The sequence below is a fragment of the Manis javanica genome, chromosome 15, assembly GCF_040802235.1.
Source record: "Manis javanica isolate MJ-LG chromosome 15, MJ_LKY, whole genome shotgun sequence".
Classification (NCBI taxonomy): Eukaryota; Metazoa; Chordata; class Mammalia; order Pholidota; family Manidae; genus Manis; species Manis javanica.
The window spans coordinates 39,081,116-39,204,496 of NC_133170.1; the positions used below are offsets into that span (position 1 = coordinate 39,081,116).

Sequence of the window (123,381 nt, forward strand, 5' to 3'; positions counted from 1 at the left end):
ATAGGTCTCCATTGCACTTCTTTGGAGGGCAGGGAGTCGGTCTTATTTTGGTTTGCATTCTGTACAAGAGTCTTTAATGTAAGAGGTTCAAATCATCTGTTTAAAATACAGCTCTTATGCTTTAGATTCTTTTTCTTTAAAGGACCACAGAGAATTAAAATTCACCTAGAATTAATATGCTTGATATTTACCAAAGTAAAATCTCATTAGTGTAACAATCTGCCACTATCCTGAATGCAGAAAATGATTTTTCTGTTGAAGCATGGTTTCATGCAAATTTAATAATTTCTTTAGGTTAAACTATGCAGTTTCCAAAGTATAAACACTTTATTTCAATTGAGATAGAAATACAAAATTAATATTTGATAATTATAAAGTAGAAATAATGAAAAATTCTACCTTATTTTCAGTTGAAAATTCTGAGCATCATTTTGCTCTGATGTAGTTTTATATAAACAACTGAGAATTTACACATGGCAGTAGTTTTTCTAAAAGCAACCTAATTACCATATATTGAATTCTCAACTGTGATTTTCTTTATGTTGTTACCATAAAAGCACTGAACTATACACAGCAATTTTTAAAAGACTATACAAACTAAGCTGTAATGTCTTCATCTCTGATTACTATTTTCACCAACCTGATAAAAAGTAAGAATTACGATAATGAATATTGTAATTCTCTTTACATGAGTCAGTGGGAGACAGGTATCTAACTTCAATGGCCTTCATTGTTAAGCATGAGCATCTTCATGCTAAGTTCATTATTTCTTAAAGATTTATAACATCTGGGCAACAATGAACATTTAAAGTCACAATAATGCAAAATTAAATGTTACAGTGACATGATTCACTTGGTGATTAGTTGCCCACAATGTAGAGTCACAACACAAGCAAATTTAATTTACAACATGCTCTGCCAAAAAGACAAACATTGTGTAACTACTTCAGAATGTATGTCAGCCTACCCATCCCCTCAGTCTGTGGCCCCCGTCTGGCCTGAAGTCTCTTTACCAAAGGCCTCTCACAGTGCTGAGTCTAATCCTTAATCATCTGCACTTTTTTACACAATATGGCCCTTTCGCCACAAGCCAACTCCATGTACACACAAAACATAAATCTAAATGATTTTGAGTAACTGACTATATACAATACCCACTAAACACCATGTCTTGAGCACCAGATGTAAAGTTTATAGATTTAATTCTGTTCTGATTGTTGTGTGTTCTAGAGGTTTGTATCCTCATTTAAAGAACTGAGTAATTGCTGAGAGATTCTTCATCACTGAAGTTGTGTTGTCTTAACAGGGACAATACTATTAAAGTCCAAGAAAAAAGGTCCTTCTTGTTTAGGCAAAAAAGTACTGGGAATGATATTATAGATCCCAGCAGGTGTATTTTCTAGTTCCAGGTAGCAAAATCCACATCTATATTAAGAGAAAATGAGAAGAAGGTTTACAGATGATGCCACAGAAAGTATAAATTAGATACAATCAAAAGCCAACATTACCTGTAGTCACCACTTGATTTTCTCTGAAAGCCATGGGGACCAGGATCTCCCACCATAGAAACTGTTACGATCTCAAATCCAACACTATATTGTCTAACAATAAAAAGGAACAGAATTACTGCTATTATTAAGTGGTCTCAAGCAAATCCATACCTAAAAATAACTATACCTAAAGCACAGATACACTATGAAATAAAATGTATTCTTTCTCAAGTTCTAGGAGAAGGAAACAGCACTGAAACACATGCATACTATTTTTACTCTTGATTATACAAAACACCATTTTTATTTTTAAACTGAAACCATGAAAATTAATATAATATTAAAACTATACTTTCACACAAGCTCCCAGGAATAATGTTAAATTTAAATAAAATATTGTAGAAAGCAGAAGAGAGAAAGGCCTGAATTAAAATTTACAGAAGTAATTAGTCTATGGTAAACAGGGCTTCCAAATTAGTAGGGAAAAGAATGATTATTTATTGAGAAAATAGAATGTAAAAAAAAAAAACCATAAAAACAAAGATGACACAAGAATGTATTTGATATTGGGGTGAGATTTCTTTGATTAATTTAAAATCAAAATTTCTGTTTAAAAAATTTGATGACCTGGAAAAAATACTTGCAAATGTGAAGGAGTTAATATCCTTATTTATGCTTACAATTAACAAAAACAGCTCCATTGGAAAACTGGGCAAAAGATGTGAATAAGCAATAAAAGAATAAGTAAGCATGATCAAACATTTTACACAATCTGCCTAGAAAATTAAAAATAAAAGCAATTAGATACCTTATTTCACCTATCAAACTGGTGAAAGTATTTTAAATGACTGGAAAATAGCTTAATTATATTTAAAGGATCATTAGTTTCTTCTGAATTTGTAAGGCAGACAAAATTTAGCCTAGTTTTATATTTAGTATTTTTATTTATATTGTCTGTATTTAAATTTTTTTTTTAACTCTGAAATATAATAGTGTGCATAAAATAGTGTAACAATTTGCAAAGTGAACAAACACCTGGGTTACCGCTACTTGGATCAGCAAGAGACCCTCCCAGCTCCAGAGAGGTGCCTGGTTTAGACCTTTGTCATGACAGCCCCAGGCCCCACCCACATAGCTAACTTTCATGGTAATCACTTTCCTGCTTTCTAAATAGTCTACCTCCATGTGCCTTTGAACAATAGTTCAGTTTTGCCTGTTCTTGATTCATGTAAGTGGAGTCACATAGTATATATTCTATTGCACGTGGTTTCTGCTCAGCAGTGTTTTCAAGACTTATCCATCAAATTGTATGAGAGCTGTTAATTTGTTTTCTCTGTTGCACAGGACTCTATGTTTTATAATCCTTAATGCCATTGGTGAACATGGGTTGTTTCAAATTTTTGACTCTTATTACAGTGGTTCACTGGCCATTTGTATAGTCTCTTATGACAAGCCTACTCAAATATATTTTTTAAAAACTGCAGACTTTCTTCATACTGATGTAGCATATTTACATATCTTTTTATGTGCTCTTTGTATATTAAGAAATCTTTCCTTATCCTGAGGTCATTAAGATGTCTCCTGTGTTAGTAATCCCTCTGGAATTGATTTTTAGATTTCATGTGAGATAGGGTCTAGTTACATTCTTGGTACATGGATATGCAATTATTCCAGTACATTTAATGAACATACTGTCCTTTCTTCACTTCTCTGCAATGCCATCTTTATTAAATCAAGTGTTCATATGTGCACAGGTCTGTTTCAAAACACTATTCTCTTCCACTAAGCTCATTTTTAATATAACATTATATCTGAAATAATGTAACATTCTCATCACAAACCTTGGTCCTCTCAGTTCAATCAGTAATGGCCCGGGCTTTTCCATATGGAATTGGTAGATGGGGTTATTTTTGTGAGTCTCTTGGAAATTTGCACATCCTCCAGCACTCTGACCACTCCATTTTCCATTAATCTAATAAAACAAGGTTTTTGTGTTAACAAAACTTCACATTGCCCAATTCTACTTTAAAGAGGGAGTGATAGCACCAAGATGATGATCCAGGGTGTGCCTAGCTTTGCTCCCTTCACAAGAACTACTACTAATACCTATTTGAGAACAAGACACTACTGAGAGAGTCCTGCAACAAGGGGGTGAGGTGGAAGCACCGTCTGCACCAGAGCCCCAGAGAGACCACATTAGGAGGGTAAGAGAAGTGGCTACAAGTTGACTGCACTGCCCCTCACCAGGCCAGTGCACACAGACCTCGGCAGATGGAGTTCATACCCACGGTGCCTGAGTCATCATCCCAACCAGCGGCTTTGCTTACTTGCAAAACCAAGTTGGAGGCCATTCTGACCAAGGAACTTGGGAGAGTGCAGATCTGCCTGATTCCAATCCTCAAGGAGTTTTGAGGGCCCTAGAGCCCAGTTTGGCCATGCACCGGCAAGAAGTCACAGCCCCATCTGCTATGGAGAGTGTCATCTGGCCCCAACTGAGCAGAAGGGCTGGAGATACCCCCTGGAAGATCTGTAATGCAGTGGCACTCAAGCTGAGAAGCAGGCAAAGCTGACGGTTAACTGGTGGTCCTGCTCATTCAGGGATCCTGGGGGAGCAGGCCAGCTTGTGTTAAGACAACAAAGATCTTTATCAGCTTCAGAGCTGCTTTTGCTGAGCCTGGGCAGGGAATCTAATTTGTAGCTCCACACATCACTGAGTATAAATTCTATGAAAGCTGTTAACAGTTAAAAATAGGGTGTTATATTTTAGATAAGCTCATGGTAAAACACAAGGGAAAATCCTGTACTACTTAAACAAAGGAACACAATAAAGAAGTCAAAGCATACTGATACCAAAGACTTCAAAACACAGAAGAGACAACAGGATAAGAAACAATGGATCTACAAAAAGCCAGAAAGCAACAAAATAGCAATAGTAAGTCCTTCCCTTTCAATGATTGCTTTATATGTTAATGGACTGAATTCTCCAATTAAAAGACACAAAATGGCTAATAGATAAAAAAAGATGCAACAATATGCTATCTACAAAAGACTGACTTTAGTCTTAAAATACACACAGATTGAGAGTGAAGGGCTGGAAAAAGACACTTGAAGCAAATGGTAACCAAAAAATAAGCTATATTTATATCAGACAAAATAGACTTTAAAAGTGGTAAAAAGAAATAACAAAGGTTTATATGATAAAAGGGTCAATCCATCAACAATTATAAATATTTGCACACCCAACTTCATTGAAGCGCCCAAATATATAAAGCAAAAACTAACAGAGTTAAAAGAAATAAGCAGTAATACAACATAACCACTATGTTGGGGACTCAGAACACCCTAACTCTCAAAAATGGGTCATCCAGACAGAGAATCAAGGAGACAGGATCTGAGCACTACTTACGCACTACAGGCACAAGAATGTTCCACCCAACAGCAGCACACACACATCTTCTCAAGTGCATGTGGAACATTTTCTAGGACAGACTATGTGTTAGGCCACAGAACAAATCTTAGCAAATTTAAGACTGAATCATACCAAGTATCTTATCTGACTACAATGACATGAAACTAGAAACAACAAGAGGAAACCTGGAAAACTCAAGAACACATGGGAATTAACACTCTCTTGAACAACCAGTGGATCAAAGAAATTAAAGGGAAAATTAAGTTTCTTGAGACTAACAAAAATAGAAACACAACATACCAAAACTTATGGGATCCAGCAAAAGCAGTTCTAAGAGGGAAGTTCTTACAATAGAGGCCTACATTAAGAAGTAAGAAAGATCCCAAGCAACCTAACTCTGTGCCTCAAAGAACTAGAAGAACAGCCCAAAGTTAGCAGAGAAAAGGAAGTAATAAAAATTACAGCAGAAATAAATGAAATGGAGAACAGAAAAATAATACAGAAGACTAACCAAAATAAAAGTTGGTTCTTCAAAGGTAAACAAAATTGACAAACCCTTAGATAGACTAACCAAGGAAAACAAAGGACCCAAGTCAACAAGTATAAATGAAAAAGGAGACATTACAACTACTAACACATAAATTTAAAAGATCATGGAGTACTATGAACAACTATACACCAACAAACTGGACAACCTAAAAAAAATGTAAAATTTCTTAGAAGCATAAAACTAACACTGAATTAGGAAGAAATAGAAAATCTGAACAGATCATCAGTAAGGAAATTGAATCAATAATCAAATATCTCCCAATGAAAATTTGAGGACCAGATGGCTTCAGTAGTGAATTCTACCAAACATTTAAAGAAGAATTAACACCAAACTCAAAAAATTTAAGAAGGAGCATGCACGAATTCATTTTATGAGGCCAGCATTATCCCGAAAACAAAACTAGAAAAGGATACTATTAGAAAAGAAATTTACAGGCCAATGTCCTTGATGAATATCAATGCAAAAATTCTCAATAAAATGCCAGCAAACTAAATTCTGCAGCACATTAAAAGGATCATTACCATGATCAAGTGAGGTTTATCCTGGGGATGGGAGGATGGTTCACCAATGCAAATAAATCAATATGATACATCACATTAATAGAATGAAAGAAAAGAATCATATTATCACCTCAAAAGATGCAGAAAAAGCATGTGACAACATCCAACATCCATGCATAATAAAAACTTGTAACAAATCAGGCGCTGAAGGAACATATCTCAACATAATAAAAGTCATATATGACAAGCCCATAAAAAACATCATACTCAATGATAAAACGAACATCATACTCAATGATAAAAGGTCTAATGAGTTTCCTCTAAAATCAGGAAGAACAGGTTGCCCACTCTAACCCTCCTCTTCAACACAATATTGGAAGTCCTTGCTATTGCAATCAGACAAGAAAAAGAGAAGATATCAGAATTGGAAAGGAAGAAGCAAAACTGTCTCTACTTGCAGATGACATGATTTTTATATATAGAAAATCTTTAAGACTCAACTAAAAAATCTGTTAGACCTAATGAATGAATTCAGAAAAGCTGCAGAATACAAATTAACATACAAAAATCAGCAGCATTTTTAGAAACTAACAATTTCCTGTAAAAAGAAATAAATTGATGCCATTTACAATAACATCAAGAATAAAATGAATACATTTAAGGTGAAATATTCCTCACTCTTAACAGTATAAGACATTAATGAAAGAAATCAAAGACATAAATAAGGTATCCTGTGTTCATGGATTGGAAGAATTAATATTGTTAAAGTGTCAATACTACCAAAAGCCATCTATAGATTCAATGCAATCCCTGTCAAGATTCCAATGGCATTTTCACAAAAGCAGAAAAGACACTCCTAAATTTTACATGGAACCACAGAAGACCTTGAATAGCTGAAGAAATCCTGAGAAAGAACAAATCAGGTGGCATCACACATTTTCACAAAAGTAGAAAAAACACTCCTAAATTTTATGTGGAACCACAGAAGACCCTGAATAGCTGAAGAAATCCCGAGAAAGAAGAACAAATCAGGTGGCATCACACTTCCTGATTTCAAGCTATACTTTAAAGCTGGAGTGATCAAAACAGAATGGTACTAGAATAAAAATAAACCAATAAACCAATGGAACAGAATTGAGAGCCCAGGAATAAAACCAAGCTTGCAAAGCCAATCTCAAACTCTACATTAAAGGTTTATTTACGTGCCTTCCCTAATGACCCAGGTTTGAATTAATCTTCCTCTGAATTTCTTATTTCTTCCCACAGAATCACAGTGTTGCTCATTGAATATCTTGTATTCTAACCCAGACTGGAAGCTATTTATATTTCCCTTGTATTCCTCTCAAAATGTTTTCATTTTGTAAGAAATTGTGAACTATGACCAAAGGGGAGGAGTGGGAGAGGGTGGGTGGGTAGGGAGGGAGCCAGAAGGGGATTGAGGGGTATTATGATTAGTACACATGGTGTGTGTGGGGTCACAGGGAAGACAGTGTAGCACAGAGGAGACAAGCAGTGACTCTGGCATCTTACTATGCTGATGAACAGTGACTTCAGTGGGGTATGGGGAGGACTTGATAATATGGGTGAATGTAGTAACCACAATATTTTTCATGTGAGACCTTTATAAGCGTGCATATCAATGATGCCTTAATAAAAAAAATGAACTATGAAGAATCAAATGAGAAAAGAAAACAAAGGCAAGGAATTCTCAGATTTCTCTGAGATTATGACCCAGAGAAAGAATTCTCTTACCTGTTTTGATAAGGTATATGGTGAAGGAATCTTTGAAAAAGTAAAGCTGCACGCTGAATATACCTAGATTCAAAAAAAAATTATTGTACTGATGAAGTTTATACTTACAAAAACAGCAAAGCAACAAAAGAATATATTGGAGGACTTAAATTAGCTGGCATATATAAAAGTCATTATTCTCTAGGCAGCTTCATATTCGGTCAGATTTAATGAAATGGGAATTGAGTAACCAGGGATTTTTGCCTTGGCTTTTTCTGCCACTAATTGTGTGTGACACAGGACAATTTCTCTAGGCCTTGGCTTCTGCCTCTGAAGAATGAAGGGCTAGCAAGAAACTCTCCAACATCCCTTTCATCACTAAAAATCTATTCAAATTGAGCTTTTTACTCATCTATGGCAAAAACAAAAAACAAAAAAAACACCTATCAGAACAAAATTATAATGACCTTACCAGCTACAGGAGAGTAGTACGTTTATAGGCAACTGATTTCCTGTCACTAAGTCCAGTCGTCTTTTTAAAGTCAATAAAAGTATTATGTAAGCTACAGGAGTTTTTATTGCTTGCTCTGAAATGGAATTTATTAGGCCAACATACCACATTATCTCAGGACTAAACTAGTACTCTGAAAGCTGTATTATTCAAAATAAAAACATTACTTTTCAAAAGTATTATTTTCTCTAGGAAGCATAACAATATTGAATTTATATGCACATAAACACAAAAATATGGAGAGAAAAATCAATTTTCAGAAATAAACTCTTTCTGTAGATAGTGCCAATTCCAAAAAAGAACACATTATGTACTTTATTCATGTTTTGTTATTGTGTGTTGGTTTACTTACCCGGACTGTGTAGTGGATTGTGTTCTGTTTTTCATACTGAGAAACCACTAATGTAAAGGTATGGGTCCCAGGCGTGGTCAGCTTCATCTTAGTCAAATAATGAGGGCTATTAATTCGAATACCATCAATGTATGGAGGTGGGTCACCTGCAAATAACGAGGTTTACAAAATAGGAGTTTTAGTTCTTTAAAATTTAAGTTTTATAGCTTGATGGTAGGAAAAATAATAAAATGGATAGACATCACCTTAATTCTATCTTTAAAATATACTAGTACTAAAGAATTTCAACTTCAATTTACCAACTTTACAATTAAACAATATAAAACTTTAAAGTTAAATCATTTCTAATAAGAAAAAGCAATTTTTGGGATACAAGTCTTGGATACATTCAATGAAGTATCTGCTTTTTGCCTTTAATAGGGAATTTTAAAGTCAGGATTAGCTTATTTTCCTTTTAGGAAATTTCTTAAATGATAAAAAAATATATAAACATTTATCTATATTCCCCACCAATCAGAATTAAATAAACAATTTTTGGTAAAGCTAGCTTCTTTGGTCAAAACAAAATCCCTTTCACCACCACCCCAGTCTGTTCTGTTCTACTCTGATAGTTTTGATGGACATCTTTTCAGACTTTAAGGCAGACATATCCCTAAAAATATATGAATGAATAAATGCTACTTTTGTAAGCATATACCTAAAACAAAGACAGTGTATGTCCTGTTTAACATGTTTCTAAGATCCATGGTGTTTTATTCCTTTTTAAATTGCCTGCGTATTCCATTATATGAATATGACACATTTTATCTATATACCCATCCAGTTATTCAATGTGGATACTCAGATTATTTCCAGTCTTTTGCTATTATAGGCAATGCTGCTTGGTATGTTCTTTGATACAATAAGTCACTTCATGCATGTCAATTATTACATGTCATTTAATGTCAATGCTATGACTTCACCTATTTAGGAACACTGAATATGTATATTTATAAAGTAATCTAGTAGAAAAATACTTTAGTATCTCAAACAGGTAATAAGTCTCTATTGCCTACAGGTTGTGTAATCTAGTATAAAGAGAAAAAGAATGGATGTACCTGATCCGAGACAAGGTTTTTAGCCTTTCTAAATGTTTTACTTTTCTGCTAAATGGGGAACAATAAGGCCTGTCTTACTGCAACATAATGAGTTATAAGAAATACTTATTTCCCAGGTATATTTGGTCTTCATCCACAGTTCCTGAAAACACTGCAGAGTCTTTAAAGTGAAATGGGTGTTTTATCATGTTAATGAGACTTCTGTACCCCGCCCAAGGGCAGGGGCTGGAGGTTGAATTGGCCAATAAACCCCTCTCTTGGACGTTGCTTCTCTTGGAAAGAGAGCTTCTACGCTTGGGGAACCAGAACGCCTCCACGTGCCACCAAGCCAGACCCCAAGCTCTATGAGTGCAGAAGCCCCCTTATTTTGGACCTTGCCCATACATATCTCTTCATCTGGCTGTTAGCTTATATCCTCCTTTATTAAACTGGTAAATGTGTTCTCCTGAGTTCAGTGGGCCACTCTAGCAAATTAATCGGACCTAAAGGGGGAGGTCTTGGGAACCTCCACTCTGTAGCTGGGAGGTCAGAAGCACAGGGAACCAGAATCTGGGGGTGGGGGCATGGAGGGCAGTCTGGCTGGACACAGCCCTTACCCTGGGGAATCTGGGGCTGTCTCCCAGCAGACAGTGTCAGAACTGAGTTGAGTTCTGACACCCTGCTGGTGTTCGGGAATTGCTTCATGTTATGTGTAGGGTGAGATCCCCCACCCACAACACACATTGGAATTGGGTCTAGGAACCCAAAAGGAGTCATACTACTATTACTGCTGTGTATAATACTATTATTATCGTTGTATATAGATATAAGAAAAATACACCAATCACACCTATTAACCTCAGAGTGTTGTGATGAAAATTATAAGCCAGAAAGTACTCTGAAAGGGCAAAATTACTGTGTGGAAGAGGGCGCAATTGTTAAAAAAAAATCCAAGTTAAAAAGAGTAACAAATATATTTGATATTCAAAAGCCATATAACATTTTAATGCAAGGAATATACCCACAGCATTCGTACTTTTTTGGTTGTATAATGACAAACATGTGAAGAATGGAAAATGTGGCTAGCTTAGGTTCACATTTATCCTTGGACCTACATGTGCTGTGGTCATTCCAGAATATCTAGGGATATCAACTGGTAAGAATCAGTGCCTGCCCTCCACACAGTGTAATGGGGAAGAATGCCATCTTTTCCTCTGATTAAATTAAATAGGACTTGACGAAATCATTTTGACCTCATCTCCCCTCTCACTGTCCATTTCTTTGCACAGCCTTCCTGAAAGAACTATCAGTAATTGCTTCCTGACCTCACAGTCTCTTCTTGAACTATTCCCATTAAGCTTCTAGGCCACCTCTCCACAAACTCGGTTCTTGTTAAGGGCAACAGCGAAAGCCAGGATGCTCAGCCCAACTGTCGCTTCCCTAACCTCCTTACCGACCACTAAAACAGCAATAGATGTAGTTGTCCACTTTTTTCTCATGAAATATTTTCTTCCTTTGGGTCATGGAAACTCCATTTCATCAGGTTCTCCGTTCAGATTCTTTTGTTAACTTTTCCTTTGCTCAAGAGTGCAGCAGTCAGGTTCCAGGGTTCATCTCTGCACCTACAACTCTCTCCAGAGGTGATGGACACAGTCCTTCCTTCACATGCTACTGAGTCCTCAATTTGGACCTAGAGTGCTACCTTTTCCCAAAACTACTTAAAATCCAACTGCCTGCCCACCATCTTCACTGAGGTATCACAGGTATCTCAAACTTAACAAAACCAAAAACTAACTTGATTTTACTCTGTAACCAATCTGTTCCCTCCCCTGCCTCCACCAACTCTTACCCAAATCAGTAGTCACAGCTATCTATTGCTTAAGCCAAAAAAAATAGGAAATCACCCTTGATTCCTCTTTGCCCCCTACATCAACTCAACAAGTCCTGACAATCCTACTGAAACCCCAATCTGTCTACTCCTCCTTCTTCCCACTACTGTCACCACAAGCTCAAACCACCATAATTTTCTCATAGATAATATTGCCCACTGGTTTCTCTTTCACTTTTTTGCCCTCTCCAATATATTCTACAAAGAAAGTTTTTTTTAATGTTATTTTCCTGATTAAGAACCTCCAAAGATTTCCTATCACACTTGTAACAAAATTTAAACCCTTTCCTGTAGCTAACAGGGTCTCATGTGATCTGAGCCTGTGTACCTTTCAGATCTGTGATACCACACCTCCCCAGTCCTGCTGGCCTTTCATCTGTTCCTAAAAAACACCCATCTTTTTCTCATTTTAGAGTCCTTGCACTTGCTCTTCCCTCTGCCTATAATGCTCTTCCCTCTATTTCTTTGCATGACTGATTCCTTTTTGTCATTCAGAGTTCTTCTTACCCTTTCTCAAAGAGGCCTTCCATAGTCACCCAACTAAAGTACCTAAGCAGTCACTAACACAGGACCCTATTTATTTCTTTACATACATATCACTATCTGATATTTGTGTTGCTTTATTCTGTCTTCCCAACTAGAACATAAACAATTCCTGTCATACAGTGATAAATTAAATATATATATATATGTTATATGCCTCAAGAACCCTGCAGAGGGAAAGGTTCACTTTGCCTGACAGAAAGCTTATCACAGAGGAAATAACATATAAGCTGGATCTTAAATCATGTTTCTTATTAAAAGGTCTAAGTAAGCAGAAAGCAGGACAGAGAGAGCTTGTTGGCAGAAGAATCTGTGTGGAAAGAGGTGCGATAAGGGCATGGTATATCCAGGAGTGGCCAGCATCTCACTGAGGGCAGCCACGAGATAAAGGGTGACAGGAAGCTTAAGGCCAGAATATAAACGCCTTACACACCATGCCAAAAAGCTTGGATTTTATCCTAGAGTCCACAGAAAACCACAGAATTTCAGATCAGAGAAAGATATAATGTTAGAAATAAAACTCTGACAGCAGTGTGCAAGAATACAGAAATGCCAAATTCCTGACATCTCTAAAAAAAAAACCACAAAGTAGCATAAATACAAGCCCATCTGTTTCAGTCATTTCATTAGTCTATCAGCATAATTATTTCTGCATATTATTTTCATAGAATTTATTTTCAACTTAATCATGTGAATAAAATTTTAATGTTTGTTTGAATTTTTGTACTAAACATACCTGGATAATAAACTTTCTTCCCATCAGTCTTATATACAACCATTGTGATAAATTCTCGATTATTTGCAAAATCATCCTAAAAGCACAAAGAATCCAACATAGTTAGGAAAATGGGCTCAAAATGCTTTTAAGTGAGAAACAGAAGAATCATTCTAACTTTAAGAGCATTTACTTCAGCTACTTAGTAAAATAAAAAGTATTTTTCTGAATTAAAATCATTTCAAGAGATGACTACACTATATGAAGTAATATCTTAAATAAAACTCTGAGGCTGTTAATATTAAGGTTACCCTTTACAGAATCAGGTCTAATGACTCACTTTTTCAAGCCCCATTCAGCAAATTTTAATGTTAATATTCTTTAGATATAAAGTATATATAATCAACTATGAAACCCTCATAACTAAGAAGCAAAATTCCCTCATGTTTTTCTTCAGAGATGATTTTTGAATAAGACTTTAAATGTATGGTTACAAATTCTAAATTTCCTTGGACTGAAAATATTCATTTAACTGAGAAAACACTATTTTTAAGCCACCTATATATATATATATATATATATATATATATATGAAACAAGCTGATGATCAAATTACTTATCTCATTCTCAATGGTCTAACTAAATTTAAAACAAATTCTGAAATATAAAAAGGGATCAACCAGCACCTTGTCTGTTATGTGTCTACTAAGCAAAACCCACACCGCAGCGCCCCCTTGTGGACAATGCACTTCCAGTTTGTACTGTGGGTTGTTAGCCAGGCTGTAGGCATCCTTCACAGGTCCTTGCTTAGCGTCCCAAGTACTAAAAGACAAAGTCAACAAAGAAGGGAGTAATTAAATCTCTCTTAGAGCTAAAATATAACATCATTTTAAAAAGTGTTGTGTTTCAAATACTATTATCAAGTTTTTTTGTTTGTTTTTAAAATTTTTGGTATAACCAAGATGTAAAGAAACTATTAAATGATAGTCATCTGAGGGCATGATAAAACAGAAGAAACCAGTCTTCCTAAGTCAATCACTACATTTTAAATGAAAAAAAGAGACTACTATAAAGTACATTCTGAAATGTACAAAAAAGTTACCTGTGTATACATGTTGATTCTTTAAAAAGACCTGGACTCCAACTCAAATAAATTACATCATAATATTGGCAGAGATCATCCCATGAAATCCAAAATATTCCTAAAAATTAAGAGCCCTTGTTAATCTAAAAAATATCTTAATGATAAATGACTTAAGTCAGTTAAGTATGTTTGAACACTATTAAAAGTATTTATTTATTTAAAGATCAAATGATATTAAAATTAAAAAGACGTATTTACCATTGTCTATTTTCTGAGCTGTTCGAGGATCAAAGTTTAAATATTTTTGCAGCTCTGGGGTCCAGTTTTTTACATCATTTTCATTATATCTTCCTTTCCAACGTAAATGACTCCAAGGATTTTTCAATTGGATAAATCGCAGCCCCTATTAAAAAAAGAGATAAAGCTGCAAAATAGTTTTATCATGTTCTTATTAGTTATATCATGCACTCTCTGAGAGGATGCATTTTGAATGCTTATCAATATTTATGCTTCCTAATCAATGTGAAATTAATATTCCTTAATCAACATTCTCACCAGGTCATATATCTAATCAAAACTGTAAATGGCTACCTATCCCTAGGACTATGCTGTCCATATGATAGTTTCACTCATTACACATGGAAATTAAAACCTTAAAAAATTTAAACCTCTGTTTTCCTGGTTATGTGTAGCTGGTGGCTAATGCATTGCACAGCACCAAAACAGAACATTTCCATCATCACAGGAAGTTCTACAGGACAGGGCTGCTGTCTTAAGAGTATCAAAAATTCCCTGTCTTTTCAAAGTTTATGCTATGCTGGCTCCAAATTCTTTTCCAGTATTCAAAACCCAGGTATCTTTGGTTCTAATCTAGTCCTTCCATACACAACGCCCATAAATAATCCTTACTCAAGGACACTCTGAAGGTTTCACTCACCCCTTCCTAGAAGGCCCTCTTTGACACCCCTTTTTTTGATCCTTCCTTCCAGATTCTCTCTTCTTCCTCTACTGACTGTCTTTCAGTGAAGAAAAAAGAACATGGACTTTGGGGTCAGAGTGAAATGGACCAAATTCCATCTCTACTAGCAATCAGCTTTACGGGCCTTGAATGGGTTATTTACCTTCTCTGGGCATTTATTTGCTCACATGTAAAATGAGGATTATAACATCTCCTCTTCCTGTTGTGAAGATTAAATGAAGTAACATATGTAAAGTACATAAAATTTGGCAGTCTCCTCCTTTTAATTACTACCTCTCCTCTAAACTTTATAGTGCTAACAGTTTGTATTACATTAATTTAAAACAAATAATATTCTTTCTTATGTTTACTATTTGTGTAATTGTAGGAGTCATGTCTTCCCAATGAAATTGTAAACTTCTTGTAATGGTAACACTATTATACTTTTTCTGAACAGAGGGTTATGGTATGGTCATAAATGCTCGATAAATACTGGGTAGATCTACAGAACTGATTACACTAATTCAAAAAAACCAAAGAGCCCCTAAATCCAAAAGATTGTCTTATTTCAAGCAGTCAACTTAGAAAACTGTATTCTTTTCCTAAGGATGTCATAAATGAAACTGGGGGACTTTTCAAAAAAACACATTCCTTTGCTATTTTGAATGTGGCAAATCATGACCTGGGGTTGATGTGATTTCTGGACATAAGACTCATTCCTCTCAGACAATATTCCCTAGACTCTTCACATTTCTTTACTCAATTTCTTCCTACCACTTGTGTCTTACCCCTGCCCTGCCACATGCTGGCCAATAGACATTTAACTCTAATTCTTTTCTTTAAAACTAGCTCTAAGTGAGCAGGAAATTATGCTTTATTTCAGGAGTCGGCACAACAAGATCTGTAAAGGATCTTGGGGCCTGCTAGGTTTTCAGAGGCAGGTCCCAGTTATCACTGACATTCAGGAACACTAAATATGGCTGTACATTTTGTCTGGATAGAGAACCAGCAATTCAGAAGCCCTGAACAGGGGAAGAAATGTTAGAGAACTAAAAAAAAGCTCTAGTTTATGATGAAAGACCCCATTTCCAAAGTTATTTCCAAGTGGCAGCAAAAGCCTGGATAGGTTCAGAAGTCCCTTGATTACACTTTTCTGGACTTAAGAAACCATAGTTTGAAACTGAGATGCACTTTTACAGGAGACTATGGAGCTCTCAAGGAAAAGACAAAAAAGTGACCCAAAGGGAGGATCCCTGAGACTGAAATGAACATCTCAGAATACAGAAGCAGGTCAGAGGCAGTCAAAAAGAAGGATAACACTTTCACGCAAGTATCAGTAAGCAAATCTTACTAAGTGAAGAAAGTCACAAATGATGTAAGATTAGGAGTGCTTTAGTCTGAGATTAAGTCTATCTGCACAAAAGAGGTTCTAGAGATAAGTGCCTGAATGAGCTAAATATATTTGGAAATACTTTTAAATAGAAGTCAGTACTAAAGAAGTACCTCAAAATAGAGACAGCAAAAATAACAGAAAATGGTAAATCCCAGAAACTCTTCAAATATATACCCAATCAACAGTACTAAAGAAAACCTCTCTTAATTTTAACACATGAAGAAGCCTTTAGGAAGGATCAACCCTGACTACAAAGAGTTCATGTAAACAAAAGGGAACTGGGACCAACTCCATCAGCCACTGCTCAAAGCAGGTAATGCTGGTTTTGATCAGTAACTTTCACAGACCTGCAGTGTGACCATGAACAGTGTCACAGTGAAGAGACCTGTCACCTGTTCAGCCACACAGGCCTTAATCTTGACAGAGTAACTGCCATGTGGAGTTGATGTTATGTGAATAGGCTACTGATTTTTAACTAAATAGGTTGTTATTTGAAATTCTTACTTTACTGACATTTAGCAATTTTTCAATGTTTTGTTTTCAGGTCCAACTGCAGGTGCCCATTTTTCGCATGAATATATTTGTCTAGTTTCCTTTGAACAACTGGAACAAATAGTCTTATTATTCAAAGTAAATAATAAAATCTTCAAAGAAATTCTCTAATTCAAGCTTACTTTCAGATTGACTATTTCATTATTTAAATCCTGCCATTACCTCATTATTGGTTACCTACTTATTAACATCTACCTCAAAGGACAGTTTAACAATAATAATACATAGTACTAAATAACAGCAACAATTATTCCCAATGTTTTGTCTGTTGTTTGTGGCAAAATATGTTTCCAAAACAAACACAAACCTCTCAGCTTCCTCAATTTCATATAATTTTTTATATTTTCTGTTTTAAGTAGTCAGTTTTTTTAGCTACTTTAAAGGAAGACACAATTCTACATATTATGGCTGGGGGCGCAACTGATTTAGAAAGCCTTGAGGCCACAGTTTTAAAAAGTGTTACAACAGGTCCCTAGTGCCTTCCTAATTCGTTTAATTCCATGTGAGAATCAGAAAATCAGCCTAATTAATACAAGTGGTACTCTGCTATTGCTGACTGACTGCCATTTCTTCCTGTAAGCTTAAGCAGAAGAAACTGGAACACATTGCTAGTTAAACCTTCCAGTGACTAGACTGCTTAGATATAACATATAATCAGGAGAAAAGAATCCTTCCTTATTAATCTTTGTATTTTCTAATCTATAGATCCATTTTTCAGTTAAAAAAACTAATCAATGATCTGAGAAACAATGACATCAAACATTCCTATGTTTGAAATGAGCACGAAGAAAGGGTCTGAAAGGGCTGAGTATGCCAGGGTGGAAGAGAAACACGTGCAAAACCACTAGCTGTTTCTTATTCACGGGTATTCTCTTGTTTTTTGTCCTTTCACAAACGTTTTCTGGATGTCTACTAGGCTCTAGGCCTGATGTTGTGATGGATCCCACCACCAACATACAGGCCAGAATCTGGAGGGTTGTGTCTTCCCCTCATCAATCCTGATACTTTTATGGAAAAGAAAGAGGTATACAGCATTTCTGTTCTGTCATCAATACAGTGCCATCACTGTCATTACATTTCCTGTCTTTTCATTTCATAATTTCTACTGGTAGAGGTCAAGTTGTTTAATGTAAAAGGTGGAATAACTTTAAAAATTCACCTTAAAACCTTTATTTGTCAGTATCCAGAAGTCTAATATATCATTTGGGATACTGGCAATGCCTTATTCTCAAAAAAGAAAAATGAGAAATTTGAGACAAAAACCTTGAACTCTCTAATATCCAGAACAGCATATGCATGTGTAGGCACGAGACCCCACTTCTCTCCTTCGGCTTCAGTCATCGTGCCAGTTGACGCAGTGATGAGGACATCCCCTTTGTGAAACCTGGAATGACCCCCACAGGAAAATAATTCAAGGAAAACACATCTGTAATCTCAGATCACACTGTAGTCTAATGGTCTACAGGAAAATTTCCAAATTTCATTGAAGTCTTTCTAAAATGGGCTACTCCAAACATCTCCCCCCAATTCCCAAGAAGTACATTTCTATTTCACAGCATATCAGATAAATTGTCACATTTCCTGCCCCTTAGTTTAGACAACTTAATTCTCAGGCAGAAACCACTGACATGAAGGAAAGCAAATGCTAAACTTTCAAATGATTTACAAATACCAATGAAGATGTGAAACACCAAATGCATGCCCCCAAAGCAACATCATTTTATTTATCAAATCATTAAGCTTTTAGTTTCATTACTGAATATATATTATTTGCATGAACAATTCACCAGGCCCCACATGTGGACAATCCCATGGATTAAGGCTTAAGCTACTGTCTTCCTCTTTATGTTCTTAGACTTCTGTTTTACCAACCTGTCTCAACTGGTTAAGTACTCAAGAAGTACAAAATAATTTTTCCATGTTACATATTCCAGATTGAATCAAATGTTTTGGATTATCTATAATTTGGATTAACTGTAACCATCAGTGAGGATAGTAATTGAGGGTTGGCTGTAGGAAGTGTATAAATATGTAAGTTTTTAAAAAACTATATTAAAAACAAATTTCCCCAATAACTAAAAATGACTGCCTCTGCAATATGTCTTCTAAATAAGGCATGACGTTTTTAAACAGCCTCCTTTTCTGCAAAGAGAGAGGGAGAGGGAGAGAGGGAGGGAAATGTTTACCTTTGATAAAGCATTCTGAAAGAATTATCCTTACTGAAAGTTTGGCTATCTGAATGCATAGCAATCCTTTCTGGTATCCAACCAGTCAGTGCATGAAGATCAATATTCTGCAACATAAACACGTTTCAGGACTGTCAACATTGTTTTCAAGCTCATAAATAAATCCCCTGTGTAGCTATTAAAATCTCACTGATTTGATATAATGATTTTGACAGGAGTAAATTAGAAGGTGGTTAAGTTTTTCTATCAATAATACATTTCTTATTTAACTCAAATTCCTACCTAGTTAGGTACAACTTTGTCTTTTCCTTACAATCTTTGCTCCTTTTTCCAAACACAAAACAACTGTTTTACTGCTAGATATGATGAAAATTCAAAAGATGTAACAGAAAAAACTGTTTTAATAATGGTGATGATAATCACTCAACATTTAGTGAGTTCTTAAAATATGATAGTCACTTTTCTAATGTTTTACATATATTGTCTTTATTTTCTCACTAAGCTACACATGGTAAATTAATAGGCATTAGATTAGAAAGCTAAACTGAAAACTTTTAAAGATGGAACAATTAAGCATATAGGCTGGGAAGAAATTTGACCATCCTATTACATTTTACCAAGACCCATACACTCTATGCCCAGCATTGTAAGAACCAGAAGGGTACTGGGCAGGGAACTAACCAGGTATAAATGATGGGTGATTTAAATACATTTACCTCATTTAATCTTTACAACTCTGAGAAGTGCTGTCCCCATATTACAAAGAGGCTGATTTCTAAGGCCACAGGCTGGCTAGTGTCACATTCAAAGCATGCTAATCTAATTTCGGATATAAACCCAGCAGTTTCTTATTCAACTAAAGGATAATCACACACCTTGATTCTACAGGTTGTGTTAAGGTTAGGAAAAACTAACAAACAAAAAACTCCTTGAACTTGAATTTACAGATCAAAAAATATACATAAAGATGACATTATGACATACTCATTTGATCTGAGGAGACCTCTTTGGAAAGGTACTGTATTAATTGGTCCTGTATCCCAATGTAACAGCAGACACACACATTTTAGACTTTCCTGTACTGAATGTTACACAATGCACTATCCTTAGAAAAGAAAACATGTACCCCAATAATACGATAAATGATCAACATTTCTCAGGGGTTCATAATCTGTATTTCTTTTTCTTTTAAACATCATCATCTGTAACCTTTCAAATTTAAAATAGTGGCATTAGATAGTGTAAGTCTGTGTCTGGATCATCCTATCTGTTACTTACTGAATTGGATCCTGGGAAATCATATCCTCCCATGACTTTCATGTATGCTTTTTCTATAAGAGAAACCCATAATTCACTTTTGTTGTTAGAATAAGAACAGAGCAATTCTCCTTTATGATCAACAGGTAATTGGTCATCAATTATCACCTGAAGAAAGAGAACATTAATTTCCTTAGGTGGTACAAAATATCTTGAAATCTTTCATATCAAGGGAAAAAACACCTTTCATACTAGTAAAATAAAAGGCATTATATGCCTATTATTAAGGTATATGAAATAACAGCTTCATATTTCCATAATATGATCAACTGTAAAATGTTAATTGTAAAATATTACATGTATCTTCATTTTTACAAGCTAACCTCCCTGTCAGACTATTGAGGCAACTGGTTAAATGTTATGGATCTACCATCAAAATCATTAGGAATTCTAGAAAAGTACATTATATCTAAGATAATGACAAAAGGAAATATAACAATATTGGTACCTGTCATTTTTAACCTAAACCTATAAAAAGACACACTACGTACAGTTGTAAAAGCAGAACACTATAGTTAAAAAATATATTTAAATAACAGAGGAAGTAATCACCCCAAAAATACAGCTTCATATTATAAAGTGATTTGGGAAATAAGGGTAAGATGAATTTTGATCTAACATTAATAGGAGAATTATGCAACTGCATTTTGAAAGATTCTTTAAACATGGGGTTATTTAAAAATTACCGTTTAGAAAAACCATTCTCAGTAATTTAATTTTTAAATAATCAGCTAGAGCAGTGGTTCTCAAGGTTCGCAGACCTCAGCATCAACTAGTGACTTGTCAGAAATGCAGGTTATGCCCCCACCCCAGACCTACTGAATCAGAGACTCTGGGGAGCCAACAATTTGTTTAACAGCCCTCCAGGGGATTCTGTGCCCACTAAACTTTGAGTATTATGAGCTTCAAGGCAACTTCTCAATTTCTCAGACTGGAAGCACCAAGGATCTTGTTGTGTAAATTCAGATTCTGATTCAGTAGGTCCAGGGAGAGACCTAAAACTGCAATTCTAAGAAGATACTAGTTGATAGTGATACTGATCCATGGACCTCCAGGTTAGAACAGATACTAGAGAATTCTAACAATGCCAGGCCATTACAACACAGTTCAGAGTCTGTAAAGAACTTAGTGAAATTTAAAACTATATATATATATCACAAAGGAAAACAGAATTTTAAAAGCTTCCTTCATCTCAAACTATGACTATACATACAAACTCTTCTGACCTAACAGAATAAGTTTGTCTGATTTCCTTTTAATCAAAGAAGTAATTAAGAACTATTAAATTAAAATTTATTTTAAGCATTAACAATCATTAGCTCAATGTTACTTTTTAGAATTTTCTATAAATTTTTTCAAAACCATTTTTAAAAAGACTTTATACTTTGTCATGATTTTTGTTTTTAATTATTAACATGTGATGTTACTGGTAGTAATATATGTAGTATCGCAGACTCAAAATCAACTAAACTGATTTTTTTAAAGTTTACACAAATAACATTTCTAGTGATTCTATTCAAGATTCAAAGGTGGGGAAGGGAGAGAGAAAAGGGGTTGAGGTGGGAAAGACATTCACCTTTCTTGGGACACCATTGAGGTGAAGTTTTACCATATACTTTCCACATGGATTGTACTCTGGCTCACCATCCTTATTCTGAGGGTAAATTATGCTTTTGTAAGGAAAATAAATATTGAAATACCAAATTAATATTCAATATAAAGTAGTATGCAGGATATATTTAGATATATGCTATTGTCTTGGCAATTTTATAAGAATAAACAGAATATTTTTCTATAATAGGCCTAGAAAAAGATTTCACCCTAATCAAAGTGCTTATTTAATTTAAATAAATAAAGTATCTGAGGATCATACAACAGGACATAAATTTCACACTATTCTGAAAAGTGCTCAGTTTTAATTTACATGCTCTAATAAATTTTTTATTAAGAGGGTATATTTTAAGTCAGTTAAAATAATCTACTATTGGCCCCAAGAGGTAAAAAGACCATTTTAATTAACCTTAACTAAGGCATCGAACCACGACTCTGAGTTAAAATCAGCACAACTCTGATAAAATTACACAAAATTATCCAGTAATATACTTGTAAAAAGTATCAGTATCAATTGTTTTTTCATACGTTGTGTATTATTTACTTATATGGTCTGTTTATCCAAGATGGCAAATAACTAGAAAGTAAGGCTTGTTTAATTCACCTTTGTACTCTCACGACCTAACACACAAAAACCCTGCTGGAGAATTTACATGAAAACATTTATAATGATTCATTTGTACAATTTTAAAATGAATGTAATTTTAATGATAAAAAATTTAAAAGTTGGTTTATTATACCCACCAATTTAAGCTAAAAAGACTTCTCAAAATGGAAAGAAAAAGCATTTCAGTAACATTTAAGCACATTCTAAAGCAGTTCTAGCCAACAGAACTGTTTTATACTTTCCAGAAGCCATATCAAAAGTTTAAAAAAAGGTGAAATTCTAATATACTTAATTTAACCCAACATATCCAAAATATGAGTTCAACATGTGATCAATATAAAAATTTGAGGTATTTTTCAACTTTATATATTTTGTGTGAAGTTTTCAAAATCTGATGCATTTTACACTTATAGTGCATTTTAATTGAGATTAGCCCATTTGAAGTGTTCAGTACCCAAAGGTAGCTAGTGGCTACCATACAGTATAATTATAAACATGACAGGATTTTACTTTGATTGACTTCACTTATTTCAAAACATATTTGTAACATATACATTATTTTAACTATATGTGCATGTGTTGTTAGACTGTTTAGGGAATCTTTCCACATTTACAAATCAGATGTGTAACACATAAAGGGGCCATTAATATTCTGAGTTATATGCCATCTTCACTTCCCATGCAGATAAGGCCTGAGTTTTTAATCTAGTTAAATAAAAGACAATTGTATGAAAAAGGATAAACAGATAAAAACAAAATTTTACCTGGTTATCAACTTCTTATTAAATCTTCTTTCATATGCTGCACTGATAGCCAGTGATGCCACAAAGGAACAATCTGATACTATTGTCTGTTAAAGAATTTATTCATCACTCATTCATGTAATTTCAACATTACCACAGTTGTGTAAGCATTGCACCTAAGAACCTGGCTTTTTATACTAAATACCCTGACTGTTGCTCGAACAGGAGAATAGTATGTAAAATATGTAATACAACAAACTCAGACATAATTCTGTTCAAACAAATACTAGAAAAACCGAATAAAGTATTTCAATGCAGTTAATTTAGAATTAAATATGGATGATGTATTTCTTACATGGATAAAAGCATACTGACCAAATCACTCTGTTTTTAATGATAAAAAAGTTAAAGTCACCCCTATGTTTAGTGCAGCACTATTTACAATAGCCAAGATATGGAAGCTACCTAAGTGTCCATCAGTAGATGAATGGATAAAGAAGAGGTGATACATATATGCAATGGAATACTATTCAGCCATTAAGAAAGAAACAAATCCTACCATTTGCAACAACATGGATGGAGCTGGAGGATATTATGCTCAGTGAAATAAGTCAGGCAGAGAAAGACAAATACCAAATGATGTCCCTCATTTGTGGAGTATAACAACGAAGCAAAACTGAAGGAACAAAATAGCAGCAGACTCACAGACTCCAAAAAAGGACTAGTGGTTATCAAAGGGGTGAGGTAGGGGAGGGCAGGTGGGGAGGGAGGGAGAAGGGGACTGAGGGGTATCATGATTGGTGCACATGGTGTCTATGGGGTCATGGGGGAGACAGTGTAGCTCAGAGAAGACAAATAGGGACTCTGTGGCATCTTACTACACTGATGGACAGTGACTGCAATGGGGTATGGGGGTGACTTGATAATAAGGGTGAATGTAGTAACCACATTGTTTTTCCTGTGAAACCTTCATAAGAGTGTGTATCAATGATACCTTAATAAAAAAAAAAAGTCAGCAAAATGAAAAAAAAGAAAAAAGTTAAAAGGCATTTTTTTTAAAGTTGGTTTATTGTAATATGACCAATTTAAGTGAATATGCACAGCAAAACATCCTTGCATCATAGTAGCTCAGGACCAACATTTTAATACTAATGTGCAAGACATTTGTGACTTCAATGCATAACTTAACTGAAGTTTGCAATAAAACTATATTGTTGTTCCATCACTAAAGTATTTTAAATAAGCCCCTTTTGTATCCATTCCCTTATCAAAGGTAAAATTCAGATTCTCAACTTTTCACCTACAAGCACATAACAGTAAACAGGATCTAAATAAAAATCTACCATTGGTAAAAACATCTATTCACACTTGTATTATCTCAATACATGTGAGTCAAAGTGTACAGAACGCATGTCTTCCATTATACTTATATACCTGAATATTTTTCTTAATCTATGAAAAAACTCAAATCTATATTCAAATTAGTCTAAAATGTTAGCTTCCATAAAGAATCATACAAAATGCTTACCTGCTTTATGCTAAAACTGGACACAGTATAAATCATTGCAGGATTGCTGGCGAGGTCTTCTGGTCGTACCCATTTGGAAAACGTAGCTTTTTGTTTAGGTGATAAAGGTAGTTTGCCCCATCTATCACTGAGGAAACAGTAAAAATTAAACACTCCTACTAGCAATACCAAAATCAATCTTTAAAAATGACACAAAACCATAATTTCCTAGAGGGCTTTTTTTTGGTATAGTGATAATAGCTATATTTATATGTCATCCTAATAGAACTCTCTGGTCAAATTTGGCTCTTTAAACTTAACCATGAACACGCTTAACCATGAATCCAGTCAATCTGATGATCTTGCCCAGTTAAAAAAAATACACAGAGATAACTGAAAGCAGGAAAGCAACCTAAATTCATTTATATTTACTTTAAGAATAAAGCTTAATTTAACATGGTTATATTTTAACATGGTTATATTCAAGAATTTCAGTTTCAATAAAATGGAGTCATTAACAATAAAAATGATTCATTTAAAAGGACCTAGGAAACTACAGATCCTTATGTTGGCTACTGACAAACTTCTCTGCAAGGCTAATAATGAGAGTGGCTATCAATGAGCAAGGCTCATGCTCAAGTACTTAACATATATTATTCATTTAATCCCCCTCAAATTCCACTGAAGCAATTATTTTTGGAAAAGGCTTAAAGTGATTAAATACCTTGCCAAGATCATATAGCTAAGTAGCAGCAGAACTGGCGTTTGAATCCAGGTGTCTGGTGCCAAATCCACCACACTTACCCATTACCCTCTACTCACTGTGTATTGGGAATATACTGTGTAATATTTCTCTAAAACTGATATACAGTACAGAATAAAAACCATCTACCTTTCCTCAAACCTTTTCTAGAGCAAGGGTAATAAATCTGTGGGTTTTAAAAGACTTCTAGAATAATATAAGGTATATGATATGCAACTGAAACAAATATAATTTTTTTTTTCCAAAAAATGTTGATAGGTATTAGGAGAAAGGGTTTTGTGGTCAGGTATGATCTGGTTATTGTTTTTTTTCATGGAGGACATCTCTAATAAATCTTTTTAATAAGCCAAGATTATATAAATCTGTTAGAGTAGACTATCATATATAACACTTTTCAAACTTTTTTGGTGATCATCTCACAGAACCACCACTGTTTTAGGTAACGTTTTAGGTACCTGTGTAACATCAGTAGCTGACTGTAAGTAGAAAGTGAGCTGTGCTAATTCAGAAGAATTTAAAGAAAGCCATCACAAAATTTTAGAGGAAAAAATAAGGCCAATTCAAATCTATAATCTAATTACTTAGTATTAATTTGCTATATAAACCATAATACAGAATAAACCCAAGATTCCTTAATATTACCTCAAAAGTCACCACTAAGTTAACCAAATTCAATGTTTTTTCTTAGAACTTTAAAGATACTAAAAATATCTTCTGATTTTTATAATAATGCTTATTTTATTATTTTAAAATTATTACATGACCCAAACAGAAAAAAAAAAGTTACAAAATCACTCAATCTTTCTAACCAAAGATTCATAAATTGTGCACACTTTTCTCATCAGTCTGTGGTCTTTAAATTTTAAAATGTTTACCATTACTCTTTCTTTTGATTATTCTCACCAAAAAATAAGATAGAAAATAAGGAAAGATCTTGCTAGTCTAGTATTTATTCTCGACTTTTCTCCAAATTTAATTAATTCTGTAAATATTTACTGAGTATCTACTATACTGAATGGGGTGAAACTTAATTAAAATAGACACATTTTCTGTCCTTATGAAGCTTATAATCCAGGAGGACAAGCACTGAGTAAGTAATCACACACAAAAAATGTAACATTCCAACCATGCTGACAAGCACTGTGCCTAAATTAAAGCAGTTTGTATGGTATTATATTTTACTGTTTCAATTGTACTATAAGCATTTTCCCATGTTAATTTCTTGATTACTTATAATGATATAACATCCTTCCTAAGGACATCTGATCTACAAGCACTAAAAAGTATGATTTATCTGAATTTATTACACAAAGATTAGAACTATAAGTTTATACTGCACTTGGATATAACAACAAAGAAATACTAGAATAACTGATTCATTTTCATAATTATAATAATATCAATGAATATCTTTTATGTAAGTTTTTCACTACATCTATAAACACTTTATAGAATTGGTTTCCTAAAGTGAAATTATAGGTCAAAGGGGTATGTTTTTAAAGTATCTGAAATATACAGCCAAATTGAGTAACATAATTTAGTATGTAACAATTATTTTTCTAAGAGTTAATCCTTATTCTGTGGAGCTTGCTATATAACAAGCACCACTGTAAGTGCTTTATATTTTATTAACTTAATCATCACAACAACACTATGAGGTAGACTCTATTATTTTTAAATCTAAGGTAGCTTTAAAAACTGGCCAACCGACATACAGGATTTGAAACTGGACAGTGTGGCTCTAGAATCTGTGTCCTTAACATCAATACTATAAAGCTTCCCAGATAGAGAAGCTTCTTAGATCCCAATTGGTAACTAGCATCACATGGCTGCCTGAGTGAAAAAATTAGGCTGACAACTTATTGACTTTGAGATATCTAATTTTTGCCCATTCAAGAACAGTAAAACAATAAAAAATGAGAAAGCAGGTTTTAAAAAAATTTTCTATTAAGGTGTGATTGATATTAAGGTGTGATCTTATGAAGGTTTCACATGAAAAACAATGTGGTTACTACATTTACCCATATTATCAATCCCCACCCATACCCCAATGCAGTCACTGTCCATCAGTGCAGCAAGATGCCACAGATTCACTACGTGCCTTCTCTGTGTTACACTGTTCTCCCCATGGTCCTCCCAACACCATGTGTACTAAACATAATACTCCTCAGTCCCCTTCTCCCTCCCTCACACCCGCCCTCCCCCACCCCTCCCATTTGGTAACCAGTAGTTTATTCTTGGAGTCTCTGAGTTTGCTGCCATTTTGTTCCTTCAGTTTTGCTTCATTGTTACACTCCACAAATGAGGGACATCATTTGGCATTTGTCTTTCTCTGCCTGGCTTACTTCACTGAGCATAATGTCCTCCAGCTCCATCCATGTTGTTGCAAATGGTAGGATTTGTTTCTTTCTTAATGGCTGAATAGTATTCCATTGCATATATTACCATCTCTTCTTTATCCACTCATCTACTGATGGATACTTAGGTTGCTTGCATATCTTGACTATTGTAAAAAGTGCTGCGATTAACATAGGGGTGCATATGTCGTTTTGAATCTGAGAAGTTGTATTCTTTGGGTAAATTCCAAGGAGTGGGATTCCCGGGTCAAATGGTATTTCTATTTTTAGTTTTGAGAAACCTCCATATTGCTTTCCACAATGGCTGAACTAGCTTACATTCCCACCAGCAGTGTAGGAGGGTTCCCCTTTCTCCACATCCTCACCAACATTTGTTGTTCTTAGTATTTTTGATGCTAGCCACCCTTACTGGTGTGAAGTGATATCTCATTGTGGTTTTAATTTGCATTTCCCTGATGATTAGTGATGTGGAGCATCTTTTCATGTGTCTGTTGGCCATCTGAATTTCTTCTTTGGAGGACTGTCTCTTCATATCCTCTGCCCATTTGTTAATCGGGTTATTTGCTTTTTGGGTGTTGAGGCGTATAAGTTCTTTATATATTTTGGATGTTAACCCCTTGTCGGATATGTCATTTACAAATATATCCTCCCATACTGTAGGATGCCTTTTTGTTCTGTTGATGGTGTCCTTTGCCGTACAGAAACTTTTTAGTTTGATGTAGTCCCATGAGTTCATTTTAGCTTTTGTTTCCCTTGCTCAAGGAGATGCATTCAGGAAGAAGTTGCTCATGCTTATATTCAGTAGATGCTTGCCTATGTTGTCTTCTAAGAGTTTTATGGTTTCATGACTTACATTCAAGTCTTTAATTCATTTTGAGTTTACTTTTGTGTATGGGGTTAAACAATCCAGTTTCATTCTCTTGCATGTAGCTGTCCAGTTTTGCCAACACCAGCTGTTGAAGAGGCTGTCATTTCTCCATTGTATGTCCATGGCTCCATTATCATATATTAATTGACCATATATGGTTGGGTTAATATCTGGGCTCTCTAGTCTGTTCCATTGGTCTATGGGTCTATTCTTGTACCAGTACCAAATTGTTTTGATTACTGTGGCTTTGTAGTAGAGCTTGAAGTCGGGGAGCGTAACCCCCCGAGCTTTATTCTTCCTTCTCAGGATTGCTTTGGCTATTCGGGGTCTTCTATGGTTCCATATGAATTTTAGAACTATTTGATCTAGTTCATTGAAGAATGCTATTGGTATTTTGATAGTGATTGCATTGAATCTGTAGATTGCTTTAGGCAGGATGGCCATTTTGATATTAATTCTTCCTATCTATGAGCATAGGATATGTTTCCATTTATTGGTATCTTCTTTAATTTCTCTCATGAGTGTCTTGTAGTTTTCAGAGTATAGGTCTTTCACTTCCTGGTTAGGTTTATTCCAAGGTATTTTATTCTTTTTGATGCAATTGTGAATGGAATTGTTTTCCTGATTTCTCTTTCTGCCAGTTTGTTGTTAGTGTATAGGAATGCCACATATTTCTGTGTATGAATTTTGTATCCTGCAACTTTGCTGAATTCAGATATTAGATCTAGTAGTTTTGGAGTGGATTCTTTAGAATTTTTTATGTACAGTATCATATCATCTGCAAACAGGGACAGTTTGACTTCTTCCTTGCCAATCTGGATGCCTTTTACTTTGTGTTGTCTGATTGCCATGGCTAGGACCTCCAGTACTATATTGAATAGAAGTGGGGAAAGTGAGCATCCTTGTCTTACTCCCAATCTTAAAGGAAAAGCTGAGAAAGCAGCTCTTTTGATCTTTATAGACCCTTTTATTTATTCTGCACATAATAAGCATTCAGTCCTGATATTTTTTCTGATATACTCACTTGAGAAATTTTGAACAATATTTTAAAAAATTAAATCACCTAATTTTGCTACCTAGAGATAATCACGCTGATGTATAGCTTTACATCATTTTTCCTATAAATATGTAAAAAGAAAAACTTTGTATGTTACATGCATAATTTTCACTTTTTAAATAAACTGTATTTTATATTGCAAACATTTCCCCTACATTTTTTAAAGTTTTGTTTTTTATTGGTAGCATAATATTTAATATAGTAATATGGATGTGCCATTATTTAATCATTCCCATATTGTTGTATATTTAGTTTATTTCAATAATTATTCACTGTAACAGATACTTTAATTAATGCACTTATTAACATATTCTTCAATTATTATACAATTCTTACTTCCTTAGCATGACTAGAAGCTGTGAGTCCTAAACTAAACAATATTTTTAAGGTTCTTGACATAAGTTGCCACTGTCCTAGAAGGCAGTGCTAACTCCCACTTCCATAATTCACCCTTTCTTGAACTGGTTCTCAGTAAACAGCAATGTTGTCATTCTATTCCACTTCTCCACTCAGTTCCTTATGTACTTGCATTTCTGTTGTGACTCTAACACCAACTGGACAAATATTTACTGAGTACTTACTCCACGCCAGGTTCTGTGCCAGGCACTGTAACACTAGGCACAAGGAGAGCCACATGTGCCCATTACCAGGCAAATGGTAACAGAGGTACTCTTGCTTTTTGTCCCACATCTTTGCCATAGTCCACATATCTTCTATTTTTTTTTTTATTACAAAGTTTAATTTCAAACCCGTTAGGTAAACTGGACCTCAGAGTATGAAAAAAGTACTGAAAAATGATCTTGTAAGTAAAAATTGCAATAATGCTTACTTACCAGAAAGGCATTGGATAAGCAAAACGTTCTCTCAGATCAATACTCATGAAAGGAACATATTCTATTCCATTTATTTTTGATGTTGTCCTATAAAAAACAAGAAAAAAAATCTATAGTAAATATTCAGTTCTACCTTAATTACCAATCTTATTTAAACTCTTTAAAATTTAAGTGACAAAGTATAGCACTGTAATTAAATTAAACCAACAATCTCATGTTGATGATAACTTTATTGGACATTTTCAATAAAACTGTTGAATACTAAAAAATAAAGGATACAATTCAATCCAGTAAATGCTATTCTTTTAAGACTAACATCCTTCACAACTGAACATTGGTCTCAAGATAGGCCTACACTAGAGGTATTCAAAGTGTCCTTGACATCAGGATGCAAAGCAAGTTCTATCCTAAGCCCAAAGGGAGGATTGCTTAGTTATTTTGGAATTTAAAAAACATGGTATTTACAATTCTGGAAATTCATTCTTTCTATTTTCTAGTTATGAGAATACAGAATGGGCAGTGGAAGAAAGAAGTGTCACAGGTAAGAGCTATGGCCTCTTGACAAATTAAAGAAATGTGGCTTGTAGTAGTATTGAATATTTCTTCTTGTTCTGTGTACATGTTTATTTGTATATATTAACTATTTCCTATTTTGGCTTTCTCTCATTTTATTTAGAAGTGTTGCAGGGTAACTTCACAATTTAGTTTCTAGGTAACAATATTCCATGATACTGTGACTGAATGAGGTCCAATCAATACAGCCAGTAATGGGTACAGTAACTGTGTATCTTCACCTGGAGAGGACGAGAATGCTTCACTTTCCACTGTAAGGACAGCTGCGTTTTGTTAGGTGGACATACAGCATTATTTTGTTGGAGAACGGATTCTAATGCATGTAGAAGGGAGCACATGGAAGCTGAGTAGGTAGTGTTGGACTGTTAGTATCTCTCAGCTCTAAAGACACCCTTCTTCATCCTGCTTTGTGTTGTGTTGGTTCTTATGCAGTTTTTCTAGGCACAATGAGCCTGATTAGCAGGAGCAGAATTAAATCTTCAGGAATAAAAGAAAAATGTCCTCTAGTGGCAGCTACGTAGGAAGGAACACTTTCAGTTCAATTTTAGGAAATTAAATGTGACCAACTACAGGAATTGCATAGCCCTGAACAGGGTGGATCTCCTCCAATGCCCAGTGAAGGCCAGCCACTCTGGCCGAGACTTACCCTATCTACACTGGCTTAGAATGTAGGCACAAGGATTTCCATATCACTGTCGTTTTGCATTTTTAATATCCCCTGGACCTGCTTCCAGGCACTGAGCTGGCTTCCAAGACTAGAGTTGGCAAGTATTTTCTGTAAAGGCCCAGAAGGTACATAGTTTGGCTTTGCAATGAGGGCTCTGTCACATATTCTTCTTTTTTTTTTTTTTCTGTTTTTGTTTTTTTCCAACCCTTTAAAGAAATGTAAAAACCATTCATAGCTTAAGCCTGTCCTTTGCTGACCCCTAGCCTAGACTGCCATTTCAAGTTAACAATGTTTGCCCATGAGGCATCTGGTCACAGGTCACATGGAGTATGAGTGGTCTACCATGGCTCTATTTAGCCCCCTAAGCTTTAGTGCTCAATTTTGAAGAATGTGAGGATTTTCAGACACGTATATGTGTAAGTAGAAATGCTATTACTAAAATATATTAGAACACATTTTAACTATTTCAAGCTGTGACTATGTGACAATGTAATTATAATTACATAACAACAGTGCAACACCCTACAATAAAGACATGAGAATGATGCAGCAAATTTAGTGTGAATTACCTGCACTCATGAGGTTAACAAACTGTTTATTACAATGAATCATAAACTGATTTACCTGAGCACTTCTATTTCTTCCGCTGTATATTTCTGTCCTTGTGCATCACATGATTGTGGACTTATAAATGGCTGAGACCTTTCCAGGAAGGGATTAGTTCCCAGCGGAAAATGTGTTCTTGTTGGAGGTTGCTTTGGTTTAATATTCGTTGACTTAATTTTGCATAATGGTTTTGTTAAAGGCTCACTCAACGCTTCTGCTCTGTAACAGAGACAGGTATAGAACTGTTCTCACTTTTTTTCCCATTTAGACTTTTCAGAGAACATTTACTTCAGGAACCAGTCAAGCATTCCTAATGTAAAGCCGGTACATAAAATTCTTACACACTAGTCAACAGTTCACTCATTAAGCTACTCCCAAAGGTAAGGTAAGCATTTTTGCAACTAACATTCTATTAGTAACATTAATCGAGCACTTAACTGCATGTCAGTTACTATGCCAGGTGAGGGGGATACAAGAATGTATGAAACACAATCCATACTCTTCAGGTGTTCACAGTTTTATGAGGCAAGAAAGACAACTGCATCAAAAGTGTCAGACACTAGGATGGAAACATGACATGAGTGACTGCACAGCAGAAGACGCTGACGAAGTGGTGGGGAAGAGAGGGTGAGGCAGGGAAGGTTCTCTGAGCTGATGTTTGAGCTGCAGAGAAGTCCACCAGGGGAGTGAGGAGGCATTCTAAGCAGACAGTACAGCGAGTGCAAATGTGAGGAAGTATGAAACATTAAGGTAATTTCAAAAGAACAGATGGAGCCCCTGTGAATAATACAAATGAGAGGCAGAGGGAGATGAGACCAGAGAAGAAGGGGGGGCTGGATGGCTGAAGTCCACATATGATGTGCAAGGAAATTTCGGCTTTGTTCTGCAAAAGAAATAGTGAACTAAGGATTTGACACTCTTAACCCAGGGTCCACATATGACCTTCAGGAGTCTTATGAACACTCTGAAATTATACATAAAATATTTTTGTACCTTTTTTCTAGAGTGGTTAATTTTGAACAGATCCTCGAGGGAGCTGATGATTGACCCATCCCACTGCACTTAGGGTATCTCAGTGCTCTAATTCTGGATGGGTTATCCACATAGGTTATAAACGTCATCTACAATTCTGACTGGAAAAGCCAAAATAGAGAAGAGATCTATGTGCCAAGTGCCCAAATCCTCATGATTTTGGAGGAGCAAACTCAAGGTGAGATGATGGCAGTGAAAAGGAAGCATGACTGCTGTACCTCAATAAAGAAGGGCTACAGGTGGTACAGTCACACAATCTGAGCCTCTAAGGAGTTAATTTTATTAACTTATGCCATAACCATAAATGCAATCCCCATCCCTTTCCTCTGTAACATTCTTCAAGAGGTATAATTCTCTTGTGCACATCCATCCAATTCTTTCAATATTAAGCACATACTTATGTCTGACTTTTTACTAGGTGCTTGGTTACAGCACTGATCAAAACACAAAATTCTCTGCACTCACAGAGCTCACATTGGGGGCTGGGAGTTGGAAGGGACACAGACATGAAGACCCAACATGATAAAGTGGTAAAAGTTGTGAGAAAGAATATTAGAATAGAATAAGCAAGATGATAGTTCTGGAGGAAATTCCATTTTAAACAGAATAGTTAGCACAGGCCTTTTTGAAATTTTGACATTTGGACAAAGAGTTGAACGACTTATACAGTGTATAGTTTGGGGCATGTGTATGGCTGGAAACTGGCTCATTCTCAATATCTCTACTTTCAGTAGTAGCTCTGGCAGTTCTCTGGAAGTTTGATATTATACAACAAAAGGGAAGTCTTCCATTTCAAATGTCGTAACTTTTTGTTTTACACACAGCAAAAAATAAAACATTTCCTGACTGATTTGTTATTTCTTGAGTATAAACTAGAGAGGAGTAAATTCATTAGAGGAAGAACATAGACGTGCTGTAGATCTCAGCTTAAAGATGAAAATATGATACTATGAGCTCTATGACACACTTAGACACATCTGTTACATTTCAGTCACACAGTATACTGCCACCCATGGGTAAGAACTTGAGTGACCGAAACTCACCTATCTAGTGCCTGTCGGGCCAACTGTTTCAGTTTATTTTGCAGAGTTTTATCAGCAGTTTCATAAGACTTAAGAGAAAGAAAGACAGACAATCTGAAGCATAATTTGCTTGATTTTTCTAAGCAAAACATTTATAATACACATTACATATCTTGACATAATGAGAGAACAAACAAAGAAGACAGTTTATTTTCATCCTTAAAGTTACCATTTAAAATAGCGTTGAAAACTTGTCACTGAGGTAAACTTTAACAACACATCATATGCCAACTGGACCCCCTGCACAGCCCTGGTACCACAGAAGGCTAAGCAGCAGGAACCTCGTATTAGCACTTACCTCCCGTCTCAGGTACATACAGAAATCAGGATAGACGGTTCCCCTGAACAAAAGACCCTGGACAAAAAGCCAGCCCTCTGAGTAACACAGGGAACGCCGTTCTCTACCATTTCACCTCATCCTCCCATCAAATGCCCTGCTGTCATCCACTAGCTGCTCCTTAGAGCTAATGATCCCAACCAGGGCTCTTCAGGGAGCATGACAAGCCACTCACCACACAGATTTCATACTGTAAATTAATAAAGTTCTCCCAAACCACTACCTGAATTTTTTGTGTATGAAAATTTGAAAAAGAGCAGGGGAGATTTGCTGTTAATTCAAAGATGTGTAATGGTGAATTCTTCCTATAATAAGTTCATTTTAGTTATGTGGATATGAAAAAGTTAAAAAAAAAATAGTATCTATATTTTAAAAACCAACTGCCTAATGACTCAATCTTAATACTGTTAAATTTTTAACAAGATGTTAAAATCCATTACTAATTTTCTTCATCATCTCCTAATGAGTAACTTAATTACATTTATAATGATACACTAATATTTTCCTTTAAGGAATTGTTAAATAAAATTCACCATTAAGAGAAGAAGTTTGACCAAATTTAACTAGCAGCTATACATACAGTTTTCAGACAGAGATCTACAGCTTCCGTATACAACTCTATGGCATCTTCAATGTTCCCTTTCTCATCTTCGTCAAAAGCTTGTGTAACAAGGAAACGGGCACGCTCTAAGTCCAACTGATGTTTTGATTTCAAAGGATCAGCACTCTTGGCCTGAACTAAAGAAAAAAGCCACATAGAAATAATACTATATATATATATATATATATATATATATATATATATATATATATATACACACACACACACACACACACACATATATACATCTCAGAACAATGCACCATTTTAATACATTCTTTACAAAAATTCGATAATCCTCCATTTAAAAAGCTTAACAAGGTTGAAAAAAATCCTTAAAAGCTATTCCCCCCTTCTCTTTCAATCTTAATTTTAAGGCGTAAAAAAAAGGTCTCCACTTGTTCAACTTATTACACAATAGGCAGCAAAGAACAGGAATATCAAATTGTATTCTTTACTCAAAAGACTTTTCTTTCTGAATTTCTCTCTCCCTACAAGTACTTCCTCCATTAAAAAAATAAAACACAGAATCTTCCTCACCTACCACACAAATACAAAATAGAAACTTGGAAAATGATAAATCTAAAGAAACCCAATTATGTTTTAAGGTAATTAAAAAATTCTTTTTTCAGTACAGCCAATAACTGTGTAATACACTAGGCTCTGATGATAAAGTTCCTGCTGTTTCCTATTCATCTAGATCCAGGTTAAGCTATCAAGTATTTTTACTGCTCTGAACTAAGTGTTTGCTTGTTTTTAATACAAAGGTATGTATCTACAAGGAACTTATATCAATATATAAAAACTTACAACTCAGCAATAAAAAGATGACCAATTTAAAAAATGGATGTGACGATTAACTGTATTATCAACTTGGGTCAGCTTGACTGGATCACAGGATACCCAGATATTTGGCTAAACATGATTTCTAGGTATGTTTACGAGAGTGTTTCTGAATGAAATTAACATTTGAATTGGTGGTAAAAGCAGACTGTCCAACCTAATGTGGTTGGGCATCATCTAATCTGCTGACTGACTGAGAAGGGAGAGAGAGAGAGAGAGAGAGGGAGAATGCACTCTGACAGCTAAGCTAGGACACAGTTGGTCTTCTGTTCTCAGGACTGGGACTTGACCATCAGCAGCCTGTTCTCAGGGGTTCAGACTTGGATTGAACAACACCACTGGCTCTCCGGGGTCTCCAGCTTGCATATAGCCTGCTGTGGGACTTGTCAGCCTCCATAATCACATGAGCCATTTCCTCATAATAAATCTCTTTATATGCATATTATTGGTCCTTTTCTCTGGGGAACCCTGACTTACACAGTGGGCAAAAGATGTGTATAGTTTTTTCTAGAAAGAAAATATTTGAATATTTAAATTTGTGGGCCAATTGGCACATGACACGATACTCAACATCATTAGCCAGTAGGGACATGCATATAAAAACCACTGGATGCCACTTTACACCCATTATCATGGCTAAAATAAAAAAAACACAAAAATAACAAGTGTTGATAAAGATGTGAAGGAAACTGAACCCTCAAGACATTGCTGGTGAAGTTACAATACGGCACAGCCACTTTGGAAAACAGTATAGCAATTCCATTCCTGGGTATATATCAAACTGGAAACATGTCCATACAAAAACTTAAACACAAATGTTGTAACAGCATTATTCTAACAACGAAAAGGTGGAAACAAGACAATGTCCATAAACTGATGAATGAATAAACACTGATACAATGCATATAACCCATCCATAAAAAGGAATGAAGTCCTGGGACATGCTATAGCATGGATAAACCTTGAGAACACTATACTAAACGAAAGAAGACAGAAGCAAAAGGCTACATAGTAGATGATTCCATTTACATGGAATGTCCAGAATAGACAAATCCATTGAGATAGAATATAGATCAGTGGTAAGAGGAAAGGCAGGAGGAATGGGAAGTGACTACTGATGGACAAAGGGGTTTCTTTTGTGGTGACAAAAGGGTTCTAAAGTTACAAAGTAGTGACGGCCACACAATTCTGGGAATATACTAAAAAACACTGAATTATACACTTTAAAAAGGTGAATTTTATGGTATGTGACATATTTCTCAAGAAGTTGTTATTTAAAAAAAAGGAGAAAGCCTTACATTTTGTCTCCTAAGGGTATGTGGAGATCTTTTAAAAACTTTAACCCTCAGTAACATCTCTCTGAAGTATGTACTAATCCCATACATAAAATGAAGACACCAAAACTCAAAAATGTTAAAATATCTATCCCAGGGTTTCTCGGTCTTGACACTATTGACATTTTTGGCTGGATAAATCTTTGCTATGGACTGTGCAATACAGGAGTTCTTGTAATATCCCTGACTTCTACCCAACTAAATGCCAGTAGCATATGCCCCATTTCCTCCCAGTCTAATAATCAAAAATCTCTCCAGACATTGCCAAATGCCTCCTAATGTGAAAAATGGCTCCCAGTTGAGAAGGACTGACCTAGCCTAAGGTTTCATAGCTACAAATGGAAGGGGAGGAATTCAACTTAGATCTTTTAATTCCAAGTCCTGAGCTTCTTATACTACACTGAACTTCGGACTGTTATGTGTTGCCTTTCCCCAACCAAAAGTCAACTCAGCTCTCAAAGAGTCTTCTTGACTGTCAACAAACATTATGTTATAAAAATTAGGGTTCTACACAATATTTTTATTTGCAAAAGGATTTTTCTGCTTAAAGTAATAATAAAGGAATCCATTTAATTCTCTACAGATTCCATGCCATTTGTTGAACAAAATGGGCCAAAAAGTTGGCAAAACAAGATATATTATGCTTTAAAATTTTGTACTTTACTTCTATTTCACTGTCAAGTCTTTATTCTTCAAGAGATTAGAACTATCTCATTCTGCACCTTAATATCAAATTTACAAATGTCATCTTTGTAAACTTAAGAACTTCACTTACTTGGCTGGGAAAATGACGTTCCTTTGAATTACATGGTATTCTGAACACACGAATCAGTATAGCTTGGTCCACCTTTCAATACTTGCAATTTCTAGGCCCCATCTTAAACTAAACTACCTTTGTCTTTAAGGGAGTTGTCAAACCAAGAAATCCAATGATTTTCTCTACTTTATCCTAGTGATGTGCTTAAAACTGTTCATATTTATTCAGAATAAGTGGTGGAAAAGAAGCACAAAGTCTATCAGACAATGCTGAGTAAGCCAAGATTCCTCTAAGTTGTTCATGGCTTCCTTATACAGCCACAGAAAAAAGGATTAAAGGAGCCCTGGGTAAGATGAATGCATTTCTAAAACAAAATGTCAGTAAGTGATCATTTTGTTTTCTACCCATGTGAACAGCAAAGCTTGACAGGAACCAATAACTAAGTTACCTCTAACTAACAATACTATAATTGTGAAGCCTGGTGTACTTATCTAATAGCACTCGTCTCCCTGTTCACAAAAACAAGTACAAGCTGTTCCAGGTCTCTGCTTACATATAGCTTTCCAAGATATGGTTTAAAAGAGTTTACCTAAGGTCTTGAGTTTGAGGGTACTGATATAGAAGAGACTGTGAACCTACTACTAAAGTCATTAAACACTGAAGAATAGCCATTTAATCTTAGTATCAGGAAAGAGCATATGACAAATATTTAAAAAGCATCCTTGAACAGGGTCCTAATCCTGACTCTGCCAGTGATTCACTATTTGAATGTAGATACTTCAGATTGGGCTGTATTATCTCTATGGTTCCTCTTCACAGATCTATCACTTATTTCCACATTATGACTTTTAACGATGTGATTACCAAAAGAGGAATGAGCAGCAAGAGAGTAGAATCAGGATCAAAAGATGACAGTTGAAATAAAGAGAAATACAGGTGAATGTAATATGTGATGGGAGAAAAGGAAAAAATGAATGGCAAATTGGGAGTCTTTACTGACCTGCTGAATGTAAAGCCTGGACTCTTTCCAAATACTCATTTATTTTTTCTTGAATATGTTCTAGGCTTGATCCTGCCATCTCAGCATAAATTAAAGCTTGTGCAGCTTCCTAAAAATAAAGAAAAAGAATTCAAAGGATTCTAATAGATGAATTACAATTTGAATTTTCTTAACCATTTTCTAACTCACCACTGGTTTCTATGAATGACAAAACAAGAATGTCTTTAAGATGGTAGTAATTTTTTTTCATAAGGGGGTTATGTAACCCTCCAGTACCTTTTCTTTACTTTGCAATACTCTCAATTTTTTCATACTCTTGAAAAGTTCTGAACTCAAATAGGAGAGATTGACTATAAACATTTTCTTAGAATAGCCATGGTTTATAAGGTTTCTGCTTTCCTTTTTCTTTATGCAAAAGGTCAGACTTAAAATTATGTACCTTGAAAAGGTGAACTGAGCTTTAAAAGCATTACAACAAATAGTAGTAACCAGTAAGGCAAAATTAAAAATCAAGAAAAGGTTAACAAGAAATTACAAAGATAAAATTTCTTACATTGGAAAGAAAATCTTTTTCTGGCACAGAAAATATTGTAAAAGAGTGTTACATTTTTAAGCAGATTTCAGTAGTATGAAATCAACTTATTTTAATTAGGAAAACCCGGGTTAATCTTCCAGTTAATCTATAACTTCTAAAGAATTCAGGAGTTGTTTGAGCCCAACAAAATCAGCATGAAGAGTACTGTTTCCATGCAAATGGATATTCAGTCTAAAGGCTGTTGAGGGAGGGGGTAGAAAAGATGATTTCCTCAGATTCTCTAACTCAGATATTGCAGAAGTGGAAAATATAACTTTATATGCAAACATTAAATATTTTGTGTACTATCATCTAACTACACTACAGGTATACTTAAGTTCAATAAGCTGATGTAATATATGTACATAAATGTATTTTTTACCCTTTCAATTATCTTATAAATAATTTTTAAATAACCATCTTGCTTAAAAAAATAAAGCCAATTTAAAAAATTGCTGGTATCAATTTTATTTTACTCATTTATATTTGAAAGTGACTAACAATTAAGGAATCCCATAGAACAATATCAAGACAGAAAACACTAAATATTTGATAACATTTACATAAATAGTTCCTAGAAGCATAACCACTTTCCTGACTTTCTCAGGGATAAAAAATTCTTCAAAATGACACACATGCAATCAAAGAGTAAGACAAGAGATGCTATGGCATTTTCTTTTGCTACAGAAATTTATGTGGCACTATTTTAACTTATGATTAGTTATTTCACAAAACTAAAACACAGAATTTTACTTTTAAAGAGAGACCATCTTCACAAAATTGTCCAAAAAGAGTGATTCTGAAAGTTTCTAAATAGATTATAAAAAGAAAATATTAACCTGAAAAAAGCCATACACATTACTGTAGGCATACACGTTATGAGAAAAAAATACTACTACCATATTATGAAAGCCTGATTTTTTTTTCTTCAAGAAAAGACGACAGTATCATAAGGCTACAGCCATCTCCTCAGGGAGGCAGAGGGCATGGCTAGAGGTGGAGGGGTGTGTTTGCAAATCCTCAGGATTGGAGAACAGAGGGGCACTGTGGAAGAACATCCTTTGATTTAGTGATTCTGCCCTCAGTAATTTACCCAAACGCATATATAAGGTATTAGTTACAAGGTATTAATGGCACCATTACTTCTGATGCTGAAAAACCAAATAAATTTGGTATAGCCACATAATGGATTACTATGCATCTATTATTAATAAGATATTATATAAGTAAATGCAATTATTTTTTTAAGTTCAAATGAAAAGAACATGTTAAAAATAGAAAGCAGGATTGGCTTACAGATGGTGGCATGAGAGGTGAGATAGAGACCTCCTCCTAAAACCACATGTAATATGAAAATGTAATACAACTAATCCTGAGAGAGCAACAGGAAAGAAGGCTGCACCAGACTGCATACACCTGGAGAAAAGAGAAGACCTCAAGGAACAGGGAACCAACACTGCTCCCCTGCAACCTCCAACATCGCTCAGCGGCTGAGCAGCTCTAGAGAGTAGAGTTTCTGGGCACTAGAGGGCACCACAGAGAAATATGAAACTTCAAAGGAACCTGGTTCAAAGCAAAATTATGAATACAACTGAGAAAGGTTCAAATAAAATCGACCTTATGAATCTTCCTGAGATTTCAAAATAAAAATCATTAACATGCTCATGGAGGTACAGAAAAATATTCAAGAACTCAGGAACTTAGGATGGAGATCCAATCGTTGAATAACACAATGGAGGGTATTAAAAGCAGATTAGATACGGGGGAGGAGATGATAAATGAAATAGAAATTAGGGAAGAGGAATAAAAAGAAGCTGAGGCACAGAGGAAAAAAGGTTCTCTAAGAATGAAAGAATACTGAAAGAACTGTGTGGCCAATCCAAACAAAACAATATTCATATTATAGGGTTACCAGAAGAAGAGAGAGAAAAAGAGATAGAAAGTGTCTTTGAGGAAGTAACGGCTGAAAACTTCCCCAATCTGGGGAAGGAGATAGTCTCTCAGGCCATGGAGATCCACAAATCTCCAAACATTAAGGGACCCAAGGAGGACAACACCAAGACATATAATAATTAAAATGGCAAAGATCAAGGATAAGGATCTATTAGGAGCAGCCAGAGAGAGAAATGAGATCACTGACAGAGGAAAACCCATTAGGCTATCATCAGACTTCTCAGCAGAAACCTTACAGGCCAGAAGGGAGTGGCATGATATATTTAATGCAATGAAGCAGAAGGGCCTAGAACCAAGAATACTTTATCTGGCAAGATTATCATTTAAACTTGAAGGAGGGATTAAACAATTTCCAGATAAGCAAAACCTGAATTTAGCTCCCAAAAACCAGCTCTATGGTATATTTTGGAGGGATTGCTATAAATGGAAGCGTTCCTAAGGTTAAACAGCTGTCACCAGAGGTAATAAAAAAGGATAGACAAAGAGTACAGAATATAATACCTAATATATAAAGAATGGAGGAGGAAGAAAAGGAGGCAAAAAAAAAAAAACCTTTAGATTGTGCTTGTAATAGCATACTAAGTGAGTTAAGTTAGACTCTTAGTAAGGGAGTTACCGTTGAACCTTTGGTAACCAGGAATCTAAAGCCTGCAATGGCAATAAGTACATACCTATCAATAATCACCCTAAATGTAAATGGTCTGAATGCACCAATCAAAACACATACAGTTATTGAATGGATAAAAAAACCACCCAACTGTATGCTGCCTACAAAAGACTTACCTCAAACCCAAAGGCATACACAGACTAAAAGTGAAGGGATTAAAAAAGTTATTTCATGCAACTAATAGGGAGAAAAAAGCAGGTGTTGCAGTACTTATATCAGACAAAATAGACTTTAAAACAAAAAATGTCACAAGAGACAAAGAAGGACATTAAATAATGATAAAGGGGTCAATCCAACAAGAGGATAAAACCATTATAAATACCTATGAAGCCAACACAGGAGCACCGACATATATGAAACAAATACTAACAGAATTAAAAGGGGAAATAGAATGTAATGCATTCATTCTGGGAGTTTTCAACACTCCACTCACTGCAAAGGACAGATAAAACAGACAGAAAATATGAAAGGACACAGAGGCATTGAACAACACATTAGAACAGATGGACCTAACAGACACCTGCAGAACTCTACACCCAAAAGCAGAAGGATACACATTCTTCTCAAGTGCACACAGAACATTTTCCAGAATAGACAACATACTAGACCACAAAAAGAGCCTCAGTGAATTAAAAATGATTGAAATTGTACCAAACAACTTCTCAGATCACAAAGGTATAAAACTAGAAATAAATTGTACAAAGAAAACAAAAAGGCTCACAAACACATGGAGGCTAAACAACATGCTCCTAAATAATCAATGGATCAATGACCAAATTAAAACAGAGATCAAGCAATATATGGAGACAAATGAAAACAACAGCTCAATGCTCCAAATTCTGTGGGATGCAGCAATCCCAGGGGAAGTATACAGCTATCCAGGCCTATTTAAAGAAGGAAGAAAAATCCCAAATGAATAATCTAAATTCACAATTATTGAAACTGGAAAAAGAAGAATAACTGAAGTGTGAATGTCAGCAGAAGGAGGGACATACTAAAGATCATAGAAGAAATAAATAAAATTGAGAAGAATAAAACAATAGAAAAAATTAATGAAATCAAGAGCTGGTTCCTTGAGAAAATAAACACAATAGATAAACCCAGAGCTAGACTTCTTAACAAACAAAAAAAAGAGAATCTACACACAATAGAATCAGAAATGAGAAAGGAAAAATCATGACAGACACCACAGAAATACAAAGAATTATTAGAGAATACTATGAAAATCTATATGCTAACAAACTGGATAACCTAGAAGAAATGGAAAACATTCTAGAAAAATACAATCTTCCAACACTGACCAAGGAAGAAACAAATTCTAAACAAACCAATTACCAGCAACAAAATTGAATTGGTAATCAAAAAGCTACCCAAGAACAAAACTCCCGGTCCAGATGGATTCACTGCTGAATTTTATCAGACATATAAAGAAGACATAATACCCATTTTCCTTAAAGTTTTTCAAAAAATAGAAGAAGAGGGAATACTTCCAAACTCATTCTATGAAGCCAGCATCACTCTAATACCAAAACCAGGCAAAGACACCGGAAAAAAAAGAAAATTACAGACCAATATCCCTGATGAACATACATGCAAAAATACTCAAAATATTAGCAAACCAAATTCAAAAGTGCATCAAGAGGATCATACACCATGACCAAGTGGGATTCATCTCAGGGATGCAAGGATGGTACAACATTCAAAAATCCATTAATATCATCCACCATATCAACAAAAAGGACAAAAACCACATGATCATCCCCATAGATGCTGAAAAAGCATTCGACAAAATCCAACATCCACTCATGATAAAAACTCTCAACAAAATGGGTATAGAGGGCAAGTACCTCAACATAATAAAGGCCATATATGACAAACCCACAGCCAACATCATACTGAACAGCGAGAAGCTGAAAGCTTTTCCTCTAAGGTTGGGAACAAGACAAGGATGCCAACTCTCCCCACTGTTATTCAACATAGTACTGGAGGTCCTAGCCATGGCAATCAGACAAAACAAAGAAATAAAAGGAATCCAGATTGGTAAAGAAGAAGTGAAACTGTCACTATTTGCAGATGACATGATATTGTACATAAAAAACCCTAAAGAATCCACTCCAAAACTACTAGAATATTGGAATTCAGCAAAATCGCAGGATACAAAATTAACACACAGAAATCCATTACATTCCTATACACTAACAATGAACTAGCAGAAAGAGAAATCAGGAAAACAATTCCATTCACAATTGCATCAAAAAGAATAAAATACCTAGGAATAAACCTAACCAAGGAAGTGAAAGACCTATACCCTGAAAACTATAAGACACTCTTAAGAGAAATTAAAGAGGATATTAACAAATGGAAAGTCATCCCATGCTCTTGGCTAGGAAGAATTAATATTGTCAAAATGGCCATCCTGCCTAAAGCAATCTACAGATTCAATGCAATCGCTATCAAAATACCAACAGCATTCTTCAATGAACTGGAACAAATAGTTTTAAAATTCATATGGAACCATAAAAGACCCCGAATAGCCAAAGCAATCCTGAGAAGGAAGAATAAAGTGGGCGGGGGGGGGGATCTCACTCCCCAACTTCAAGCTCTACTACAAAGCCATAGTAATCAAGATAATTTGGTACTGGCACAAGAACAGACCCACAGACCAGAGGAACAGAATAGAAACTCCAGACATTAAACCAAACATATATGGCCATTAATATATGATAAAGGAGCCATGGACATACAATGGGGAAATGACAGTCTCTTCAACAGATGGTGCTGGCAAAACTGGACAGCTATATGTAAGAAAATGAAACTGGATCGTTGTCTAACCCCATACACAAAAGTAAATTCGAAATGGATTAAAGACCTCAAAGTAAGCCATGAAACCATAAAACTCTTAGAAAAAAACATAGGCAAAAATCTCTTGGACATAAACATGAGCAACTTCTTCATGAACATATCTCCCCAGGCAAGGGAAACAAAAGCAAAAATGAACAAGTGGGACTATATCAAACTAAAAAGTTTCTGTACAGCAAAGGACACCACCAATAGAACAAAAAGGCATCCTACAGTATGGGAGAATATATTCATAAATGACATATCTGATAAAGGGTTGACATCAAAAATATATAAAGAGCTCACTTACCTCAACAAACAAAAAGCAAATAATCCAATTAAAAAAATGGGCACAGGCATAAGAAGAAAACAAATCCTACCATTTGCAACAACATGGATGAAGCTAGCGGGTATTATGTTCAGTGAAATAAGCCAGGCGGAGAAAGACAAGGACCAAAAGATTTCACTCATATGTGGAGTATAAGAGCAAAGAAAAACTGAAGGAACAAAACCACAGCAGAATCATAGAACCCATGAATGGACTAACAGTTACCAAAGGGAAAGGGACTGGGGAGGATGGGTGGGAAGGGAGGGATAAGGGCGGGAAAAAGAAAGGGGGCATTACAATTAGCCATATAATGTGAGGGGGGGGGTACGGGGTGGGCTCTACAACACAGAGAAGACAAGTAGTGATTTTACAGCATCTTACTACGCTGATGGACAGTGACTGTGAAGGGGAATGTGGGGGGGACTTGGTGAAGGGGGGAGCCTAGTGAACATAATGTTCTTCATGTAATTGTAGATTAATGATACCAAAAAAAAATGGGCACAGGATCTGAACACACTTCTGCGAAGAAGAAATTCAGATGGCCAACAGACACATGAAAAGATGCTCCACATTGCTAGTCATCAGAGAAATGCAAATTAAAACTACAATGAGATTACCTCACACCAGTAAGGATCGCCACCATCCAAAAGACAAACAACAACAAATGTTGGCGAGGTTGTGGAGAAAGGGGAACCCTCCTACACTGCTGGTGGGAATGTAAATTAGTTCGACCATTGTGGAGAGCAGTATGGAGGTTCCTCAAAAAACTAAAAATAGAAATACCATTTGACCCAGGAATTCCACTCCTAGGAATTTTCCCTAAGAATGCAGCAGCCCAGTTTGAAAACGACCTATGTTTATTGCAGCACTATTTACAATAGCCAAGAAGTGGAAGCAACCTAATTGTCCATCAGTAGATGAATGGATAAAGAAGATGTGGTACATATACACAACTGAATATTATTCAGCCATAAGAAGAAAACAAATTCTACCATTTTAACAACATGGATGAAGCTAGAGGGTATTATGCTCAGTGAAATAAGCCAGGCGGAGAAAGACAAGTATCAAATGATTTCACTCATCTGTGGAGTATAAGAACAAAGCAAAAACTGAAGGAACAAAACAGCAGCAGACTCACAGAACCCAAGAATGGACTAACAGTTACCAAAGGGAAAGGGACTAGGGAGGATTGGTGGGGAGGGATAAGGAGGAAAAAGGGGGATCACGATGAGCATGTATAATGTAGGTGGGGGGGGTACAGGGAAGGCAGTATAACACAGAGAAGACAAGTAGTGATTCTATAGCATCTTACTACACTGACAGACAGTGACTGTAACAGGGTATGTGGTGGGGACTTGATAATGGGGGGAAACTAGGAACCACAATGTTGTTCATCTAAGTGTATATTAATGATACCAAAAAAAATGGTATAAGCGATACAAGTTTGATTTTTTTAAAAGGTATGTACATATATTTGTGCAGAAAAATATACATTAAGTGTGAAGAGATTTTTTAAAAATATACTTTCTTAGACGAACATGCACTTTTTAAATTAAGTTATCATTGATATACACTCTTATGAAGGTTTCACATGAAAAACAATGTGGTTACTACATTCACCCATATTCTAAAGACCCCCCCATACCCCACCGTAGTCACTGTCCATCAGTGTAGTAAGATAACATGCACTATTTTAGGGCATATTAGAGGCCACTTCCCACTAGCTGTAAGTCAGAGCCAAGTGACAGTAAGAACTGACTAGTTACTTAACAACCCACCCATCCCTAACTACTGATGCCCTACAGACTCTACGGTGGCCGTTTGCCATCTAAGACCCTAACCAGCCCAAGTGGTGGCTCCAAGGCGCGACCAAACCTCCCACAGTGGCAGGCACCCGGCATGGCGAGGAATGCCGGTCGGTCTATGCAGCCCAGGTCAACTGTTCCCCGAAAGGAGGGCAGGGGTACAGGTTAGGTAAGAGGAAAGGCAGGAGATAAGGGGAGGGGGATGGGTGAGAGCAAAGGCAGGAGAGCAGGGGTGCGAGGAGGGGTGAGAGCAAAGGCAGGAGAGCAGGGGTGCGGGGAGGAGTAAAAGCCACGAGAGCAGGGAGCGGCGAGTGAAAGAGCAAACCAGTGGGCGGGCACGCCAAGGGCAGCTGGACCCGCCCCTTGGCCTCTGGGCCGGAAGCCGCGGCCCCGTCCCACCTTGTAGTAAAACACAGCCTCAGAGTAGCGGCCTTCGTGGTCGCGCTGCACCGCCAGCCGGGCGAATTGCACAGCGTCCCGCTCCAGCGCCGTGGCGTCCATGGCGCCGAACTCGCACGGCGGGAGAAAGGCCCACACGCAGAGGCCCCTGCCGCCCGCGGCGCGCCGGGGGCCGGGGCGAGGACTCCGGAGCGCCGCGGCAGGAGCGCACAGTTCAATCCCTACGGCTGAAAGAGGGCAGCGGGCCTTCTCGGCTGCGCCTGTCGCAGGCCGCGCCCGCTCAACCCCTCCGGCTGCCGAGCCGCAAGGCCGCCGCACTTCGCCGGCCCAGCACTCGCCTGCCCCGCCCACAGGCGCAGCACGCAGGCGCAGCCAGGCCTCCGGCATATCGGGAGTTGCGCCGGCGGAGACCGGGCTTTCCAGAGTGCGCAGGCGGAGGGCGGGCACTGAGCAGCTGGGAGGCGGGCGCATGTGACCGCCGCAGCGCCGGGCTCTGGGCGCCAATAAAAAGTCTGCAGCGTCAAGGCGGCAGAGCCTGCGACGGCTAACCAACACACATGCACCTTACTCAGATTTTCTCCACGGAGCCGAAGGAAAGGCTGGCAGCCAACAAGAGCACTTCCCAACGTAATCTGGACTGATTCCTTAAAATTAGAGACATGAAATAAGGACGTAGGATTCCCTTGAAATATTCTTTAATAACATATTCGACAAACCCAATCATAAACCTATATAGCTCCCCCATTGTATAGTACTGTTTAAGAAACGAGATGTATTTTCACTTGTACTTATCCTTAGACCAATTTAGTGCTATTTTAATTGACTAGATTATCTGATAACGTCTTTTTCTCTCTCTCATGTCTGAATAAAACAATAAAATTAAATTGGCCACAATATGGATGAAACAAAATTACTGCTGAATCAAGAAAAGGGGCATATGTACAAACTGCATGATTCAATTTAAGATAATAGAAAAGATAATTCTAAACAATAATGTTAGAAATCAGATAAATGGCTGAGGAGGAATATGAAAGAAACTTTCGGGGTGCTGGAAATGCTTTGTATCTTGATGGTGGTGCAAAATTTTATGCATCTTTCAAAATCCATCAAACAGTACTTCAGGGCCATGTGGGACCTCACCATAACCACCATTCAAACGCCCTCATCAGTGACAAGGCTGGAGGGAAGGCTTGCCCAGGAAGACATCAGGGTGCCAGAGGGCAGGCACCATCCAACAGATCTCAGAATCTGAAGTCTCAGGGAAGACAGGAGCAAACTACATAACGTGCCGGCAGTGGTAACCCAGCCTTCAGGCAGCTGGGGATGGATCCACATGCTCCAGACCTGTAGGTATGGACCCAGACTCTGGCAGAGACTCCGTGGAACTCACAGCAATCCCAAGACCCAACCCATGAATAAAAAACCACACAATTCCCTGTTCCCTGCTGTCCTTTTCCAGGGAAGCCCTCCGCTGACTATCCACAAATGCGACAGGCAAATCCAATGATGGGAGATACCTGGGAGATGTTGACTCTAACAGTGGCCCCAAGAATCCCACCAGCACTCGGCCACATGGGGTCTAACTCAAACGAGTTACACCCTTACATCGTGGCATCATGAGTAAAGTGCCAGGAATGTACAACTCCAGGTAGAAGGCTGGTTGAATTGGGGCCTTCCCGGAGGATAGCTGGCCAAGAGGCCCCTGGCCCCAGAAGGTGGGGAATCTGGCAGGGTCAAAAATGAACAGGCTCTACCTTCTCCCACCAGGAAGCCAGCCTCCCTGGATTTGGTCCAATGTTGAGGCTGACCAGGCAGATTTGGAAGACCAGGTGAGACAAGTGGGTACACACTGAATCTCCAGAATTAGTCCTGCTCCTATTAAAGGGGTGATGCTACTTTCCCTCACACTAGATCTCCAAGGGATTGGGGTCAGACCTTTCGGAAGGTCTGTAGGCCTCCCTGGTGCACTTGGTGGTGGGGGTCACCCAAGTCATGGTTTTCTCAAAGTTCACTGGTCCCCAGAAGTCTGTAGGAACCTGGGCAGCCTGACCATAAGCACTCTTTGAACACCCTCCCCAGTTGCAAGATTGGAGGGAAAGCTGCCCCAGGAAGACTTCCTGGTGGCGGGGCAGAGGCACCACCCAGCCTACCGCGGCTTGAACACCCAGGGAAGGTGCTTAAGGAGCAAACTGCTCAGGTACCAGCCTGCTGTGGCCCAGATGGGGCCTGATGGCATGGGGGCCCAGGCAGTTCTCCTGGATGTAGAGGACAGGTCCCACCCTGGACCCCAAAGGCCTGAATCCTGGGGGTAGGGACGCTAGGAACAAACAAACTGCTAATGCAGTAGCCATAGTACCCCAGTGCGCAGGCAGGGAATGGGTCTCCAGTTTGGGGTCAGGGATGGATTTAGCTCCTGGTGGTGACTTTGGTGGATCCCAGAGCATTGCCAACGCCTTAACATAAAACAGAAACAATTCCACAATTCCCTGTCCCCCACTGCCCCTTCCCGAATAAGTCCTTTCCTTACTGTCCCCAAACTGGGCCGGCAAATCCACAGATGTGACCCACCAGGGAGATCTAACCTTTTCAGGGTCCCAGGTATCCCACCAGCTCTTGGCCACAAGGGGTCTACCTCAACCAACCTCTCCATCGCAGCATCTGTAGCGTCAGGAATGCACAACTACAGAAAGATGGCTTATTGTGGGGGTGCATAGCCTCCACACAGTAGGGCCCCACTTTCTACTTTAATTATCGTGTTTTTATCCAGCTCTGACACTGTAACTAACTGACATGACAATGATCGGAATTAATGGAGGAAACGGGTGAGAGGACTGCTGTAGAGGAGCAATGTTCTGGGCTTGAAGCTGGGATGGGGTTCACTGGTGAAGGTTGCTTAGGAAGAAGAACCCTGGAGTCAAAGTGGGGATCTTGGAGCTAGTCCTGTTTCTCTTAACAAACTGCTCTGAGGCTGAGCTTGACCCTTGCTCTGTGGGGCCAGTGAACCCCCTTAAAGGTCCATCTTCTTTATAAGTTGATTTCAAAGAAAAATCACTGCAAAGGACCAACTCTATACTATTCCTCATCAGTTTTGCTCTCACTAAGTACAGCCAGCTTCCAGCATACAAAAGGAGAAAATATATAAAGCAACACACCTGTGAGAGTTTAGGGTTCCTCTTACTTGCCCAGCCCCATAGACCCTCCGGAGAAGTCGGGGAACGATGGTAGAGTGAGAACACCCACCTAGCATGCCATGCTTTGTGAGCTTCTGCCCTCCTCTCCAGGAGCCCAGAAGACTTACTTTACTTGTACGTTAACGGCTATGATCATCCGGCCACCTCCCACTGGGATTCCTCCTCTTCAGATGTGGTTGGGAGCGAAGATGCCTAGCTTGTTGCATGAGCAGTTTTCAACATACTGAAGACAAATGTTCTCATAAGTAGCTTTCCACAAAAAGGGCTTACAGGATAAACTTTTGTTAGCAGGTCAAAAGAACTTTAATTTTATTTCATAAAGTAAAAGTCATTATATAGGAATGCTTGGTAAACAGGTCAGCAGGCCATTATTTAAGGTTTTCCCCATATTCTCCAACAAGACTAGCTCTGTAACTTTGGCCATGTCAGTCATTTACCTCCTAGCCACTGTTTCCTCATGTCCTAGTAGGAGCTGGGAAGTCCATCCGCTGCATTCCTGGAGAAGCTGCAGCGGAGAGATGAAGGTAGGTGGTGGCCTTCCTTCTTTCCTTGTGCAGTGTGGCCAGAGACTGGCCCAATTACAGAGAGTCTCAAAAGTAAGGCACAGGGCCTACAGTGAATTCTTGAGACATAGCAAGCAAAAGTGGCATTTGTGAAACACTGGTCTTAAAGAGATACATAAATGAGTATGAGTGGAGAAAAATGGGCACATATGAGACACTGGAAAAAAAACAAAAAACAATCCTTCGAGCTAAAAATACATATTGATGTGTTATTTAGTCTCATTTTTCTACAGGGTTGTCTGACATGCTGCCTAGAGGGATACTCAGAGATTCACAAGAGTAATGACAAGGATCTCTTTAAGTGCTAAGGGGCCTTACGTTTTCCTTCATGGAATTTTATAGTCAAGACGACATGGCTAAATTATGTTATACCATAAAACTTCCTTTACTTTTCAGGCCTTGCAAATTTTATTTACATTTCTTTAACAGACACACAACACTTGCTTCTCTTCAATATAAAAATTTTATATACTCATTTTAGAAAGTCAAAATATAAAAATATACAAGAGAGATTGTCTCTAAACTTTCCTCTACAAAGAGGAACATAAATATCAACCTCAAGACAGGTCAGGACTTGTGACCCAGGCCCAGTGTCAGAGGAGCTGGGTTCCTTGGAGACTTTTGGAATTTGCTCTGAAGGAAAACTCTAGGTACACACAGGCCTTCTTTTTTATTTACAGTCTCACGAAATACATACTCGTTCACCACTTCTTCATAACCTGCATCCCTAAAGAGCTGAGCCAGGAATTCTGTAAGACAAGCAGATCAAAAATGCTTACATTCTTAAGAGAATTACATTTGCTTTGCAGTAGAAGAAAGAAGGCTGGAGGGTTGAGACTGATTTCTTTAATGTAATGAAAACTGCAATACTAAAATTTAAAGGGTTTGTTTTGGAAAGTAACACACTCCTACTCACCACTTTGCACCCAAATAGAAACTCCTAACTAAACAATTTAATCAGCAAAACTTAAGGACAACCTGGAGTATGCCCACCTTGCCATATATGAGTCCCTGAATCAAAAGTCTGAGTAAAAAGAAACAAAATTCCAAACTGGCTAGATTCATACAAAGTCTGCATATGCTCAATTTGTTTATATCAAGCACCTCATCTATTCTAACATGAGGGAGGAAAATCTGTGACCAGACTGGGGGAAAAAAATCACCTAATGGTGGTATACTCTAAGGAAAATTTAACCCAAATATACCACTGCATGTTAATAAAACAAATAGAATAAATGGCTATGTAGTAAAAATTAACGCTCTTAACCAAGAGCTTTTACTCCAGAGAATGTGCTCTGAAGCGCTGTAGATATTCCTCCATTTTTTCAATTATTTACAATTGGTTTAATCAGATTTCATGAATCAGAAACATTAAAACATTTTCATCTAACATTTTTATGATTTTGCAGTTTTAATCTTAATCACTCATTTTTTGTTTCATTTTAGAATTCAAAGGAATATTTCACTTCAAGAAATACAAGTGTTTGTAAATGACAAAGTTCAGGAAAGTAATTATCTTATGGTCCAGATTATTCAATAGGCTTAAAACTAATTTTCAAGATACCTAGTATAAGACCGAAATAATGTTTAGTGTTTGGATGTTTTTCTTATCAAAAATGACTTTCTAAAGACCTCCCCCTCGATAGCAAATTTGTATATTTAAAACAGATCCAATCACTTTCAGAGGAAAAGATTTTTTGCCTTTGGGACCTGGAAAGTAATCTCAAGGCATTATACTGTCCTACTTGCTGTATTTTTGACTGAACAAAGTAAAGACTCTGATTTGCCCTTGGTGGTACCCAGCACAGTTCCCACCGTGGCAGCCACATGGCATGTCGGAACCTGCTCGTTAGCCCAAGCTCACTAACGAAACACTGTCACCAGAGGTGGCTTGTGCCCTCACCACGGCCAGGAGCTGTGTCCATGACATCCTCCTAGGTGCTGGGTAAATAGTGTACGTCAGAGTTTATTCCAGGGTCTTGAGCATGTGAGCTAAGTAGAGCCGCCTCCACCCCCAATCAGCATTAGAGTAACAATGCAATCACATCAACAGAAATAAAGCCAGATTCCATTCATCTCACCATCAGTAAAAAAATACGATCTGGTTCCATCTTGCCTAACATAAAAGTTTTCTCCAAGTTTGCTGCCGGCTTTAAACCGAAGCATGGCATGATCGTAGAGCCCATAGTCACGAAACAAGACATTTTTGCCTGGTTTTAACACCTACAAAACAAAAATAGTGTCATATAACTCTGGGGCAGGCAGTCAAATAAAGCTTCCTGTTAAATTAAATCTGATTAATTTTCATATTAAAAATAAGTTACATTTGTGATCATCATGCGAAGGGGCCAGACTGTAACACTCCCTAACATGAAGGAAAATGACCTGCTAATCAAAGGCATAAGGACTTGACAGGCCCCACACAGAGGAGGGGTACTTCTTGGGTACTCACAAGAGCACTCTGGAAGGTCCAGTGTCATACAATTAAAATGCTAAAGACATTAAAGGAAACGCTCTTATCCTCATTCCAACATTTTATTAGCTGTCTCCTAGTACATGAGCCTGTAGTCAAACTATTTCATTAAAAAAAAATATCATTTTGGCTTTTTACTGATTCTGGCTGGTTTTCCTCATTCTGAGTCTCAGCTCAGTGCTGCAATTACGTACAGCTTGCCCACCATGCTAATAAACTGACAGCACTCCACAGTTCACCAGTTTCTCACTGGATCTTCATCTAATCCAAGGAAGGAAGGAGTGTGATTACTATCCTCATGTGAGATGAAGAAACTAACACCAGAAGTGGTAAGTGATTTGCCCACAATCACACATCGGCTACAAAGTGGTGGAGTCAGGACTCACTGTTAGATCAAAAGGCACCATACTATAGAGTAAGAGAGAATCAGAGACATTTGTTAGCCCCAGGGGGCAGAAGAGCCATTCCAATTGCACTCACACTACTGACAAGAAAAGAGAGCCTATGAGGGGAGGGGTAACTTGGAGCGTTCTTCCCACACTGTGCCGTGAGGAGTGGCTCCCAGGCCAGTGTAGCAGTGCAGGGAAAAGGGATGGGTCAGGCCCAGGTGGGAGCTCTTACTAAGGCCTTTCAGAGAGACATGTCGCAGAGTAGATGTTTCAGAACTGCACAGATTATGACTACCAGGCCATGGGTCTAACTGCCTTAGAGAGCCAACAGCCATATGCTTTTCAGAATGAAATAAAAAGGTACGCACTGACACCTGTTTATGTGAAAATTCTTTCAAACTGCATTAACACTACCAGTAAGAGTGGACTTCAAAGGGGGCACTCATTTTATTCAATCTTTTTCTGACCTATCACATAGATAAGACTTTTAAGATATATGATATAATATTATCTATGTAACAGATTTTTTATGTAGTTTTATGTATTTATTTCCGCTTCTTGAAGGAATATGAAAGGCTGTCCACAGAACTTTCAAGTGTGCTGCAGATTTTCTCATTTAGTAAATTCTTATCAATACAAGCATGCATTTTAAGAGCCTCTTGGACAGAAACATTCTTCCTCAGAAATGTTAAGGTTGAAGATACAGATAATTGAGAAGGGAAAATTGTGAAAATTGTAGTTCATATGAGAAAGACTTATTCTCAATTTCAGAAGGAAGGCTGCATGGGACAGTGGAAAGAACACTCACTCGGGAATTTGGAAATCTTGATTCATATCCCAGTTCTTCCATTACCTACTTGAATGACCTTGAGCAAACATTTCATCCCTCTAAATGTGTTTTCTAATCTGTAAAATAATAATTATGATACTAATGCCTCCTTTGATCATGGCATTGTACAGTTAACCAGGCATTGCTTGACATAATGTCCTATCATTCCTCCAACTCTGAGAAGTGGGTAGGTTAGGTAGTAGGGCTTATACGTAGTAGGGCTCGGAGTAAAAGTGACTTGCCTGAGGTTTCAAGATAAGCTGGTGGTAAAGGCTAGACCAAAATCCAGGTCTTCAGATGATAAATTTGGTCTATTTTTAGTTCATCATTCTACTCCAAAAATGAGGGAATTCAACATTAAGATTGCCTTTCAGTTTTAAATGATGTCGTTTTTAAATTTCTCTGGTGTTAACACCCAAGAGTAACCAGATCTACCTTAAAACAGCTTATTATTGTGGTTGTTCATGCAAAGTTCCATAGCTGACCAAAGGGTTTCTTGTCAGAGGCTGACAGATTGTTTCTCCTTCTGATAATTTTCCGATAAAGCACAATTTCAAATTTACAAACCAATCATTATGTATGACAGCAGAGAGAAAGCAATCACTCTACTGCTGTGAACTTATTCCAGGTCAGATGAAAAAAGATTTCTACTTGGGGATAAATATAGGATTGCTGAAATGGAATTTGTTACAAAAAAAAGGTTACAATAGGGGCCAGGAATACACTGGCAGAGCTCAATTTTTTTTTATGTTAACATTTCACTACAACTAAAATATAGATAACATATATTCCCACTTAGATTAACAGGCATATCCTCATCAATACCTGGCTTTGTCAGACTTAATTTTGTTAATCTAATGATGTCTCACTATGGTTTTATTTCACATTTCCTGGGTTATTGAGGTTATCTTTCAATAAGTTAACTCACTGTTTGTTCTCCTCTATAAAATGACTATTCATGTATGCCCATTTTTTTTATTAATTTGTCCTTATTATTACACAGGAATTCCTTATATATTCTGGATACTAATCTTCTGTCAGATGTATAGATATTAAATTACATTTCCCAAGTTATCTTTTTAATTTCTTTGTATTGGCTTTCCAAGAAGAGAAACTCCCAGTTTTATTATGATCATCTTTATGCTCAGACTGCTTTGGATCTCCTCTGAGGAAACTCCCCTCACTCTTAGATCATAAAGATTTCTCCTGTCCTTTCTTATGAAAGGTTTAAACTTTCGTCCTTTCCATTTAAGTCTTTAATTCACCTGAGAATGATTTTTGTATAAGAAGTAGGAATACAATTTCATTTTTTCCCCACATGGACCACGAGTGCAACCAGAATCACTTATCACATATTTATTGATCATTTCTTTTCCCAGAAATCTTCAATGTCGCCTCTATATATCAAATTTCCATATATAAATGGATGTTTTTAAGTTACCACATTCCATTTTTCAATTTGTCCCTCTGCCAACACAATTCTGTCTTAATTATTGTAGCTATAATAAGTCTTTATATCAGGTAGAATATAAATCTTCCCAGCTCGTTCATCTTCAGGAGTGTTTTGACTCTGTTCTTTCATGTAAATTTGGAATCAGCTTGTCACTGTCCAAAAAAATAAAAAAAACCTCAAAAACAAAAGTAAAATAAAATATATAACATCAAGATGAAAAGATTGCAAAATGCATGTTAGTCTGTTTTTTTTAGTGTACAGTTCTGACATTAAGAACATTCATCTTATTCTTAAGCTTTTAATTCTTTTAATTTTTTCTAATCAGACAATTATATTATCTGCAAATAAGTTCTGTTTACTTCTTGTCCTTAATTCTTTTTCTCTTTTAAAAATTTATTCTTTCTTCTTTTCTTCAGCTGACCAGGACCTCCACCTTAACACTGGACAGAAGTTTTGAGAGGGAGCACGCTCATCCCCATAAGGTTCCAGGATCTCCCTCACTCTGCCCTCTATCCTACTCCTCCCTAATCCCTGAAACCTTTCAGCAGTGAAATCACTGGCATCTGCAACTTCTTCTGAATGTTCCCTTCACATTCTTGTGCTAAGAGAAACCCAGTGTCCCCTGAGGACACTGCTTCCCTGGCAGCCTCTCACAGCTGTGTTCTCCCATTGCACTTGTGCCACCAGGCTTGGGACGGGGCTGACCGCTTCCTTGCTCCCCAGTGCTCCTTTCTGTGCACTCTCCTCTCTCCTCGTGAACGCCCTATCCCTGAATTGCCTGTCATCAATTATATCACCCACCATCCCTTATTGTTACATACTCCATTAGTTCCAGGGTCCTTTCCCTCCATTTTATGAGGAATGTAACTTCTGCTTTATTCCATTATCCTCAATACTACTGCATTCCACATTATGACCAATTGCAATGTACATGTGGATTATTCTTTGAAATACATGGGACCCTTAACGATCTGAGTTTCTCCCTTCCAAAAACCTTGTCCTCCACTCTACCTAATCCACTCACTCCCACAGTAATGTTCTAAAGTCTTATTAAACATGAAAAAGCATAACTCCTTCATACTCTCCATGTCATAGAAGTCACTCTCGGGTCACCCCTACCATCTTTTCTGCTCTCTCTGTAGTCTCGCTCTTTTATCTTTTGATTATTACTGGAACCCTCTTTCTTCCTTTAAATTTTTAGTTGACAATATTATATTAGTTTCAGGAATATAACATAGTGATTTGATGTTTATATACATTACAAAATGCTCTTCACAAAATGTAGTTGCCATCTTTCACCATAGTTATTACAGTATTTTTTACTATATTCGCTATGCTATACTTTCATCCCCACGACTAATTTATTTTATAGCTGGAAGTTTGTACCTCTTGCTCACATTCACATATTTCACCCATCTTCCCTCCCCATCCCCTTCCCCTCTAGCAACCACCAATTTGTCCTTGATGTTTATGACTCTGGTTCTAGGGAATGTTTTGTTTTGTTTTTAGATTCCCATGTAAATGAAATCATACAGCATTTGACTCTCTCTCCCTGGCTTATTTCACTTAGCATAATACCCTCTAGGTCCATCGATGTTGCAAACGTCAATATTTCATTTTTTTATAGTGGCTAAGTAATATGCCATTGTGTATATGTACCATATCTTCTTTAGACTATTCATCTAAATGTGGACATTTAGGGTGGTTCTTCAACCTTTCACCTAACAATGGACACTGGGCTGTTATAAATAACATTTATGCAATAAACAAAGGGGTGCATATATATTTCTGAAATAGTGTTTTTGTTTTCTTTAGGTAAATATCCAGAAATGGGATTACTGGAACATACGGTATTTCTATTTTTAGTTGTTTTAGGAACCTCAACACTGTTTTCCATAGTAGCTGCACCAATTTACATTCCAACCAACAGTGCACCAAGTGTTCCCCTTTCTCCATATCCTCACCAACACTTGTTATTTCTTGTCTTTTAGATAGTGGCCATTCTGACTGGTGTGAGGGGATATCTCATTGTGGTTTTGATTTGGCATCTCCCTGATGGTTAGTGATTTGGAGCATCTTTTCATATGCCTGTTAGCCATCTGTATATCTTCTCTTTTTTTTCTCAATTTGTTTTATTTGGTATCATTAATATACACTTATATGAGCAACACAGTGGCTACTAGATTCCCCCCATTATCAAGTCCCCACCACATACCCAATTACAGTCACTGTCCATCAGCGTAGTAAGATGCTATAGAATCACTACTTGTCTTCTCTGTGCTATACTGCCTTTCCTGTGCCTCTCACCTACATTAAGTGTGCTAATCGTAATGCCCCTTATTCCCCTTCTCCCTCCCTTCCCACCCATCCTCCCCAGTCCCTTTCCCTTTGGTAACTGTTAGTCCATTCTTGGGTTCTGTGAGTCTGCTGCTATTTTGTTCCTTCAGTTTTTTTCTTTGTTCTTATACTCCACAGATGAGTGAAATCATTTGATACTTGTTTTTCTCCACCTGGCTTATTTCACTGAGCATAATACCCTCTAGCTCCATCCATGTTGTTGCAAAAGGGAGGATTTGTTTTCTTCTTATGGATGAATAATATTCCCTTATATGTATGTACCACATCTTCTTTATCCATTCATCTACTGATGGACACTTAGGTTGCTTCCATTTCTTGGCTATTGTAAATAGTGCTGCAATAAACAGAGGGAGGCATATGTCTTTTTCAAACTGGGCTGCTGCATTCTTAGGGAAAATTCCTAGGAGTGGAATTCCTGGGTCAAATAGGATTTCTATTTTTTGTTTTTTGAGGAACCTCCACACTGCTTTCAACAATGGTTGAACTAATTTACATTCCCACCAGCAGTGTAGGAGGGTTATTTTACTTTCTTTACTGTGGTTTTATTACCTCTGGTGACAGCTATTAAACCCTACGAACACTTCCATCTACAGCAGTCCCTCCAAAATACAATGTAGAGACATTTTGTGTAAGGTAAATTCTCTCAGCTTTAGCTTATCTGGAAATTGTTTAATCCCTCCTTCAAATTTAAATGATAATCTTGCCGGATAAAGTAATCTTGGTTCAAGGCCCTATTGTTTCACTGCATTAAATATATCATGCCACTCCCTTCTGGCCTGTAAGGTTTCTGCTGAGAAGTCTGATGATAGCCTGGTGGGCTTACCTTTGTATGTGATCTTATTTCTCTCTCTGGCTGCTTTTAATAGTCTGTCCTTATCCTTGATCTTTGCCATTTTAATTATTACATGTCTTGGTGTTGTACTCCTTGGGTCCCTTGTGTTGGGAGATCTGTGCATCTCCATGGCCTGCAAGACTATCTCCTTCCCAAGACTGGGGCAGTTCTCAGGAATTACCTCCTCAAAGACACTTTCTATCTCTTATTCTCTGTCTTCTTCTGGTACCCCTATAATGCAAATATTGTTCCGTTTGGATTGGTCACACAGTTCTCCCAAAACTCATTCTAAGAGATGCTTTTTTTCTGAGACTCAGCTTCTTTGTATTCCTCTTATCTAATTTCTATATCATTTATTGTCTCCTCCACCATAACTAATCTGCTTTTAAAACCTTTCATTGGGGAAGGGCGGAGCCAGGATGGCGGCGTGAGTAGAGCAGTGGAAATCTCCTCCCAAAACCACATAGATCTATAAAAATATAACAAAGAAAACTCTTCCTAAAATAGAGACCAGAGGATACAGGACAACATCCAGACCACATCCACACCTGCAACTACCCAGCGCCTCAAGAAGGGGGTAAGATACAAGCCCCAGCCCAGCGGGACCCGAGCACCCCTCCTCCCGGTTACCGGCGGGTGGAAAGAAACCAGAGTGGTTTTTTTTTTTTTTTTGGCGAGTACTTTTTGGAAGCCTTAAAGGGACAGGGACCCCAATACCAGTGAAACAGGGCAGCAAGACCGCTGAGCAGGTGCCTGAGGCCGGCGCCTGAGGACAAAGACAATCGTGCATTTTTCCAACTATGGGGAGGCAGGGCGGCAGGACCGGTGGGCAGGTGCCTGAGACCGGCACCTGGGGACAGGGAAAACCGCGTTTTTCCCTTTTTTCTTTTAGGCGAGTGCTTTTTGGAAGCCTTAACGGGTCAGAGACCTCAATGCCAGGTAGGCAGGGCGGCGGGACCGGTGGGCGGGTGCCTTAGACCAGTGCCAGAGGACGAAAATCGCGTTTTTCCCTTTTTTTTTTTTTTGGCGAGTGCTTTTTGGAAGCCTTAACGGAACAGGGACCCCAATACAAGGGAAACAGGGCACCAAGACTGGTGAGCGGATGCCTGAGACCGGGGCCTGGAGACAAAGAAAATCGCACGTTTTCCCCAAAACTAGGGAGGCAGGGCAGTGAAACCGGTGGGCGGGTGCCTGGGGCCGGCACCTGAGGACAAAGAATATCGCACATTTTTCCTTTTTTTTTTTTTGGCGAGTGCTTTTTGGAAGCCTTAAAAGGACAGGGATCCCAATGCCAGAGAGGCAGGGTGGCAGGACCGGTGAGCGGGTGCCTGGGATCGGCGCCTGAGGAAAAACAAAATTGCGCGTTTTTCCCTTTTTTTTTGGCAAGTGCTTTTTCGAACCCTTGGAGGGACGGGGACCCCAATACCAGGGAGGCAGGGCAGCACGACCGGTGGGCGGGTGCCTGGCGGACAAAGAAAATCGTGCGTTTCTCCCTTTATTTTTCTGTATGGCAAGTGCTTTTTGGAAGCCTTGAAGGGACAGGGACCCCAGTGCTAGGGAGGCAGGGCAGCAGGACCGGTGAGCGGGTGCCGGGGACCGGCGCCTGAGGACAAAGAAAATTGCACGCATTTTCCTTTTTTTTTTTTCTTTTTCCCTCTTTCGTTGTTTCTGTTGTTGTTTTGGTTTGGAGAGTGCTTTTTGGCAGTCTTAAAGGGGCAGGACAGGACACTTAGACCAGCGGCAGGGAATCTGGGGATCTCTGGGCACTCTAACCCCCAGGGCAACAGGGAGCACAGAGGCCCCTTACAGAGATAAATAGCCTCCGGGCCGCTCCCCCTCCAACAGGGCTCCACCACTTTGGAGGAGTGGCCCAAGCCAGGCCACACCCACAGCAAGAGCGGAGATAAACTCCATAGCAAACCGGCAGGTAGCAGAAGCCCTGTCTGCGCACAGATGAGAAGCATAAGCCACTAGAGGTCGCTATTCTCCCAGGAGAGGAAGGCCACAAACCAACAAGAAGGGAAGTTCTTCCAGCGACCACTTGTACCAGCTCTGCAAACTATCTCTATCAACATGAAAAGGCAAAACTACAGGCAGACAAAGATCACAGAGACAACACCTGAGGAGACAGACCTAACTAGTCCTCCTGAAAAAGAATTCAAAATAAAAATCATGAACATGCTGACAAAGATGCAGAGAAAAATGCAAGAGCAATGGGATGAGATGCAGAGAAAAATGCAAGAGCAATGGGATGAAGTCCGGAGGGAGATCACAGATGTCAGGAAGGAGATCACAGAAGTGAAACAATCCCTGGAAGGATTTATAATCAGAATGGATGAGATGCAAGAGGCCATTGAAGGAACAGAAACCAGAGAACAGGAACGTATAGAAGCTGACATAGAGAGAGATAAAAGGATCCCCAGGAATGAAACAACACTAAGAGAACTATGTGACCAAGCCAAAAGAAATAATATTCGTATTATAGGGGTACCAGAAGAAGAAGAAAGAGGAAAAGGGATAGAAAGTCTCTTTGAAGAAATAATTGCTGAAAACTTCCCCAAAATGGGGGAGGAAATAATCGAACAGACCACAGAATTACACAGAACCCCCAACAGAAAGGATCCAAGGAAGAGAACACCAAGACCACAATAATTAAAATGGCAAGGATCAAGAACAAGGAAAGAGTTTTAAAGGCAGCTAGAGAGAAAAAGGTCACCTATAAAGGAAAACCCATCAGGCTAACATCAGACTTCTTGACAGAAACCCTACAGGCCAGAAGAGAATGGCATGATATATTTAATGCAATGAAACAGAAGGGCCTTGAACCAAGGATACTGTATCCAGCACGACTATCATTTAAATATGATGGCAGGATTAAACAATTTCCAGACAAGCAAAAGTTAAGGGAATTTGCTTCCCACAAACCACCTCTACAGGGCATCCTACAGGGACTGCTCTAGATGGGAGCACTCCTAAAAAGAGCACAGAACAAAACACACAACATATGAAGAATGGAGGAGGAGGAATAAGAAGGGAGAGAAGAAAAGAATCTCCAGACAATGTATATAACAGCTCAATAAGCGAGCTAAGTTAGGCAGTAAGATACTAAAGAAGCTAACCTTGAACCTTTGGTAACCACGAATCTAAAGCCTGCAATGGCAATAAGTACATATCTCTCAATAGTCACACTAAATGCAAATGGACTTAATGCACCAATCAAACGACACAGAGTAATAGAATGGATAAAAAAGCAAGACCCATCTATATGCTGCTTAGAAGAAACTCACCTCAAACCCAAAGACAAGCATAGACTAAAAGTCAAGGGATGGAAAAACATATTTCTGGCAAACAACAGTGAGAAGAAAGCAAGGGTTGCAGTACTAATATCAGACAAAACAGACTTCAAAACAAAGAAAGTAACAAGAGATAAAGAAGGACACTACATAATGATAAAGGTCTCAGTCCAACAAGAGGATATAATCATTCTAAATATATATGAACCCAACACAGGAACAACAGCATTTGTGAAACAAATACTAACAGAACTAAAGAGGGAAATAGACTGCAATGCATTCATTCTAGGAGACTTCAACACACCACTCACCCGAAAGGATAGATCCACTGGGCAGAAAATTAGTAAGAACACACAGGCATTGAACAACACACTAGAACAGATGGACCTAACAGACATCTATAGAACTCTACATCCAAAAGCAACAGTATATACATTCTTCTCAAGTGCACATGGAACATTCTCCAGAATAGACCACATACTAGCTCACAAAAAGAGCCTCAGTAAATTCTAAAATATTGAAATTCTACCAACCAATTTTTTCAGACCACAGAGGTATAAAAGTAGAAATAAATTCTACAAAGAAAACAAAAAGGCTCACAAACACATGGAGGCTTAACAACATGCTTCTAAATAATCAATGGATCAATGAACAAATCAAAATAGAGATCAAGGAATACATAGAAACAAATGACAACAACAACACAAAGCCCCAACTTCTGTGGGACGCAGCGAAAGCAGTCTTAAGAGGAAAGTACATAGCAATCCAGGCACACTTGAAGAAGGAAGAACAATCCCAAATGAAAAGTCTAACATCACAATTATCAAAACTGGAAAAAGAAGAACAAATGAGGCCTAAAGTCAGCAGAAGGAGGGACATAATAAAGATCAGAGAAGAAATAAACAAAATTGAGAAGAATAAAACAATAGCAAAAATCAATGAAACCAAGAGTTGGTTCTTTGAGAAAATGAACAAAATAGATAAGCCTCTAGCCAGACTTATTAAGAGAAAAAGAGAATCAATACAAATCAACATAATCAGAAATGAGAATGGAAAAATCAAGACAGACTCCACAGAAATACAAAGAATTATTAAAGACTACTATGAAAACCTATATGCCAACAAGCTGGAAAACCTAGAAGAAATGGACAACTTCCTAGAAAAATACAACCTCCCAAGACTGACCAAGGAAGAAACACAAAAGTTAAACAAACCAATTACGAGCAAAGAAATTGAAACGGTAATCAAAAAACTACCCAAGAACAAAACCTCGGGGCCAGACGGATTTACCTTGGAATTTTATCAGACACACAGAGAAGACATAATACCCATTCTCCTTAAAGTGTTCCAAAAAAATAGAAGAAGAGGGAATACTACCAAACTCATTCTATGAAGCCAACATCACCCTAATACCAAAACCAGGCAAAGACCCCACCAAAAAAGAAAATTACAGACCAATATCCCTGATGAATGTAGATGCACAAATACTCAATAAAATATTAGCAAACAGAATTCAACAGTATATCAAAAGGATCATACACCATGACCAAGTGGGATTCATCCCAGGGATGCAAGGATGGTACAACATTCGAAAATCCATCAACATCATCCACCACATCAACAAAAAGAAAGACAAAAATCACATGATCATCTCCATAGATGCTGACAAAGCATTTGACAAAATTCAACATCCATTCATGATAAAAACTCTCAGCAAAATGGGAATAGAGGACAAGTACCTCAACATACTAAAGGTCATATATGATAAACCCACAGCCAGCATTATACTGAACAGCAAGAAGCTGAAAGCATTTCCTCTGAGATTGGGAACAAGACAGGGATGCCCACTCTCCCCACTATTATTTAACATAGTACTGGAGGTCCTAGCCACGGCAATCAGACAAAACAAAGAAATACAAGGAATCCAGATTGGTAAAGAAGAAGTTAAACTGTCACTATTTGCAGATGATATGATACTGTACATAAAAAACCCTAAAGACTCCACTCCAAAACTACTAGAACTGATATCGGAATACAGCAAAGTTGCAGGATACAAAATTAACACACAGAAATCTGTAGCTTTCCTATACACTAACAATGAACCAATAGAAAGAGAAATCAGGAAAACAACTCCATTCACAATTGCATCAAAAAGAATAAAATACCTAGGAGTAAACCTAACCAAAGAAGTGAAAGACTTATACTCTGAAAACTACAAGTCACTCTTAAGAGAAATTAAAGGGGACACTAATAAATGGAAACTCATCCCATGCTCATGGCTAGGAAGAATTAATATCGTCAAAATGGCCATCCTGCCCAAAGCAATATACAGATTTGATGCAATCCCTCTCAAATTACCAGCAACATTCTTCAATGAATTGGAACAAATAATTCAAAAATTCATATGGAAACACCAAAGACCCCGAATAGCCAAAGCAATACTGAAAAAGAAGAATAAAGTAGGGGGGATCTCACTCCCCAACTTCAACCTCTACTACAATGCCATAGTAATCAAGACAATTTGGTACTGGCACAAGAACAGAGTCACAGACCAGTGGAACAGATTATAGACTCCAGAAATTAACCCAAACATATATGGTCAATTAATATTTGATAAAGGAGCCATGGACATACAAAGGCAAAATGACAGTCTCTTCAACAGACGGTGCTGGCAAAACTGGACAGCTACATGTAGGAGAATGAAACTGGACCATTGTCTAACCCCATATACAAAGGTAAACTCAAAATGGATTAAAGAGCTGAATGTAAGTCATGAAACCATTAAACTCTTGGAAAAAAACATAGGCAAAAACCTCTTAGACATAAACATGAGTGACCTCTTCTTGAACATATCTCCCCGGGCAAGGAAAACAACAGCAAAAATGAGCTAGTGGGACTATATTAAGCTGAAAAGCTTCTGTACAGCAAAAGACACCATCAATAGAACAAAAAGGAACCCTACAGTATGGGAGAATATATTTGAAAATGACAGATCCGATAAAGGCTTGACGTCCAGAATATATAAAGAGCTCACACACCTCAAGAAACAAAAAACAAATAACCCAATTAAAAAATGGGCAGAGGAACTGAACAGACAGTTCTCCAAAAAAGAAATACAGATGGCCAAGAGACACATGAAAAGATGCTCCACATCGCTAATTATCAGAGAAATGCAAATTAAAACTACAATGAGGTATCACCTCACACCAGTAAGGATAGCTGCCATCCAAAAGACAAACTGTTGGCGAGGCTGTGGAGAAAGGGGAACCCTCCTACACTGCTGGTGGGAATGTAAATTAGTTCAGCCATTGTGGAAAGCAGTTTGGAGGTTCATCAAAATGCTCAAAAGAGACCTACCATTTGACCCAGGAATTCCACTCCTAGGAATTTACCCTAAGAACGCAGCAATCAAGTTTGAGAAAGACAGATGCACCCCTGTGTTTATCGCGGCACTATTTACAATAGCCAAGAATTGGAAGCAACCTAAATGCCCATCGGTTGATGAATGGATAAAGAAGATGTGGTACATATACACAATGGAATACTACTCAGCCATAAGAAGTGGAAAAATCCAACCATTTGCAGCAACATGGATGGAGCTGGAGAGTATTATGCTCAGTGAAATAAGCCAAGCGGAGAAAGAGAAATACCAAATGATTTCCCTCATCTGAGGAGTATAAGAACAAAGGAAAAACTGAAGGAACAAAACAGCAGCGGAATTACAGAATCCAAAAATGGACTAACAGGTACCAAAGGGAATGGAACTGGGGAGGATGGGTGGGCAGGGAGGGATAAGGGGGGGAAGAAGGTGGGTATTAAGATTAGCATGCATGGGGGGAAGGGAGAAAGGGGAGGGACGGCTGCACAACACAGAGAGGACAAGTAGTGATTCTAGAACATTTTGCTATGCTGATGGACAGTAACGTAATGTGGTTTTTACGGGGGACCTGATATAGGGGAGAGCATAGTAAACATAGTATTCTTCATGTAAGTGTAGATTAAAGATTAAAAAAAGAAAGAAAGAAAGAAAGAAAAGGGGGATTACTCCTTGATAGGATAAAACTATTGGTAAATCAAAGATTAACACATGCTTTAAATATCCTTAATGTTGATCACTTAAAGGGTGTCAGATGATCAGCTATGGAGGTACTCTTTTCTGATAATATTCCTTTCTCTTAAAAAAAAAATGCAGCTCCTGTGTGCTGACCTCCAATGAGTTCTACACAGTGGTATAGAGGGCATGTCAAAGTGTGGGCAAAGGGTCTGTTTGTTTCTATGCAGAAGATCAAGGCCTAGCTTGGATACCCAGAAAATGAACTAAAATACGATATGAGGAGGAGCTTCCGGCATCAGCACTCTCTGGAGGACTCGTGCCGGGAGATGATCATCAAAAAGCCTCCACAGGGATCCAGGCAATGCTGTGGTTGTGGCTGCGTCCACCCCACCGTTTCCTGGACTTGCCATTGGAATGAGGAGGGAGATGTCTAGGCTGGCCTGTGCATACAGTGAGACAACGAATTTTACCGGATATGTACTGTTGGAACTCAACCAGGAGTTGGGAGGGGTGCAAGTTGTAGCACTCCAAAATCTTACGACTACAGACTATCTACGGTTAAAAGAACATATGGGATGTGAACAGATCCCAGAAATGGGTTGCTTTAATTAGTCTGATTTCTCTCAGACTGTTCAAGTACAGTTGGACAATATCCATCATATCATAGACAAATTTTCACAAATGCCTAGGGTGCCTACATGGTTTTCTTGGCTTCACTGAAGATGGCTGGTAATTATAGGTTTGCTTTGTTTATGTCACCGTATTCTTATTATGTTAATATGTGTGCGCAAGTTAGTTAGTTGTTTAAAACCTATACATGCTTAAGGTACTCTACAAGAAGATATGTCAAAGAAATAATCAATCCTCCCATGTTTTCTTCCATATGCTACCTCTATAGATTTTCTTCTTCCTTCCTAATTACAACCCTTAAATAGAATTTGTGCCTCATATCGAATTTACCGAGTATCGTAATTCCTCCAGGTGGTAAAGATACCTCGAGACAAGTGCTGGGCATAGAAGCCACAGGGCATAAATCTGCAAAGAAGTAAAAAGCTAACCTTTTCAAACAATATGGCTTCTCTCTCACTTACCAACTTTACATTTCCCTGTATGGCCCCGGAAGATGACTGGTTAGCCAGAGATGGGTAAGATTCCTCAAGGGAGGAACAACCTAAGACAGGCACAGTCGCAGGGGGGCCATCAGGTGAGAAATCGGGGAACAACAGTGGTGAAGCTTACACCAGTAAGGATAGCTGCCATCCAAAAGACAAACTGTTGGCGAGGCTGTGGAGAAAGGGGAACCCTCCTACACTGCTGGTGGGAATGTAAATTAGTTCAACCATTGTGGAAAGCAGTTTGGAGGTTCATCAAAATGCTCAAAAGAGACCTACCATTTGACCCAGGAATTCCACTCCTAGGAATTTACCCTAAGAACGCAGCAATCAAGTTTGAGAAAGACAGATGCACCCCTGTGTTTATCGCGGCACTATTTACAATAGCCAAGAATTGGAAGCAACCTAAATGCCCATCGGTTGATGAATGGATAAAGAAGATGTTTTTTGAGAGAAAGCTTCTGCATCCGTGGATGTTTTATTGCCCTTATCTAGCTCGGATTAGCACATAGTCTACAGGCACACACCTCATCATCTACAATTGCTCTCCTACAACACTAAACTATGTTTTCTAACTTTATCTTGCATCTACCTACCACTTCAGCATTTTATTAAAAATAAAAATAATAATAATAATAACGGGAGAAGTGTGGGATCCACATATAAATCGAGTATAAAAATCAAACGAATATTCATATTTGACCTGATTGTTTATAGTTCATAATGCGTGATCAAAACCGAAAGTTTCTGTGATGAATGCCCTTGTACTGTTCACCATGTAAGAACTTATTCACTATGTAAGAATTCGTTCACCATGTAAGAACCTGTTCGTTATGCTTCAGAAGATTGGAGACTGATGAGAATTAGGTTTGAGATGGATTAATGATTGTGCATTGAGCACTGACCCCCCATACAGAATTTTATTGTTGTTAACAACCATTTGATCAATAAATATGAGAGATACCCTCTCAAAAAAAAAAAAAACTTTCATTGTATGTTCATTTCTGATACTATGTTTGATAATGATTGGATCTCCAACTGGAATTGATTCCTGAGCTCTTGAATATTTTTCTGTATGTCCATGATCATGCTTATGATTTTTATTTTGAAATCTCTTTCAGGAAGATTAATGATGTCAATTTCATTTGACTCTTTCTCTGGTATATTTATAATTTTGTTTTGAACCAGGTTCCTTTGACATTTCATATTTGTATGTGGTACCCTCTAGTGCCCAGAAACTCTACTCTCTGGAGCTGCTCAGTCACTGAAGCAATGTCAGGGGTCACAGGGAAGCAGTATTGGTGCCTGGTGGGAGGAAAGAGCTGTTTCCTGCTTCCCGGCTCCTATGCCTGTCCCCACTGCCAGAATCAGTGGGCTGAGCACACAGGTATAAGCCTCTATGCTTTGCGTTTGTAGCTGCTGAAGGCCGGGCTTCCCTCTGGCTGGCCTGATGCCAGGGCAGGGTTTGCTAGTTTGCGAGCAAGGTGCGGGCTGTCTGGGAGGAAGGTGCAGCAGGCTGCGTATCACAGAGGTGGGCCTTGGAGCTGTGTAGCCTGCCAGGGGGCTGGAGCTCCTGAAGATCATGAAAGTTCCCAACCCTGTTCTGTGAAGTTTATTTTTTTCTCCAGGTGTATGCAGTCTGGCACAGCCCTCTTTCCTGTTGCTCTTTCAGGATTAGTTGTGTTAATTTTATTTTCGTATTATATGCGGTTTTAGGAGGAAGCCTGTCTCACCTCTTACACTGCCATCTTTAATCCCAACCTCACTATCTGTATATCTTCTTTGGAAAAATGGCTAGTCAGTTACTATGCCATATTTTAATTTATTTGTTTTGATGTTGAGTTGTATGAGGTCTTTACGTATCTTGGATATTAATCACTTATTAGATATATCATTTGCAAATATATTCCCACATTTAGTAGGTTGCTTTACATCTTGTTGAAAGTTTCCTTCACTGTGCAGCTTTTGAATTTGATGTAGTATCACTTCGTTTATTTTTGTTTTGTTTCCCTTGCCTGGGTAGACATCTACTTAAAAATTTACTTACAACAATTTTTGAGTTTTCTTTTAGAGTTTCATGGTTTCAGGTCTTATACTTAGTCTTTAACCCATTTTGAATTTATTTATTTTTCTGTATGGTAAAGACAGTGGTCCAGTTTCTTTTTTTTGCATTTAAATTCAGTTTTCTTAATACCATTTACTGAAGATACTATCCCTTCCCCATTCTATACTCTTGGTTTCTTTCTCATAGATTAATTGACCATATAAGCATGGATTTATTTCTGACTCTCAATTTTGTTCCATTGATCTGTGTGTCTGTTTTTGTATCATGACCATACTGTTTTTATTACTGTAGCCTTGTATAGTTTGAAACCAGGGAGCATTACCTCCAGCTTTGCTGTTTATCAAGATTAGTTTGAATATTCAAGGTGTTTCGTGGTTCTATTCAAATTTTAGGATTTTCCTTATAGTCTGTGAAAAATGCCATTGGTATTTTGACAGGAATTACATTAAATCTGTAGACTGCTTTGGGTATAGCCATTTTAACAATATTAATTCTGTCTATGAGCATGAAATATCTTTATATATATTTGTATCGTCTTCAATTTCCTTCACCCATGTTTTACAGTTCTCAGTGTACAGGTTTCACCTCTCTAGCAAATTTATTCCTAGGTATTTTTTTATTTCTGATGCAATTATAAATGCAATTGTTTTCCTGATTTCTCTTTCTGTAAGCTCATTAGCATACGCAAATGCAAAGACAGATTGTACATTAATTTTATGTCCTGCACCTTCACTCAATTCATTCATTAGAACTAACAGATTTTGGTGGAGTCTTTAGGTTTTCTATGGATAGTACCATGTCATCTGGAAATAGTGACAGTTTTACTTCTTCCTTACCAATTTGGATGCCTTTTCTTTTTCTTGTTTGATCACTCTGGCTTAAGTCTTGCATTACTATGTGGTACAAGAGTGGATATCCATGTCTTATTCCTCATCTTAGAAGAAAAGCCTTTAGTTTTGGTCATTGAGTATGTTAGCTGTGAGTCTGTTGTATATGGCCTTTATTATTTTGAGGTATGTTTACTCTATACCCACTTTGTTTTTACATGAATCTTGGTTTTTGTCAAATGCTTTGTTAGCATCTATTGAGATGATGATATGGTTTTCATCCTTCCTTTTGTTAACGTGGTGTGTTACATTAATTAATTTGCAAATGTTGAACCATCCTTTTGTCTCTGGAATAAAAACCACTTGATCATGGTGAATGATCCTTTCAGTATATTTTTACATTTGGTTTGCTATGATTTTGCTGAGATTTTTACATCAGTTCACCAAGGATATTGGTCTGCAATTTTCTTTTTTTGTAGTGTCATTTTGGTTTTGGCATCAGGGTAATGCTGGCCTTCTAAGAATAAATTTGGAAGCATTTCTTCCTTTTCTATTTTTTGGAATAGTTTGAGAAGGACAGGCTTAACTCCTCTTTAAGTATTTGGTAGAATTCACCTGTTGAAGCCATCTGGTCCTAGTTTTTGTTTGTTGGGAGTTTTTTGATGATCATTTCATTTTCATTACTGGTAACTGATCTGTTCAGATTTTCTATTTCATTCTGAATCAGTCTTGGATGACTGTTGTTTATAGGAATTTATCTATTTCTTCTAGATTGTCCAATGTGTTGGCATATAATTTTTCATAGTAATCTCATAATTATAATACTTCTGTGGTAACTGCTGTTACCTTCTGTCTCATTTTGATTTTACATGAGTCCTTTTTTTCTTGATGAGTCTGGCTAAAGATTTATCAATCTGTTTACCTTTTCAAAGAACCAGGTTGTAGTTATCTTTTCTATTGCTTTTCAGTCTCTATTTTACTTATTTTCACTCTGATCTTTATTATTTCCTTCCCTCTACTAACTTTGGGCTTTGTTTATTCTTTTTTTAGATCCTTAGGTATAGTTAGGTTCTTTGAGATTTTTCTTGTTTCCTGAGGTAGACCTGTGTTGCTATAAACGTCCCTCCTAGAACTACTTCTACTGCATCCCAAAGGTTTTGAAGCATTGTGTTTCTGGTTCTCCATCTTTAATAATTCTTCACCCTCACCTGGACCATCAAATCAGGTAATCCTATCAGCTTTTCCCTGATGCCCTCTTCCCTCTTTACCCATCTTACATTCCATGCCTATTCCATATTCTCGGTTCTCATTTGCTCAGACACTAGCGGTATGGAAAGTAAACAGAAAAAAAAAAAAACCTTACATACAAAACTGCACAAGCAGAGAGCTAAGAGCAATTTGGTAGCATCCAAATTTTTAAAAATATTGTATTTAAGCAAGAATAATTATTCCCTAAATAGGTTTCCAGGGTTTTGAAATTTCTACCTCATTACTCTTTTAAAACAATTAAAACCGAGTTAATACATATCTCTATGTACATAGAAGCTCTCTTACCTAACATCTACTTTTTCAACTTGCTGAATGCTCTTCTCGGTGTGAAGCAGACTGGCTGAAACCTAACGACTCACTGAACAGGTAAGAATTACACGCTTTCTAGATCATGAACCCTTCTGCCCTAGTGGTGCCCCAGGTGAGATGCATCCTTATTGTGGGTCACTTACGTTTCTTCCCAGTTGCATGTAATAGTTGTACTTAGTAATTTGGCTCCAAATTACTAACCTTGTAAATGTTTTGCAAGACAAGGTGCATCTTATCAGGGTGAACAGCAGATAGCACAAATATCAACATGACAACATCCACAGACTCTATGGGCACATGTTCCAGAAGGTCATCTTTAGTTAGATCACACTGGAATACCTTGCATCTTTCTGTGTCATATAAAGGATTTTGCTAGAACAGGAAAAGAGATAAGAATTTAACACAACAGCCATGCTGATACATATAGAAAAACAGGATCAAAATGAGATCCTATTCCCATTTGTTTACTACTGCAGAAAATCTACAATTACTTTGTTACTGGATGAAACTGCGTAATGGGCTGTTTGCACATTAAAGCACATACTATTCAATATTGCTACAAGGATGATGATTAAAGATGGTGGAGAGATGACACAGAGGCCACCTCCCAAAACCACATATAATATGCAAATATAGTTAATACAACTAATCCTGAAAGAGCAACAGGAAAGAAGGCTGCACCAGACTGCATACACCTGGAGAGAAGAACAGACCTCATGGATCAGGGTAACGTACCAAAGCTGTGATCTGGAGAGATCCAAGACCTTCCCCCACCCCAGCTCACCAGCAGGAGGAAGAGAAAGAGCAGGGAGTGGGTAGAGGCCTAGGACTGCTGAACTCCCAGCCCTGGAGATCTGCCCTGGGAGCACGAACCTACATTGCATGGTGCTCTAGAGATTAGTGGGGTTGGAAAGCATAGCAGGTGGAATACTTGGAGAGACTGAGATTCCAGCTGCTTGTGGAAAACAGGGATCCACATCAGGCTGCTCTGGGTCAAAAGAAAGGTGGGCAGTCTGACCCTTAACAGCAACAGGGCTGCTAAAGGAGCATGGATTGCATAGAGCTTGCTGCACAGGAGAAAAGACAGGTGGACAAAATTGTCCAAGTGCACTCTGCCCAGCAGGTTGGGAAATTCCAGGAGCTTCAGGTGCTCCATCCCCCTGGCTGGCTATGCACCCTGTTGTACCTTCCTCCTGGCCGGCTGGCCCCAGCTCACAAACCAGTAGCTCCTGTCCTGGCATCAGGCCAGCCAGAGGGAGGCCCCAGGTAGGGGAGCTACAAACACAAAGCATACAGGCTTACACCTGTGTGCCTGGGCCACTGGTTCTGGCAATGGAGACAGGCACAGCATCCAGAAAGCCGGAAATAACTCTTTCCTCCCCCCAGGCACCAGAACCCACCCTTGATATTGCTCCAGGGGCTGAGCAGCACCAGAGAGTAGAGTTTCTGGGCACTAGAGGGTACCACATACAAATATGAAATGTCCAAAGAACCTGGTTCAAACCAAAATCCCATAAACACCAGAAAAACGGCCAAGTGAAACCGAACTCATTAATCTTCCTGAAAGAGATTTCAAAATAAAAATCATAAACATACTCATGGAGATACAGAAATATATTCAAGAGCTCAGGGATGAAGTCAGGACTGAGATTCAATCATTAAGGAATTCAATATCTGAATGAAACACACAATGGAGGGATTTAAAGCAGATTAGATGTAGTAGAGTAGACAGTAAATGGAATAGAAATTAGAGAACAGGAATACAAAGAAGCTGAGGCACAAAAAGAAAAAAGGATCTCAAGGAATGAAAGAATATTGAGAGAACTGTGTGACTAATCCAAACGAACAATATTTGCATTATAGGGGTACCAGAAGAAGAGAAAAAGGGGTAGAAAGTGTCTTTGAGTAGGTAATTGCTGAAAACTTTCCCAATCAGGGGAAGGAGATAGTCTCACAGGCTATGGAGGTACACAGATCTCCCAACACATGAGAACCAAGGAAGACAACACCAAGACATGTAATAATTAAAATGGCAAAGATCAAGGATAAGGACAGTCTTTGAAAAGCAGCCAGAGAGAGAAAAAAGATTACATGGAAAGGAAAACCTATTAGGCTATCATCAGACTTCTCAACAGAAAACTTACAGGCCAGAAGGGAGTGGCATGGTATATTTAATGCAGTGAAGCAGAAGGGCCTTGAACCAAGAATACTCTACCCAGCAAGATAAACATTTAAATTTGAAGGAGGGATTAAACAATTTCCAGATAAGCAAAAGCTGAGAGAATTTACCTCCCACAAACCATCTCTACAGTGTATTTTGGACAGACTGCTCCAGATGGAAGCATTCCTAAAGCTAAATAGCTGTCACCAGAGGAAATAAAACCCCAGTAAAGAAAGTAAAACAATTAATTACTAAGTAGATGTGAAAATCAAATTAACTACCCCCAAACTCAGTCAAGGGAGACACACAAAGAGTACAGAATATGATACCTATTCTGTATCTGTATAAAAACCTCCTCTAATAAAAAACGAGACCCATCTATATGCTGCCTATAAGGAACCCAGTTCAAACCCAAAAACATACAGACTGAAAGTAAAGGGATGGAAAAAGATATTTCATGCAACTAATAGGGAGAAAAAAGCAGGAGTTGCAGTACTTGTTTCAGACAAAATAGACTTCGAAACAAAGGAAGTCACAAGAGAAAAAGAAGGACATTACGTAATGATAAAGGGGTCAGTCCAAAAGAGGATATAATCATTATGAATGCCTATGCACTGAACACAGGAACACCTACATATGTAAAACAAATAATAACACAATTAAAGGGGGAAATAGGATACAATGCATTCATATTAGGAGAGTTCAACACACCACTCAATCCAAAGTACAGATGAACCAGACAGAAAATAAGTAAGGAGACAGAGTCACTAAACATATTAGAACAGATGGACATAACAGACATATACAGAACACTCCACCCAAAAGCAGAACACACATTCTTCTCAAGTGCACAACGAACATTTTCAAGAATAGATCATATACTAGGCCACAAAAAGAACCTCAGTAAACTCAAAAAGACTGAAACTGTACCAACCAGCTTACCAGGTGCTCAGACAACAAAGGTAAGAAACTAGAAATAAATTACACAAAGAAAATTAAAAAATCTCACAAACACATGGAGCCTTAACAACATGCTCCTAAATAATAAATGGATCAATGACCAAATAAAAACAGAGATCAAGCATATATAGAGACAAATGACAATAATCCAACACCACAAAATCTGTGGGATGCAGCGAAGCCCATGCTAAGAGGGAAGTATATTGCAATACAGGCCTATCTCAGGAAAGAACAATCCCATATGAACAGTCTAAACTCACAATTAATGAAACTAGAAAAAGAACCACAAATGAGGCCCAAAGTCAGTAGAAGAAAGGACATAATAAAGATGAGAACATAAATAAATAAAACCAAGAAGAATAAAACAATAGAAAGAATCAATGAAAGCAAGAGCTGTTTCTTTGAGAAAATAAACAAAATAGATAAACCCCTAGCCAGACTTATCAAGAAAAAAAGTCTATACACATAAACAGAATCAGAAATGAGAAAGGAAAAATCACTATGGATTCCAGGGAAATACAAAGAATTATTAAAGAATACTATGAAAAATTATGTGCTAGAAAATGGGATACCTAAAATAAATGGACTTTTTAGAAAAATACATCCTTCCAAGGCTGACCCAGAAACAGAAAATCTGAACAGACCAATTATGAGCAATGACAATGAACTGGTAGTCAAAAGACTACCTTAGAACAAAATCCCTGGACCAGATGGCTTCACCACTGAATTTTATCAAACATTTAGTGAAGACCTAATACCCATCCTCCTTGAAGTTTTCCAAAAACAAGATGGGGAGAGAATACTTCCAAATGCATTGCATGAGGCCAGCATCACCCTAATACCAAAACCAGGCAAAGACACCATGAAAAAAGAAATTTACAGACCAACATCTGTGATGAACGTAGATGCAAAAATCCTCAACAAAATATTAGCAAATCAAATTCAAAAATACATTAAAAAGATCATCGATCATCATCAAGTAGGATTTATTCCAGGGATGTAAGGATGGTACAATATTAAAAAATCTATCAACATTATACACCACATCAACAAAATGAAGGAGAAAAACCAAATTATCTCGATAGATGCTGAAAAAGCATTCAACAAAACTCAACATCCATTCATGATAAAAACTCTCAACAAAATGGATATGGAAGGTAAGTACCTCAACATAATAAAGGCCATATATGACAAACCCACAGCCAACATCATACTTAACAGTGAGAAGCTGAAAGCTTTCCTTTAAGATTGGGTACAAGACAAGGATGCCCACTCTCCCTACTTTTATTCAGCGTAGTTCTGGAGGCCCTCACCACAGCAATCAGACAACACAAAGAAATAAAAGGCATCCAGAATGGTAAGGAAGAAGTTAAACTGTCCCTGTTTGCAGATGACATTATATTGTACATAAAAAACCCAAAAGAATCCACTCCAAAACTACTAGATCTAATATCTGAATTCAGCAAAGTTGCAGGATACAAAATTAATACACAGAAATCTGTTGCATTCCTATACACTAATGGTGAACTAGCAGAAAGAGAAATCAGGAAAACAATTCCATCCACAATTGCATCAAAAAGAATAAAATACCCAGAAAACCTAACGAAGGAAGTGAAAGACCTATACCCTGAAAACTACACGACACTCTTGAGAGAAATTAAAGAAGATACCAATAAATGGATACACATCCCATGCTCATGGATAGGAAGAATTAATATTGTCAAAATGGCCATCCTGCCTAAAGCAATCTACAGATTCAATGTAATCCCTATCAAATTACCAGCATCATTCAACAAACTAGAGCAAATAGTTCTAAAATTCATATGGAACCACAAAATATGCCGAATAGCCAAAGCAATCCTGAGAAGCAAAAATAAAGAGGAGGGGGGCATTGTGCTCCCTGACTTCAAGCTCTACTACAAAGCCACAGTAGTCAAGACAATTTGGTACTGACCCATAGACCAATGGAACAGACTAGAGAGCCCACATATAAACTGAAGCATATATGGTCAATTAGTATACAATAAAGGAGTCATGGATATACAATGGGGAAATAACGGCCTCTTCAACAACTGATGTTGGCAAAACTGGACAACTACACGCAAGAGAACGAAACTGGATTATTGCCTAACCCCATACACAAAAGTAAACTCAAAATAGATCAAAGACCTGAACGTAAGTCATAACACCATAAAAAACTTAGAAGAAAACATAGGCAAAAATCTCTTGAATATAAACATGACCAACTTTTTCCTGAACACATCATCTCCTCAGGCAAGGGAAACAAAAGCAAAAATGAACAAAAGGGAATACATCAAGCTAAAAAGCTTCTGTACGGCAAAGGATACCATCAATAGAACAAAAAGGCAGCCTACAGTATGGGAGAATATATTCATAAACAACATATCTGACAAGGGGTTAACATCTAAAATCTATAATGAACTCACATGCCTCAATACCCAAAAAGCAAATAAGCTGATTAAAAAGTGGGCAGAGTCCTACCACTTCAGCATTTTTATTAAATAATAATAATAATAATAATAATAATAAGGGAGAAATATGGGATTCACATATAAATCAAGTATAAAAATCAAATGAATATTCATATTTGACCTGATTGTTTATAGTTCATAATGCATGATCAAAACCGAAAGTTTCTGTGATGACTGCCCTTGCACTGTTCACCATGTAAGAACTTGTTTACCATGTAAGAACTTGTTCATTATGTTTCAGAAGATTGGAGACTGTTGAGAATTAGGCTTGGGGTTGATTAATGATTGTGCATTGAGTCCCCTATACAGAATTTTATTGCTGTTAACAGCCATTTAATCAATAAATATGAGAGATGCCGTCTCAAAAAAAAAAAAGATGTTACACAAGAATTCTCTGCATTGTCTGTGTAAATTATTCTGTGACTCTAGAATAATTTCAAAATAAAAGTTCTGAAGTTAAAAAAATAAATAAATAAAAGTGGGCAGAGGATATAACAGATATTCTCCAAAGAAGAAATTTCAGATGGCCAACAGGCACATGAAAAGATGCTCCCCATCACTAATTATCAGGGAAATGCAAATTAAAACTACAATGAGATATCACCTCACACCAGTTAGGGTGGCCAACACAGAAAAGACTAGGAACAATAAATGCTGCTGAGGATGCAGAGAAAGGGGAACCCTCCTACACTGCTGGTGGGAATGTAAACTAGTTCAACCATTGTGAAAGCAATATAGAGGTTCCTCAAAGAACTAAAAATAGAAATACCATTTAACCCAGGATTTCCACTCCTGGGAATTTACCCAAAGAAAGTAAGTTCTCAGATTCAAAAAGACATATGCACCCCTATGCTCACTGCAGCATTATTTACAACAGCCAAGATATGGAAGCAACCTAAGTGTCCATCAGTAAATGAATGGATAAAGAAGAGGTGGTACATATACATAATGGAATGCTATTCAGCCACAAGAGAGAGACAAATCCTACCATTTGCAACAACATGGATGGAGCCAGAGGGTATTATGCTCAGTGAAATAAGTCAGGCAGAGAAAGACAAGTACCAAATGATTTCCCTCATTTGTGGAGCATAACAACAAAGCAAAACTGAAGGAACAAAACAACAGCAGACTCACAGATTCCAAGAAGGGACTAGCGGTTACCAAAGGGGAGGGTTGGGGGAGGGTGGGAGAAAGGGATTAAGGAGTATTATGATTAGTACACATGGTGTGGGGGAAGTCACGGGGAAGACAGTGTGAAGACAAGTAGTGACTCTGTGGCATCTCACTACACGGAAGGACAATGACTGCAATGGGATATGGAGGGGACTCGATAATATGGGTGAATGTAGTAACCACATTGTTTTTCTTGTGAAACCTTCCTAACAGTGTATATCAATGATACCTTAATAAAAAAAAGTATTGCTACAAGGGGGAAAATTTCATTTTTCAAAATCATTTTTAACTAAGAGAATATAAGCTATCACATATTCAAAACTGAGCATTTTAGAAACACACATTTCCAGAGGAATGATAATCTAAAACTGGCCTCTGCTTTCTTAATCTCCCTTTGAATCATCCACTATAAGCCTAAACTCTACAAGAAGTCCTTCCAATTCCCCTTACCGAGATACTCCTACAGTTCTTTTGGATATTTTTTCCCTTGATACAGCAAGGTAAAGAAACTTTTTTTGGAAACTACAAATATGTTCCTGGTACATTTTGGTTGTTTGGTTTTGACACATGTATAAGAGCATAATGAAGAAAAATATAAAGTTTTCTTTAATGTAAATAAGGACCTGAAGAGACAGAGTTAATGGATGGGAAGATTCAATATTGAAAAGATGTCAATTCTACCTATAATCCCCCTTATAAATCCAGTGCAATCAACCAAATCTTAATGGATCTCCAGAAACTTGACAAGGTGAATCTAATTCATTGAAAGCAAAAGTCTTTCGGAATAGCCAAGTCAATTTTTAAAATGAAGAGCAATGAAGGGGGAAGTACTGGACATGAAAACACATCACAAAACGTAGTACTAAAACAATGTGGTTTGAGAATGAGGACACAGACATCAGGGAGACACAATAGAGTCCCAGAGCAAAACCATGCATACATAGGAATTAAGTATTCTATATGAAAAAGAGAGATGACAAAGATGACAATTAGGGTTTAAAAAAGGTAGTTAATTAAGGTGACAACTATCAGAGAAGAAAAACGAACTTCTCATTCAATTATGTTTGAACTAACTAGTCATTACTTTAAAGGACAACTGGTTGTCCAGATGAATTACAGGATTTTAATTTCAGTTCAGAGATGTATAGACATGAAAAGATGTTCCTTTCATCATTATAAGAAGAAAAAGGCTGGACATACAGCAAAGTAATGACTTTTTTTGTGAAGCCATCAAAGACCAACCAACCATCCCAAAATATGGAGAGAGACAGGTACCTTCAGGGAGAAATAGGACCCAAGCATTCACTTACTTGAGGAATAATCCTATAGCCTGGAAAAATAAAACTGGAAATTTGACAATTTGCTGGAGACTGAACGTAGACATTACATTGTGAAGCTCCTGGAGATGGAAGTCATGGGGACCTTGAGAGAAACCCTCATGCAGGTGTTGCACCAGGAACATCATCATGAGGCTCTCAGAGGATGGTGGTACATCTGGTGCTGGCCTTTTTCCCCTCCTTTAAGGAAGAAAATATTTAATCTAAAAGGTCATCTGAGGCCTGCAGCCTTAGGGCACTGGTGGAATATCACTGCCACTGGGGAAAGGACTACTCTGCCCAGACCTAGGTCTTCCATCTGCAGAGAGAATGGCCTCAAGACCACAGAGGATGATACTAGCATCAATGGGAGGGATGGAAAAGAAAAGCTCCATTCCTGAAGAGGAGGAACTTGCAAAGGCCACACCCCTGAGACACAGACCCACTCTGCAGTTCAAATACTGAATATGAAAACATTAGAGAACAATCCCTTCTCCCACATCTATCAACAAGTCTCCAGTATTGGTAACAGTGGAATGCAGGTGGGAAAGCAGACACAGACACACTATGGGCAACAGCACAAAGGCAAGACCCAAAGCCAAGAGGAGAAACAAAAGGTCACAGAAAGAGTCTGAGGTCTCGGTGGCCCACAGCAAGAACCCACTGCAGACATGGCCCAACCCCGGGCTAGGCTATTACCTTTCCCACCCCAGAACCCATGGCCCTATATAACATATCTGGCATTCAACAAAAAAGTACAGGGCATACCGAAAGGGAAGAAAAACCGTTTGAAGAGACAAAGCAATCATTGGAACCATACTCAAATATGATACAGATGTTGGAATTAAAAGTTTGGGGATTTAATTAGAAACTCCAAAAAAAAAAAATCAACTGTAAATACTAAAAACAGAAAACAGAGGGAGGAGCCAAGATGGTGGCATGAGTAGGGCAGCAGAAATCTCCTCCCAAAACCATATATATTTTTGAAAATACAACAAAAACAACTATTCCTAAAAGAGAGACCAGAAGATTCAGGACAACAGCCAGGCTACATCTACATCTGTGAGAACTCAGCGCCTCAAGAAGGGGGTAAGATGCAAGCCGCAGCCCGGCGGGACCTGAGCACCCCTCACCCCAGCTCCCGGCGGGAGGAGAGGAGTCAGAGCGGGAAGGGAGAAGGAGCCCACAGAGTGCTAAATATCCAGCCCTAGTCATCTGCACCAAAAGCGCAGACACACACTGCATGGTGTGCTGGATATTAGGGAAACGGAACAGTAAAATCTGCAAGTGGGTCCCCGCAGCAGGCGTCCCTGGGACAAAAGAAAAGCGAGTGCTCTTTGAAAGTCTTAAAGGGACAGGGGCCTCACAGCTGGAAGGAAGCATCCCGGCACACTCAGCCCAGCTCCTGGGAATCCCAGAGAACTGCGGGTACCCTAGCCCCCTGGGCAACAGTGCAGCTCTGAGGCCCCTCACAGCGATAAGCAGCCTCCAAGTCCATTTCCCCTCCGGTGCGGCCCCGCCATAGCAGGGGAGCAGCCTGAGATGGGGCACATCCACAGCAGCCACGCGCAGCCTCCTCTGCAGCTGCCCGGGGCAGACTCAGCTGCCCAGCACAAGCCGCTAGGTGTCACAGTTCTTGCAGGAAAGGAAGGTGACAAGCAAGCAAGAAGGGACTTTGTTCTGCCGGGTGACACATGCGCCAACTCTCCATGACTACATCTATCGCGATGAAAAGGCAGAAGAATTTGATCCAGACCAGAATCACACAGACAACCCCTGAGAGGGAGCCTAGGGAGATAGATTTAACCAATCTTCCTGAAAAAGAATTCAAAATAAAGGTCATAACCATGCTGATGGACTTGCAGAGAAATATGCAAGAGCTAAGGAGGGAGAATACAGAAATAAAACAATCTCTGGAAGGACTTAAAAGTAGAATGGATGACGTGCAAGAGGCTGTTAATGAAACAGAGATCAGAGAACAGGAATGCAGAGAAGCTGAGGCAGACAGAGATAAAAGGATCTCCAGGAATGAAAGAATGTTAAGAAAACTGTGTGACTAACACAAACGGAACAATATTCGCATTATAGGGGTACCAGAAGAAGAAGAGAGAGAAAAAGGAAAAGTGTCTTTGAAGAAATAATTGCTGAAAACTTCCACAACTGGGGGAGGAAATAGTCGCTCAGGCCACGGAAGCACACAGAACTTCCAACACAAGGGACCCAAGAAGGACAACACCAAGACACATAATTATTAAAACAGCAAAGCTCAAGGACAAGGACAGAATTTTAAAGGCAGCCACAGAGAGAAAAAGGTCACCTACAAAGGAAAACCCATCAGGCTATCATCAGACTTCTCAACAGAAACCTTACAGGCCAGAAGAGAATGGCATGATATACTTAATGCAATTAAACAGAAGGGCCTCGAACCAAGGATACTGTATCCAGCACGATTATCATTTAAATATGAAGGAGGGATTAAACAATTCCCAGATAAGCAAAAGTTAAGGGAATTTGCCTCCCACAAACTACCTCTACAGGATATTTTAGAGGGACTGCTCTAGATGGAAGCAGTCCTAAGGCTAAATAGATGTCACCAGAGAAAATAAAATCACAGCAAAGAAAGCAGACCAACCAAATACTAACTAAAGGCAAAAAATAAAATCAACTGCTCACAAAAGCAGTCAAAAGAAACACAAAAGAGCACAGAATGGACTTCCTGGAGCCAAGATGGTGGCGTGAGTAGAGCAGCACAAATCTCCTCCCAAACACATATATATTTTTGAAAATATAACAAAAACAACTATTCCAAAAAGAGAGACCAAAAGATACAGGACAACAGCCAGACTACATCTACATCTGCGAGGACCCAGTGCCTTGCGAAGGGGGTAAGATACAAGCCGCAGGCCAGCGGGACCCAAGCACCCATCACCCAGCTCCCGGCAGGAGGATAGGAGTTGGAGGGGGGAGGGAGAGGGAGCCCAGGACTGCTAAATACCCAGCCCTAGTCATCTGCACCAGAGCGCAGACACACAGCGCGTGGGGTGCTGGATACTAGGGGAACAGGACAGTAACATCTACGAGCGGGTCCCCACAGCCAGCGTCCCTGGGACAAAGAAAAGCGAGTGCCCTTTGAAAGTCTTAAAGGGACAGGGATCCCACAGCTGGACGGAGGCGTTCGGCACAATCAGCTCAGCGGCTGGGAATCCGGGGAACTCCAGGCACCCTAACCCCCTGGGCAGCAGCGCTGCTCCGAGGCCCCTCACAGAGATAAACAGCCTCCCGCCCATTCTTGCTCAGGCATGACCTCGCCTTAGAGGAGCCCACAGCAATCGTGCATGGAGATTCCTTCACAGCGGCCAGGCAAGAATCAGAGACCCCATCTGCACACAGCTGCCCAGCACAAGCCAGTAGAGGTTGCCATTCTCCCAGGAAAGGAAGGCCACAAACTAGCAAGAAGGGACGTTCTCCCAGCCAACACACGCACCAGCTCCACACAACTACCTCTATCGCCATGAAAAGGCAGAAGAATTTGATACAGACCAGATTAATGCAGACAGTTTCCCCTGAAAAGGAATCTGGGGAGATAGACCTAACCAATCTTCCTGAAAAAGAATTTAAAAGTAAGGTCATAACCATGCTGATGGACTTGCAGAGAAATATGCAAGAGCTAAGGAGGGAGAATACAGAAATAAAACAATCTCTGGAAGGATTTAAAAGCAGAATGGATGAGATGCAAGAGGCCACTGATGGATTAGAAACCAGAGAACAGCAACACATAGAAGCTGACACAGAGAGAGATAAAAGGATCTCCAGGATAGAAACAACATTAAGAGAACTGTGTGATCAATCCAAAAGGAGCAATATTGGCATTATAGGGGTACCAGAAGAAGAAGAGAGAGAAAAGGGATAGAAAGTGTATTTGAAGAAATAATTGCTGAAAACTTCCACAAACTGGGGGAGGAAATAGTCGCTCAAACCACAGAAATACACAGAACCCCCCAACAGAAGGGACCCAAAGAGGACAACAACAAGACACATAATAATTAAAATGGCAAAGTTCAAGGACAAGGACAGAATTTTAAAGGCAGCCACAGAGAGAAAAAGGTCACCTACAAAGGAAAACCCATCAGGATATCATCAGACTTCTCAACAGAAACCTTACAGGCCAGAAGAGAATGGCATGATATATTTAATGCAATGAAACAGAAGGGCCTTAAACCAAGAACACTATATCCAGCAAGATTATTGTTTAAATATGAAGGAGGGATTAAACAATTCCCAGACAAGCAAAAGTTGAGGGAATTTGCCTCCCACAAACCACCTCTACAGGGTATTTTAGACGGACTGCTCGAGATGGGAGTACTCCTAAGGCTAAACAAATGTCACCAGAGAAAATAAAATCACAAAGAAAGCAGACCAACCAAATAATAACTAAAGGCAAAAAATAAAATCAACTACCCACAAAAGCAGTCAAAGAAAACAGAAAAGAATACAGAATAAAACACCCAACATATAAAGAATGAAGGATGAGAAATAAGAAGGGAGAGAAATAAATAATCATCAGACTGTGTTTATAATAGCTCAATAAGCGGGTTAAGTTAGACAGGAAGATACTAAAGAAGCTAACCTTGAACCTTTGGTAACCACAAATCTAAAGCCTGCAATGGCAATAAGTACATATCTTTCAATAATCACCCTAAATGTAAATGGACTGAATGCACCAATCAAAAGACACAGAGTAAAAGAATGGATAAAAAAGCAAGACCCATCTATATGCTGCCAACAAGAGACTCACCTCAAACCCAAAGACATGTACAGACTAAAAGTCAATGGATGGAGAAAGATATTCCATGCAAACCACAGGGAGAAAAAAGCAGGTGTTGCAGTACTAGTATCAGACAAAACAGACTTCAAAACAAAGAAAGTTACAAGAGATAAAGAAGAATATTACATAATGATAAAGGGGTCAGTCCAACAAGAGGATATAACAATTATAAATATATATGCACCCAACACAGGAGCACCAGGATATGTGAAACAAATACTAACAGAATTAAAGGAGGAATGAGAATGCAATGTACTCATTTTAGGAGACTTCAACACACCACCCACTCCAAAGGACAGATCCACCAGACAGAAAATAAGTAAGGACACAGAGGCACTGAACAACACATTAGAACAGATGGACCTAAAAGACATCTATAGAACTCTACATCCAAAAGCAACAGGATACACATTTTTCTCAAGTGCACATGGAACATTCTCCAGAATAGACCACATACTAGGCCACAAAAAGAGCCTCAGTAAATTCAAAAAGACTGAAATTCTACCAACCAACTTTTCAGACCACAAAGGTATAAAACTAGAAATAAATTGTACAAATAAAGCAAAACGGGTCACAAACACATGGAGGCTTAACAACATGCTCCTATGTAATCAATGGATTAACGAACAAATTAAAATAGAGATCAAGAAATATATGGAAACAAATGACAGCAACAACACAAAGCCCCAACTTCTGTGGGACAGAGCAAAAGCAGTTTAAGAGGAAAGTATATAGCAATCCAGGCATATTTAAAGAAGGAAGAACAATCCCAAATGAATAGTCTAACGTCACAATTATTGAAATTTGGAAAAGAAGAACAAATGAGGCCTAAAGTCGGCAGAAGGAGGGACATAATAAAGATCAGAAAAGAAATAAATAAAATTGAGAAGAATAAAACAATAGAAAAAAATCAATGAAACCAAGAGCTGGTTCTTTGAGAAAATAAACAAAATAGATAAGCCCCTAGCCAGACTTATTAAGAGAAAAAGAGAATCAACACACATCAACAGAATCAGAAACGAGAACAGAAAAATCACAACGGACCCCACAGAAACAGAAATACAAAGAATTATTACAGAATACTATGATAACCTATATGCTAACAAGCTGGAAAACCTAAAAGAAATGGACAACTTCCTAGAAAAATACAACCTTCCAAGACTGACCAAGGAAGGAACACAAAATCTAGACAAACCAATTACCAGCAAAGAAATTGAAGTGGTAATCAAAAAACTACCCAGGAACAAAACACCTGGACCAGATGGATTTACTTCGGAATTTTATCAGACATACAGAGAAGATATAATACCCATTCTTCTTAAAGTTTTCCAAAAAATAGAAGAGGAGGGAATACTCCCAAACTCATTCTATGAAGCCAACATCACCCTAATATCAAACCAGGTAAAGACCCCACCAAAAAAGAAAATTACAGACCAATATCCCTGATGAATGTAGATGCAAAAACAGTCAACAAAATATTAGCAAACCGAATTAAAAAATACTTCAAAAGGATCATACAACATGACCAAGTGGGATTCACCCCAGGGATGCAAGGATGGTACATTTGAAAATCCATCAACATCATCCACCACATAGAGAAAAAGAAGAACAAAAACCACATGATCATCTCCATAGATGCTGAAAAAGCATTCGACAAAATTCAACATCCATTCATGATAAAAACTCTCAACAAAATGTGCATAGAGAGGAAGTACCTCAACATAATAAAGGCCATATATGATAAACCCACAGCCAACATCATACTGAATAGCAAGAAGGTGAAAGCTTTTCCTCTGAGATCAGGAACAAGACAGGGATGCCCACTCTCCCCACTGTTATGCAACATAGTACTGGAGGTCCTAGCCATGGCAATTAGACAAAACAAAGAAATATAAGGAATCCAGATTGGTAAAGAAGAAGTGAAACTGTCACTATTTGCAGATGACATATTATACATAAAAAAACACTAAAGGCTCCACTCCAAAACTACTAGAACTAATACCAGAATTCAGCAAAGTTGCAGGATATAAAATTAATATACAGAAATCTGTGGCTTTCCTACATACTAACAATGAACTAATAGAGAGAGAAGTCAGGAAAACAATTCTATTCACAATAGCATCAAAAAGAATAAAATACCTAGGAATAAACCTAACCAAGGAAGTGAAAGACCTATACCCTGAAAACTATAAGACACTCTTAAGAGAAATTAAAGAGGACATTACCAAATGGAAACTCATCCCATGCTCCTAGCTATGAAGAATTAATATCATCAAAATGGCCATCCTGCCCAAAGCAATCTACAGATTTGACGCAATCCCCATCAAAATACCAACAGCAATCTTCAGTGAACTGGAACAAGTAGTACAAATATTCATATGGAAACACCAAAGACCCCGAATAGCCAATGTAATCCTGAGAAGGAAGAATAAGGTGGGGGAAGATCTCACTCCCCAACTTCAAGCTCTACTACAAAGCCACAGTAATCAAGACAATTTGGTACTGGCACAAGAATAGACCCACAGACCAGTGGAACAGAATAGAGACTCCAGACATTAACCCAAACATATATGGTCAATTAATATACAATAAAGGAGCCATGGACATACAATGGGGAAATGACAGCCTCTCCAACAGCTGGTGTTGGCAAAACTGGACAGCTACATGTAAGAGAATGAAACTGGATCACTATGCAACCCCATACATAAAAGTAAAGTTGAAATGGATTAAAGACCTCAATGTAAGTCATGAAACCATAAAACTCTTAGAAAAAAACATAGGCAAAAATCTCTTAGACATAAACATGAGCAACTTCTTCATGAACATATCTCCCTGGGCAAGGGAAACAAAAGCAAAAATGTACAAATGGGACTATATCAAGCTGAAAAGCTTCTGTACAGCAAAGAACACCATCAATAGAATAAAAAGGTATCCTACAGTATGGGAGAATATATTAATAAATGACAGATCTGATAAAGGGTTGACATCCAAAATATATAAAGAGCTCATGCACCTCAACAAACAAAAAGTGAATAATCCAATTAAAAAATGGGCAGAGGTGCTGAACAGACAGTTCTCCAAAGAAGAAATTCAGATGGCCAACAGACACATGAAAAAATGCTCCACATCACTAGTCATCAGAAAAATGCATATTAAAACCACGATGAGATATCACCTCACACCAGTAAGGATGGCCACCATCCAAAAGATAAACAACAACAAATGTTGGCAAGGTTGTGGAGAAAGGAGAACCCTCCTACATTGCTGGTGGGAATGTAAATTAGTTCGACCATTGTGGAAAGCAGTATGGAGGTTCCTCAAAAAGCTCAAAATAGAAATACCATTTGACACAGGAATTCCAGTCCTAGGAATTTACCCTAAGAATGCAGCAGCCCAGTTTGAAAAAGACAGATGCACCCCTGTGTTTATCGCAGCACTATTTACAATAGCCAAGAAATGGAAGCAACCTAAGTGTCCATCAGGAGATGAATGGATAAAGAAGATGTGGTACATATACGCAATGGAATATTATTCAGCCATAAGAAGAAAACAAATCCTACCATTTGCAACAACATAGATGGAGCTAGAGGGTATTATGCTCAGTGAAATAAGCCAGGCAGAGAAAGACAAGTACCAAATGATTTCACTCGCATGTGGAGTATAAGAACAAAGAAAAAACTGAAGGAACAAAATAGCAGCAGAATCACAGAACCCAAGAATGGACTAACAATTACCAAAGGGAAAGGGCCTGCGGAGGATGGGTGGGAAGGGAGGGATAAGGGGGGGAAAAGGAAAGGGGGCATCACGATTAGCATGTATAATGTCGGGGGGGGCACAGGGAGGGCTGTGCAACATAGAGAAGTGGTGATTCTACAGCATCTTACTACGCTGATGGACAGTGATTGTAATAGGGTTTGTGGCAGGGACTTGGTGAAGGGGGGAGTCTAGTAAACATAATGTTCCTCATGTAACTATAGATTAATGATACCAAAAAAAAAACTATAAAAACAAAACAAAAACAGAAAACAGTAACAGAAATGAAACTTTTAATAGGATCATCAACAGGAACACTGAATGCCTAAGAAGGAATCAATGAACTTGAAGACGGGACACTAGAAATTACACAAATTGAAAAAGCACTGAGATAAAAGCTAAAAAACAAAGGCATCAAAGAGCTGTGACACAATAGCAAATGTCTATCATACATGTAATGGGAATCCCAGGAGAAGAGAGAACATAGCTGAAGAAATAATGACCAAAATTTCCCCAGATTAATTAGGAAACATAATAACTAAAAATACAAAAAGAATATATGTGTTTATAGAATTCCTAAACAAATCATAAAACTTTAGCACCTCAAAAGAAAAAGATTAATTTGACATGACCTAAATTGTATAAAACAATGTTAAACTAGAATGTTTGTGACAAGTATGACAGAATATCCAGAATGTATCCTAAAAATAAAATAGCAGAAAAATGGGTAAAAGTCATAAAGAGACAATTCATACAATAAACTCCATGTGAATGGGGTTTCATCTGTTTTGTTCACTACTTAGTCCCAGAAAAGTACTGTTCAGAACAGTAATTGGCACACATAGGCTCTTGATAAATATGTAGATAGAATAAAGGAACTCACAAGCAGAAGAAAAACTAATGCTTATTTACACGTTACAAAGTCTTCAACCTCACTGGTTATAAGGAATAAACAAAACAGGAAGGCATTTTTTGCCCTTAAGATTAGGAGATATAATAAAATATAAAATGTTAAGGGCATAGAGAAAAAGCATCTTTGTATTAGTGGTGAAATAATAAATTGGTAACATTTTCTGAAAGGACACTTGGCATTATCAAATTTAAGTGTCCATGCTCTTTCTCTAAGGAATTCTATTTCATCCATTATCCACCATAGAGAAACACATCTGTTTACGTGTACACGTGTTCTGGGGATCATGTGTATAATGCTGATTACATTAACCCTACTTGTAAGAGCAAAAACTTAGAAACAATTTAAATAAATATCAACAGGGTAATTGTTAAAGTATGACATATACAATAGGTAATTAAAACATATTAGACCTATATGTGCTAAATAGAGTGTGAAGAAAACAAGTTATAGTGATTCTGTTCTTTAAAAAAAGTCTAGTGGATGCAACAACTGTGAAAAGTTGATGGAAACTAGGTATTTGCATGTTGCCAAAGTATCCCCCATATATACATTAATGGCAAAGGGAAACATCTGTACAACAGAGAAATAAGGTAGTTACTACCTTAACCCAGTGATAGAACTAGCTGCACTCAAATATTATTACCAGACATTATTGCCCTCTGACACGATGCAACATGAAAAGATGCATCACCTATTAAAGTATTTTTGCCAAAAATCTTTTACCTGATTTAAAGCTAACTTCTAGTTTACAGGAATATGAGGTATAGAGGAACAGTTAAACAATGATACAAAGAAACAATCAGGCCAATTTGGAATGTGGGGCCTCATTACAGAAAATGATTTGCTCTCCAAAAACCCTAAGTTAGTGGGGAAAAAGGTCAAAGGAAGGGCAGGGATGTTTTATGCTAAGGAGATTTAAGGTAGCATAATGATGTGTAAGACATAGTACTTGATTAAACAGCTATAAGAGACACCTGGGACTGTCTGGCGACATCTAAATCTGGACTGACTACTAACAACATTAGGAAATTATAGTTATTTTTGTTAAGTTATGGTAAGTGTATTGTGGTCATGTAGTAAAGTATTTTTTTGAAGACATATGCAGACATATTTAGTAGTGGAGTGTCTTTATATCTGCAATTTACTTTGAAACAGTTCAGAAAAAAAAAGTTTATAAAGCAAATGTAACAAAATATTGGCAATCATTAAATCTGGGTGTAAGTATATGGGTGTTTTGTTATTTCTACTTTTCTGAATAAAGCTGTATGTCTATGTATGTACTATATTTGTATATAAGCAGGAAAACTACATTCATGGTGATCACAGCTGGTTAGCTTCTGGAATTTGGTAAATGAGTACAGAAGGCAAGTCTAAAAACAGGAACAGAAAAGAACATATGGATAGTGTACCAACCTTGACATATTCAACAGCTCTTGGAGAAAAATCACAGGCATAAGCAAAAATATTCAGGTCTTCTTCTAAAAGCGGGAATAAACAGTTCCCAACCCCACAACCAGCTTCAAGCATAGTCAATTTTTGATCTTCAAACTGAGGAAATAAAACCCAAAGTTACAGTATATTTGCATCATAGAGAAACAAACCAAACTAAAAAAGTCCAGAACACAAAAGACAAGGTCCCTGGCCCTATGGAGCAGACAGTGAGTGAACTAATAATCAAAAGCTAATACTACTACCTCATTTGTTGTCCAACATCGGGCAATTTGGTGTGGAGAAAACACAGCGTAAGGGCTAACAGGCTCTGGAGCAAAAGTCCCTGGACCCAAATCTAGACTCCTCCTCTCACCCCTGTATTTCATCATTGGGCAAATCACTTAAACAGCTTTGTGACTCAATTTTATCGGCAAGTGAGGATGAGACTGATATCTACTTCAGTGTCATTACAAGGCTTATATTACAGAACACATGTAAACTTCTAGAAAAGGCCGATGGTAAAGTATTCATCATTATTATGACCTGAATCACTCAGTACAAGTTTAATATTTACAACTTTCAGATTAGCTTTAAAGAAATGGAAAATGCCCAGTAAAGTTCTCTCTCCACAGGTTATTATACAACCCAGGAACTGCTAAAACTACTTGAGACCAAACAGTTTCTAAGGTACAAAGCATTCTGGTAGACTTCATAAATTCTCTACCTCCCACTCCCCATTGGGATGCAATAAACACCTCTCTTCTACACATTTTAAATGAAAAACAGCTCAAATAAGGTGTAATATTATTTTACCTCCCTACATGATCTGAGCTCTTCAAACTCTCTGGTGGTCCAGTGTCTGTCTTTGAAGAAATTAATACTATTTCTTTTGTAAAAAAGGTCCCAGTTCTTCTGAGCCTCTTGTTCCAGTTTTTGCTGTTTAAAATCAGACACTAAAGTTTGGTCTCTTTTCAATTTCTCCACTTCCTCAGAGCTGAGAATCCTTGCCTGCAGCCCTTTTCTTTGCAAAGCCATCTGACTAAGTTGAAGGTAATATATTTAGCACGGCTGAAGATTCTCCATCCTTGAATAAACCTGAGAAATCCAAGCGGACGTTGCAGACATAGGCAGGATTTTCTCAGATGTGGTTCCTCGGGGTGGGTTCATGACTCAGAGAAAACTGGGTGCTTCACAGGAAAAAGAATGAGATTCTGGTTAGTAGTCCTAAGACAGTTCTTTCACTAAATAGTATTATATGCCAAACAGTTCTTTCGCCAAACAGTATTAAACTCACCAAACGTTTACTATATGCCGACTCTTCACAAAATCCTGCCCACTGTACAGGAGGTCACAAAGAGGGCCAAGCCAGTCCCTGCCTTCGGAGGGTTTACATTCAGTGGCCAGGGATCTCATGCACCGAACTCCAATTCAAATTAGAATAAGCCAACTATTATAAGTCGGTTTAGTTTAGAAAAAGGACACTCCCAAGAGTTCACTGAGGCAACCTGAGAGAAAATACTCGCCAATTTTCGGTGTCCGTGAAAGGGGTGACTTAAAAACAACAGCTGCCCGAACTGGAGGCGAGCTGCCGATTGCTGGACAGCTGTGGGTTCAGTCACCCAAGGACAGAGACTCAGGGTTTCCAGGGAGACGGAGCAGAGCGCGGGCGGCCAGAGTCTAACTGCACGCCCGAGAAGCTGTCTCATGAACCAGAGGGCGGCGCTTTGCAGGAAGGACCTGGCCTCGCATCTTCATCATGGCGCAACCGGGAAGAGCCCCAATGACGCGGCGTGGGGTCCCGAAGAGCCCATCCGTCTCCGGACCTCCGGGATAAACTGGGCCGCCGGGGCCGATAGGGCCTGCGGAGAGCCGGCCGTACGGGCTCCCGGACCCGCGCTAGCCCGCAGCGTGCCCCGCTAACCGTCACCAGCTCCCAGATTCACCGGGAGGGGCAGGGCGCGGCCATCAAGCAGACACAGACTTCGGACGCAGAACTTGGGAGGCGACGCGGGGCGGCCCTGGCCCTGGAAGTATAGCCCCGAGGCCCTCGAACTGGGGTTCCCCGGGTGGAATCCTTTCCCCATGGCACAGCCCCCGCCACTTCCGCTACGGACACGGAAGTCCCGCCCCGACGCCGGAAGTCCCGAGGCCTTGCTCCCCGAGAACCTTCCCCGACTCCGCCGCGGAGGGTGGGACTGGCTTTCGGCCCCGGGTGGGCTCCTGCTGGGCTGCCTGTGTGCTCCGGAGCGGTGTCTCGGGAGCACTGTTCTCCCGGACGCCGGCCCCGAAAGCTCGGGCCGCCGCCGCGCCAGGGTAGCGCCTGTCCCGGTGCGAGGCCCTTGCGGGGCCATGAACGGGACGGCGAACCCTCTGCTAGACCGCGAGGAACACTGCCTGCGGCTGGGAGAGAGCTTCGAGAAGCGGCCGCGGGCCTCTTTCCACACGATTCGCTGTAAGTCGTAGCTCCCTATGGTCGCCCCCGGCCGCTCCGGCGCCTCTCGCCCTTCTCGGCGCGCTCCGCACTTTCCTCGGCTGTCCTGAGTGCGGGGAAGCCCTGCCGGCGTCGGCTCCCTGCGCCCTTACCCCAGGTCCTCCCGTCGGTTTCTTTTCGCTTACTCCTTCCAAACCAGACCCCTCGTCACTCCCAACTTCTGCCTCGCGGTCCCAAACCTCTTCCGAAAGGCGTCGGGACCTTCCTCTTGCTCTCCCCGGCCCTACCTAGCCCTTCCCAGGCCGCCCCTACACTCTTTTATTACCGAAAGGCTGCGACCCCACATCAGAATCCAGTTGTCCCCCTAACCCAACCCCGCCCCTTTCTGTTCACCCCACCAGGGTTCTCCACACTTAAAGGACTCCTCCCTTTGCTCCTGAACCTCCTCTACTCCCTCCTGTTCATTCTCTTCTTCCCTGTTTTCCTTGTCGTCCGTCTTTGTTCTCGTCACCCTAACACTGCGCGTCATCCCCAGAGAATCCGCATCCTCCTCATTTAACTGATGTCTTTTGAGGTCACCTATACTATCCTGACTCTAATTCAGGACCAAGTTCCTTGTGGGTGAGTAGTAAAATTAGAATTTGTGAGCCTGGAATAAGTTAAAGCTTGATCTATGTTTGGAAGCAGAACAGGCCTAAAGAATGTTGAAATAGTCATTATGCTGACCTTCTTTTTCTGCATGATTACAGACTCTGTTAAGGGAGGGCACTTCCACTGGGTAAAGATTTGGATATTAGGAATGGCTGACTGAGCATCCATGCCTCTGGTTTCACAAGCAAGCTCCTGGTTTTCCGTCTTAGTAGTGCTAATGCTGGTTAAGACTTGTTTTTGTCAGAGGAGCTAATAGATGTGACTCAACACATTAGAGGAGGGCGTGATAGATAATGAAGTTCCATCTTTCTGTGGTCACTTGCTTTGCCATTACTATACTTACTTCTACTGACAGCAGATCAGCTGTTTTAGAGGGAGGATTCTGGTCGGGAATGTGATAGAAGCATCATTTCCTGAGCAGTTTACTAAGTTGATATTTTAGTAGAGTGAAAGACAATATGGGACTTAAGTTGAGACACTTCACATATGCACCTGACTTGCAGTTTGAGGCAGGTGTGTGTTAAAATGGAATAGGATGACAATTCATGTTATCCTACAACTGCAGTTCAGAAACATCGGCAAAATTAACTTTTGGAGATACAGTTCAGCCATCTGCTCCCAATACCTACAGGAGTATCTTTGTTAAACTCGAACTTGAGTGTGGCAAATCTTACTTCTGACAGTTCCTATGCAAAATAAAATCAGCTTACATGATGCCATGGCCTTTCATATTTCATATAGGGCTTTATAATCACAGAATCTTTTTAAAATGCTCTGTTGCTTTTGATCCTCACAACAACCCTAATAAAACACCTCACTGGGGATAAGGCATTAATTTTCATCTGTCACTTGTGTATAGGGAATATCTTTGCTTAATAAAATGGTATATAAATTCTTGCTTTTTTTTTTTCCTTCAAAATAATCCAGTGAGAATGGGAGGAAAAGTATGTGGAGGCATAGATGTAACAAGAGTGTCCCTGATTTGGTAATCATTGAAGCTGGGTAATGGTACACAGCAAATTGTACTGTTCTCTCTGCTTTTGTACTTGTGACATTTTCCACTGAAATAGTTTTTCAGAAATTCTGAATTATTTGTATTTTCCATTTAGATGAGTAATTTAAAAAATTAATTCTTAAGTGAAAATGCCCATGAAGCTCTTAGTATAAGTAAGCTAGTAGAGTAATGCTTTTTTTCCTTTTCCCTTAGATGACTTTAAGCCAGCATCTATAGACACTTCTTGTGAAGGAGAGCTTCAGGTTGGCAAAGGAGATGAAGTCACAATTACACTGCCACATATCCCTGTAAGTTCATTCCATTGTTTTTAATGTGGAATCACAGTGAGTCCTTATATTCTGTTACTGCAATTTGAATTTCCTACTCTTTAAGATTTTCTAGATTTTGAAAGTGCCAACTAAGGAAAAGAGGAATTTTGGGGGTGTAATGGAATTCATGCTCCCCAGGTGCTTGAGTTAAAATGATTTAAATTGCCATTTTTCCAAACTCTTTTTCCCCAGCCTTGCTACAAAGTAGACAGCAGAGAGTCTGGACACCTAGACCTTCTTTTAGGCAGTTCCAACTAGAAAAGCCCTAGGTGCCATACTGATACGGCACCAGCAGTTTAGAAGTGTGGGGCTGCTAAGCCACGAGTTACGGCAGTCAGGAGCAGGCTGACGGCTTTCAGATATCTGGCAAAGGATGAAGTGAAGGTTGATCATTTCAGAGCACTCAGGTAACTTAGCTGAACCTAGTTAAAAGCTAAATTGAGAACCCTTGTGGAGAAAGACTTTTCTTAAAGCATTGCCCAAGGTAGCACTCTGATCCCAAAGCCTGAAGAATCAGATAAAATACTCTTAAAAACGTGTCATTGAATGTTACAGCCTTGTCCTGGAATAAGTTCTTGGTAACAAGAGAATGAATGAAAGGCTCTGGACAAGGAAACATGGGAAGCTTTGTGCTGAGAAAAAAATTACTTGTCTGTCAGTTCAAATTGCTGTTTCATTACTTAAGGTCTCTGGCAGGTTACATCATCTCCCTTCAGACCTGAGTTTCCCAAATGCAAAAAGAAGGGATTATGTTAATGGTCCCTTAGGGCCCTTCTAGATCTGAATTTTTGCTACATAAATAAGTGGTCAAGGAGCCAAGCAGTTTTTGAAGGATTAAATCCTATATTTGGCAAATATTAATTGAGCACCTACTGTGTGCTTGTGCGCTGGCCCATTCTGGGCATTGAGTATAGGATCTTGAACAAAACAAGCACATTTACTGCCCTTGTGGAGCTTGCGATCTGGAGTTCAGATAAATACAAGAAGAAAGCATAGCATTTATTTTAGAAAATCTGGGAGGGCTTCCCTAAGGAAGTGACCTCTGAGCAGAACTGAAGGTTGAAGAAAGAGAGGGAGGAGCAGGATCTAGCAGGCAGTAACCTTGTTGAACGCCTTTAAGAAAGAGCTTAAGGATCTAGAGATACTCTGGAGCCTGCAGAGCCCAGGGGTGAGTGGTTTAGGGTGAAACTGAAGGCCCTAATGGCTGGTTTAAAGATTTTGTTCTATGGTCTCAGAGCAGTGGGATGCCAATTGCAGAGTGTAGTTGGATGAGTGGCATAATGTGCTTACTCTGAGCTAAGCAGAATAATGAACCACCCTTAGAGAATGCTCTGTTGGTTATTTTGCATGAGGGAAGCTCTATAAAAGTCCCCAATTACAAGGAAATACAGAGATCAGTCATTAGTTTTACTTCTCATAGTGAAAGTTCTACTTAGTCTAATACCAAGTAATGGCTAATTTATTTTTCTCAGTTCACATGTTACCATTATTGGTAATGTTTCCTGAATCCCTGGGAAAATGTATAGCAATCTAAAAAACTCATATCACCTTTCTTGATTACTTAGAACCAGTTGCACAGTCATGAGTTCTTGCTGTATTATTATTATTTCCCCTTTCTTTTTGCCAGGGAAGTCAAGTTAAATTAGAAATCATTCTGTTATGAGTAGCTTTGATAAGAGTTGATGAGCTAGTCACCTGTAAATTTGGTTTTCATATTCCTAGTCGGTATGTTTAGTTTGATCATCTTCCACTTCTGTGGCATATAGGGGTCCACACCACCAATGACTGTGTTCAAGGGAAACAAGCGGCCTTACCAGAAAGACTGTGTTCTTATTATTAATCACGACACCGGTGAATATGTCCTGGAAAAACTCAGTAGCAGCATTCAGGTCAAGAAAACAAGGTATGTGAATAACTGGATGCAGATTGATATGATGTTTCCATATCTTGGTATCACCTGTCTTGCCAGTGGGTTTCATCACCAGGCAAGTTCACTATGGATTCAGTGTGACCAAAGAAAATTGACAGCAGAATGCTTTTTGGGGTGAAAGGGTTATACCCAACTTTATTTCCAGGTGGCAGGTCAGTCACTAAAATCCCGTTCACTCAGAGTGAATCTGCATGCAGCAAGCCAGTCTCTCCTCTTGCCCCTGGATGCCTCTGTCCACACAGCCGTCCTCTGGGCCTCTCTACCTCTCTACACAGCTGTCCCCTGGGCCTCTCTGCACAGTCGTCCCGCAGAGCCATCCTCTGGGCCTCTGTCCTTGGCGCTGCCACCACTCCAGCCTCTGCTCTGCTCTCCTGCAGCCTTGCAGCCCTGCCACCGTGTTGCACCCAGAGCACTGGGCAGAGCTCTTTATATAGAGTCAACAGCCATGTAGTGCCCACAGGTATGCAGTGAGCTAGTCAACCACAGCCAGGTAAGAATCCTGGCCACCGGAACTCTCATTTTATCCACATATCTATTCAAATATTTTATACGGAAGTGAGCATCTGGGTACTCAGTGTCCTTGCAATAATCTCAAGAGTAGAATTCTGCCTGCATCTTCTGAGACAAGTCAGTAAAATATCTTTCCATCAAATGCAAAAAGAAATAATGCTTTTAAGACCTAAAACATGGAAGCCATTGGGAGAAGGGGGGGCATCCTTTATAACTAAATCGATTTTTATTAATCTCGTGGATGTTGACAGAGTACCTCCTAAAGGGTAAAGTTTAAATTCACAGGCTTATAATTATGAAAGAATAGCTTTGGCTATATTTTTGAATAGTGAGCATTTAAATATTTAATTTGGCAAACATTTCATGTCTAATATGAAGCCAACTAGATTTTATTTTAGTTAAAATTCATTCTGTAAATAAAAGTAACCCAGTGGTTCTATTCTTACGTTGTGATACAAAATTTATTGTAATAAGTAATTACATTTTAGAATGAGGTTTTTCTGTTTATACTTCCTCAGCCTTTTTCTTCACTCATTCCACAAAAAATAAAAGCAGCTACCATTTACTGAGGGGTTACCAAGTGCCAGACTTTACGTCTCTATCTAGTCTTTACAAACAACTTTTAGAAAGGTACTGTTGTTGTACTTTTTAAAAAAAGGGCTCTGCTGGAGATGAGGATTAGTGGGACTGTGACCCAAGTCCTGTGCAGAGGGTAGCTGCGTCCCAGGCAATTCCCTGTAGAGCCCCTGCTCCTTCCTGCCATGGATGTGTCGGTATGAATTGCCTACAGGATCCAGCTGCTGCTGTCGCTCTTTTGATCATTAATTGTGGTTGTGGGCCTTTCTCTTAGCACTCAGTGTCATCTGGGAGCTAGCAGTCTATCACTTGGATGCTTGTTAAAAGTATAGAATTTCAGGACATAGTAAGTCAGAATGTGCTTTTTAATGAGATCCCCAGATGACTGGTGTGCACACCAAAGTTTGAAAACCGCTGGGCTAGTCCATTAACTAAAGAAATTGTTAATAGGTAGGATTTTCTCATTTTAACGGAGAATGCTTTGCTTGGCTGCCGGCAGAAGCTGGTGTGTGACAAGATGAGCCAGCAGTAAAGAGATAATGGGAAAATGTGCAAACTGGCCAGTACTTCAAGAGCCAGTTTTATTTAGTAAGTCATATACATGTGATTATAACTTTATATTGCACACAATTCAAATAGTCATTTTCTACTAGTAAAGTGGTTTCATAAACATGTTGTATCCTACATACTTGTTTTATCTGCTGGCTATACAGTGTGAACTTTTTAGGGCAGCAAGTCTGTTTCATTCATCTGTGTATCTCTGGTGCCAAATGCAATCCTGGAATGTAAGACAGTGGTTGAGTGAGTAGTTCATGTGATAAAATTACAAATATCAGTATTTTAAAGCAGTTTGTAAAGAGCATGGGGTTCTACAGAAAATTCCAGGTACTTGGTCACCTGGACAAGTTTGAAAACCACTGTTTTTGCCTTTCTGGTTTCATGTCTCCTTTCAGAGCTGAGGGGAGCAGCAAAATCCAAGCCCGCATGGAACAGCAGCCACCTCGTCCACCACAGCCGTCCCAGCCCCCCCCACCACCTCCACCGGTGCCATTCAGAGCTCCAACGAAGCCTCCAACTGGACCCAAAACTTCACCTGTAAAAGACAACCTCTCACCTGAACCACAGCTCGATGACATTAAAAGAGGTAAAGAGCATTTTCTGGGGACATGGTAGCAACCTCAGTGGGAGGTTCCTGTTTTTTGTGGCAATCACAGGGCTGCTGGGTGCAAAAGACTGTGTGGTCCCTTTCTGCCACTGAGAGGCTCCTGCAGAGTGCACTGTGCCAGAGGAGACGAGGGTGGGGGCTCCTACCACTAGTCTCATTTGACAAAGGGGAGTCACGAGGACTGACGTGAATTGTGATTACCTTTGCAGCTTTTTGCCCCGAGGCCCAGGATTTAAACAAGTGTGACTGTCATCCAAATGTCTACATAGTGTACTTTTAAGGCTTTGGAAGAAGAAAAATAATCTAAGGCATTGGGGTTAAAAACCATATGTATGGATGTGAGTGTAGTATCAGGTTAGAGGGACATTTAAAACACCATGCCCAGGGCTTTGTAAACACAGAAGTGTATAAATGCAAAAACTTCCTGAGGACCAGTGGAAATGGACACTGACCTAGAAAGACAGAAGTCAGGTCAGCTTTCTTCAAGCAGACCTGAGACAGAAGCTTCCCTTGGCTTTCTCCTCAGACAGTGGGTGGTTTAGTTGTCTAGACTTTTAGGAATTTAGGAGGGGAAGTGTTGCGTGCCCTGTCCTCGCCGGCAAGAACAGCATGCAACAACAGCAGGATTCTTCTGCAGAAAGCTTTATTCTTCAGCTCTTTGTGAAACAAATGAGTTGGGCAGGACCCAGAGGGGAAGGAGAGGCTTGCTTATATAGTTCTCATGCTCTGACCTGGTTGGTGCGGCTCCATATGCCTTATTAGCATAACCATTTGGTGGGTCTCATTGGTCCTTATGCCAAGGCGCAATTAGCATGTAGTTTAGTGGTGTGGGATGATTTGTCATTAGGAAGTTCGGGGCCTTCCGGCTGCCCTGCATGGGGCGCTATTTTCTGAGCACGGCTGCCAACAGGTAAGTGTGTTTCATATTTGTGAACGTCTACAAAACAAAATTAAATCCCTAACAGTAGTAAGCAGGGAAAGATAGAGCATTGTCCTTGGAAGGTTTCCTTTTTCTAACTTACAGAAATGCTTTTAGCATTTGAAATCACTCTCTGCACAGTTTTTAAGCCTTCTGACTTTTTTTTTCCTTCATGGGTAGTGGAATGCTGTCTGTGGAATTTTTCACTTTAGTTGAACAGGAAGTGGACTTTGAGTCATCAGCTATTGTCAGTTATGCCTGAAGGAGCCATAGTTGTTTAAGGCCACATGGTATGTGGGAGAAACATCTGACATCTTCCTTGATGAGTCCTGAGTGTTTTAGCGAAAGTGAAATGGTTAGGAAACATGTTTTTCCTTCCCTCCTTTACATCTGTAAAAATGTGGTACCTAACAGGCATGGCTGTCTGTCCACTGTCTAAGGAGGGCAGCAGGGAAATGTTGTTCCACCATCTTTCTTCAGTCACATGGTTCCTCCTGCAAGCCTCAGTTCATTCGTGGGACATGAAAGCTGGAAAAGACTTTAGAGGTTGTCTGTACCAGCCCTTCATTTTTCTAGTGTCTTGGAATATTGATTAACTTCTCCCTGGGTCTCACTACTGGCTAGAGATAAATCCAAAACAAGCAGTTGGACCTTCCCATTCCTAGTCAAATTTTTTTCCACCTTTTAGCATGATATTTTTCTTTCTTGGTATTTAATCTCCAAATTCATAATCTTTTTTTTTTAAGTAGATGAGGGCAAAATAGACCTTTAACTCATATCTTAAATAGAACACCCATTATCTTCAGACAGTTGGCTTTTTAGTTATATTGTGACCCTAAATAATGTTTCCATCGTCTTCTCTGGAGGCAGTTTTCTTTGCTTGTTGGTTTTGGTTTGGGTCATTTTGTGCATTTGGAAAGAGTTGAGAAGAAGGAGTGTGTCTTGTGTTGTTCTTCACTGCTGTCGGTTTTGCGGGCACACCGCTCACAGGGTCAGCCTACTGCCTGGAGAGCAGTTGCTGTGCTGACCCACGAGTCGTTGCCTTGCAGAGCTGAGGGCTGAAGTCGACATCATTGAGCAGATGAGCAGCAGTGACAGCAGCTCCTCAGGCTCCGAGAGCTCTTCGGGAAGCGATGACGATAGCTCCAGCAGTGGGGGCGAGGACAGTGGCCCTGCATCTCCCCCGCAGTCTTCACACCAGCAGCCCTACAGCAGCAGGCCAGCCGTTGCCAACGGCACCAGCCGGCCACAGGGGAGCAGCCAGCTCATGAACACCCTCAGTAAGTCTGCTTTCCCTTTTCTGGCTGAGAGCACGATGGCATGTCAAGCTGGACGTGCAGCTTCTATTACTCTTACACCAGGATCTATAAACCTGAAGTTATGTAAGGCATAAGAAAAGATCCTGACAGATAACTTGGAGCAGAAAGAAGTAAGTTACCAAGCAGTAAAAGAGGAAAGCACAAAACTGAAATTTGTTCTGTTTCCTTCCCCCCACTGGTACAAAGCAGATTTTATGCGTTCTGGAAAATGCTGATACATGAACTTAGGCTCTTAATTTTTGCATACACCAGCTGTTCGAGGTACTGCCTGCTGCCACACTGCCACCTCCAGGTCTTTTTACAGTCCCAAGAAGCCAGTGCCTCCGGATGTGTTCAGACAACCCACAGACTTGGGAACCAAGGCCATCAGGATATGTTTGGAGACCAACTAGGCTTTTGTAAGAGGGAAAGGAGCAGACGTAATGTCTTGTCCACTTTCAAGGCAGTTGATGTTAAAACAGAGGGAAACAAAAACAAGAAAAAATGTGTTTATTTTGGAGGAGGAGAAGAGTACTGGGTCTCTGTGCTCTTGTTTCCCCAGAACCTCGTGAATGCTCTCTCCGGTACAGTTTCCTCTGAGGAGGTTCGAAGGTCTGGGAGCAAGGGTGAGGGAGCTAATCTAGTTAACACTGCTTCTGAGGACCAAAGATAATTCCCAGCCTCAGCACTATAGACAGTTTGGGGCCAGATAAAGCTTTCTTGTGGGGGGGCTGTCCTATGCATTGAGGGATGGTTCAGAGCATCTGCCCACTAGATGCAAGGTGCATCCCCTCTTCTCACCTGGTTATGTCAACCAAAAATGTCTTGACATTGCCAGCTGTCCCCTGGAGGCAAAGTCACCCCCAGTAAAGAAACACTACACTAGGCCTTGCCCTTCTACCTGAGTGAGTTCAACACTGTTACAGTGTCTGTTATCCCATTATATGGGCCCATATTCTGGATACCAGGATATGCTTTGATTCTCTCCTCAAGTTGGCTAGGGATAGGAAGTTTCACATTGGGAGTTTGGTACTCATCGTGGAAAAGTACCAGGCAGCTACTGTGGCTTTAACTCAGTTCATTTGCTCCATCAGTGCTAAATTATTCCTTCCTCCTAGAAAGAACCAAAAATGGCCCAATGGGGGTGACATACCTCCCAATGCTTTAACTACCCTTAAGCTCTCCACAGCTCCAAATCTTCCTGGCTCACAGCCCTGCAAATGACAAGACCTTAAGCTTTGCATACCTTATATATGATAAAGTACTAGAATTAGGTAAGCTAGGATCATCAGCTGGAACCAACTTATCAACCCTAAAATCACACAATTTTATAAATAGCACAAATTTGCTAAGCCCTGATAAAAATACAAAGTAATAACGTTGTTTTCTTGAGTGTTAACCTGTATATCTTCTCCCCTCAGAAAACAAATGTATCAGGCTGAATCTGGATCACATCAATTATATAAGAAATTTAGAAACAGACTATTCATCTCCAGTTACACTAACCTGTTAGACACACATCGTCTTGCTTTGTAAGGGGATCATGCTCAGCTTAGCTAACTGAAGTAACTAGCTATTGCCATGCCCCCATTCTTTCCCTAAGTCTAGAGTAGCAGTTGTCACATTTTTTGGTCGCAGAACTCTTTATTTAAAGTCATGAAAATTATTGAGGACCCCGAAGAGCTTTTGTGTATGTGGCTTATATCTGTCAATATTTGCCATATTAGAAATTAAAACAAGTATTTAAAATACTTAGTAATTCATTTAAAAGAACAATAACCATGTCAGCAAAAATAGTTCTGTGAAAAATTAGCCAAATCAAAAAATACTTATTAAGAAGAGTAATATTGCTCTAAAACTTTGCAGATCTCTTTAATCTGCTTCTGCATTCAATCTGTTTTCATAAATTGTTTGGGCTGAAGTGTATGAAGAAAATCTGGCATGACACAGGTTTATAATTAGAAAAGGAAAGACCCTCCTGAAAGGGTCTCAGGAACCCCAGGGTCCTCAGAACAGAATTTGAGAAGAGCTGGCCAGAAGTCAGATGTTCAGTTTCATTGTAATCCAAGTGGTATCATCTTGGTCCTATTATTCTTACTGTCAGATTGAAATGTTCACTACTTACATTCTTCACTCCTAAAACCTAAATTCGGCACACTAAACCAAAGTTGGAGGCTTTATATAGCTCATTAGTTCAGATTTGAGGTTTAAAGTAATGGAAAGATCCTAGGCAGGGGTTCACCATAGGGGATAAGATTAGCACATTGCTGGTAGAAACAGGATTCAGCTTCCATAACGGGAAGCCCAACTTGGTGTTACTTCAGCTTTTATAAAGCAACTTACTGTGAAGTCTACTAGAGAGTGATTCAGTTATTTGTAAATATTTCTTTGCTACTTATTAACATTTTTAAAGGTAGTCTGGCCTACTCCCCTGTTCTATCCCAGTAAGCAGCAATGCTGTGCTATACAGATAACAAAAATAACATTTCTTTAAAAATGTTGACTAAACCAGTTTTCTCACCAAGCCAAATCAATTTTCCTCCCTAATGAAATTGAATTGGCCCGATTTTACTGTAGTGTGATAGCCAAGGCAGTCAATCAAAGAATTTTGGGGAAGCGGTCCTAAACTGTGTGCTTTGGGTTTGATTCTGTTCTCTCTTTGCAGGAAATGACTTGCAGTTGAGTGAGTCTGGCAGTGACAGTGACGACTAGCACCAGAGCTTTCAAAATCAACTTCTGGGTGCACAAATACGCTGAAAGATTTGGTTCCTTTAGCATGGAGTCCATCGCCAAGAGGAAATATGGATCAGTGACTGTAATAGGAGTTTGAGGCTCTTGAGCTTCCAGATATTCAAGTCTTTAACTTAGTGATGATGGGTGATTTTCTTGTGTGATTCTTGAACAATCTCATGTTTCAAAGTGTAAGTAGATCTATGGAAGAACAGAATTATATTTCTATTTGGTTAACACTGTTAATGAAAAACAGGCAAATATGCCATGGTTGAGGTTACTCAAAAGCCATATATTCGCCAGGCCAGTGATCCAGTTTTAAACCTCAGCAGCCACCAGTTTGGCCAAGTGATTTGCACCAGTGAAATAAAACACAATCTTTGAGGGGTAGTGGAGAGAGGGGAACCTCAAACTGCAGCATAGAAGGATGTTAAAACCACTTTAGCTGTTGACACAAAGTGGTAAGGAAATATTGTCTGGCCTAGCCTGACAAGCCTGTGTAAAAAATGCTTCAAGATGGAGTCCTAGAGTATCAGCTGGGTGGGACAGTGGAGTTCTGCTAGTTCAATCTCCACGTTTATAGATAAGGGAAAGGAAGCACACAGCTGTCTTATGGCCAGTTTCCTGCTCCCCAGCCCAGGCTTTTACCACTGTTCCCTCCTTTGAATCTCATTTGTTAGAATTAGAGGTTCTTACACATGGGCTTAACAGCTGTACATAGCAGCTTTTATTGGATTCCAAAAGAAAATGGGTACTTATAGCTTACATTCAGTCCCTGACGTCCCTGAATGCATGCACCTGGGTAAGCAGATGACACCAGCAGCTGCACATGATTCAGTTAACTTGGGGCGCTTCATTCCGCATAGATCCATACTATGTGTTATCCACTCGGTGGATTGTAGTAGGGGGAGGCAGGAATGGAAGGAGAGGTCTAGTGAAAAAACCTTTCTGAACCAGCCGCAGGTTTCCAAAAACCAGAATCTAGAGAGGAGTTCTGCAATATGAAATGAACACATTCTTTGATAAGGTATTTCTGTTCATTCTTTTGTACCACTGTTTCTGTCTGACTCCCACACTGATCTGTATTTTTATAAACAACTAGAAGAAAGTCACAAAGCCTTCTGCAGTGTAGTTTCCAAATGAATCTGTTGTAGGAAACTGGTCACTAGTAAATGTTCCATATTGAGTGAATGTGTGGTAGATCATCCCATAATTAGTATGGAGTAGCCCATTCTTGTAACTTGAATGAGTATGTCCTGAGAAATTGCCATCTACTTGCTTCATTGGGTATCAAGAACATTAAGAATGATTTTCCCTTGGGTCCACCCACTCGGATGGCTTCTCCCTCCCCAGCTGATAGATGGTAGCAGTCTGGACCCGGAAAGGAATTAGGTGATCCATGGTGGGGGCTTTGGCTAGAGTATTATGCCTTATAGAGCCACGTGTTTCATTCCCACACTGACCCCAGTGAGCTGGAGGCATGGGCCAGGAGCTGTCCAGCAGCATGCTCCCATCACTCTGCCAGGTGTAGGGAATGGTACACACCCTGCCGTGGGTTCCAGCCATTGTGAGGTTTTGTAGATTTAATGGCAGGTAAGAACTTCATTGAAATGAGTTGATAATTGCTTTTTAATTCCTTGGTAGTGACAGCTCAGGGAAGGTAAAGGCATGATTGGGAAACTTGAATTGTTACTGAAGGTGGGAATTATTTCACTGCTCTTGCTCAAGTCGGGGCAGGTTCTAGGAACTTGAACTAAAAATATCTATTTAAACCTCTCCTTCCTTTTTTTTTCTCCCCAAGTCTTTGTTTATATAGACAGAACTGTGGCTTTGGGCGTGTTTTTTGCATAGGAAATGCTTGCATGTAGCGCTGGGTTTGGCTTCAGGCCCTCCCCTGTCTTCATCCTACCCAACACTGCACGGTTGTCCTCTAGCACAGCTCTCATTTGGTACTGTGCACAAAGCCTTGGGGGTTCTTTCCATCATCTTCCAGCTTTACCCACCGCAGTAAGGAATCTTCTTTTCTTGGTGATCAAGAATTTGGCCTCACAGAGTACTTGCCCTCAGCACCCCTGACCAGCCATCTCTCTGCCCCCTTCCCCTGCCAAGCCACATCCTTGAGGTGCTGTCCTTGTGGATTCTTCCTCTCTTCAGCCCAGTGGAGTGCTCTGTGCATGTACTGACCTTCCTCTTGCTTGAAGTCTGGTTGGTGTGAGCCTTTGGAAAGCACACTGTTACTCTCATCTCTATTTCCTGGGGTGTCCCCAGGAATAGATCAGATGCTCATGCCTGTGGGACAGAAACAGAGAAAACAGCCAGTAGAGTATGGAGGGTAGACAGAAAACATTCCAGACATTTGGAGACTGCTAAAAACTTTCCAGCTTATATTCATGATTTCAAAATCTCTTACGTGAATTGTTAAAATTGCCTGTTCTTTGCTCTATATAGTGTCTGCCATACTGCAGGTCACTAGACTTAAGCTGGAAGCATCCAAGGAGCCGTAGCAGGCCACAGTGAAGATGTGGTTTGGAAAAGTAATACAGACAAACTAGAGGTTTGTAATGATGCCACTCATTAACCTTTTTTCTATAGCAGAATCATTGTTTTCTATGTGTGTGCTTCAGGGGTGGGAAAACTTGAAAATTCCAAATCCTTACTTCCGTATTTGAGAGGCTAGTTAAGTAAGGTGTGTGTGTGTGTGTGTGTGTGTGTGTGTGTGTGTGTGTGTATGTGTGTGTGTGTGTGTGTGTGGTGGTGTGTGTGTATGTGTGATGTATTTATTACATTATTTTGAAAGAGTAATAGTCTGTTATGTGAACATATGTTAGGTACAACCAAATTGGATATTTACGTTTAGTAAGGATGGGAGAGTTTCTAAAACTCAGGCTTTAACCAGTAGGTTGGAAGACAAGACCAAATGAAGAGTTATGAAATATGTTTTTGTTGCTTCTGTTATTTTTCTCTTGGGTTCATTGTCTTATTCTTTAATGATTTTTAAAATCTTATGCCTAAAAGTTTATTTTGTTTAATTATGAAGTAGACGTGCATGTTTACATTTCTGTGTAAAGTTTTTTTTGGTTTTCTTAAAAGATCATTATATCTAAGTAAAAAATGAAAGTCAGCAATACACTTCATGTCTTTGCGGTTTTTATTTTCTTACTAGAAATCAGTGAGCTAGAGCAGTGAAAAATGTAGGATATCCTTTGTGCTTGAGCCTGTCTAAGTTGATTCCTTTTTAATATGGTGTTTATGACCAATACACCATTAGGGTATGTACCTCAGTTTTAAAAGATGTGAACAACAAAACTAAAGGATTACTTTTAGCAAGCCACATGGCATCTGAGACCATTTTACTTGATCTGGAAAGGCAGGCTTAGTTTGGGGTCTGAGAACCATGCAATCGTTAAACTGAACCTGTAGGCATATTATTGAGGCATTTTAGCTCACCAAATTTCTTCCCCTTGGAATGCCGTTCCTCACACACTCAAATCCATCCCACATACACCTCTGGCTCCCAAGTGACTTGCTGATGGGAAGTGATCTTGCCTTCTGTTTCCGTTCACACCTCTGATACAGCAATGCCATCTGTCTTGTGGTCTTGGCTCCCCTGATAGATTGTAAACTCCTAGTGGGTGGTGACCATATTCCTTTTTAATTCTCTTTGGTCTTTCACCTAATGGGTGCTGAATAAATTTGGATTGAATGCAATTGCATATTGAGATCTAGGCTGAAAGTCCCCCGCTGCTAATTTGGCAGCTAGCTCCCATTTCCCTAGGTGAAAATAGAAGCTAGACTTGAACCAGGATATCGGGGTAAGTGGTGATGCTCATTTATGGTCTAAGGGAGTTTGATCCTCAGTTAACTGTTGCCACTGCAGTGATATGTAACAAACCATCCCAAAACTCAAAGGCTTCAAATAATCATTTATTTTGCTCACAAGTCTGGACTGGCGATTTAGGCTGGGTGTTGCTGGACCATTTTGGTCTTGAAGGTGCCTTCATATGCCTGCAGTTGACAGGTTCAGCTATCTAGGACAGCCTTGGCCAGCACAGCCGGGCCAGCTCAGGTCGGCTCAGTGTCTTACCCCTCTAGCGCCCTAGCCTGGGCATATTGTCATGGCGAAGGCAGAGGCGCTAGAGAGAGGAGACACAACTGCCTTCGTCACAATTCCTAATGCATCCCTGGCCAAAGCAAGTCGCAGGAGGTGGGACAATATACTCCAATTGTTGGAGGAGTTGCAAAGTACCTTGGAAAGTTGTGGAGGTGGGGAGATGTGAGAATTAGGAGATGATTGCAGTCAGTCTGCTCCCTCCACGTACCCATTTCACCACCATGGTGGAGAACACTGGGCTGTATGATCACTAAGTTCTCTGCCAGCTACAGCTTTTCTCCTGGCCCAACCCAAGTTCTGTAGGAGTTAAGGCTGATTTCTATTCATGGTCCCTGTGGAGGGCACCAAACCCAAGCCAGTGCTCCTCTAGGGGTGGCACATCCCCCTTGATTCAGTGCATGTCGTTCACTCCCCTCCTACTCTTTCTAGCCTACAGCAGGATTCCAGTTACTGCTAAGTCACAAATACCCCAAAACTTAGTGGCTTAAAACAACAACCATCTTATGGAATGTGTTGCTTAGGAATTAAGGCAGAGCTTGAGTGGGCAGTTCTAGTTCTCCTTGTGGCATCAACTGAGGTTACTCAGTGGTACTCATTTGGCAGGTGGGCAGAACTGGAGAATCCAGGCTGGTGTCACTCATCTGACACTGTGTTGGGTGTGGCTGGAAGCAGAATTATTTGTGACCATCAACCAGAGGGCCTACAAGGCATCTCTAGCATGGCAGTCTCAGGGTAGTCAGTCTTCTTACAGGATGGCTGCCTTGTCTGGAGCAAATGTTCTAAGAAGGTGCAAAGCCTTTTATGATCTAGCCTGGGAAGTCACAGAGTATCATGTCCACAGTATTCTATTGGTCAGAGCAGTCAAAAGCCCACCTAGATTCAAGAAGGGACAGAGACCCCCACCACTTTAATGGAAGAGTATAAAAGAGCCACCACCACCCCCACAAGTTCCCCTTGCCTCCCATCAATTTTGCTTGATTGCCATTGTTGTCAAATGACACAGCTCCCCAGAGGAGGAGTTTCTAAAATTCAGTACCTGGTCTGGCAACCTCAGCATTCCCTGGGACCTTGTTAGAAATGTCCCAGGCACCACCCCAGACCTGCTGAGTCAGTCTGGTATGGCACCCAGTATTCTATTTTCACAAGCTGTTCAGATCATTCTAATAAGCCTTTAAGTCTGAGAGCCACTGCCCCAGGATAAAACCTCCCTTGGTGAGTGAAGGGCCCCCACCAGTAAGATGGCGAACTTCCGGCTTCTCTTCTGTGGGGGGGGGGGTCCTTGGTTCCACCTGAAGCCCAATCACCTCTCGCCCCCCTCCCAATCCCAGCACCTAGCCAATAGCCACCAGCCCTGTAGAAGTAACACCACAATCACCCCATGCCCCTTCCTATATAACCCAGCACCTTTCCCTAATAAAGCGGATTTCTCCGGTGAATTGCTGCGGTGTGTTGCTACTTTCCTTTCATTGGTGCTGAAACCCGGGAGACAGGACACCCCAACTGGGCCCCGTCTTCCCCCCGACACCAGCAGCAGCTTGCCCTCGTCCTCTTTTTCCGGCGCTGGCTCATCACACTCACCACTCCTCTCTGGCCTTTAGGTAAGTTTTCCCCCCCGGAGTGGGCCACTCTTCCCCGAGCTATCGCAATGCCATTGACCGTGATCGTCCGGCAAGGCCCTGATTTTCGGGGAGGAGGAGGGAACTCTCCCCACCTCAGGCCTTCACGGCTGCGGCGGACCCTCAGGCCCCTCCTCCGACAGTCATAAACGCACTCACCATCCCTTCCATCAGTGCCGAAACTTTTTAAGCAAAATTTCCCCAGGGTGGGCCACTCTTCCCCGAGCTATCGCAGTGCCATTGACCGTGATCGTCTGGCAAGGCCTTCATGCTCGGGGACGAGGAGGGAACTCTCCCCGCCTCAGGCCTTCATGGCTGTGGCGGACCCTCAGGCCCCCCTCCAACAGCCATAAACAAGGTGACTCCTTTGCAGATGAGAATGCTCCCTTTCCCCCCCTCCTCCTTCTGTTCCGTCCGCCAAAATCCGTTCTGTCTGCTGAAAATTCCTAGTACTAGGTACCTCGTGACTCCGGCACTCTGCCTTCTTAGAGAAGCCTGGGTGATGACCCACACTTCCTAAGAAATTCCGACTCGTATACGAGTTTCCGCAGACCACCAAGGATCATCTGGGACGCCCTTTGTCTCCTTGCGGTCTGCTTCCAGTCCGAGGATCTCCGTTCGTCTTCCCCTGTTTGTCTCCTCCTCTGTCCTTTAGCCATGGGAGCCTCCTCATCCCTCCCTGAAAGTTCACCTCTTGAATGCCTGCTTAAGCATCTGGCTACCTTCTCCCTGACGCCTGATATAAAACCAAAACTTCTCCATAAATATTGCTCCCAAGATTAGCTGACATACCCCCTAGACAATAACAACCAATGGCCCACAGGGGGAACTCTTGATCCTAACATCACTCGCGATCTTTTTAACTACTGCCAGTGCCTGAAAAAATGGAAGGAGATTCCCTATATCGAAGCTTTTCGCCTCCTAGCTCAAAATCCCAGCCTCTGCACCACCTGCTGCCCGTCCCAAGTTCTCCTAGCCTTCAAGCCATCTCCCTCCCCTCCCCACACTCCCAGTCCCTCTTCAATTACCTTTGACCCAGCTGATGAGCCTCCGCCATACAGGCTTCCCCCTTCGGCCCCTCCCCCTCGTACAACCCCTCCACCCTTCACCGCCACCGCTGCCTCCACCCCCGCAAAAGCCTCCCGACCTCTCCCACCTCTTCTCCTACAACAGTCTCTCCCCCTTCCTCTACCACCGCCACCGCTGCTGCCTCCACCCCTCCAGAAGCCTCCTGTTCTCTCCCTTCCCCCTCCTCTCCTCCCTCCACCACCATCTCCTCCCCCACCTCACCCCTCCTCCTCCGTTCCCCTCACCTCCCCCCCTCCCGCAGAGCGAGCCTGAGCCTTTCACCCCCCTCTAACTAAGTTCCAGGAGCCTCCTCTGTCTTTCCCCCTCAGACTCGGTCCCGAGGGCCTCCCAAAATTATCGCCCCCCTCCGGGGGGCGATAACAGAATCCAAAAGCATCATACACGTTCACGTCCCTTTCTCCTTAGGAGATTTAGCCCAACTAGAGAAACACCTAGGTTCCTTTTCCACTGATCCCACGACATACATCAGGGAGTTTCAATGGACCCTCCAGTCTTACAGCCTCACACATCATGACATTTTCATGCTCCTGGCCAATATTCTCCTCCCTGAAGAGCGTAGACGCGTTTGGGACTTTGCCCAAACGCACGCTACCGAAACCCACAGGACTGACCCCACCTATCCCCCTGGACCCACTGCTGTCCCCGAACAAGACCCACACTGGAATTATAACACCGCTGTGGGTCTCCGCTCTTGAGATATTTTTGCCTCCTGCTTCATAGCAGGTCTGAAAAAGGCAGCTCGTAAAGTAGTCAATTTTCAAAAGCTCCAAGACATAAATCAAAAGAGAGATGAAACCCCCTCCGAGTTCTTAGACGGACTCACTCAAGCCCTATTACAGTATACCAGCCTGGACCCAGAAACACCTGAAGGAAGACATGTCCTTATGACATACTTCCTAGCTCAAAGCTACCCCGACATTAAAGCTAAACTCAAAAAGTTAGAACAGAGCCCTGCTGCCCCACAGACTGAGATCCTAACAGTGGCCTTTAAAGTCTTCCATAACCAGGAGGAGGAGAAAGAACGCCGTAAACAAAAGGCTGATCAGGCCAATTTCCAAATGTTGGCCCAGCTGATAAAACCACAACCTGGGTGCCCCTCTACAAACAAGCCCCCCCCACCCCGGGAGCTTGTTTCAAGTGCGGAAAAGAGGGACATTGGTCAAGGGCATGCCCCTCCCCCAGATCTCCTACCACCGCATGCCCCAGATGCCACAAAAAGGGCCACTGGGGGTCTGATTGCCCAAACACCCGAAGGGGAGGCTGGACGAACAACCCCCATCCTAAGCCCGCCATAGTGGGGCTGGCAGAAGAAGATTGACGGGGCCCGGGGGCTTCTCACCCAACCATTTCCATCACCAAACAGGAGCCCAGGGTTACTTTAACAGTAGACGGTCGCCCCAACTCCTTCTCCTAGATACAGGAGCCACCTTCTCAGTCTTGCGAGAATACCAGGGCCCTTCTACGCCTGCCATTACTCCTATAGTCAGGGTAGGAGGTAAACAGATTTTCCCAATAAACCCCCCCCCTTTTATGTACAATCCAAGACAATCCCATACCTTTCTCCCACTCCTTCCTGGTTATGCCCCAGTGTCCCATCCCTTTACTAGGATGGGACATCCTTTCCCTCCTCTATGTTTCCATAACTATATCCACTCCCACAGCCCCCAGTACTCCCTTTCTGATGGCCCTCATAGCCGACGACCCCCCTCTACCCAGTGAAAGCTCCGGTTCTGCCCTCATACACCCTGTAAATCCCAAAGTTTGGGACATTACAAGCACCTCCGTGGCTCTATGTCCTCCTGCCTCTATCAAATTATGTGACCCCTCTCAGTGTATCTGTCAGGCCCAATACCCCCTAACCACTTCAGCCCTCATAGGCCTCCAACCCATCATTCAAGATCTCTTAAACAAAAATTACCTCAGACCCACTCACTCCCCGTTTAATACCACCATATTAGCTGTTAAAAAAAAACCAATGGATCTTTCCGCCTCGTCCAAGACCTTCGCCTCATCAACATGGCTGTTATCCCTATCCATCCCTTAGTTCCAAATCCATACATCCTTTTATTGCAGATCCCTGCCTCGGCATCCCACTTCTCAGTCCTAGATCTCAAGGATGCATTTTTTTCTATCCCTCTGGACCCCTCCTCCCAAGATTTTTTCGCCTTCACCTGGACGGACCCATGCATGAGACATTCTGAACAACTTACTTGGACAGTTTTGCCACAAGGCTTCCGAGATAGTCCCCATACTTTTGGACAAGTCCTAGCTCAGGACCTCAAACAGTTTCATTATGATCACTCTGAGTCCACTTTATTACAATATGTAGACGATCTTCTACTCTGCAGTCCCTCGTGGGAACAGTCTCAACTTGACGCTGCCTCTCTACTTAACCTTCTAGCTTCCAGAGGTAACCGGGTATCCCCCGTCAAAGCTCAAATCTCTTCCCCTTCTGTCACTTACCTTGGATTCCTTCTGTCTCAACAAAGAAAGTCCATTACCTTAGACAGAACACGACTCCTCTATGACCTGTCCGTTCCCAAAACCAAGACAGAAATCCTTTCCTTTCTAGGCCTGGCTGGGTATTTTAGAGCGTGGATCCCTAACTTCTCCCTGTTAGCAAGACCCCTAAACGACCTCAGGAAGGGCCACCCTGAAGAACCATTATCATCCTCACCCCAACACTCCTTCATTAAGCTCCGTCATGCCGTTGTGGAAGCTCCAGCTCTCCATCTCCCTGATTTGTCAAAACCCTTCTCATTATACATTCATGAGAGGTCCAGTCAAGCTCTAGGAGTCCTAGGCCAATATTATGGCCCATCCTTTGCCCCAGTAGCTTATCTCTCCAAGCAATTAGACCCCACAGTTCAGGGATGGGCCCCCTGTCTATGGGCATTAGCCGCTGGGCAGCTCTTGCAGAAAGAAGCTTATAAACTAACATTCGGGGCGCCCCTTACCATTCTGTCCCCACATCACCTAAAAGATCTCTTAACCTACAAAAGTTTACAGACTCTCCCTCCCTCCAGACTCCTGACCTTACTGTCCTCTTTCCTCCAAGATCCAGACGTTTCTTTCCTTCCCTGCCCGCCCCTGAATCAAACCACTCTTCTTCCTCTACCCTACTCTCCTCATACTCCCTCGCATGATTGCCTAGAAGCCCTTCACAACTTCCTTCCGTGCCACTCCACGATCTCCGAAGGAGCCCTCTCACACTCCGACCTCATCTGGTTTACTGATGGGTCCTCCTTTAAACATGAGGGCACCCACTACGCAGGATACGCAGTAGTCTCCCTCGAAGATGTCATTGAGGCACGAGCCCTACCCCCTGGTACAACCAATCAACAGGCTGAACTCATTGCAGCCACCAGAGCTTGCACTCTGGCCCAGGACATGTCTCTCACATTGTACACTGACTCCAAGTACGTATTCCACATTCTCTTGTCTCATGCGGCAGTATGGAAAGAACGAGGCCTCCTCACCACAAAAGGAAATTCCGTAACTAATTCAGCCTTAATTATTAAACTTCTAGAGGCTTCACAACTCCCACACCGACTAGGCATAGTCCACTGCAAATCACATCAAAAGGATGACTCCCCCATTGCAAGAGGTAACAACAAAGCCGACAGAGTAGCCCGGTCAGTTGCCCTATCAGAAGACACACCAGACAACAATCCATCTGCCCTTGCGGTTTTAGCCTTATTACAAGACACCCTCTGTTCCCAGGACAAAGAGTCTCTCTTCCGCCTCTTACATGATCTGTTCCATCCCAGCCCCCAATCCTTGATCCATTTTTTTACAATCTTTTTTTTCTCTCTCTCCTGAAGACAAAACCCTACTTAACCAAATCACCTGCAGGTGTACCATCTGCCAACGCACTAACCCTAATACCCACCTCAAGGCCTGACCCTTCCCAGCTCATCAACCAAGGGGTAATGTCCCCGCCGCAGATTGGCAAATAGACTTCACTAACATGCCCCCTGTACGGTGTACCAGATACCTACTCGTGTTAGTAGATACATTTTCAGGATGGGTCAAAGCTTTCCCCACCACTAACAAACGAGCGTCCGCGGTTGCCTCTATCCTCCTCACCCAGATCTTTCCTAGGTTCGGGATGCCCACTTCCCTCCAATCAGATAATGGCCCTGAGTTCACTGCCCAAATTATCCAGAACCTCTCCAAGTCGCTCTCGCTCCCCTGGCATTTACATTGTCCTTATCGACCACAAGCTTCGGGAAAAGTAGAAAGGGCCAATAGCACTCTAAAGGACATCCTGACCAAACTATCTCTAGAACTACACCTTGACTGGGTTCGCTTACTTCCCTTAGCTCTACTCCGCATTCGGGTCCTCCCAAAGAAACCTTCCTTCTTGTCGCCCTTTGAGATCATGTACGGCCGCCCGATTCTACCCCCGGGGCTCCCTTCCCACAAAGGACCAATTCCTCCCAATATGGCCCTTCCACTACCCTCTCTCCTCCGCACTGAATTGTGGAAATATCAGGATTGGCTCCTTCCTGATCCATCCCCCCCCCCAAAATCCTCCTGTCTTACAGCCCGGCCAACTAGTGTTTTATAAGTCACTAGAGGATTAGCCCTCTCTCACCCTGAAATGGGAAGGTCCACACCCAGTTATTCTCTGCACCCCCTCAGCTGCCAAGCTCTCACTGCCTGATAACTCTGTCACCCCTTGGATTCATATCTCCAGGTTGAAACCAAATACCCAGGACCCACCTTCTCTGGACACCCAAGACCCATCAGTCACAATCCAGAGTCCTTCGGATACAGCCCAAGACGCTGTCTACTCTAGCACGCCTCATCCCTCTGATCCCCTGAAACTCCGCATCTCCCGTTCACCCCCTTTGCCATCCATACCCGAATCATGACTTTTTCCTCCTTTACCGCTCTCTCGCTTTTTTTCCTCATTCCTATTGTCTTCCCCGCCACCCCAGCCTCCTTTGTATGGCAATTCAAAGTCAGACAGACTTACACACAGCATCAAACAAAAGTTACTGCCCTCATTGCCACATCAGACTGCCCTCTGAAAGGCTGCTCTGAGCCTTTATACCTCCACTTTTCTCCCTCCACCAAAGTGTTCACTAACAGCTACCTTTATTCTCCCTACCTCTGCTTCCTCTATGACCAAAGACAAGCCTATTGTAGGCAATGGCAAGACACCTACGGGGGATGTCCCTACTGGTCTTGCGCCATTCACTACATGGGTAACTTCCAGTACCCACAGTATTACTCCTCCAACCATTTCATGAAATATCCCAACGGCTCATTCTCCTTATCAATCCCAGATCCCTGGGACTCTCGATGGGCCACCGGAGTCACAGCCTCAGTTTACTACGGGGGGTCCTCAACCCCCCACAGTACCCTTCATATCTCTGGAGAGTATGTTCCCTCTCACTCACAGATCTCTCAAGTTGCATCAGATATCAGACATTCTGAAAAAGTGATTATCTAAACTCTTGACGGCGCCTCTTCATCTTCTTATTCCTCCTACTCTTGGTTACAGCTCATTCAAGACACCACCATCTTTCTCAACCACACCCTCAACACCGCCAATTGTTTCCTGTGCACATCACTACAGCACCCACTGCTGGCCGCCGTGCCCTTTAGTATTTCCAACTACTTCTTCCATGCAGAAGGACAACCCCTCCGCCCCCTGGCAGACATACCCCTATGGGAACCAGAATACGCAGATAATCTCACCATCCACCACTGTGTAGGCCCAACTCCACCCCCCTCCAGTGCACTTCACTGCCTCTCTATCTACACCCCTACCTCCAGCCCTAAGACTTTTATGCAACCGGGACACTTCTTTTGGCGTAATGGCAGTCTTTTCAACTCACTGCCTCCCAACTCCGATACACCCTGCATTCTCGTCACCCTAATCCCACAGCTTACACTTTACAGCATGGCAGAATTTCTTGAGCTCCAACCTCTCTTGCCCTCGCGCACAAAAAGGGCTGCTTTCCTTACCATCATGGTCGGTATCTCTTTGACCACCTCAGCCATTGGGGCAGGGTTTTCAGGAGGAGCCTTGGGTCACTCTCTATGGGCAGTTAGAGATCTCAACGCCAAACTTGAGAGAGCCCTGACATCCACTGCCAATTCCCTAGCCTCTCTCCAAAGACAGATCACTTAGCTAGCTAAGGTCACCCTTCAAAACCAGCGGGCCTTAGATCTGCTTACAGCCGAGAAGAGTGGCACCTGCGTCTTCCTCCAAGAAGAGTGCTGCTATTACATCAACGAATCTGGCATTGTAGAAACTGACATTACCAAACTCACCAACCTTGCCTCCAGCCTCCACCCTGTTTCCAATTCCAACCCATTCTCTTCAATACTAACAAACCCCCTCCTTACCTGGGTCTGGCCCATTGCAGGCCCCATAATAATCATTCTTCTCGCCTGTCTCTTCTTACCTTGTATAATAAAGTTCATCAAATCCCAAGTCGGAAAAATCTCTAATCAAGCTTTCAACCAGCTTTTACTCAGGAACTACCAGCTTCTGGCCACAGAAGATCCCTCATCCTCACATAACCTCCTCACCACATGCTGAGATGGATCCCTCTCTCCACTGGAAACTGTTCCTGGAAACAATGGCCGCAGACGCCTGGCTCCTGACACCCATATCCTCTTGGCACCATTGGAATCAACAGGTCCTCGACCTATGGTTACAGGGAACCTTCATTGATTTCCAACCTGAAGAAGTCCACATCTACTCATCCTTACTGTGGGGAGTCCTATCAACCCTTTCCTCCCAATCCTCAAGCCCTCACTCCCTTCTCTGTCCCCATTTAGCAGGAAGCAGTCAGAGAGAAAGCAATGTCCACAACCCCATAGAGGAGAAAGGGGGGAATGAAGGGCCCCCACCAGTAAGATGGTGATCTTCCGGCTTCTCTTCGGGGGTCCTCGGTTCCCGCCGGCGCCACCTGAAGCCCAATTACCTCTCACCCCCCTCCCAATCCCAGCACCTAGCCAATAGCCACCAGCCCCGTAAAAGTAATACCACAATCACCCCATGCCCCTTCCTATATAACCCAGTACCTTTCCCTAAGAAAGCGGATTTCTCCAGTGAATTGCTGCTGTGTGTCGCTCCTTTCCTTTCAGTGAGCTTCAAGTGATGACCCGCAACCCCAGTGACCACCCTCACCCTCCTGTCCTTGACGTTGGATTGGGGGTTAGCTGGGGCGGGGCATGCAGTGGGGTGGCGTCCTGTGTGAGTCAGGATACCAAAGATCAAGTCTAGAAGAGGGATTGAGTGGTGAAGGGATGGCAAGATAATTCCTCACTGTCCTTGAAATTACAGGAGCCAGAATAATCACAAATTAAATTCTCTCGAGATATTAGTATCTTGGCAGCAGATTTCATTGTAACAAGGACCTCTTTTTCTTCCTACAAAGGGAGAGGGGCAACGGGGAATAAAGGGTAGGGGAAATAGCCATTTTCTTTCATTAGTAAAGTTGTTTTCTGTAGAGTTGTTTAAATCTAAAAGTCAACTGTCTGAAGCTGGGAAGAGCTCAGGCGAGCCCCAGAGAGAAAGCCCCTCTGATGAAGGCAATGTGAGTTATCTTCTTCTACTTCTTGGGGGAGTTGGATGAGAAGGGGTGTAGAGTCCTTAGCCCCTTACTCTTGTGTGATTTGCAACCCTGTCAGAATGTTACACGTGAAGATTCAGCAGACCAAACCACACTCCTGGAGCTCTGGGACTCTGGGACAATGGGTAGTAATGGTGGGTGCTCACGTGTAATAATCTTGATGAATGGACAGAGTCCTTGACCTGTGAGCTCATTGTTGCAACACAAATGAAAGATCTGAGTTTCACTGAACATTTAAATTGGTTCGCTCCACTACAGGAGAGGGCTGGGGCAGACAGTTCAAGTAAAGCAGTCTATGGGGCATAGGTTGGCTCATTAATTGTAACGGGGTTTGAAGACTCTGAAGCACTTTACCCACGTGCCCTCCATGCTCCTATTAGCATGATGAACCAGTGTGTGCACCCCAAGACATTTCAAAACTTTGTCCTACCATCTTCCCAGATACACTTCCTAAGTACTAGTTAGTAAACTTCCTTCAGAGACCTTACTTCGCTTATGAATGTGTCATTCAAATGGCTTTGCAGGTGGATAAAGAGTAATTCTGGAGCCACAGCCCATCCCTACACTTTCCTGGTTGTTAGGATCCTCTTGACTTGCCCAGAGAATCCCAACTACAGGCTGAATCCTTGAGGACCAGTTGAGCAGAGCTTAGACCTCTTTCCAGACAGTAGAACTCAGCCCTGGGCACTGTCCATTTGCCGGAGTAGACACCAATAAAGCCAGTTGCAAAGTTGACAGGAAGCTATGACCTCTCCCAAGGTCACAGCTGCAGTTCTGCAGTGCCACAATCACACCTTCTTTTGAGGGACCACTGCTTTCTTTCCAATGATATCATCAGTTTTGCTTTATTGCTCCTGCCACCTGAACAAAGTCACCATGAAGTTTTGTGACCAAATTATGGGCTGTCAAAACTTTGAAGTCTGCAATCCTATCAATAAGAATGGAACTTTCTACTCTTGTCTGGAACCTGAACTGCATGAGTCACTTTGACACAGAGAAGCAGTTTCAGTTTCTACCCTAAATGCAGAACTTCTGATAGAAATTTTGAGGCATGACATTCCATGTTTTTCTTAACTTTGTAGTTTCCCAAGGAATCAGGACCTGGGTCCACCTCACAGTCCAGGTTTAATGTCGACCCTCTTTAACAGTCTGCTTCACTCAGCCTGTCCCAGCACTGCTTCATTTACATTCTGTATACCCTCCGTCCCTCCCCCGAACCTATCATCATCTTGCCTTTCTTGGTGTGATGAGATGCCATGCCGCATTGTTCCTCTGGTGGTGGTCTCCCTACTCAAGTTAGTAAACTTAATTTTGTTGGCCTGCAAGGTTGTCTCTGGTGTTATTCATCAGACAGGCTAGTGTGCAGCCCAGTAGTGCTAGAACCACTGCTCTCCACTGCTTTGCAGTGAAGGGTGTGGTCCAAACTCCTGTCAAAAGTGAACACAATTGTGATATCAGCCTCAAAAGGGGGAAGAAAATGCCCCAGGTACCCAAAGAGGTGATTGACTCAGCCTGAGCCACTAGATAATGACACGGATAAAATCCAACACTGCCTAAACAATTTCTAGGTGTCAGAAATTTTAACCATATTATAACCAAAATTCACACAGCCCTGAAATAGGGCACTGTTATCCCCACCATGAAGATGAGAAAACAGAGACTCGAGAAACTCAACAAATTATGCAGGATAGTTAGACAGTGAGTTGGTAGCAGAGCTAGGCTTCAAATGCAGATGTGCTAAGCAATCCTGTTTTTTTCACTACCTACACCACATCTTTCACAACCTGTGGCTCCCTGTGAGAATTGACCTCTCCAAAATCAGAGCCAACCAGGAGCCTTCTGGGTGTGAGCAGTCTTCCCAAATGTGTGCCCCATGTGGCTCAGCACCTATTCCTGCCAAAAAATAACAAAATAAAACCAGAGAGACAGATACTATGTCCCCAGTTCCCCTCACCCCTTTCCTGCTCCCCAGTATTTGGTGTCACAGCCACCCCTTACCCACATAGCCTGTGTGCTTGTGGAGAATTCCCACGAGTGGGCTAAGGGTAGTTTTATAATCTTTGCCACACTGGATTCAGGAACCCAGTGTGATCCAATCAGCAGGTGGCATTCTCCTGACAGTAGAAATTAGTTCCAGCATTGGCATGTAACCCAAAACAGGACAATGAGGCTCAAGGTAAGATTTCTGGGAGCTTCTGGAAAAAATATTTCCTGAGAGGGACTGAAACAGATGTTCTCTCCTATGAATATTGTAGGGTACAGAAGTAAGCATGAAATGGCAGCAGTCAGCTTGTAAATACCTTAAGAATCAAACAGGACAGATGCAAATAGCTGAAAGGATAGGCTCAGATAAATTGAGTGGGAGCCTTGATTGAGCCATGCCTGATCTCCACGCCACCAGTGGAATTTTTAGCTTTCATGATCCAATGAATTGCACCCTGTGGTTTATACCATATTTAAATTGGATCCTCTGCTCCTTGCCAACAAAGTATCTGGACCACCATGGCCTCCTTTGCTGACCAGTTGCACCTCTGAAGGCCCTGTGATCATCTCAGTTGTTCCATGTGACACCTTGGGAGCAGCTGAGGGCATCCATCATCCCTCCTTGGCATGCCCTATCACTGCTGGAGGGCAGAGTCCACACTCACGAGCTGTCTACAGTTTCTTTTAGGTGAGGAAACTGAGGCTGTGGGACGTGAGGAAGTATGAGCCCAGGTCCTGGGATTCCCAGTTCAGTGCTCTTCCCTCTACCTTGTAGCACTGTGGCTTCCCACAGACCAGAAAATGCTCCCAAACATTTACCTGGCACAGGCGCACTCTAGGCTACCTACCTATTCAGTGACTGCCTGGCCTGCTTACAGAGCCTGCTCCTAGACCACAGAGGAGGGCTTGCGCCACCATCTTCCCTGATCTTTCATCTTTCCATTTTAAAATGCCACAGGGGCAGAATTACTATTATTATGTATGTTCTTAAAACATATAACTTTGAGTCCTTTCATTTCCTGGGCCTTTCATAATCCTCCCTTGAAATAGCAGGAGACAGTCTCACCTGTAGTACTGCAGGGTCCAGGGACAAGAGGATAGATGGAGGCTCACACAGCAAATATCTAAGTATTTACATTATAATCAAACTAACCAACTATTATTAAATATGTTCTCTCTGCTTTCCCTACAGACACACTTTCATAAAGATCTGGAAAGCCAGGTTTGCATTTGGAATTTTTGGATTCCTCAAAGTTCTGTAGTAGCACAAGGAAAGCAAGGCCTTACCCGAGCCCTGCCCACTAGCCCAGCTCATCCCACACTGAGAGGGCCTTACGTGCCTGTGTGGAAACTGTAGCCTGTGCATCCACAAACAGTTTGTCCCTGGCCATCTCTCAGGCTTGAAGGGGT

At 40.0% G+C, this 123,381-nt stretch overlaps 3 protein-coding genes across 10 annotated transcripts; 1 reads left to right on the plus strand and 2 right to left on the minus strand.

The window, feature by feature from the left end:
- Positions 1 to 305: 305 nt before the first annotated feature.
- On the minus strand, positions 306 to 51,314 carry CAPN7 (calpain 7). 5 transcript variants are annotated; one of them, XM_073223961.1, is made up of 21 exons: positions 51,296 to 51,314; positions 39,434 to 39,542; positions 35,479 to 35,636; positions 34,523 to 34,590; positions 32,466 to 32,666; positions 30,602 to 30,688; positions 24,745 to 24,871; positions 23,238 to 23,323; positions 21,832 to 21,925; positions 20,217 to 20,363; positions 18,939 to 19,045; positions 18,016 to 18,136; positions 14,108 to 14,252; positions 13,868 to 13,967; positions 13,452 to 13,587; positions 12,787 to 12,862; positions 8,544 to 8,689; positions 7,702 to 7,764; positions 3,332 to 3,462; positions 1,509 to 1,601; positions 306 to 1,425 (listed from the first exon to the last, which is right to left on the minus strand). In XM_073223961.1, the coding sequence occupies exons 2-21, from the start codon at positions 39,510 to 39,512 to the stop codon at positions 1,281 to 1,283; spliced, it is 2,310 nt and encodes a 769-aa protein (XP_073080062.1). In that variant the 5' UTR covers positions 39,513 to 39,542; positions 51,296 to 51,314; the 3' UTR covers positions 306 to 1,280. The 5 variants fall into 5 exon arrangements, with proteins under 5 accessions (XP_073080062.1, XP_017505621.2, XP_036851348.1 ...); XM_017650132.3 differs by lacking the exon at positions 51,296 to 51,314 and adding an exon at positions 47,998 to 48,672; XM_036995453.2 differs by lacking the exons at positions 32,466 to 32,666; positions 51,296 to 51,314 and adding an exon at positions 47,998 to 48,673.
- A 140-nt stretch (positions 51,315 to 51,454) lies between these two features.
- METTL6 (methyltransferase 6, tRNA N3-cytidine) lies at positions 51,455 to 93,994 on the minus strand. Of its 4 annotated transcripts, none has more exons than XM_073223965.1 (6): positions 93,562 to 93,994; positions 92,852 to 93,225; positions 92,021 to 92,155; positions 73,216 to 73,386; positions 53,833 to 53,974; positions 51,455 to 52,500 (listed from the first exon to the last, which is right to left on the minus strand). In XM_073223965.1, the coding sequence occupies exons 2-6, from the start codon at positions 93,071 to 93,073 to the stop codon at positions 52,319 to 52,321; spliced, it is 852 nt and encodes a 283-aa protein (XP_073080066.1). In that variant the 5' UTR covers positions 93,074 to 93,225; positions 93,562 to 93,994; the 3' UTR covers positions 51,455 to 52,318. The 4 variants fall into 4 exon arrangements, with proteins under 4 accessions (XP_073080066.1, XP_017505625.1, XP_036851385.1 ...); XM_017650136.3 differs by having other exon boundaries at positions 93,333 to 93,994; XM_036995490.2 differs by lacking the exon at positions 53,833 to 53,974 and having other exon boundaries at positions 52,313 to 52,500; positions 93,333 to 93,994.
- A 124-nt stretch (positions 93,995 to 94,118) lies between these two features.
- Positions 94,119 to 108,700, plus strand: EAF1 (ELL associated factor 1). The gene is made up of 6 exons (XM_073223964.1): positions 94,119 to 94,490; positions 96,328 to 96,422; positions 98,210 to 98,346; positions 100,413 to 100,603; positions 102,593 to 102,823; positions 105,507 to 108,700. Exons 1-6 carry the CDS (start codon positions 94,121 to 94,123, stop codon positions 105,551 to 105,553), a joined length of 1,071 nt encoding a protein of 356 aa, XP_073080065.1. The 5' UTR covers positions 94,119 to 94,120; the 3' UTR covers positions 105,554 to 108,700.
- The last annotated feature ends 14,681 nt before the right edge of the window (positions 108,701 to 123,381 follow it).

What these genes read in the sequence shown, in the direction of transcription:
- CAPN7 (XM_017650132.3), bottom strand. Translation starts at nt 48,468, where the DNA reads ATGCGCCCGCCTCCCAGCTGCTCAGTGCCCGCCCTCCGCCTGCGCACT. An exon ending in GCTTATCCAATGCCTTTCTG is followed by an intron (nt 24,872 to 30,601) that starts GTAAGTAAGCAT and finishes CTGTTTCCTCAG; the next exon opens with TGATAGATGGGGCAAACTAC. An exon ending in AGCTCAGAAAATAGACAATG is followed by an intron (nt 13,968 to 14,107) that starts GTAAATACGTCT and finishes CTTAATTTTTAG; the next exon opens with GAATATTTTGGATTTCATGG.
- METTL6 (XM_073223965.1), bottom strand. Translation starts at nt 93,073, where the DNA reads ATGGCTTTGCAAAGAAAAGGGCTGCAGGCAAGGATTCTCAGCTCTGAG. An exon ending in AGCTCAGATCATGTAGGGAG is followed by an intron (nt 92,156 to 92,851) that starts GTAAAATAATAT and finishes TTATTTCCTCAG; the next exon opens with TTTGAAGATCAAAAATTGAC. An exon ending in TCTTGCAAAACATTTACAAG is followed by an intron (nt 53,975 to 73,215) that starts GTTAGTAATTTG and finishes TTTGTTTTGTAG; the next exon opens with GTGTTAAAACCAGGCAAAAA.
- EAF1 (XM_073223964.1), top strand. Translation starts at nt 94,121, where the DNA reads ATGGCACAGCCCCCGCCACTTCCGCTACGGACACGGAAGTCCCGCCCC. An exon ending in TTACACTGCCACATATCCCT is followed by an intron (nt 96,423 to 98,209) that starts GTAAGTTCATTC and finishes TGTGGCATATAG; the next exon opens with GGGTCCACACCACCAATGAC. An exon ending in GCTCGATGACATTAAAAGAG is followed by an intron (nt 100,604 to 102,592) that starts GTAAAGAGCATT and finishes GTTGCCTTGCAG; the next exon opens with AGCTGAGGGCTGAAGTCGAC.